This window comes from Rhopalosiphum padi, unplaced genomic scaffold, assembly GCF_020882245.1.
Source record: "Rhopalosiphum padi isolate XX-2018 unplaced genomic scaffold, ASM2088224v1 scaffold1, whole genome shotgun sequence".
Taxonomy (NCBI): Eukaryota; Metazoa; Arthropoda; class Insecta; order Hemiptera; family Aphididae; genus Rhopalosiphum; species Rhopalosiphum padi.
Window position 1 is genome coordinate 10,498,310 of NW_026869996.1, and position 121,631 is coordinate 10,619,940.

The 121,631-nt window shown below is 23.9% G+C and overlaps 1 protein-coding gene and 7 long non-coding RNA genes across 28 annotated transcripts; 4 read left to right on the top strand and 4 right to left on the bottom strand.

Annotated features, from left to right (window-relative positions):
- Positions 1-714: 714 nt before the first annotated feature.
- On the top strand, positions 715-2,309 carry LOC132931394 (uncharacterized). The gene is made up of 3 exons (XR_009662577.1): positions 715-978; positions 1,473-1,572; positions 2,079-2,309. It is a non-coding gene; the product is annotated as an uncharacterized LOC132931394 (long non-coding RNA).
- A 2,811-nt stretch (positions 2,310-5,120) lies between these two features.
- LOC132931153 (uncharacterized) lies at positions 5,121-6,043 on the top strand. The gene is made up of 2 exons (XR_009662350.1): positions 5,121-5,307; positions 5,813-6,043. It is a non-coding gene; the product is annotated as an uncharacterized LOC132931153 (long non-coding RNA).
- A 30,632-nt stretch (positions 6,044-36,675) lies between these two features.
- Positions 36,676-38,121, bottom strand: LOC132931337 (uncharacterized). 2 transcript variants are annotated; one of them, XR_009662467.1, is made up of 3 exons: positions 38,030-38,121; positions 37,109-37,238; positions 36,676-36,817 (listed from the first exon to the last, which is right to left on the bottom strand). It is a non-coding gene; the product is annotated as an uncharacterized LOC132931337 (long non-coding RNA). The 2 variants fall into 2 exon arrangements; XR_009662468.1 differs by lacking the exon at positions 38,030-38,121 and adding an exon at positions 37,303-37,368.
- Positions 38,122-39,170: 1,049 nt separating this feature from the next.
- On the bottom strand, positions 39,171-42,414 carry LOC132931276 (uncharacterized). Its single transcript, XR_009662413.1, has 5 exons — positions 42,283-42,414; positions 41,863-41,990; positions 40,593-40,659; positions 39,605-39,734; positions 39,171-39,312 (listed from the first exon to the last, which is right to left on the bottom strand). It is a non-coding gene; the product is annotated as an uncharacterized LOC132931276 (long non-coding RNA).
- Positions 42,415-47,750: 5,336 nt separating this feature from the next.
- LOC132931310 (uncharacterized) lies at positions 47,751-48,558 on the bottom strand. Its single transcript, XR_009662450.1, has 3 exons — positions 48,413-48,558; positions 48,219-48,348; positions 47,751-47,927 (listed from the first exon to the last, which is right to left on the bottom strand). It is a non-coding gene; the product is annotated as an uncharacterized LOC132931310 (long non-coding RNA).
- Positions 48,559-52,935: 4,377 nt separating this feature from the next.
- LOC132931375 (uncharacterized) lies at positions 52,936-94,525 on the bottom strand. Of its 20 annotated transcripts, none has more exons than XR_009662555.1 (30): positions 94,449-94,525; positions 90,367-90,500; positions 89,446-89,575; positions 89,027-89,154; positions 83,665-83,798; positions 82,744-82,873; positions 82,325-82,452; positions 80,323-80,389; positions 79,335-79,464; positions 78,916-79,043; positions 76,914-76,980; positions 75,926-76,055; positions 75,568-75,634; positions 74,353-74,486; positions 73,432-73,561; positions 73,013-73,140; positions 70,944-71,077; positions 70,023-70,152; positions 69,604-69,731; positions 67,901-68,034; positions 66,980-67,109; positions 66,561-66,688; positions 63,461-63,527; positions 62,054-62,602; positions 58,886-59,019; positions 57,965-58,094; positions 57,546-57,673; positions 54,378-54,511; positions 53,457-53,586; positions 52,936-53,165 (listed from the first exon to the last, which is right to left on the bottom strand). It is a non-coding gene; the product is annotated as an uncharacterized LOC132931375 (long non-coding RNA). The 20 variants fall into 20 exon arrangements; XR_009662557.1 differs by having other exon boundaries at positions 73,074-73,140; positions 75,507-75,634; XR_009662556.1 differs by having other exon boundaries at positions 69,665-69,731; positions 75,507-75,634.
- A 2,259-nt stretch (positions 94,526-96,784) lies between these two features.
- Positions 96,785-98,379, top strand: LOC132931294 (uncharacterized). The gene is made up of 4 exons (XR_009662437.1): positions 96,785-97,013; positions 97,074-97,171; positions 97,635-97,744; positions 98,345-98,379. It is a non-coding gene; the product is annotated as an uncharacterized LOC132931294 (long non-coding RNA).
- Positions 98,380-102,345: 3,966 nt separating this feature from the next.
- LOC132931220 (zinc finger MYM-type protein 1-like) lies at positions 102,346-104,805 on the top strand. The gene is made up of 2 exons (XM_060997342.1): positions 102,346-104,206; positions 104,402-104,805. The coding sequence occupies exons 1-2, from the start codon at positions 102,346-102,348 to the stop codon at positions 104,803-104,805; spliced, it is 2,265 nt and encodes a 754-aa protein (XP_060853325.1).
- The last annotated feature ends 16,826 nt before the right edge of the window (positions 104,806-121,631 follow it).

Consider the following 121,631-nt stretch of genomic DNA (forward strand, 5'->3'; position numbering starts at 1 on the left):
TCAGTTGTACAAATGTATTCTCTAGTCACACTTATAATATGTACATTTATATTCTAGAAAACATTCTGGTATATTTGTAGGTACTATCTTTTATGGCTTATCATAATTATTATTTCTTATCGTCTGTTATATTATATTATGTCTATATTTCATATCATTTTGCAGTTTTACATTCGTATTTGTATTTGCGTTTCAACTGTAAATTGTTTTCAAGAATTTTTTTAATAAAAATGAAGTTTGTCTGTTAGTTTATGTTTTGATTGTTTCAATTTCAAAATTATTCAGTGTTGTCCATGTACTAGTTGTTATATAAAAATTGTTGTCCTCTTTACGGTGTCTAGTAGCGACATTTTATCCTCCAACCATTATACATATTTAACTTACTATTTTTTTTTTAGATGGCAGTACAGCAGATCATTCAATACACGCTGAGACATGAATTCACATTTCTACCTCTATGCTAAATATCAATATCCTACGTTGAAAATGTACTTGACGATACTGCTAATAATAATGGTTTTGTGCAACGTGCGTGTAATGGGTATTGAATTTAATTGATATTAAATTAATAGTAGTGTAACAAAAAGTCAGTGTCATGAAACCCTGACCATTAGATTATAAGCAAATGATTCTAATTTTCCATTATTGACATTCAATTATTACATTTAAGATGATACTTCATACAGACAATAAAAAATGATTTAATATCATAATTTTGATATGAAAATTTAAACAAATATTACAAAGTCATACTTTGAACTGCTTGTAAAACACTGTATTCTCAAGTTATTCTCCAACCACTATACATATTTAACTGAATATTTTTTATTTTTAGATGGCAGTACAGCAGATCACTCAATACATGCTGAGACATGAATTCACATTTCTACCACTATGCAAAATATCAACATCCTACGTTGAAAATGTACTAGACGATACTGCTAATAATAAGGGTTTTGTGCAACGTGCGTGTAATGGGTATTGAATTTAATTGATATTAAATTAATTGTAGTGTAATAAAAAGTCAGTGTCATGAAACTCTGACCATTAGATTATAAGCAAATGATTCTAATTTTCAATTACTGACATTCAAATATTACATTTAAGCTGATACTTCATAAACACAATAAAACATGATTTTACATGGTAATTTTAACAAATATTACAAAGTCATATTTTTAACTGCTTATAAAACACTCAATTCTCATGTTAGTGTCTAGAAACCTTGACTACTAAATGATGACAATGATTCTTATTGTATACAAGTATACAAGTATTACAAACTCTTATTATTTTAATATTGAAAAGCAGCAATTTTATGTTAATGTACAATTGTATTCTTTACTTATATTTCGTTTTACATTAAAACTCAACAAAACATTCTGGTAGATTTGTATTATCTCTTTTATTGCTAAGCATTATAATTATTTCTTTAACCATTATACATATTTAACTGACTATTTGTGTTTTAGATGGCAGTACTGCAGATCACTGGAGGCATGCTGAGACATGAATTAGCATTTCTATCACTAGGGAAAGTTACAACATTTTCCGTTGAAAATGGAATAGAAGGTACTGCTAATATTAATGGTTTTGTGCAACGTGCGTGTAATGGGTATTGGATGTAATTGATATTCAATTAATAGTATTGTTACAAAAAGTTAGTGTCACAAAAACCCTAACCATTATATTAAGTAAATGGTTCTTATTTACCATTATTAACTTCCATATATTTCATTTAGGCTCATACTTAATAATAAACACTATAAAACGTGCTTATATATCATAATTTTGACTCATATTACAATTTCATATTTTTAGCTGCTCATAAAAATCTCAATTATCAAGTTAGTGTCATGAAACCTAGACAGTTATATTAAGTAAATGATTCTTATTTACCATTACCAACATCCATATTTGTCATTTAAGCTGATACTTCATAAACACTATAAAACATGTTTTTAATATGATAATATTGACTAATATTACAAATTCATACTTTGAACTGCCTGTAAAACACTGTATTCTCAAGTTATTCTCCAACCGTTATACATTATTAACTTACTACATTTTTTCAGATGGCAGTATATCAGATCAATCAAGGCACGCTGAGACACGAATTCACATTTCTACCACCAAGGAAAGAATCAACATGCTATGTTGAAAATGGACTAGAAGATACTGATAATAATATTGGATTTATGCAATGTGCGTGCAATGGTTATTGAATATAATTGATTCTAAATTAATAGCTGTGAAACAATTGAGATTTGTTAAATATCTGAATAAAATAATAGTAAACACCTTTAGCTTGTATTGTTTATTCTTAAAATTTACCTATGCTATAAATATATTTTATTTTTACTATATTTAAATGATCATTATAAAACATTTATAAAACACTCAAATATTAAGTTAAAGTTTAGAAGCTTTAACAATGGTTTAAGAAATTTACCATTATTATCTTTCAGGTGTTTCATTTAACCTGGTATTTTGAATACACTATAATACATGTTTTTATATGATAATTTTGACAAATTCCTATTTTAAACTGCTTATAAAACACTCAAAATTATTAAATGTATGCACCGACAGAGGGCGGTAGTGGGGACGACATCCGTCGGCCGATGCCCGATCGCCTCAGAGAAAAACTAGTTGGTTGTGTGCCGTTCACCGGACGGTCGTTTTAGAGTAACCGATCGTTGTTTTTACTTAGCTTTTGCGTGTAGTTGTTGTTCATTTAATAAAGATTTTTTGATATTATAAACGAATTGTTCATATTTTATGCCTGAAGTTAACACAAGTAAGTGTCTTGATTAAGAAAATGATTCTAATTATCATTTTTAACTTGCACATGTTTCATTTAATCTGATATTTTTACTTCATAAAAACTATAAAATATGATTTTATAAGTTAATTTTGACGAATAATACAAATAATTATTTTTAGATTCTGAACGGAGTGATGAATGTATTGATTTTACAATGATGTTTGTATTATTTTTGTGTCCGTCATCACTTTTTGGAGTAGTAATAATGCTTCGTTTTTGACTTCAGCCCCTCTTTGAAAAGACAAAATCGATTTTTTGATTTTGCTGTAAGTCAAAAACGAATCATTGTAAATACATGAAATTTTCAACAAACGTTTATATTAGCGTTATCTATTTGCGATTAAATTTTCAATATATTTTGACATTTTTTTAAGCTACTTATAGATAATTGAAACTTATCGTAGTAAAAAATAAATCAAAAATCGTTAGTCACAATTTTTGTTTATAAGCATTTAAAGTTCAAATGTTTAAAAAATATATCAAAATCACGAAAATTTGCAAAGAATTTTGAAGTTGAAATTCATAAAATCTTTGTGATTTATACTTAAGGTTAAAAAATCCAATACTAGGTTATCCATAAGTTTTCCTTCAAGTAACCGTAAAAAAATAAATCCATTGTCAATATAGAAAACATTTTATGTGCGTATGAAATATAATTTTTTACGAAATCGCGTAAAATAACGATATATTACAATTTAAATATAGGTAATAATATAATATATCCAACTAATTATCATTGACTGACAAATCATCTCCGTTCAGAATCGTTTTTCGTATACAATACTACCCGTCGTTGCATTCAAATTTAACACATCCATTATAGTGACCAGTGACCTACTTTCCATCTCTACTATACAGCGGAGCGATACCCACGTTTTTTCATATTGAATAGGAGCAAATTTTCAGTTGTACAAATGTATTCTCTAGTCACACTTATAATATGTACATTTATATTCTAGAAAACATTCTGGTATATTTGTAGGTACTATCTTTTATGGCTTATCATAATTATTATTTCTTATCGTCTGTTATATTATATTATGTCTATATTTCATATCATTTTGCAGTTTTACATTCGTATTTGTATTTGCGTTTCAACTGTAAATTGTTTTCAAGAATTTTTTAATAAAAATGAAGTTTGTCTGTTAGTTTATGTTTTGATTGTTTCAATTTCAAAATTATTCAGTGTTGTCCATGTACTAGTTGTTATATAAAAATTGTTGTCCTCTTTACGGTGTCTAGTAGCGACATTTTATCCTCCAACCATTATACATATTTAACTTACTATTTTTTTTTTAGATGGCAGTACAGCAGATCATTCAATACACGCTGAGACATGAATTCACATTTCTACCTCTATGCTAAATATCAATATCCTACGTTGAAAATGTACTTGACGATACTGCTAATAATAATGGTTTTGTGCAACGTGCGTGTAATGGGTATTGAATTTAATTGATATTAAATTAATAGTAGTGTAACAAAAAAGTCAGTGTCATGAAACCCTGACCATTAGATTATAAGCAAATGAATTCTAATTTTCCATTATTGACATTCAATTATTACATTTAAGATGATACTTCATACAGACAATAAAAAATGATTTAATATCATAATTTTGATATGAAAATTTAAACAAATATTACAAAGTCATACTTTGAACTGCTTGTAAAACACTGTATTCTCAAGTTATTCTCCAACCACTATACATATTTAACTGAATATTTTTTATTTTTAGATGGCAGTACAGCAGATCACTCAATACATGCTGAGACATGAATTCACATTTCTACCACTATGCAAAATATCAACATCCTACGTTGGAAAAATGTACTAGACGATACTGCTAATAATAAGGGTTTTGTGCAACGTGCGTGTAATGGGTATTGAATTTAATTGATATTAAATTAATTGTAGTGTAATAAAAAGTCAGTGTCATGAAACTCTGACCATTAGATTATAAGCAAATGATTCTAATTTTCAATTACTGACATTCAAATATTACATTTAAGCTGATACTTCATAAACACAATAAAACATGATTTTACATGGTAATTTTAACAAATATTACAAAGTCATATTTTTAACTGCTTATAAAACACTCAATTCTCATGTTAGTGTCTAGAAACCTTGACTACTAAATGATGACAATGATTCTTATTGTATACAAGTATACAAGTATTACAAACTCTTATTATTTTAATATTGAAAAGCAGCAATTTTATGTTAATGTACAATTGTATTCTTTACTTATATTTCGTTTTACATTAAAACTCAACAAAACATTCTGGTAGATTTGTATTATCTCTTTTATTGCTAAGCATTATAATTATTTCTTTAACCATTATACATATTTAACTGACTATTTGTGTTTTAGATGGCAGTACTGCAGATCACTGGAGGCATGCTGAGACATGAATTAGCATTTCTATCACTAGGGAAAGTTACAACATTTTCCGTTGAAAATGGAATAGAAGGTACTGCTAATATTAATGGTTTTGTGCAACGTGCGTGTAATGGGTATTGGATGTAATTGATATTCAATTAATAGTATTGTTACAAAAAGTTAGTGTCACAAAACCCTAACCATTATATTAAGTAAATGGTTCTTATTTACCATTATTAACTTCCATATATTTCATTTAGGCTCATACTTAATAATAAACACTATAAAACGTGCTTATATATCATAATTTTGACTCATATTACAATTTCATATTTTTAGCTGCTCATAAAAATCTCAATTATCAAGTTAGTGTCATGAAACCTAGACAGTTATATTAAGTAAATGATTCTTATTTACCATTACCAACATCCATATTTGTCATTTAAGCTGATACTTCATAAACACTATAAAACATGTTTTTAATATGATAATATTGACTAATATTACAAATTCATACTTTGAACTGCCTGTAAAACACTGTATTCTCAAGTTATTCTCCAACCGTTATACATTATTAACTTACTACATTTTTTCAGATGGCAGTATATCAGATCAATCAAGGCACGCTGAGACACGAATTCACATTTCTACCACCAAGGAAAGAATCAACATGCTATGTTGAAAATGGACTAGAAGATACTGATAATAATATTGGATTTATGCAATGTGCGTGCAATGGTTATTGAATATAATTGATTCTAAATTAATAGCTGTGAAACAATTGAGATTTGTTAAATATCTGAATAAAATAATAGTAAACACCTTTAGCTTGTATTGTTTATTCTTAAAATTTACCTATGCTATAAATATATTTTATTTTTACTATATTTAAATGATCATTATAAAACATTTATAAAACACTCAAATATTAAGTTAAAGTTTAGAAGCTTTAACAATGGTTTAAGAAATTTACCATTATTATCTTTCAGGTGTTTCATTTAACCTGGTATTTTGAATACACTATAATACATGTTTTTATATGATAATTTTGACAAATTCCTATTTTAAACTGCTTATAAAACACTCAAAATTATTAAATGTATGCACCGACAGAGGGCGGTAGTGGGGGACGACATCCGTCGGCCGATGCCCGATCGCCTCAGAGAAAAACTAGTTGGTTGTGTGCCGTTCACCGGACGGTCGTTTTAGAGTAACCGATCGTTGTTTTTACTTAGCTTTTGCGTGTAGTTGTTGTTCATTTAATAAAGATTTTTGATATTATAAACGAATTGTTCATATTTTATGCCTGAAGTTAACACAAGTAAGTGTCTTGATTAAGAAAATGATTCTAATTTATCATTTTTTAACTTGCACATGTTTCATTTAATCTGATATTTTTACTTCATAAAAACTATAAAATATGATTTTATAAGTTAATTTTGACGAATAATACAAATAATTATTTTTAGATTCTGAACGGAGTGATGAATGTATTGATTTTACAATGATGTTTGTATTATTTTTGTGTCCGTCATCACTTTTTGGAGTAGTAATAATGCTTCGTTTTTGACTTCAGCCCCTCTTTGAAAAGACAAAATCGATTTTTTGATTTTGCTGTAAGTCAAAAACGAATCATTGTAAATACATGAAATTTTCAACAAACGTTTATATTAGCGTTATCTATTTGCGATTAAATTTTCAATATATTTTGACATTTTTTTAAGCTACTTATAGATAATTGAAACTTATCGTAGTAAAAAATAAATCAAAAATCGTTAGTCACAATTTTTGTTTATAAGCATTTAAAGTTCAAATGTTTAAAAAATATATCAAAATCACGAAAATTTGCAAAGAATTTTGAAGTTGAAAATTCATAAAATCTTTGTGGATTTATACTTAAGGTTAAAAAATCCAATACTAGGTTATCCATAAGTTTTCCTTCAAGTAACCGTAAAAAAATAAATCCATTGTCAATATAGAAAACATTTTATGTGCGTATGAAATATAATTTTTTACGAAATCGCGTAAAATAACGATATATTACAATTTAAATATAGGTAATAATATAATATATCCAACTAATTATCATTGACTGACAAATCATCTCCGTTCAGAATCGTTTTTCGTATACAATACTACCCGTCGTTGCATTCAAATTTAACACATCCATTATAGTGACCAGTGACCTACTTTCCATCTCTACTATACAGCGGAGCGATACCCACGTTTTTTCATATTGAATAGGAGCAAATTTTCAGTTGTACAAATGTATTCTCTAGTCACACTTATAATATGTACATTTATATTCTAGAAAACATTCTGGTATATTTGTAGGTACTATCTTTTATGGCTTATCATAATTATTATTTCTTATCGTCTGTTATATTATATTATGTCTATATTTCATATCATTTTGCAGTTTTACATTCGTATTTGTATTTGCGTTTCAACTGTAAATTGTTTTCAAGAATTTTTTAATAAAAATGAAGTTTGTCTGTTAGTTTATGTTTTGATTGTTTCAATTTCAAAATTATTCAGTGTTGTCCATGTACTAGTTGTTATATAAAAATTGTTGTCCTCTTTACGGTGTCTAGTAGCGACATTTTATCCTCCAACCATTATACATATTTAACTTACTATTTTTTTTTTAGATGGCAGTACAGCAGATCATTCAATACACGCTGAGACATGAATTCACATTTCTACCTCTATGCTAAATATCAATATCCTACGTTGAAAATGTACTTGACGATACTGCTAATAATAATGGTTTTGTGCAACGTGCGTGTAATGGGTATTGAATTTAATTGATATTAAATTAATAGTAGTGTAACAAAAAGTCAGTGTCATGAAACCCTGACCATTAGATTATAAGCAAATGATTCTAATTTTCCATTATTGACATTCAATTATTACATTTAAGATGATACTTCATACAGACAATAAAAAATGATTTAATATCATAATTTTGATATGAAAATTTAAACAAATATTACAAAGTCATACTTTGAACTGCTTGTAAAACACTGTATTCTCAAGTTATTCTCCAACCACTATACATATTTAACTGAATATTTTTTATTTTTAGATGGCAGTACAGCAGATCACTCAATACATGCTGAGACATGAATTCACATTTCTACCACTATGCAAAATATCAACATCCTACGTTGAAAATGTACTAGACGATACTGCTAATAATAAGGGTTTTGTGCAACGTGCGTGTAATGGGTATTGAATTTAATTGATATTAAATTAATTGTAGTGTAATAAAAAGTCAGTGTCATGAAACTCTGACCATTAGATTATAAGCAAATGATTCTAATTTTCAATTACTGACATTCAAATATTACATTTAAGCTGATACTTCATAAACACAATAAAACATGATTTTACATGGTAATTTTAACAAATATTACAAAGTCATATTTTTAACTGCTTATAAAACACTCAATTCTCATGTTAGTGTCTAGAAACCTTGACTACTAAATGATGACAATGATTCTTATTGTATACAAGTATACAAGTATTACAAACTCTTATTATTTTTAATATTGAAAAGCAGCAATTTTATGTTAATGTACAATTGTATTCTTTACTTATATTTCGTTTTACATTAAAACTCAACAAAACATTCTGGTAGATTTGTATTATCTCTTTTATTGCTAAGCATTATAATTATTTCTTTAACCATTATACATATTTAACTGACTATTTGTGTTTTAGATGGCAGTACTGCAGATCACTGGAGGCATGCTGAGACATGAATTAGCATTTCTATCACTAGGGAAAGTTACAACATTTTCCGTTGAAAATGGAATAGAAGGTACTGCTAATATTAATGGTTTTGTGCAACGTGCGTGTAATGGGTATTGGATGTAATTGATATTCAATTAATAGTATTGTTACAAAAAGTTAGTGTCACAAAACCCTAACCATTATATTAAGTAAATGGTTCTTATTTACCATTATTAACTTCCATATATTTCATTTAGGCTCATACTTAATAATAAACACTATAAAACGTGCTTATATATCATAATTTTGACTCATATTACAATTTCATATTTTTAGCTGCTCATAAAAATCTCAATTATCAAGTTAGTGTCATGAAACCTAGACAGTTATATTAAGTAAATGATTCTTATTTACCATTACCAACATCCATATTTGTCATTTAAGCTGATACTTCATAAACACTATAAAACATGTTTTTAATATGATAATATTGACTAATATTACAAATTCATACTTTGAACTGCCTGTAAAACACTGTATTCTCAAGTTATTCTCCAACCGTTATACATTATTAACTTACTACATTTTTTCAGATGGCAGTATATCAGATCAATCAAGGCACGCTGAGACACGAATTCCACATTTCTACCACCAAGGAAAGAATCAACATGCTATGTTGAAAATGGACTAGAAGATACTGATAATAATATTGGATTTATGCAATGTGCGTGCAATGGTTATTGAATATAATTGATTCTAAATTAATAGCTGTGAAACAATTGAGATTTGTTAAATATCTGAATAAAATAATAGTAAACACCTTTAGCTTGTATTGTTTATTCTTAAAATTTACCTATGCTATAAATATATTTTATTTTTACTATATTTAAATGATCATTATAAAACATTTATAAAACACTCAAATATTAAGTTAAAGTTTAGAAGCTTTAACAATGGTTTAAGAAATTTACCATTATTATCTTTCAGGTGTTTCATTTAACCTGGTATTTTGAATACACTATAATACATGTTTTTATATGATAATTTTGACAAATTCCTATTTTAAACTGCTTATAAAACACTCAAAATTATTAAATGTATGCACCGACAGAGGGCGGTAGTGGGGACGACATCCGTCGGCCGATGCCCGATCGCCTCAGAGAAAAACTAGTTGGTTGTGTGCCGTTCACCGGACGGTCGTTTTAGAGTAACCGATCGTTGTTTTTTACTTAGCTTTTGCGTGTAGTTGTTGTTCATTTAATAAAGATTTTTTGATATTATAAACGAGATTGTTCATATTTTATGCCTGAAGTTAACACAAGTAAGTGTCTTGATTAAGAAAATGATTCTAATTTATCATTTTTTAACTTGCACATGTTTCATTTAATCTGATATTTTTACTTCATAAAAACTATAAAATATGATTTTATAAGTTAATTTTGACGAATAATACAAATAATTATTTTTTAGATTCTGAACGGAGTGGATGAATGTATTGATTTTACAATGATGTTTGTATTATTTTTGTGTCCGTCATCACTTTTTGGAGTAGTAATAATGCTTCGTTTTTGACTTCAGCCCCCTCTTTGAAAAGACAAAATCGATTTTTTGATTTTGCTGTAAGTCAAAAACGAATCATTGTAAATACATGAAATTTTCAAACAAACGTTTATAATTAGCGTTATCTATTTGCGATTAAATTTTCAATATATTTTGACATTTTTTAAGCTACCTTATAGATAATTGAAACTTATCGTAGTAAAAAATAAATCAAAAATCGTTAGTCACAATTTTTGTTTATAAGCATTTAAAGTTCAAATGTTTAAAAAATATATCAAAATCACGAAAATTTGCAAAGAATTTTGAAGTTGAAAATTCATAAAATCTTTTGTGATTTATACTTAAGGTTAAAAAATCCAATACTAGGTTATCCATAAGTTTTTCCTTCAAGTAACCGTAAAAAAATAAATCCATTGTCAATATAGAAAACATTTTATGTGCGTATGAAATATAATTTTTTACGAAATCGCGTAAAATAACGATATATTACAATTTAAATATAGGTAATAATATAATATATCCAACTAATTATCATTGACTGACAAATCATCTCCGTTCAGAATCGTTTTTCGTATACAATACTACCCCGTCGTTGCATTCAAATTTAAACACATCCATTATAGTGACCAGTGACCTACTTTCCATCTCTACTATACAGCGGAGCGATACCCACGTTTTTTTCATATTGAATAGGAGCAAATTTTCAGTTGTACAAATGTATTCTCTAGTCACACTTATAATATGTACATTTATATTCTAGAAAACATTCTGGTATATTTGTAGGTACTATCTTTTATGGCTTATCATAATTATTATTTCTTATCGTCTGTTATATTATATTATGTCTATATTTCATATCATTTTGCAGTTTTACATTCGTATTTGTATTTGCGTTTCAACTGTAAATTGTTTTCAAGAATTTTTTAATAAAAAATGAAGTTTGTCTGTTAGTTTATGTTTTGATTGTTTCAATTTCAAAATTATTCAGTGTTGTCCATGTACTAGTTGTTATATAAAAATTGTTGTCCTCTTTACGGTGTCCTAGTAGCGACATTTTATCCTCCAACCATTATACATATTTAACTTACTATTTTTTTTTTTAGATGGGCAGTACAGCAGATCATTCAATACACGCTGAGACATGAATTCACATTTCTACCTCTATGCTAAATATCAATATCCTACGTTGAAAATGTACTTGACGATACTGCTAATAATAATGGTTTTGTGCAACGTGCGTGTAATGGGTATTGAATTTAATTGATATTAAATTAATAGTAGTGTACAAAAAGTCAGTGTCATGAAACCCTCTGACCATTAGATTATAAGCAAATGATTCTAATTTTCCATTATTGACATTCAATTATTACATTTAAGATGATACTTCATACAGACAATAAAAAATGATTTAATATCATAATTTTGATATGAAAATTTAAACAAATATTACAAAGTCATACTTTGAACTGCTTGTAAAACACTGTATTCTCAAGTTATTCTCCAACCACTATACATATTTAACTGAATATTTTTTATTTTTAGATGGCAGTACAGCAGATCACTCAATACATGCTGAGACATGAATTCACATTTCTACCACTATGCAAAATATCAACATTCCTACGTTGAAAATGTACTAGACGATACTGCTAATAATAAGGGGTTTTGTGCAACGTGCGTGTAATGGGTATTGAATTTAATTGATATTAAATTAATTGTAGTGTAATAAAAAGTCAGTGTCATGAAACTCTGACCATTAGATTATAAGCAAATGATTCTAATTTTCAATTACTGACATTCAAATATTACATTTAAGCTGATACTTCATAAACACAATAAAACATGATTTTACATGGTAATTTTAACAAATATTACAAAGTCATATTTTTAACTGCTTATTAAAACACTCAATTCTCATGTTAGTGTCTAGAAACCTTGACTACTAAATGATGACAATGATTCTTATTGTATACAAGTATACAAGTATTACAAACTCTTATTATTTTAATATTGAAAAGCAGCAATTTTATGTTAATGTACAATTGTATTCTTTACTTATATTTCGTTTTACATTAAAACTCAACAAAACATTCTGGTAGATTTGTATTATCTCTTTTATTGCTAAGCATTATAATTATTTCTTTAACCATTATACATATTTAACTGACTATTTGTGTTTTAGATGGCAGTACTGCAGATCACTGGAGGCATGCTGAGACATGAATTAGCATTTCTATCACTAGGGAAAGTTACACATTTTCCGTTGAAAATGGAATAGAAGGTACTGCTAATATTAATGGTTTTGTGCAACGTGGCGTGTAATGGGTATTGGATGTAATTGATATTCAATTAATAGTATTGTTACAAAAAGTTAGTGTCACAAAACCCTAACCATTATATTAAGTAAATGGTTCTTATTTACCATTATTAACTTCCATATATTTTCATTTAGGCTCATACTTAATAATAAACACTATAAAACGTGCTTATATATCATAATTTTGACTCATATTACAATTTCATATTTTTAGCTGCTCATAAAAATCTCAATTATCAAGTTAGTGTCATGAAACCTAGACAGTTATATTAAGTAAATGATTCTTATTTACCATTACCAACATCCATATTTGTCATTTAAGCTGATACTTCATAAACACTATAAAACATGTTTTTAATATGATAATATTGACTAATATTACAAATTCATACTTTGAACTGCCTGTAAAACACTGTATTCTCAAGTTATTCTCCAACCGTTATACATTATTAACTTACTACATTTTTTCAGATGGCAGTATATCAGATCAATCAAGGCACGCTGAGACACGAATTCACATTTCTACCACCAAGGAAAGAATCAACATGCTATGTTGAAAATGGACTAGAAGATACTGATAATAATATTGGATTTATGCAATGTGCGTGCAATGGTTATTGAATATAATTGATTCTAAATTAATAGCTGTGAAACAATTGAGATTTGTTAAATATCTGAATAAAATAATAGTAAACACCTTTAGCTTGTATTGTTTATTCTTAAAATTTACCTATGCTATAAATATATTTTATTTTTACTATATTTAAATGATCATTATAAAACATTTATAAAACACTCAAATATTAAGTTAAAGTTTAGAAGCTTTAACAATGGTTTAAGAAATTTACCATTATTATCTTTCAGGTGTTTCATTTAACCTGGTATTTTGAATACACTATAATACATGTTTTTATATGATAATTTTGACAAATTCCTATTTTAAACTGCTTATAAAACACTCAAAATTATTAAATGTATGCACCGACAGAGGGCGGTAGTGGGGACGACATCCGTCGGCCGATGCCCGATCGCCTCAGAGAAAAACTAGTTGGTTGTGTGCCGTTCACCGGACGGTCGTTTTAGAGTAACCGATCGTTGTTTTTACTTAGCTTTTGCGTGTAGTTGTTGTTCATTTAATAAAGATTTTTGATATTATAAACGAATTGTTCATATTTTATGCCTGAAGTTAACACAAGTAAGTGTCTTGATTAAGAAAATGATTCTAATTTATCATTTTTAACTTGCACATGTTTCATTTAATCTGATATTTTTACTTCATAAAAACTATAAAATATGATTTTTATAAGTTAATTTTGACGAATAATACAAATAATTATTTTTAGATTCTGAACGGAGTGATGAAATGTATTGATTTTACAATGATGTTTGTATTATTTTTGTGTCCGTCATCACTTTTTGGAGTAGTAATAATGCTTCGTTTTTGACTTCAGCCCCTCTTTGAAAAGACAAAATCGATTTTTTGATTTTGCTGTAAGTCAAAAAACGAATCATTGTAATACATGAAATTTTCAACAAACGTTTTATATTAGCGTTATCTATTTGCGATTAAATTTTCAATATATTTTGACATTTTTTAAGCTACTTATAGATAATTGAAACTTATCGTAGTAAAAAATAAATCAAAAATCGTTAGTCACAATTTTTGTTTATAAGCATTTAAAGTTCAAATGTTTAAAAAATATATCAAAATCACGAAAAATTTGCAAAGAATTTTGAAGTATGAAAATTCATAAAATTCTTTGTGATTTATTACTTAAGGTTAAAAAATCCAATACTAGGTTATCCATAAGTTTTCCTTCAAGTAACCGTAAAAAATAAATCCATTGTCAATATAGAAAACATTTTATGTGCGTATGAAATATAATTTTTTACGAATCGCGTAAAATAACGATATATTACAATTTAAAATATAGGTAATAATATAATATATCCAACTAATTATCATTGTCTGACAAATCATCTCCGTTCAGAATCGTTTTTCGTATACAATACTACCCGTCGTTGCATTCAAATTTAACACATCCATTATAGTGACCAGTGACCTACTTTTCCATCTCTACTATACAGCGGAGCGATACCCACGTTTTTTCATATTGAATAGGAGCAAATTTTCAGTTGTACAAATGTATTCTCTAGTCACACTTATAATATGTACATTTATATTCTAGAAAACATTCTGGTATATTTGTAGGTACTATCTTTTATGGCTTATCATAATTATTATTTCTTATCGTCTGTTATATTATATTATGTCTATATTTCATATCATTTTGCAGTTTTACATTCGTATTTGTATTTGCGTTTCAACTGTAAATTGTTTTCAAGAATTTTTTAATAAAAATGAAGTTTGTCTGTTAGTTTATGTTTTGATTGTTTCAATTTCAAAATTATTCAGTGTTGTCCATGTACTAGTTGTTATATAAAAATTGTTGTCCTCTTTACGGTGTCTAAGTAGCGACATTTTATCCTCCAACCATTATACATATTTAACTTACTATTTTTTTTTTAGATGGCAGTACAGCAGATCATTCAATACACGCTGAGGACATGAATTCACATTTCTACCTCTATGCTAAATATCAATATCCTACGTTGAAAATGTACTTGACGATACTGCTAATAATAATGGTTTTGTGCAAACGTGCGTGTAATGGGGTATTGAATTTAATTTGATATTAATTAATAGTAGTGTAACAAAAAGTCAGTGTCATGAAACCCTGACCATTAGATTATAAGCAAATGATTCTAATTTTCCATTATTGACATTCAATTATTACATTTAAGATGATACTTCATACAGACAATAAAAAATGATTTAATATCATAATTTTGATATGAAAATTAAACAAATATTACAAAGTCATACTTTGAACTGCTTGTAAAACACTGTATTCTCAAGTTATTCTCCAACCACTATACATATTTAACTGAATATTTTTTATTTTTAGATGGCAGTACAGCAGATCACTCAATACATGCTGAGACATGAATTCACATTTCTACCACTATGCAAAATATCAACATCCTACGTTGAAAATGTACTAGACGATACTGCTAATAATAAGGGTTTGTGCAACGTGCGTGTAATGGGTATTGAATTTAATTGATATTAAATTAATTGTAGTGTAATAAAAAGTCAGTGTCATGAAACTCTGACCATTAGATTATAAGCAAATGATTCTAATTTTCAATTACTGACATTCAAATATTACATTTAAGCTGATACTTCATAAACACAATAAAACATGATTTTACATGGTAATTTTAACAAATATTTCAAAGTCATATTTTTAACTGCTTATAAAACACTCAATTCTCATGTTAGTGTCTAGAAACCTTGACTACTAAATGATGACAATGATTCCTTATTGTATACAAGTATACAAGTATTACAAACTCTTATTATTTTAATATTTGAAAAGCAGCAATTTTATGTTAATGTACAATTGTATTCTTTACTTATATTTCGTTTTACATTAAAACTCAACAAAACATTCTGGTAGATTTGTATTATCTCTTTTATTGCTAAGCATTATAATTATTTCTTTAACCATTATACATATTTAACTGACTATTTGTGTTTTAGATGGCAGTACTGCAGATCACTGGAGGCATGCTGAGACATGAATTAGCATTTCTATCACTAGGGAAAGTTACAACATTTTCCGTTGAAAATGGAATAGAAGGTACTGATGTGCAACGTGCGTGTAATGGGTATTGGATGTAATTGATATTCAATTAATAGTATTGTTACAAAAAGTTAGTGTCACAAAACCCTAACCATTATATTAAGTAAATGGTTCTTATTTACCATTATTAACTTCCATATATTTCATTTAGGCTCATACTTAATAATAAACACTATAAAACGTGCTTATATATCATAATTTTGACTCATATTACAATTTCATATTTTTAGCTGCTCATAAAAATCTCAATTATCAAGTTAGTGTCATGAAACCTAGACAGTTATATTAAGTAAATGATTCTTATTTACCATTACCAACATCCATATTTGTCATTTAAGCTGATACTTCATAAACACTATAAAACATGTTTTTAATATGATAATATTGACTAATATTACAAATTCATACTTTGAACTGCCTGTAAAACACTGTATTCTCAAGTTATTCTCCAACCGTTATACATTATTAACTTACTACATTTTTTTCAGATGGCAGTATATCAGATCAATCAAGGCACGCTGAGACACGAATTCACATTTCTACCACCAAGGAAAGAATCAACATCCTATGTTGAAAATGGACTAGAAGATACTGATAATAATTATTGGATTTATGCAATGTGCGTGCAATGGTTATTGAATATAATTGATTCTAAATTAATAGCTGTGAAACAATTGAGATTTGTTAAATATCTGAATAAAATAATAGTAAACACCTTTAGCTTGTATTGTTTATTCTTAAAATTTACCTATGCTATAAATATATTTTATTTTTACTATATTTAAATGATCATTATAAAACATTTATAAAACACTCAAATATTAAGTTAAAGTTTAGAAGCTTTAACAATGGTTTAAGAAATTTACCATTATTATCTTTCAGGTGTTTCATTTAACCTGGTATTTTGAATACACTATAATACATGTTTTTATATGATAATTTTGACAAATTCCTATTTTAAACTGCTTATAAAACACTCAAAATTATTAAATGTATGCACCGACAGAGGGCGGTAGTGGGGACGACATCCGTCGGCCGATGCCCGATCGCCTCAGAGAAAAAACTAGTTGGTTGTGTGCCGTTCACCGGACGGTCGTTTTAGAGTAACTGATCGTTGTTTTTTACTTAGCTTTTGCGTGTAGTTGTTGTTCATTTAATAAAGATTTTTGATATTATAAACGAATTGTTCATATTTTATGCCTGAAGTTAACACAAGTAAGTGTCTTGATTAAGAAAATGATTCTAATTTATCATTTTTAACTTGCACATGTTTCATTTAATCTGATATTTTTACTTCATAAAAACTATAAAATATGATTTTATAAGTTAATTTTGACGAATAATACAAATAATTATTTTTAGATTCTGAACGGAGTGATGAATGTATTGATTTTACAATGATGTTTGTATTATTTTTGTGTCCGTCATCACTTTTTGGAGTAGTAATAATGCTTCGTTTTTGACTTCAGCCCCTCTTTGAAAAGACAAAATCGATTTTTTGATTTTGCTGTAAGTCAAAAACGAATCATTGTAAATACATGAAATTTTCAACAAACGTTTATATTAGCGTTATCTATTTGCGATTAAATTTTCAATATATTTTGACATTTTTTAAGCTACTTATAGATAATTGAAACTTATCGTAGTAAAAAATAAATCAAAAATCGTTAGTCACAATTTTTGTTTATAAGCATTTAAAGTTCAAATGTTTAAAAAATATATCAAAATCACGAAAATTTGCAAAGAATTTTGAAGTTGAAAATTCATAAAATCTTTGTGATTTATACTTAAGGTTAAAAAATCCAATACTAGGTTATCCATAAGTTTTCCTTCAAGTAACCGTAAAAAAATAAATCCATTGTCAATATAGAAAACATTTTATGTGCGTATGAAATATAATTTTTTACGAAATCGCGTAAAATAACGATATATTACAATTTAAATATAGGTAATAATATAATATATCCAACTAATTATCATTGACTGACAAATCATCTCCGTTCAGAATCGTTTTTCGTATACAATACTACCCGTCGTTGCATTCAAATTTAACACATCCATTATAGTGACCAGTGACCTACTTTCCATCTCTACTATACAGCGGAGCGATACCCACGTTTTTTCATATTGAATAGGAGCAAATTTTCAGTTGTACAAATGTATTCTCTAGTCACACTTATAATATGTACATTTATATTCTAGAAAACATTCTGGTATATTTGTAGGTACTATCTTTTATGGCTTATCATAATTATTATTTCTTATCGTCTGTTATATTATATTATGTCTATATTTCATATCATTTTGCAGTTTTACATTCGTATTTGTATTTGCGTTTCAACTGTAAATTGTTTTCAAGAATTTTTTAATAAAAATGAAGTTTGTCTGTTAGTTTATGTTTTGATTGTTTCAATTTCAAAATTATTCAGTGTTGTCCATGTACTAGTTGTTATATAAAAATTGTTGTCCTCTTTACGGTGTCTAGTAGCGACATTTTATCCTCCAACCATTATACATATTTAACTTACTATTTTTTTTTTAGATGGCAGTACAGCAGATCATTCAATACACGCTGAGACATGAATTCACATTTCTACCTCTATGCTAAATATCAATATCCTACGTTGAAAATGTACTTGACGATACTGCTAATAATAATGGTTTTGTGCAACGTGCGTGTAATGGGTATTGAATTTAATTGATATTAAATTAATAGTAGTGTAACAAAAACTCAGTGTCATGAAACCCTGACCATTAGATTATAAGCAAATGATTCTAATTTTCCATTATTGACATTCAATTATTACATTTAAGATGATACTTCATACAGACAATAAAAAATGATTTAATATCATAATTTTGATATGAAAATTTAAACAAATATTACAAAGTCATACTTTGAACTGCTTGTAAAACACTGTATTCTCAAGTTATTCTCCAACCACTATACATATTTAACTGAATATTTTTTATTTTTAGATGGCAGTACAGCAGATCACTCAATACATGCTGAGACATGAATTCACATTTCTACCACTATGCAAAATATCAACATCCTACGTTGAAAATGTACTAGACGATACTGCTAATAATAAGGGTTTTGTGCAACGTGCGTGTAATGGGTATTGAATTTAATTGATATTAAATTAATTGTAGTGTAATAAAAAGTCAGTGTCATGAAACTCTGACCATTAGATTATAAGCAAATGATTCATACACTATACTTAATATAGTGGTCCAGGTTTCAAGAGATTATCTTGAGAATTGTTTGTTTTATAAGCAGATCAAAAAAAAAATATTTAATATTCGTCAAAATTATCATATAAAATCATGTTTTATAGTTTTAATGAAGTTCCTGCTTAAATGAGATGTATGCAAGTTAGTAATAATAAATTCTAATCATTTTCTTAATATAGTGGTCCAGGTTTCAAGAGATTAACTTGATAATTGTGTGTTTTATAAGCAGGTCAAAAAATAAATGTATATTATTCATCAAAATTATCATATAAAAACATGTTTTATAGTTTTAATGAAGTATCTGCTTAAATGAGATGTATGCAAGTTAATAATAATAAATTAGAATTATTTTCTTAATATAATGGTCCAGGTTTCAAGAGATTAACTTGAGAATTGTGTGTTTTATAAGCAATTCAAAAAATAAATATTTAATATTCGTCAAAATTATCATATAAAATCATGTTTTATAGTTTTAATGAAGTATCTGCTTAAATGAGATGTATGCAAGTTAATAATAATAAATTAGAATCATTTTCTTAATATAGTGGTCCAGGTTTCAAGAGATTATCTTGAGAATTGTTTGTTTTATAAGCAGATCAAAAAAAAAATATTTTATATTCGTCAAAATTATCATATAAAATCATGTTTTATAGTTTTAATGAAGTATCTGCTTAAATGAGATGTATGCAAGTTAATAATAATAAATTAGAATCATTTTCTTAATATAATGGTCCAGGTTTCAAGAGATTAACTTGAGAATTGTGTGTTTTATAAGCAGTTCAAAAAATAAATATTTAATATTCGTCAAAATTATCATATAAAATCATGTTTTATAGTTTTAATGAAGTTCCTGCTTAAATGAGATGTATGCAAGTTAGTAATAATAAATTCTAATCATTTTCTTAATATAGTGGTCCAGGTTTCAAGAGATTAACTTGATAATTGTGTGTTTTATAAGCAGTTCAAAAAATAAATGTATATTATTCATCAAAATTATCATATAAAATCATGTTTTATAGTGTTTATGAAAAATCTGCTTAAATGAAATGTATGCAAGTTAGTAATAATAAATTCTAATCATTTTCTTAATATAGTGGTCCAGGTTTCAAGAGATTAACTTGATAATTGTGTGTTTTATAAGCAGTTCAAAAAATAAATGTATATTATTCATCAAAATTATCATATAAAAACATGTTTTATAGTTTTTTGAAGTATCTGCTTAAATGAGATGTATGCAAGTTAATAATAATAAACTAGAATCATTTTCTTAATATAGTGGTCCAGGTTTCAAGAGATTAACTTGATAATTGTTTGTTTTATGAGCAGTTCAAAAAATAAATGTATATTATTTATCAAAATTATCATATAAAATCATGTTTTATAGTGTTTATGAAAAATCTGCTTAAATGAAATTTATGCAAGTTAGTAATAATAAATTCTAATCATTTTCTTAATATAGTGGTCCAGGTTTCAAGAGATTAACTTGATAATTGTGTGTTTTATAAGCAGTTCAAAAAATAAATGTATATTATTCATCAAAATTATCATATAAAAACATATTTTATAGTTTTAATGAAGTATCTGCTTAAATGAGATGTATGCATGTTAATAATAATAATTTAGAATCATTTTCTTAATATAATGGTCCAGGTTTCAAGAGATTAACTTGAGAATTGTGTGTTTTATAAGCAGTTCAAAAAATAAATGTATATTATTCATCAAAATTATCATATAAAATCATGTTTTATAGTGTTTATGAAAAATCTGCTTAAATGAAATGTATGCAAGTTAATAATTATAAATAAGAATCATTTTCTTAATATAGTGGTCCAGGTTTCATGAGATTAACTTGATAATTGTTTGTTTTATAAGCAGTTCAAAAAATAAATGTATATTATTCATCAAAAATTATCATATAAAATCATGTTTTATAGTGTTTATGAAAAATCTGCTTAAATGAAATGTATGCAAGTTAGTAATAATAAATTCTAATCATTTTCTTAATATAGTGGTCCAGGTTTCAAGAGATTAACTTGATAATTGTGTGTTTTATAAGCAGTTCAAAAAATAAATGTATATTATTCATCAAAATTATCATATAAAATCATGTTTTATAGTTGTTTATGAAAAATTTGCTTAAATGAAATGTATGCATGTTAGTAATAATAAATTCTAATCATTTTCTTAATATAGTGGTCCAGGTTTCAAGAGATTATCTTGAGAATTGTTTGTTTTATAAGCAGATCAAAAAATAAATATTTAATATTCGTCAAAATTATCATATAAAATCATGTTTTATAGTTTTAATGAAGTATCTGCTTAAATGAGATGTATGCAAGTTAATAATAATAAATTAGAATCATTTTCTTAATATAATGGTCCAGGTTTCAAGTGATTAACTTGAGAATTATGTGTTTTATAAGCAGTTCAAAAAATAAATGTATATTATTCATCAAAATTATCATATAAAATCATGTTATATAGTGTTTATGAAAAATCTGCTTAAATGAAATGTATGCAAGTTAGTGATAATAAATTCCTAATCATTTTCTTAATATAGTGGTCCAGGTTTCAAGAGATTAACTTGATAATTGTTAGTTTTATAAGCAGTTTCAAAAAATAAATGTATATTATTCATCAAAATTATCATATAAAATCATGTTTTATAGTTTTAATGAAGTATCTGCTTAAATGAGATGTATGCAAGTTAATAATAATAAATTAGAATCATTTTCTTAATATAATGGTCTAGGTTTCAAGAGATTAACTTGAGAATTGTGTGTTTTTATAAGCAGTTCAAAAAAATAAATATTTTAATATTCATCAAAATTATCATATAAAAACATGTTTTATAGTTTTAATGAAGTTCCTGCTTAAATGAGAGTGTATGCAAGTTAGTAATAATAAATTCTAATCATTTTCTTAATATAGTGGTCCAGGTTTCAAGAGATTAACTTGATAATTGTGTGTTTTTATAAGCAGTTCAAAAAATAAATGTATATTATTCATCAAAATTATCATATAAAAACATATTTTATAGTTTTAATGAAGTATCTGCTTAAATGAGATTGTATGCATGTTAATAATAATAATTTAGAATCATTTTCTTAATATAATGGTCCAGGTTTCAAGAGGATTAACTTGAGATTGTGTGTTTTTATAAGCAGTTCAAAAAATAAAATGTATATTATTCATCAAAATTATCATATAAAATCATGTTTTATAGTGTTTATGAAAAATCTGCTTAAATGAAATGTATGCAAGTTAGTAATAATAAATTCTAATCATTTTCTTAATATAGTGGTCCAGGTTTCAAGAGATTAACTTGATAATTGTTTGTTTTTATAAGCAGATCAAAAAATAAAATATTTAATATTCGTCAAAATTATCATATAAAAATCATGTTTTATAGTTTTAATGAAGTATCTGCTTAAATGAGATGTATGCAAGTTAATAATAATAAATTAGAATCATTTTCTTAATATAATGGTCCAGGTTTCAAGAGATTAACTTGAGAATTATGTGTTTTATAAGCAGTTCAAAAAATAAATGTATATTATTCATCAAAATTATCATATAAAATCATGTTATATAGTGTTTATGAAAAATCTGCTTAAATGAAATGTATGCAAGTTAGTGATAATAAATTCTAATCATTTTCTTAATATAGTGGTCCAGGTTTCAAGAGATTAACTTGATAATTGTTTGTTTTATAAGCAGTTCAAAAAATAAATGTATATTATTCATCAAAAATTATCATATAAAATCATGTGTTTTATAGTTTTAATGAAGTATCTGCTTAAATGAGATGTATGCAAGTTAATAATAATAAATTAGAATCATTTTCTTAATATAATGGTCTAGGTTTCAAGAGATTAACTTGAGAATTGTGTGTTTTATAAGCCAGTTCAAAAAATAAATATTTAATATTCATCAAAATTATCATATAAAAACATGTGTTTTATAGTTTTAATGAAGTTCCTGCTTAAATGAGATGTATGCAAGTTAGTAATAATAAATTCTAATCATTTTCTTAATATAGTGGTCCAGGTTTCAAGAGATTAACTTGATAATTGTGTGTTTTTATAAGCAGTTCAAAAAATAAATGTATATTATTCATCAAAATTATCATATAAAAACATATTTTATAGTTTTAATGAAGTATCTGCTTAAATGAGATGTATGCATGTTAATAATAATAATTTAGAATCATTTTCTTAATATAATGGTCCAGGTTTCAAGAGATTAACTTGAGAATTGTGTGTTTTAATAAGCAGTTCAAAAAATAAATGTATATTATTCATCAAAATTATCATATAAAATCATGTTTTATAGTGTTTATGAAAAATCTGCTTAAATGAAATGTATGCAAGTTAATAATTATAAATAAGAATCATTTTCTTAATATAGTGGTCCAGGTTTCATGAGATTAACTTGATAATTGTTTGTTTTATAAGCAGTTCAAAAAATAAATGTATATTATTCATCAAAATTATCATATAAAAATCATGTTTTATAGTGTTTATGAAAAATCTGCTTAAATGAAATGTATGCAAGTTAGTGATAATAAATTCTAATCATTTTCTTAATATAGTGGTCCAGGTTTCAAGAGATTAACTTGATAATTGTTAGTTTTATAAGCAGTTCAAAAAATAAATGTATATTATTCATCAAAATTATCATATAAAATCATGTTTTATAGTTTTAATGAAGTATCTGCTTAAATGAGATGTATGCAAGTTAATAATAATAAATTAGAATCATTTTCTTAATATAATGGTCTAGGTTTTCAAGAGATTAACTTGAGAATTGTGTGTTTTATAAGCAGTTCAAAAAAATAAATATTTAATATTCATCAAAATTATCATATAAAAACATGTTTTATAGTTTTAATGAAGTTCCTGCTTAAATGAGATGTATGCAAGTTAGTAATAATAAATTCTAATCAATTTTCTTAATATAGTGGTCCAGGTTTCAAGAGATTAACTTGATAATTGTGTGTTTTATAAGCAGTTCAAAAAATAAATGTATATTATTCATCAAAATTATCATATAAAAACATATTTTATAGTTTTAATGAAGTATCTGCTTAAATGAGATGTATGCATGTTAATAATAATAATTTAGAATCATTTTCTTAATATAATGGTCCAGGTTTCAAGAGATTAACTTGAGAATTGTGTGTTTTATAAGCAGTTCAAAAAATAAATGTATATTATTCATCAAAATTATCATATAAAATCATGTTTTATAGTGTTTATGAAAAATCTGCTTAAATGAAATGTATGCAAGTTAATAATTATAAATAAGAATCATTTTTCTTAATATAGTGGTCCAGGTTTCATGAGATTAACTTGATAATTGTTTGTTTTATAAGCAGTTCAAAAAATAAATGTATATTATTCATCAAAATTATCATATAAAATCATGTTTTATAGTGTTTATGAAAAATCTGCTTAAATGAAATGTATGCAAGTTAGTAATAATAAATTCTAATCATTTTCTTAATATAGTGGTCCAGGTTTCAAGAGATTAACTTGATAATTGTGTGTTTTTATAAGCAGTTCAAAAAATAAATGTATATTATTCATCAAAATTATCATATAAAATCAATGTTTTTATAGTGTTTATGAAAAAATTTGCTTAAATGAAATGTATGCATGTTTAGTAATAATAAATTCTAATCATTTTCTTAATATAGTGGTCCAGGTTTCAAGAGATTATCTTGAGAATTGTTTTGTTTTATAAGCAGATCAAAAAATAAATATTTAATATTCGTCAAAATTATCATATAAAATGTTTTAAATGCAAGTTAATAATAATAAATTAGAATCATTTTCTTAATATAATGGTCCAGGTTTCAAGAGATTAACTTGAGAATTATGTGTTTTATAAGCAGTTCAAAAAATAAATGTATATTATTCATCAAAATTATCATATAAAATCATGTTATATAGTGTTTATGAAAAATCTGCTTAAATGAAATGTATGCAAGTTAGTGATAATAAATTCTAATCATTTTCTTAATATAGTGGTCCAGGTTTCAAGAGATTAACTTGATAATTGTTAGTTTTATAAGCAGTTCAAAAAATAAATGTATATTATTCATCAAAATTATCATATAAAATCATGTTTTATAGTTTTAATGAAGTATCTGCTTAAATGAGATGTATGCAAGTTAATAATAATAAATTAGAATCATTTTCTTAATATAATGGTCTAGGTTTCAAGAGATTAACTTGAGAATTGTGTGTTTTATAAGCAGTTCAAAAAATAAATATTTAATATTCATCAAAATTATCATATAAAAACATGTTTTATAGTTTTAATGAAGTTCCTGCTTAAATGAGATGTATGCAAGTTAGTAATAATAAATTCTAATCATTTTCTTAATATAGTGGTCCAGGTTTCAAGAGATTAACTTGATAATTGTGTGTTTTATAAGCAGTTCAAAAAATAAATGTATATTATTCATCAAAATTATCATATAAAAACATATTTTATAGTTTTAATGAAGTATCTGCTTAAATGAGATGTATGCATGTTAATAATAATAATTTAGAATCATTTTCTTAATATAATGGTCCAGGTTTCAAGAGATTAACTTGAGAATTGTGTGTTTTATAAGCAGTTCAAAAAATAAATGTATATTATTCATCAAAATTATCATATAAAATCATGTTTTATAGTGTTTATGAAAAATCTGCTTAAATGAAATGTATGCAAGTTAATAATTATAAATAAGAATCATTTTCTTAATATAGTGGTCCAGGTTTCATGAGATTAACTTGATAATTGTTTGTTTTATAAGCAGTTCAAAAAATAAATGTATTTTATTCATCAAAATTATCATATAAAATCATGTTTTATAGTGTTTATGAAAAATCTGCTTAAATGAAATGTATGCAAGTTAGTAATAATAAATTCTAATCATTTTCTTAATATAGTGGTCCAGGTTTCAAGAGATTAACTTGATAATTGTGTGTTTTATAAGCAGTTCAAAAAATAAATATTTAATATTCGTCAAAATTATCATATAAAATCATGTTTTATAGTTTTAATGAAGTATCTGCTTAAATGAGATGTATGCAAGTTAATAATAATAAATTAGAATCATTTTCTTAATATAATGGTCTAGGTTTCAAGAGATTAACTTGAGAATTGTGTGTTTTATAAGCAGTTCAAAAAATAAATATTTAATATTCATCAAAATTATCATATAAAAACATGTTTTATAGTTTTAATGAAGTTCCTGCTTAAATGAGATGTATGCAAGTTAGTAATAATAAATTCTAATCATTTTCTTAATATAGTGGTCCAGGTTTCAAGAGATTAACTTGATAATTGTGTGTTTTATAAGCAGTTCAAAAAATAAATGTATATTATTCATCAAAATTATCATATAAAAACATATTTTATAGTTTTAATGAAGTATCTGCTTAAATGAGATGTATGCATGTTAATAATAATAATTTAGAATCATTTTCTTAATATAATGGTCCAGGTTTCAAGAGATTAACTTGAGAATTGTGTGTTTTATAAGCAGTTCAAAAAATAAATGTATATTATTCATCAAAATTATCATATAAAATCATGTTTTATAGTGTTTATGAAAAATCTGCTTAAATGAAATGTATGCAAGTTAATAATTATAAATAAGAATCATTTTCTTAATATAATGGTCCAGGTTTCAAGAGATTAACTTGAGAATTATGTGTTTTATAAGCAGTTCAAAAAATAAATGTATATTATTCATCAAAATTATCATATAAAATCATGTTATATAGTGTTTATGAAAAATCTGCTTAAATGAAATGTATGCAAGTTAGTGATAATAAATTCTAATCATTTTCTTAATATAGTGGTCCAGGTTTCAAGAGATTAACTTGATAATTGTTTGTTTTATAAGCAGTTCAAAAAATAAATGTATATTATTCATCAAAATTATCATATAAAATCATGTTTTATAGTTTTAATGAAGTATCTGCTTAAATGAGATGTATGCAAGTTAATAATAATAAATTAGAATCATTTTCTTAATATAATGGTCTAGGTTTCAAGAGATTAACTTGAGAATTGTGTGTTTTATAAGCAGTTCAAAAAATAAATATTTAATATTCATCAAAATTATCATATAAAAACATGTTTTATAGTTTTAATGAAGTTCCTGCTTAAATGAGATGTATGCAAGTTAGTAATAATAAATTCTAATCATTTTCTTAATATAGTGGTCCAGGTTTCAAGAGATTAACTTGATAATTGTGTGTTTTATAAGCAGTTCAAAAATAAATGTATATTATTCATCAAAATTATCATATAAAAACATATTTTATAGTTTTAATGAAGTATCTGCTTAAATGAGATGTATGCATGTTAATAATAATAATTTAGAATCATTTTCTTAATATAATGGTCCAGGTTTCAAGAGATTAACTTGAGAATTGTGTGTTTTATAAGCAGTTCAAAAAATAAATGTATATTATTCATCAAAATTATCATATAAAATCATGTTTTATAGTGTTTATGAAAAATCTGCTTAAATGAAATGTATGCAAGTTAATAATTATAAATAAGAATCATTTTCTTAATATAGTGGTCCAGGTTTCATGAGATTAACTTGATAATTGTTTGTTTTATAAGCAGTTCAAAAAATAAATGTATATTATTCATCAAAATTATCATATAAAATCATGTTTTATAGTGTTTATGAAAAATCTGCTTAAATGAAATGTATGCAAGTTAGTAATAATAAATTCTAATCATTTTCTTAATATAGTGGTCCAGGTTTCAAGAGATTAACTTGATAATTGTGTGTTTTATAAGCAGTTCAAAAAATAAATGTATATTATTCATCAAAATTATCATATAAAATCATGTTTTATAGTGTTTATGAAAAATTTGCTTAAATGAAATGTATGCATGTTAGTAATAATAAATTCTAATCATTTTCTTAATATAGTGGTCCAGGTTTCAAGAGATTATCTTGAGAATTGTTTGTTTTATAAGCAGATCAAAAAATAAATATTTAATATTCGTCAAAATTATCATATAAAATCATGTTTTCTAGTTTTAATGAAGTATCTGCTTAAATGAGATGTATGCAAGTTAATAATAATAAATTAGAATCATTTTCTTAATATAATGGTCCAGGTTTCAAGAGATTAACTTGAGAATTATGTGTTTTATAAGCAGTTCAAAAAATAAATGTATATTATTCATCAAAATTATCATATAAAATCATGTTATATAGTGTTTATGAAAAATCTGCTTAAATGAAATGTATGCAAGTTAGTGATAATAAATTCTAATCATTTTCTTAATATAGTGGTCCAGGTTTCAAGAGATTAACTTGAGAATTGTGTGTTTTATAAGCAGTTCAAAAAATAAATATTTAATATTCATCAAAATTATCATATAAAAACATGTTTTATAGTTTTAATGAAGTTCCTGCTTAAATGAGATGTATGCAAGTTAGTAATAATAAATTCTAATCATTTTCTTAATATAGTGGTCCAGGTTTCAAGAGATTAACTTGATAATTGTGTGTTTTATAAGCAGTTCAAAAAATAAATGTATATTATTCATCAAAATTATCATATAAAAACATATTTTATAGTTTTAATGAAGTATCTGCTTAAATGAGATGTATGCATGTTAATAATAATAATTTAGAATCATTTTCTTAATATAATGGTCCAGGTTTCAAGAGATTAACTTGAGAATTGTGTGTTTTATAAGCAGTTCAAAAAATAAATGTATATTATTCATCAAAATTATCATATAAAATCATGTTTTATAGTGTTTATGAAAAATCTGCTTAAATGAAATGTATGCAAGTTAATAATTATAAATAAGAATCATTTTCTTAATATAGTGGTCCAGGTTTCATGAGATTAACTTGATAATTGTTTGTTTTATAAGCAGTTCAAAAAATAAATGTATATTATTCATCAAAATTATCATATAAAATCATGTTTTATAGTGTTTATGAAAAATCTGCTTAAATGAAATGTATGCAAGTTAGTAATAATAAATTCTAATCATTTTCTTAATATAGTGGTCCAGGTTTCAAGAGATTAACTTGATAATTGTGTGTTTTATAAGCAGTTCAAAAAATAAATGTATATTATTCATCAAAATTATCATATAAAAACATATTTTATAGTTTTAATGAAGTATCTGCTTAAATGAGATGTATGCATGTTAATAATAATAATTTAGAATCATTTTCTTAATATAATGGTCCAGGTTTCAAGAGATTAACTTGAGAATTGTGTGTTTTATAAGCAGTTCAAAAAATAAATGTATATTATTCATCAAAATTATCATATAAAATCATGTTTTATAGTGTTTATGAAAAATCTGCTTAAATGAAATGTATGCAAGTTAATAATTATAAATAAGAATCATTTTCTTAATAAAGTGGTCCAGGTTTCATGAGATTAACTTGATAATTGTTTGTTTTATAAGCAGTTCAAAAATAAATGTATATTATTCATCAAAATTATCATATAAAATCATGTTTTATAGTGTTTATGAAAAATCTGCTTAAATGAAATGTATGCAAGTTAGTAATAATAAATTCTAATCATTTTCTTAATATAGTGGTCCAGGTTTCAAGAGATTAACTTGATAATTGTGTGTTTTATAAGCAGTTCAAAAAATAAATGTATATTATTCATCAAAATTATCATATAAAAACATGTTTTATAGTTTTAATGAAGTATCTGCTTAAATGAGATGTATGCAAGTTAATAATAATAAACTAGAATCATTTTCTTAATATAGTGGTCCAGGTTTCAAGAGATTAACTTGATAATTGTTTGTTTTATGAGCAGTTCAAAAAATAAATGTATATTATTTATCAAAATTATCATATAAAATCATGTTTTATAGTTTTAATGAAGTTCCTGCTTAAATGAGATGTATGCAAGTTAGTAATAATAAATTCTAATCATTTTCTTAATATAGTGGTCCAGGTTTCAAGAGATTAACTTGATAATTGTGTGTTTTATAAGCAGTTCAAAAAATAAATGTATATTATTCATCAAAATTATCATATAAAAACATATTTTATAGTTTTAATGAAGTATCTGCTTAAATGAGATGTATGCATGTTAATAATAATAATTTAGAATCATTTTCTTAATATAATGGTCCAGGTTTCAAGAGATTAACTTGAGAATTGTGTGTTTTATAAGCAGTTCAAAAAATAAATGTATATTATTCATCAAAATTATCATATAAAATCATGTTTTATAGTGTTTATGAAAAATCTGCTTAAATGAAATGTATGCAAGTTAATAATTATAAATAAGAATCATTTTCTTAATATAGTGGTCCAGGTTTCATGAGATTAACTTGATAATTGTTTGTTTTATAAGCAGTTCAAAAAATAAATGTATATTATTCATCAAAATTATCATATAAAATCATGTTTTATAGTGTTTATGAAAAATCTGCTTAAATGAAATGTATGCAAGTTAGTAATAATAAATTCTAATCATTTTCTTAATATAGTGGTCCAGGTTTCAAGAGATTAACTTGATAATTGTGTGTTTTATAAGCAGTTCAAAAAATAAATGTATATTATTCATCAAAATTATCATATAAAATCATGTTTTATAGTGTTTATGAAAAATTTGCTTAAATGAAATGTATGCATGTTAGTAATAATAAATTCTAATCATTTTCTTAATATAGTGGTCCAGGTTTCAAGAGATTATCTTGAGAATTGTTTGTTTTATAAGCAGATCAAAAAATAAATATTTAATATTCGTCAAAATTATCATATAAAATCATGTTTTCTAGTTTTAATGAAGTATCTGCTTAAATGAGATGTATGCAAGTTAATAATAATAAATTAGAATCATTTTCTTAATATAATGGTCCAGGTTTCAAGAGATTAACTTGAGAATTATGTGTTTTATAAGCAGTTCAAAAAATAAATGTATATTATTCATCAAAATTATCATATAAAATCATGTTATATAGTGTTTATGAAAAATCTGCTTAAATGAAATGTATGCAAGTTAGTGATAATAAATTCTAATCATTTTCTTAATATAGTGGTCCAGGTTTCAAGAGATTAACTTGAGAATTGTGTGTTTTATAAGCAGTTCAAAAAATAAATATTTAATATTCATCAAAATTATCATATAAAAACATGTTTTATAGTTTTAATGAAGTTCCTGCTTAAATGAGATGTATGCAAGTTAGTAATAATAAATTCTAATCATTTTCTTAATATAGTGGTCCAGGTTTCAAGAGATTAACTTGATAATTGTGTGTTTTATAAGCAGTTCAAAAAATAAATGTATATTATTCATCAAAATTATCATATAAAAACATATTTTATAGTTTTAATGAAGTATCTGCTTAAATGAGATGTATGCATGTTAATAATAATAATTTAGAATCATTTTCTTAATATAATGGTCCAGGTTTCAAGAGATTAACTTGAGAATTGTGTGTTTTATAAGCAGTTCAAAAAATAAATGTATATTATTCATCAAAATTATCATATAAAATCATGTTTTATAGTGTTTATGAAAAATCTGCTTAAATGAAATGTATGCAAGTTAATAATTATAAATAAGAATCATTTTCTTAATATAGTGGTCCAGGTTTCATGAGATTAACTTGATAATTGTTTGTTTTATAAGCAGTTCAAAAAATAAATGTATATTATTCATCAAAATTATCATATAAAATCATGTTTTATAGTGTTTATGAAAAATCTGCTTAAATGAAATGTATGCAAGTTAGTAATAATAAATTCTAATCATTTTCTTAATATAGTGGTCCAGGTTTCAAGAGATTAACTTGATAATTGTGTGTTTTATAAGCAGTTCAAAAAATAAATGTATATTATTCATCAAAATTATCATATAAAAACATATTTTATAGTTTTAATGAAGTATCTGCTTAAATGAGATGTATGCATGTTAATAATAATAATTTAGAATCATTTTCTTAATATAATGGTCCAGGTTTCAAGAGATTAACTTGAGAATTGTGTGTTTTATAAGCAGTTCAAAAAATAAATGTATATTATTCATCAAAATTATCATATAAAATCATGTTTTATAGTGTTTATGAAAAATCTGCTTAAATGAAATGTATGCAAGTTAATAATTATAAATAAGAATCATTTTCTTAATATAGTGGTCCAGGTTTCATGAGATTAACTTGATAATTGTTTGTTTTATAAGCAGTTCAAAAAATAAATGTATATTATTCATCAAAATTATCATATAAAATCATGTTTTATAGTGTTTATGAAAAATCTGCTTAAATGAAATGTATGCAAGTTAGTAATAATAAATTCTAATCATTTTCTTAATATAGTGGTCCAGGTTTCAAGAGATTAACTTGATAATTGTGTGTTTTATAAGCAGTTCAAAAAATAAATGTATATTATTCATCAAAATTATCATATAAAAACATGTTTTATAGTTTTAATGAAGTATCTGCTTAAATGAGATGTATGCAAGTTAATAATAATAAACTAGAATCATTTTCTTAATATAGTGGTCCAGGTTTCAAGAGATTAACTTGATAATTGTTTGTTTTATGAGCAGTTCAAAAAATAAATGTATATTATTTATCAAAATTATCATATAAAATCATGTTTTATAGTGTTTATGAAAAATCTGCTTAAATGAAATTTATGCAAGTTAGTAATAATAAATTCTAATCATTTTCTTAATATAGTGGTCCAGGTTTCAAGAGATTAACTTGATAATTGTGTGTTTTATAAGCAGTTCAAAAAATAAATGTATATTATTCATCAAAATTATCATATAAAAACATATTTTATAGTTTTAATGAAGTATCTGCTTAAATGAGATGTATGCATGTTAATAATAATAATTTAGAATCATTTTCTTAATATAATGGTCCAGGTTTCAAGAGATTAACTTGAGAATTGTGTGTTTTATAAGCAGTTCAAAAAATAAATGTATATTATTCATCAAAATTATCATATAAAATCATGTTTTATAGTGTTTATGAAAAATCTGCTTAAATGAAATGTATGCAAGTTAATAATTATAAATAAGAATCATTTTCTTAATATAGTGGTCCAGGTTTCATGAGATTAACTTGATAATTGTTTGTTTTATAAGCAGTTCAAAAAATAAATGTATATTATTCATCAAAATTATCATATAAAATCATGTTTTATAGTGTTTATGAAAAATCTGCTTAAATGAAATGTATGCAAGTTAATAATAATAAATTCTAATCATTTTCTTAATATAGTGGTCCAGGTTTCAAGAGATTAACTTGATAATTGTGTGTTTTATAAGCAGTTCAAAAAATAAATGTATATTATTCATCAAAATTATCATATAAAATCATGTTTTATAGTGTTTATGAAAAATTTGCTTAAATGAAATGTATGCATGTTAGTAATAATAAATTCTAATCATTTTCTTAATATAGTGGTCCAGGTTTCAAGAGATTATCTTGAGAATTGTTTGTTTTATAAGCAGATCAAAAAATAAATATTTAATATTCGTCAAAATTATCATATAAAATCATGTTTTATAGTTTTAATGAAGTATCTGCTTAAATGAGATGTATGCAAGTTAATAATAATAAATTAGAATCATTTTCTTAATATAATGGTCCAGGTTTCAAGAGATTAACTTGAGAATTATGTGTTTTATAAGCAGTTCAAAAAATAAATGTATATTATTCATCAAAATTATCATATAAAATCATGTTATATAGTGTTTATGAAAAATCTGCTTAAATGAAATGTATGCAAGTTAGTGATAATAAATTCTAATCATTTTCTTAATATAGTGGTCCAGGTTTCAAGAGATTAACTTGATAATTGTTTGTTTTATAGGCAGTTCAAAAAATAAATGTATATTATTCATCAAAATTATCATATAAAATCATGTTTTATAGTTTTAATGAAGTATCTGCTTAAATGAGATGTATGCAAGTTAATAATAATAAATTAGAATCATTTTCTTAATATAATGGTCTAGGTTTCAAGAGATTAACTTGAGAATTGTGTGTTTTATAAGCAGTTCAAAAAATAAATATTTAATATTCATCAAAATTATCATATAAAAACATGTTTTATAGTTTTAATGAAGTTCCTGCTTAAATGAGATGTATGCAAGTTAGTAATAATAAATTCTAATCATTTTCTTAATATAGTGGTCCAGGTTTCAAGAGATTAACTTGATAATTGTGTGTTTTATAAGCAGTTCAAAAAATAAATGTATATTATTCATCAAAATTATCATATAAAAACATATTTTATAGTTTTAATGAAGTATCTGCTTAAATGAGATGTATGCATGTTAATAATAATAATTTAGAATCATTTTCTTAATATAATGGTCCAGGTTTCAAGAGATTAACTTGAGAATTGTGTGTTTTATAAGCAGTTCAAAAAATAAATGTATATTATTCATCAAAATTATCATATAAAATCATGTTTTATAGTGTTTATGAAAAATCTGCTTAAATGAAATGTATGCAAGTTAATAATTATAAATAAGAATCATTTTCTTAATATAGTGGTCCAGGTTTCATGAGATTAACTTGATAATTGTTTGTTTTATAAGCAGTTCAAAAAATAAATGTATATTATTCATCAAAATTATCATATAAAATCATGTTTTATAGTGTTTATGAAAAATCTGCTTAAATGAAATGTATGCAAGTTAGTAATAATAAATTCTAATCATTTTCTTAATATAGTGGTCCAGGTTTCAAGAGATTAACTTGATAATTGTGTGTTTTATAAGCAGTTCAAAAAATAAATGTATATTATTCATCAAAATTATCATATAAAAACATGTTTTATAGTTTTAATGAAGTATCTGCTTAAATGAGATGTATGCAAGTTAATAATAATAAACTAGAATCATTTTCTTAATATAGTGGTCCAGGTTTCATGAGATTAACTTGATAATTGTTTGTTTTATAAGCAGATCAAAAAATAAATATTTAATATTCGTCAAAATTATTATATAAAATCATGTTTTATAGTTTTAATGAAGTATCTGCTTAAATGAGATGTATGCAAGTTAATAATAATAAATTAGAATCATTTTCTTAATGATAATGGTCCAGGTTTCAAGAGATTAACTTGAGAATTGTTTGTTTTATAAGCAGATCAAAAAATAAATAAGTAATATTCGTCAAAATTATCATATAAAATCATGTTTTATAGTTTTAATGATGTATCTGCTTAAATGAGATGTATGCAAGTTAGTAATAATAAAGTCTAATCATTTTCTTAATATAGTGGTCCAGGTTTCAAGAGATTTACTTGAGAATTGTATGTTTTATAAGCAGATCATAAAATTAATATTTAATATTCGTCAAAATTATTATATAAAATCATGTTTTATAGTTTTAATGAAGTATCTGCTTAAATGATATGTATGCAAGTTAATAATAATAAATTAGAATCATTTTCTTAATGATAATGGTCCAGGTTTCAAGAGATTAACTTGAGAATTGTTTGTTTTATAAGCAGATCAAAAAATAAATAAGTAATATTCGTCAAAATTATCATATAAAATCATGTTTTATAGTTTTAATGAAGTATCTGCTTAAATGAGATGTATGCAAGTTAATAATAATAAATTAGAATCATTTTCTTTATGATAATGGTCCAGGTTTCAAGAGATTAACTTGAGAATTGTGTGTTTTATAAGCAGTTCAAAAAATAAATATATATTATTCGTCAAAATTATCATATAAAATCATGTTTTATAGTGTTTATAAAGTACCTGCTTAAATGAAATGTATGCAAGTTAATAATAATAAATTAAATAATTTAATTAATATTATGGTCAGGGAAGCATTTGAGTAACTTTTAGATACATTGCTATTAATTTTCTATTAACTATACCTAATAACCATTACACGTACATTGCATAAATTCTTTATAATCAGTATCTTTTAGTTCATTTTCAACATTGGATGTTCATACTTTCCCAAAGTTGTATGCATACAAATAAATGTCTCAGCATTCCTTGAGTCATCTGCTGTATTGCCATCTAAAAAAATTTAATCAGTTAAATATATATAATAATTGGAGAATGACTCGATAACTCAGTGCTTTATAAGCAGTTTAAAACATGAATTTTTGATATTCGTCAAAATGATCATATAAAATCATGTTTTTTAGTGTTTATGAAGTATCAAGTTAAATTAATTGTATGAAAGTTAATTATAGTAAATAAGAATCATTTACTTAGTCCTATTGTCAGGATATCATGACATTAACATTTTGTTACATAACTATTAATTTTCTTTAAATTATATTCTATTATAAGCTCTACACGTACGTTGAATAAAACAATTATTATTATCAGTATCTTCTAGTCCATTTTCATCATAGGATGTTTATATTTTCCAAACTGATATAATCGCGAATTCATGTCTCACCATGGCTTTCATTGTCTGCTGTATTGCAATCTGAAAATATTGTAGTCAGTTAAATATGCGTATAGTTGGAGTAAACAATGTCACTACTACACACCATAATTAGAACGAAAATCTTTATATGATAACTAGTATTTGGAAAATACTGAATAAGTCAGTAACGGAAACAATAAAACAATAACTATCTGAACAACTTTATTCTTAATACAAAATATTTAAAAACAATTTTCAGTTAAAACTTAAATGCAAATAGGATTGTAAAACAGCAAAGTGATATGAAATATTATCATATAACAGATGATAAGAAATAATAATTATGATAAGCCATAAAAGATAGTACAAATCTACCAAATTATTTTATTGAATTTGAATGTAAAATAAATGTAACTAAATAATACACTCGAACAATAACTTAAATTTTCTTCTATTCAATATGAAAAAAATATGAATTGTATAATTCGTCAAAATTAACATATAAAATAATTTGTTAAAGTTCTTATGAAGTAAAAATATCTGGTTAAACAAAACATATGAAAGTTATAAATGATAAAATGGAATAATTTTCATAATATAACAGTCAAGGTATCAAAACACGTACTTGAGAATAAAATATTTTATAAGCAGTTAAATGTATGAATTTGTTATATTCAACAAAATTATCCTATAAATGTAATAAAAATAAAATGATTTTTAAAGCTAAGACAAATTTTAAGAATGAAAATTAAAAGTTCTCAGGTGTTTAATAATCATTTATTCACTGTATTAACAAATATCTATTGTATCACTACATTAATATTCTATAAATTATATTCAATAACCATTACATGTAAATTGCATAAATTCATTATAATCAGTATTCGTTAGTTCATTTTCAAAATTGGATGTTCATACTTTTCCAGAGTTGTTTGAATACCAAACAATGTTTCAGCATCTCTTGAGTGATCTGCTGTATTTGCATCTAAAAAAATTTATCCAGTTAAATAAATATAATAATTGGAGAATGACTAGATAACTCAGTGCTTTGTACGCAATTTAAAACATGAATTTTTAATATTCGTCAAAATTATCATATAATATCATGTTTTATAGTTTTAATGAAGTATCTGCTTATATGAGATGTATGCAAGTTAATAATAATAAATTAGAATCATTTTCTTAATATAGTGGTCCAGGTTTCAAGAGATTAACTTGATAATTGTGTATTTTATAAGCAGTTCAAAAAATAAATGTATATTAATTCATCAAAATTATCATATAAAATCACGTTTTATAGTGTTTATGAAAAATCTGCTTAAATGAAATGTATGGAAGTTAGTAATAATAAATTCTAATCATTTTCTTAATATAGTGGTCCAGGTTTCAAGAGATTAACTTGATAATTGTGTGTTTTATAAGCAGTTCAAAAAATAAATGTATATTATTCATCAAAATTATCAAATAAAATCATGTTATATAGTGTTTATGAAGTATCTGCTTAAATGAAATGTATGCAAGTTAATAATAATAAATTAGAATCATTTTCTTAATATAATGGTCCAGGTTTCAAGAGATTAACTTGAGAATTGTGTGTTTTATAAGCAGTTCAAAAAATAAATGTATATTATTCATCAAAATTATCATATAAAATCATGTTATATAGTGTTTATGAAAAATCTGCTTAAATGAAATGTATGCAAGTTAGTAATAATAAATTCTAATCATTTTCTTAATATAGTGGTCCAGGTTTCAAGAGATTATCTTGAGAATTGTTTGTTTTATAAGCAGATCAAAAAATAAATATTTAATATTCGTCAAAATTATTATATAAAATCATGTTTTATAGTTTTAATGAAGTATCTGCTTAAATGAGATGTATGCAAGTTAATAATAATAAATTAGAATCATTTAATTAATATTATGGTCAGGGAAGCATTTGAGTAACTTTTAGATACATTGCTATTAATTTTCTATTAACTATACCTAATAACCATTACACGTACATTGCATAAATTCTTTATAATCAGTATCTTTTAGTTCATTTTCAACATTGGATGTTCATACTTTCCCAAAGTTGTATGCATACAAATAAATGTCTCAGCATTCCTTGAGTCATCTGCTGTATTGCCATCTAAAAAAATTTAATCAGTTAAAAATATATAATAATTACAGAATGACTCGATAACTCAGTGCTTTATAAGCAGTTTAAAACATGAATTTTTGATATTCGTCAAAATGATCATATAAAATCATGTTTTTTTATTGTTTATGAAGTATCAAGTTAAATTAATTGTATGAAAGTTAATTATAGTAAATAACAATCATTTACTTAGTCCTATTGTCAGGATTTCATGACATTAACATTTTGTTACATAACTATTAATTTTCTTTAAATTATATTCTATTATAAGCTCTACACGTACGTTGAATAAAACAATTATTATTATCAGTATCTTCTAGTCCATTTTCATCATAGGATGTTTATATTTTCCAAACTGATATAATCGCGAATTCATGTCTCACCATGGCTTTCATTGTCTGCTGTATTGCAATCTGAAAATATTGTAGTCAGTTAAATATGCGTATAGTTGGAGTAAACAATGTCACTACTACACACCATAATTAGAACGAAAATCTTTATATGATAACTAGTATTTGGAAAATACTGAATAAGTCAGTAACGGAAACAATCAAACAATAACTATCTGAACAACTTTATTCTTAATACAAAATATTTAAAAACAATTTTCAGTTAAAACTTAAATGCAAATACGATTGTAAAACAGCAAAGTGATATGAAATATAATCATATAACAGATGATAAGAAATAATAATTATGATAAGCCATAAAAGATAGTACAAATCTACCAAATTATTTTGTTGAATTTGAATGTAAAATAAATGTAACTAAATAATACACTCGAACAATAACTTAAATTTTCTTCTATTCAATATGAAAAAAATATGAATTGTATAATTCGTCAAAATTAACATATAAAATAATTTGGTAAAGTTCTTATGAAGTAAAAATATCTGGTTAAACAAAACATATGAAAGTTATAAATGATAAAATGGAATAATTTTCATAATATAACAGTCAAGGTATCAAAACACGTACTTGAGAATAAAATATTTTATAAGCAGTTAAATGTATGAATTTGTTATATTCAACAAAATTATCCTATAAATGTAATAAAAATAAAATGATTTTTAAAGCTAAGACAAATTTTAAGAATGAAAATTAAAAGTTCTCAGGTGTTTAATAATCATTTATTCACTGTATTAACAAATATCTATTGTATCACTACATTAATATTCTATAAATTATATTCAATAACCATTACATGTAAATTGCATAAATTTATTATAATCAGTATTCGTTAGTTCATTTTCAAAATTGGATGTTCATACTTTTCCAGAGTTGTTTGAATACCAAACAATGTTTCAGCATCCCTTGAGTGATCTGCTGTATTTGCATCTAAAAAAATTTATCCAGTTAAATAAATATAATAATTGGAGAATGACTCGATAACTCAGTGCTTTATAAGCAGTTCAAAAAATAAATGTATATTATTCATCAAAATTATCATATAAAAACATGTTTTATTGTTTTAATGAAGTATCTGCTTAAATGAGATGTATGCTAGTTAATAATAATAAATTCTAATCATTTTCTTAATATAGTGGTCCAGGTTTCAAGAGATTAACTTGATAATTGTTTGTTTTATAAGCAGTTCAAAAAATAAATGTATATTATTCATCAAAATTATCATATAAAATCATGTTTTATAGTTTTAATGAAGTATCTGCTTAAATGAGATGTATGCAAGTTAATAATAATAAATTAGAATCATTTTCTTAATATAGTGGTCCAGGTTTCATGAGATTATCTTGAGAATTGTTTGTTTTATAAGCAGATCAAAAAAAAAATATTTAATATTCGTCAAAATTATCATATAAAATCATGTTTTATAGTTTTAATGAAGTATCTGCTTAAATGAGATGTATGCAAGTTAATAATAATAAATTAGAATCATTTTCTTAATATAGTGGTCCAGGTTTCAAGAGATTATCTTGAGAATTGTTTGTTTTATAAGCAGATCAAAAAAAAAATATTTAATATTCGTTAAAATTATCATATAAAATCATGTTTTATAGTGTTTATGAAGTATCTGCTTAAATGAGATGTATGCAAGTTAATAATAATAAATTAGAATCATTTTCTTAATATAGTGGTCCAGGTTTCAAGAGATTATCTTGAGAATTGTTTGTTTTATAAGCAGTACAAAAAATAAATGTATATTATTCATCAAAATTATCATATAAAATCATGTTATATAGTGTTTATGAAAAATCTGCTTAAATGAAATGTATGCAAGTTAGTAATAATAAATTCTAATCATTTTCTTAATATAGTGGTCCAGGTTTCAAGAGATTATCTTGAGAATTGTTTGATTTATAAGCAGATCAAAAAATAAATATTTAATATTCGTCAAAATTATTATATAAAATCATGTTTTATAGTTTTAATGAAGTATCTGCTTAAATGAGATGTATGCAAGTTAATAATAATAAATTAGAATCATTTAATTAATATTATGGTCAGGGAAGCATTTGAGTAACTTTTAGATACATTGCTATTAATTTTCTATTAACTATACCTAATAACCATTACACGTACATTGCATAAATTCTTTATAATCAGTATCTTTTAGTTCATTTTCAACATTGGATGTTCATACTTTCCCAAAGTTGTATGCATACAAATAAATGTCTCAGCATTCCTTGAGTCATCTGCTGTATTGCCATCTAAAAAAATTTAATCAGTTAAAAATATATAATAATTACAGAATGACTCGATAACTCAGTGCTTTATAAGCAGTTTAAAACATGAATTTTTGATATTCGTCAAAATGATCATATAAAATCATGTTTTTTTATTGTTTATGAAGTATCAAGTTAAATTAATTGTATGAAAGTTAATTATAGTAAATAACAATCATTTACTTAGTCCTATTGTCAGGATTTCATGACATTAACATTTTGTTACATAACTATTAATTTTCTTTAAATTATATTCTATTATAAGCTCTACACGTACGTTGAATAAAACAATTATTATTATCAGTATCTTCTAGTCCATTTTCATCATAGGATGTTTATATTTTCCAAACTGATATAATCGCGAATTCATGTCTCACCATGGCTTTCATTGTCTGCTGTATTGCAATCTGAAAATATTGTAGTCAGTTAAATATGCGTATAGTTGGAGTAAACAATGTCACTACTACACACCATAATTAGAACGAAAATCAGTTAAATATATATAATAATTGGAGAATGACTCGATAACTCAGTGCTTTATAAGCAGTTTAAAACATGAATTTTTGATATTCGTCAAAATGATCATATAAAATCATGTTTTTTAGTGTTTATGAAGTATCAAGTTAAATTAATTGTATGAAAGTTAATTATAGTAAATAAGAATCATTTACTTAGTCCTATTGTCAGGATATCATGACATTAACATTTTGTTACATAACTATTAATTTTCTTTAAATTATATTCTATTATAAGCTCTACACGTACGTTGAATAAAACAATTATTATTATCAGTATCTTCTAGTCCATTTTCATCATAGGATGTTTATATTTTCCAAACTGATATAATCGCGAATTCATGTCTCACCATGGCTTTCATTGTCTGCTGTATTGCAATCTGAAAATATTGTAGTCAGTTAAATATGCGTATAGTTGGAGTAAACAATGTCACTACTACACACCATAATTAGAACGAAAATCTTTATATGATAACTAGTATTTGGAAAATACTGAATAAGTCAGTAACGGAAACAATCAAACAATAACTATCTGAACAACTTTATTCTTAATACAAAATATTTAAAAACAATTTTCAGTTAAAACTTAAATGCAAATAGGATTGTAAAACAGCAAAGTGATATGAAATATTATCATATAACAGATGATAAGAAATAATAATTATGATAAGCCATAAAAGATAGTACAAATCTACCAAATTATTTTGTTGAATTTGAATGTAAAATAAATGTAACTAAATAATACACTCGAACAATAACTTAAATTTTCTTCTATTCAATATGAAAAAAATATGAATTGTATAATTCGTAAAAATTAACATATAAAATAATTTGTAAAAATTAACATATAAAATAATTTGTTAAAGTTCTTATGAAGTAAAAATATCTGGTTTAACAAAACATATGAAAGTTATAAATGATAAAATGGAATAATTTTCATAATATAACAGTCAAGGTATCAAAACACGTACTTGAGAATAAAATATTTTATAAGCAGTTAAATGTATGAATTTGTTATATTCAACAAAATTATCCTATAAATGTAATAAAAATAAAATGATTTTTAAAGCTAAGACAAATTTTAAGAATGAAAATTAAAAGTTCTCAGGTGTTTAATAATCATTTATTCACTGTATTAACAAATATCTATTGTATCACTACATTAATATTCTATAAATTATATTCAATAACCATTACATGTAAATTGCATAAATTCATTATAATCAGTATTCGTTAGTTCATTTTCAAAATTGGATGTTCATACTTTTCCAGAGTTGTTTGAATAACAAACAATGTTTCAGCATCCCTTGAGTGATCTGCTGTATTTGCATCTAAAAAAATTTATCCAGTTAAATAAATATAATAATTGGAGAATGACTCGATAACTCAGTGCTTTATAAGCAGTTCAAAAAATAAATGTATATTATTCATCAAAATTATCATATAAAAACATGTTTTATTGTTTTAATGAAGTATCTGCTTAAATGAGATGTATGCAAGTTAATAATAATAAATTAAAACCATTTTCTTAATATAATGGTCCAGGTTTCAAGAGATTAACTTGAGAATTGTGTGTTTTATAAGCAGTTCAAAAAATAAATATTTAATATTCGTCAAAATTATCATATAAAATCATGTTTTATAGTTTTAATGAAGTTCCTGCTTAAATAAGATGTATGCAAATTAGTTATAATAAATTCTAATCATTTTCTTAATATAGTGGTCCAGGTTTCAAGAGATTAACTTGATAATTGTGTGTTTTATAAGCAGTTCAAAAAATAAATGTATATTATTCATCAAAATTATCATATAAAAACATGTTTTATAGTTTTAATGAAGTATCTGCTTAAATGAGATGTATGCAAGTTAATAATAATAAATTAGAACCATTTTCTTAATATAATGGTCCAGGTTTCAAGAGATTAACTTGAGAATTGTGTGTTTTATAAGCAGTTCAAAAAATAAATATTTAATATTCGTCAAAATTATCATATAAAATCATGTTTTATAGTTTTAATGAAGTTCCTGCTTAAATGAGATGTATGCAAGTTAGTAATAATAAATTCTAATCATTTTCTTAATATAGTGGTCCAGGTTTCAAGAGATTAACTTGATAATTGTTTGTTTTATAAGCAGTTCAAAAAATAAATGTATATTATTCATCAAAATTATCATATAAAATCATGTTTTATAGTTTTAATGAAGTATCTGCTTAAATGAGATGTATGCAAGTTAATAATAATAAATTAGAATCATTTTCTTAATATAATGGTCCAGGTTTCAAGAGATTAACTTGAGAATTATGTGTTTTATAAGCAGTTCAAAAAATAAATGTATATTATTCATCAAAATTATCATATAAAATCATGTTTTATAGTTTTAATGATGTATCTGCTTAAATGAGATGTATGCAAGTTAATAATAATAAATTAGAATCATTTTCTTAATATAATGGTCCAGGTTTCAAGATATTAACTTGAGAATTGTGTGTTTTATAAGCAGTTCAAAAAATAAATATTTAATATTCGTCAAAATTATCATATAAAATCATGTTTTATAGTTTTAATGAAGTATCTGCTTAAATGAGATGTATGCAAGTTAATAATAATAAATTAGAATCATTTTCTTAATATAATGGTCCAGGTTTCAAGAGATTAACTTGAGAATTGTGTGTTTTATAAGCAGTTCAAAAAATAAATATTTAATATTCGTCAAAATTATCATATAAAATCATGTTTTATAGTTTTAATGAAGTATCTGCTTAAATGAGATGTATGCAAGTTAATAATAATAAATTAGAATCATTTTCTTAATATAGTGGTCCAGGTTTCAAGAGATTATCTTGAGAATTGTTTGTTTTATAAGCAGTTCAAAAAATAAATATTTAATATTCGTCAAAATTATCATATAAAATCATGTTTTATAGTTTTAATGAAGTTCCTGCTTAAATGAGATGTATGCAAGTTAGTAATAATAAATTCTAATCATTTTCTTAATATAGTGGTCCAGGTTTCAAGAGATTAACTTGATAATTGTTTGTTTTATAAGCAGTTCAAAAAATAAATATTTAATATTCGTCAAAATTATCATATAAAATCATGTTTTATAGTTTTAATGAAGTTCCTGCTTAAATGAGATGTATGCAAGTTAGTAATAATAAATTCTAATCATTTTCTTAATATAGTGGTCCAGGTTTCAAGAGATTAACTTGATAATTGTTTGTTTTATAAGCAGTTCAAAAAATAAATGTATATTATTCATCAAAATTATCATATAAAATCATGTTTTATAGTTTTAATGAAGTATCTGCTTAAATGAGATGTATGCAAGTTAGTAATAATAAATTAGAATCATTTTCTTAATATAATGGTCCAGGTTTCAAGAGATTAACTTGAGAATTGTGTGTTTTATAAGCAGTTCAAAAAATAAATATTTAATATTCGTCAAAATTATCATATAAAATCATGTTTTATAGTTTTAATGAAGTATCTGCTTAAATGAGATGTATGCAAGTTAATAATAATAAATTAGAATCATTTTCTTAATATAGTGGTCCAGGTTTCAAGAGATTATCTTGAGAATTGTTTGTTTTATAAGCAGTTCAAAAAATAAATATTTAATATTCGTCAAAATTATCATATAAAATCATGTTTTATAGTTTTAATGAAGTTCCTGCTTAAATGAGATGTATGCAAGTTAGTAATAATAAATTCTAATCATTTTCTTAATATAGTGGTCCAGGTTTCAAGAGATTAACTTGATAATTGTTTGTTTTATAAGCAGTTCAAAAAATAAATATTTAATATTCGTCAAAATTATCATATAAAATCATGTTTTATAGTTTTAATGAAGTTCCTGCTTAAATGAGATGTATGCAAGTTAGTAATAATAAATTCTAATCATTTTCTTAATATAGTGGTCCAGGTTTCAAGAGATTAACTTGATAATTGTTTGTTTTATAAGCAGTTCAAAAAATAAATGTATATTATTCATCAAAATTATCATATAAAATCATGTTTTATAGTTTTAATGAAGTATCTGCTTAAATGAGATGTATGCAAGTTAATAATAATAAATTAGAATCATTTTCTTAATATAATGGTCCAGGTTTCAAGAGATTAACTTGAGAATTGTGTGTTTTATAAGCAGATCAAAAAATAAATATTTAATATTCGTCAAAATTATCATATAAAATCATGTTTTATAGTTTTAATGAAGTATCTGCTTAAATGAGATTTATGCAAGTTAATAATAATAAATTAGAATCATTTTCTTAATATAATGGTCCAGGTTTCAAGAGATTAACTTGAGAATTATGTGTTTTATAAGCAGTTCAAAAAATAAATGTATATTATTCATCAAAATTATCATATAAAATCATGTTTTATAGTTTTAATGATGTATCTGCTTAAATGAGATGTATGCAAGTTAATAATAATAAATTAGAATCATTTTCTTAATATAATGGTCCAGGTTTCAAGAGATTAACTTGAGAATTGTGTGTTTTATAAGCAGTTCAAAAAATAAATATTTAATATTAGTCAAAATTATCATATAAAATCATGTTTTATAGTGTTTATGAAAAATTTGCTTAAATGAAATGTATGCATGTTAGTAATAATAAATTCTAATCATTTTCTTAATATATTGGTCCAGGTTTCAAGAGATTAACTTGATAATTGTTTGTTTTATAAGCAGTTCAAAAAATAAATATTTAATATTCGTCAAAATTATCATATAAAATCATGTTTTATAGTTTTAATGAAGTTCCTGCTTAAATGAGATGTATGCAAGTTAGTAATAATAAATTCTAATCATTTTCTTAATATAGTGGTGCAGGTTTCAAGAGATTAACTTGATAATTGTTTGTTTTATAAGCAGATCAAAAAAAAAATATTTTATATTCGTCAAAATTATCATATAAAATCATGTTTTATAGTTTTAATGAAGTATCTGCTTAAATGAGATGTATGCAAGTTAATAATAATAAATTAGAATCATTTTCTTTATGATAATGGTCCAGGTTTCAAGAGATTAACTTGAGAATTGTGTGTTTTATAAGCAGTTCAAAAAATAAATATATATTATTCGTCAAAATTATCATATAAAATCATGTTTTATAGTGTTTATAAAGTATCTGCTTAAATGAAATGTATGCAAGTTAATAATAATAAATTAAATAATTTAATTAATATTATGGTCAGGGAAGCATTTGAGTAACTTTTAGATACATTGCTATTAATTTTCTATTAACTATACCTAATAACCATTACACGTACATTGCATAAATTCTTTATAATCAGTATCTTTTAGTTCATTTTCAACATTGGATGTTCATACTTTCCCAAAGTTGTATGCATACAAATAAATGTCTCAGCATTCCTTGAGTCATCTGCTGTATTGCCATCTAAAAAAATTTAATCAGTTAAATATATATAATAATTGGAGAATGACTCGATAACTCAGTGCTTTATAAGCAGTTTAAAACATGAATTTTTGATATTCGTCAAAATGATCATATAAAATCATGTTTTTTAGTGTTTATGAAGTATCAAGTTAAATTAATTGTATGAAAGTTAATTATAGTAAATAAGAATCATTTACTTAGTCCTATTGTCAGGATATCATGACATTAACATTTTGTTACATAACTATTAATTTTCTTTAAATTATATTCTATTATAAGCTCTACACGTACGTTGAATAAAACAATTATTATTATCAGTATCTTCTAGTCCATTTTCATCATAGGATGTTTATATTTTCCAAACTGATATAATCGCGAATTCATGTCTCACCATGGCTTTCATTGTCTGCTGTATTGCAATCTGAAAATATTGTAGTCAGTTAAATATGCGTATAGTTGGAGTAAACAATGTCACTACTACACACCATAATTAGAACGAAAATCTTTATATGATAACTAGTATTTGGAAAATACTGAATAAGTCAGTAACGGAAACAATCAAACAATAACTATCTGAACAACTTTATTCTTAATACAAAATATTTAAAAACAATTTTCAGTTAAAACTTAAATGCAAATAGGATTGTAAAACAGCAAAGTGATATGAAATATTATCATATAACAGATGATAAGAAATAATAATTATGATAAGCCATAAAAGATAGTACAAATCTACCAAATTATTTTGTTGAATTTGAATGTAAAATAAATGTAACTAAATAATACACTCGAACAATAACTTAAATTTTCTTCTATTCAATATGAAAAAAATATGAATTGTATAATTCGTAAAAATTAACATATAAAATAATTTGTTAAAGTTCTTATGAAGTAAAAATATCTGGTTTAACAAAACATATGAAAGTTATAAATGATAAAATGGAATAATTTTCATAATATAACAGTCAAGGTATCAAAACACGTACTTGAGAATAAAATATTTTATAAGCAGTTAAATGTATGAATTTGTTATATTCAACAAAATTATCCTATAAATGTAATAAAAATAAAATGATTTTTAAAGCTAAGACAAATTTTAAGAATGAAAATTAAAAGTTCTCAGGTGTTTAATAATCATTTATTCACTGTATTAACAAATATCTATTGTATCACTACATTAATATTCTATAAATTATATTCAATAACCATTACATGTAAATTGCATAAATTCATTATAATCAGTATTCGTTAGTTCATTTTCAAAATTGGATGTTCATACTTTTCCAGAGTTGTTTGAATAACAAACAATGTTTCAGCATCCCTTGAGTGATCTGCTGTATTTGCATCTAAAAAAATTTATCCAGTTAAATAAATATAATAATTGGAGAATGACTCGATAACTCAGTGCTTTATAAGCAGTTCAAAAAATAAATGTATATTATTCATCAAAATTATCATATAAAAACATGTTTTATTGTTTTAATGAAGTTCCTGCTTAAATAAGATGTATGCAAATTAGTTATAATAAATTCTAATCATTTTCTTAATATAGTGGTCCAGGTTTCAAGAGATTAACTTGATAATTGTGTGTTTTATAAGCAGTTCAAAAAATAAATGTATATTATTCATCAAAATTATCATATAAAAAACATGTTTTATAGTTTTAATGAAGTATCTGCTTAAATGAGATGTATGCAAGTTAATAATAATAAATTAGAACCATTTTCTTAATATAATGGTCCAGGTTTCAAGAGATTAACTTGAGAATTGTGTGTTTTATAAGCAGTTCAAAAAATAAATATTTAATATTCGTCAAAATTATCATATAAAATCATGTTTTATAGTTTTAATGAAGTTCCTGCTTAAATGAGATGTATGCAAGTTAGTAATAATAAATTCTAATCATTTTCTTAATATAGTGGTCCAGGTTTCAAGAGATTAACTTGATAATTGTTTGTTTTATAAGCAGTTCAAAAAATAAATGTATATTATTCATCAAAATTATCATATAAAATCATGTTTTATAGTTTTAATGAAGTATCTGCTTAAATGAGATGTATGCAAGTTAATAATAATAAATTAGAATCATTTTCTTAATATAATGGTCCAGGTTTCAAGAGATTAACTTGAGAATTATGTGTTTTATAAGCAGTTCAAAAAATAAATGTATATTATTCATCAAAATTATCATATAAAATCATGTTTTATAGTTTTAATGATGTATCTGCTTAAATGAGATGTATGCAAGTTAATAATAATAAATTAGAATCATTTTCTTAATATAATGGTCCAGGTTTCAAGATATTAACTTGAGAATTGTGTGTTTTATAAGCAGTTCAAAAAATAAATATTTAATATTCGTCAAAATTATCATATAAAATCATGTTTTATAGTTTTAATGAAGTATCTGCTTAAATGAGATGTATGCAAGTTAATAATAATAAATTAGAATCATTTTCTTAATATAATGGTCCAGGTTTCAAGAGATTAACTTGAGAATTGTGTGTTTTATAAGCAGTTCAAAAAATAAATATTTAATATTCGTCAAAATTATCATATAAAATCATGTTTTATAGTTTTAATGAAGTATCTGCTTAAATGAGATGTATGCAAGTTAATAATAATAAATTAGAATCATTTTCTTAATATAGTGGTCCAGGTTTCAAGAGATTATCTTGAGAATTGTTTGTTTTATAAGCAGTTCAAAAAATAAATATTTAATATTCGTCAAAATTATCATATAAAATCATGTTTTATAGTTTTAATGAAGTTCCTGCTTAAATGAGATGTATGCAAGTTAGTAATAATAAATTCTAATCATTTTCTTAATATAGTGGTCCAGGTTTCAAGTAATTAACTTGATAATTGTTTGTTTTATAAGCAGTTCAAAAAATAAATATTTAATATTCGTCAAAATTATCATATAAAATCATGTTTTATAGTTTTAATGAAGTTCCTGCTTAAATGAGATGTATGCAAGTTAGTAATAATAAATTCTAATCATTTTCTTAATATAGTGGTCCAGGTTTCAAGAGATTAACTTGATAATTGTTTGTTTTATAAGCAGTTCAAAAAATAAATGTATATTATTCATCAAAATTATCATATAAAATCATGTTTTATAGTTTTAATGAAGTATCTGCTTAAATGAGATGTATGCAAGTTAGTAATAATAAATTAGAATCATTTTCTTAATATAATGGTCCAGGTTTCAAGAGATTAACTTGATAATTGTGTGTTTTATAAGCAGTTCAAAAAATAAATGTATATTATTCATCAAAATTATCATATAAAATCATGTTTTATAGTTTTAATGATGTATCTGCTTAAATGAGATGTATGCAAGTTAATAATAATAAATTAGAATCATTTTCTTAATATAATGGTCCAGGTTTCAAGATATTAACTTGAGAATTGTGTGTTTTATAAGCAGTTCAAAAAATAAATATTTAATATTCGTCAAAATTATCATATAAAATCATGTTTTATAGTTTTAATGAAGTATCTGCTTAAATGAGATGTATGCAAGTTAATAATAATAAATTAGAATCATTTTCTTAATATAATGGTCCAGGTTTCAAGAGATTAACTTGAGAATTGTGTGTTTTATAAGCAGTTCAAAAAATAAATATTTAATATTCGTCAAAATTATCATATAAAATCATGTTTTATAGTTTTAATGAAGTATCTGCTTAAATGAGATGTATGCAAGTTAATAATAATAAATTAGAATCATTTTCTTAATATAGTGGTCCAGGTTTCAAGAGATTATCTTGAGAATTGTTTGTTTTATAAGCAGTTCAAAAAATAAATATTTAATATTCGTCAAAATTATCATATAAAATCATGTTTTATAGTTTTAATGAAGTTCCTGCTTAAATGAGATGTATGCAAGTTAGTAATAATAAATTCTAATCATTTTCTTAATATAGTGGTCCAGGTTTCAAGAGATTAACTTGATAATTGTTTGTTTTATAAGCAGTTCAAAAAATAAATATTTAATATTCGTCAAAATTATCATATAAAATCATGTTTTATAGTTTTAATGAAGTATCTGCTTAAATGAGATGTATGCAAGTTAATAATAATAAATTAGAATCATTTTCTTAATATAATGGTCCAGGTTTCAAGAGATTAACTTGAGAATTGTGTGTTTTATAAGCAGATCAAAAAATAAATATTTAATATTCGTCAAAATTATCATATAAAATCATGTTTTATAGTTTTAATGAAGTATCTGCTTAAATGAGATTTATGCAAGTTAATAATAATAAATTAGAATCATTTTCTTAATATAATGGTCCAGGTTTCAAGAGATTAACTTGAGAATTATGTGTTTTATAAGCAGTTCAAAAAATAAATGTATATTATTCATCAAAATTATCATATAAAATCATGTTTTATAGTTTTAATGATGTATCTGCTTAAATGAGATGTATGCAAGTTAATAATAATAAATTAGAATCATTTTCTTAATATAATGGTCCAGGTTTCAAGAGATTAACTTGAGAATTGTGTGTTTTATAAGCAGTTCAAAAAATAAATATTTAATATTAGTCAAAATTATCATATAAAATCATGTTTTATAGTGTTTATGAAAAATTTGCTTAAATGAAATGTATGCATGTTAGTAATAATAAATTCTAATCATTTTCTTAATATATTGGTCCAGGTTTCAAGAGATTAACTTGATAATTGTTTGTTTTATAAGCAGTTCAAAAAATAAATATTTAATATTCGTCAAAATTATCATATAAAATCATGTTTTATAGTTTTAATGAAGTTCCTGCTTAAATGAGATGTATGCAAGTTAGTAATAATAAATTCTAATCATTTTCTTAATATAGTGGTGCAGGTTTCAAGAGATTAACTTGATAATTGTTTGTTTTATAAGCAGATCAAAAAAAAATATTTTATATTCGTCAAAATTATTATATAAAATCATGTTTTATAGTTTTAATGAAGTATCTGCTTAAATGAGATGTATGCAAGTTAATAATAATAAATTAAATAATTTAATTAATATTATGGTCAGGGAAGCATTTGAGTAACTTTTAGATACATTGCTATTAATTTTCTATTAACTATACCTAATAACCATTACACGTACATTGCATAAATTCTTTATAATCAGTATCTTTTAGTTCATTTTCAACATTGGATGTTCATACTTTCCCAAAGTTGTATGCATACAAATAAATGTCTCAGCATTCCTTGAGTCATCTGCTGTATTGCCATCTAAAAAAATTTAATCAGTTAAATATATATAATAATTGGAGAATGACTCGATAACTCAGTGCTTTATAAGCAGTTTAAAACATGAATTTTTGATATTCGTCAAAATGATCATATAAAATCATGTTTTTTAGTGTTTATGAAGTATCAAGTTAAATTAATTGTATGAAAGTTAATTATAGTAAATAAGAATCATTTACTTAGTCCTATTGTCAGGGTATCATGACATTAACATTTTGTTACATAACTATTAATTTTCTTTAAATTATATTCTATTATAAGTTCTACACGTACGTTGAATAAAACAATTATTATTATCAGTATCTTCTAGTCCATTTTCATCATAGGATGTTTATATTTTCCAAACTGATATAATCGCGAATTCATGTCTCACCATGGCTTTCATTGTCTGCTGTATTGCAATCTGAAAATATTGTAGTCAGTTAAATATGCGTATAGTTGGAGTAAACAATGTCACTACTACACACCATAATTAGAACGAAAATCTTTATATGATAACTAGTATTTGGAAAATACTGAATAAGTCAGTAACGGAAACAATCAAACAATAACTATCTGAACAACTTTATTCTTAATACAAAATATTTAAAAACAATTTTCAGTTAAAACTTAAATGCAAATACGATTGTAAAACAGCAAAGTGATATGAAATATAATCATATAACAGATGATAAGAAATAATAATTATGATAAGCCATAAAAGATAGTACAAATCTACCAAATTATTTTGTTGAATTTGAATGTAAAATAAATGTAACTAAATAATACACTCGAACAATAACTTAAATTTTCTTCTATTCAATATGAAAAAAATATGAATTGTATAATTCGTAAAAATTAACATATAAAATAATTTGTTAAAGTTCTTATGAAGTAAAAATATCTGGTTAAACAAAACATATGAAAGTTATAAATGATAAAATGGAATAATTTTCATAATATAACAGTCAAGGTATCAAAACACGTACTTGAGAATAAAATATTTTATAAGCAGTTAAATGTATGAATTTGTTATATTCAACAAAATTATCCTATAATTGTAATAAAAATAAAATGATTTTTAAAGCTAAGACAAATTTTAAGAATGAAAATTAAAAGTTCTCAGGTGTTTAATAATCATTTATTCACTGTATTAACAAATATCTATTGTATCACTACATTAATATTCTATAAATTATATTCAATAACCATTACATGTAAATTGCATAAATTCATTATAATCAGTATTCGTTAGTTCATTTTCAAAATTGGATGTTCATACTTTTCCAGAGTTGTTTGAATACCAAACAATGTTTCAGCATCCCTTGAGTGATCTGCTGTATTTGCATCTAAAAAAATTTATCCAGTTAAATAAATATAATAATTGGAGAATGACTCGATAACTCAGTGCTTTATAAGCAGTTCAAAAAATAAATGTATATTATTCATCAAAATTATCATATAAAAACATGTTTTATAGTTTTAATGAAGTATCTGCTTAAATGAGATGTATGCAAGTTAATAATAATAAATTAGAATCATTTTCTTAATATAATGGTCCAGGTTTCAAGAGATTAACTTGAGAATTATGTGTTTTATAAGCAGTTCAAAAAATAAATGTATATTATTCATCAAAATTATCATATAAAATCATGTTTTATAGTGTTTATGAAAAATCTGCTTAAATGAAATGTAAGCAAGTTAATAATTATAAATTAGAATCATTTTCTTAATATAGTGGTCCAGGTTTCATGAGATTAACTTGATAATTGTTTGTTTTATAAGCAGTTCAAAAAATAAATGTATATTATTCATCAAAATTATCATATAAAATCATGTTTTATAGTTTTAATGAAGTTCCTGCTTAAATGAGATGTATGCAAGTTAGTAATAATAAATTCTAATCATTTTCTTAATATAGTGGTCCAGGTTTCAAGAGATTAACATGATAATTGTTTGTTTTATAAGCAGTTCAAAAAATAAATGTATATTATTCATCAAAATTATCATATAAAATCATGTTTTATAGTTTTAATGAAGTATCTGCTTAAATGAGATGTATGCAAGTTAATAATAATAAATTAGAATCATTTTCTTAATATAATGGTCCAGGTTTCAAGAGATTAACTTGAGAATTATGTGTTTTATAAGCAGTTCAAAAAATAAATGTATATTATTCATCAAAATTATCATATAAAATCATGTTTTATAGTTTTAATGATGTATCTGCTTAAATGAGATGTATGCAAGTTAATAATAATTAATTAGAATCATTTTCTTAATATAATGGTCCAGGTTTCAAGATATTAACTTGAGAATTGTGTGTTTTATAAGCAGTTCAAAAAATAAATATTTAATATTCGTCAAAATTATCATATAAAATCATGTTTTATAGTTTTAATGAAGTATCTGCTTAAATGAGATGTATGCAAGTTAATAATAATAAATTAGAATCATTTTCTTAATATAATGGTCCAGGTTTCAAGAGATTAACTTGAGAATTGTGTGTTTTATAAGCAGTTCAAAAAATAAATATTTAATATTCGTCAAAATTATCATATAAAATCATGTTTTATAGTTTTAATGAAGTATCTGCTTAAATGAGATGTATGCAAGTTAATAATAATAAATTAGAATCATTTTCTTAATATAGTGGTCCAGGTTTCAAGAGATTATCTTGAGAATTGTTTGTTTTATAAGCAGTTCAAAAAATAAATATTTAATATTCGTCAAAATTATCATATAAAATCATGTTTTATAGTTTTAATGGAGTTCCTGCTTAAATGAGATGTATGCAAGTTAGTAATAATAAATTCTAATCATTTTCTTAATATAGTGGTCCAGGTTTCAAGAGATTAACTTGATAATTGTTTGTTTTATAAGCAGTTCAAAAAATAAATATTTAATATTCGTCAAAATTATCATATAAAATCATGTTTTATAGTTTTAATGAAGTTCCTGCTTAAATGAGATGTATGCAAGTTAGTAATAATAAATTCTAATCATTTTCTTAATATAGTGGTCCAGGTTTCAAGAGATTAACTTGATAATTGTTTGTTTTATAAGCAGTTCAAAAAATAAATGTATATTATTCATCAAAATTATCATATAAAATCATGTTTTATAGTTTTAATGAAGTATCTGCTTAAATGAGATGTATGCAAGTTAATAATAATAAATTAGAATCATTTTCTTAATATAATGGTCCAGGTTTCAAGAGATTAACTTGAGAATTGTGTGTTTTATAAGCAGATCAAAAAATAAATATTTAATATTCGTCAAAATTATCATATAAAATCATGTTTTATAGTTTTAATGAAGTATCTGCTTAAATGAGATTTATGCAAGTTAATAATAATAAATTAGAATCATTTTCTTAATATAATGGTCCAGGTTTCAAGAGATTAACTTGAGAATTATGTGTTTTATAAGCAGTTCAAAAAATAAATGTATATTATTCATCAAAATTATCATATAAAATCATGTTTTATAGTTTTAATGATGTATCTGCTTAAATGAGATGTATGCAAGTTAATAATAATAAATTAGAATCATTTTCTTAATATAATGGTCCAGGTTTCAAGAGATTAACTTGAGAATTGTGTGTTTTATAAGCAGTTTAAAAAATAAATATTTAATATTAGTCAAAATTATCATATAAAATCATGTTTTATAGTTTTAATGAAGTATCTGCTTAAATGAGATGTATGCAAGTTAATAATAATAAATTAGAATCATTTTCTTAATATAATGGTCCAGGTTTCAAGAGATTAACTTGAGAATTGTGTGTTTTATAAGCAGTTCAAAAAATAAATATTTAATATTCGTCAAAATTATCATATAAAATCATGTTTTATAGTTTTAATGAAGTATCTGCTTAAATGAGATGTATGGAAGTTAATAATAATAAATTAGAATCATTTTCTTAATATAGTGGTCCAGGTTTCAAGAGATTATCTTGAGAATTGTTTGTTTTATAAGCAGATCAAAAAAAAAATATTTTATATTCGTCAAAATTATCATATAAAATCATGTTTTATAGTTTTAATGAAGTATCTGCTTAAATGAGATGTATGCAAGTTAATAATAATAAATTAGAATCATTTTCTTTATGATAATGGTCCAGGTTTCAAGAGATTAACTTGAGAATTGTGTGTTTTATAAGCAGTTCAAAAAATAAATATATATTATTCGTCAAAATTATCATATAAAATCATGTTTTATAGTGTTTATAAAGTATCTGCTTAAATGAGATTTATGCAAGTTAATAATAATAAATTAGAATCATTTAATTAATATTATGGTCAGGGAAGCATTTGAGTAACTTTTAGATACATTGCTATTAATTTTCTATTAACTATACCTAATAACCATTACACGTACATTGCATAAATTCTTTATAATCAGTATCTTTTAGTTCATTTTCAACATTGGATGTTCATACTTTCCCAAAGTTGTATGCATACAAATAAATGTCTCAGCATTCCTTGAGTCATCTGCTGTATTGCCATCTAAAAAAATTTAATCAGTTAAATATATATAATAATTGGAGAATGACTCGATAACTCAGTGCTTTATAAGCAGTTTAAAACATGAATTTTTGATATTCGTCAAAATGATCATATAAAATCATGTTTTTTAGTGTTTATGAAGTATCAAGTTAAATTAATTGTATGAAAGTTAATTATAGTAAATAAGAATCATTTACTTAGTCCTATTGTCAGGATATCATGACATTAACATTTTGTTACATAACTATTAATTTTCTTTAAATTATATTCTATTATAAGCTCTACACGTACGTTGAATAAAACAATTATTATTATCAGTATCTTCTAGTCCATTTTCATCATAGGATGTTTATATTTTCCAAACTGATATAATCGCGAATTCATGTCTCACCATGGCTTTCATTGTCTGCTGTATTGCAATCTGAAAATATTGTAGTCAGTTAAATATGCGTATAGTTGGAGTAAACAATGTCACTACTACACACCATAATTAGAACGAAAATCTTTATATGATAACTAGTATTTGGAAAATACTGAATAAGTCAGTAACGGAAACAATCAAACAATAACTATCTGAACAACTTTATTCTTAATACAAAATATTTAAAAACAATTTTCAGTTAAAACTTAAATGCAAATACGATTGTAAAACAGCAAAGTGATATGAAATATAATCATATAACAGATGATAAGAAATAATAATTATGATAAGCCATAAAAGATAGTACAAATCTACCAAATTATTTTGTTGAATTTGAATGTAAAATAAATGTAACTAAATAATACACTCGAACAATAACTTAAATTTTCTTCTATTCAATATGAAAAAAATATGAATTGTATAATTCGTAAAAATTAACATATAAAATAATTTGTTAAAGTTCTTATGAAGTAAAAATATCTGGTTAAACAAAACATATGAAAGTTATAAATGATAAAATGGAATAATTTTCATAATATAACAGTCAAGGTATCAAAACACGTACTTGAGAATAAAATATTTTATAAGCAGTTAAATGTATGAATTTGTTATATTCAACAAAATTATCCTATAATTGTAATAAAAATAAAATGATTTTTAAAGCTAAGACAAATTTTAAGAATGAAAATTAAAAGTTCTCAGGTGTTTAATAATCATTTATTCACTGTATTAACAAATATCTATTGTATCACTACATTAATATTCTATAAATTATATTCAATAACCATTACATGTAAATTGCATAAATTCATTATAATCAGTATTCGTTAGTTCATTTTCAAAATTGGATGTTCATACTTTTCCAGAGTTGTTTGAATACCAAACAATGTTTCAGCATCCCTTGAGTGATCTGCTGTATTTGCATCTAAAAAAATTTATCCAGTTAAATAAATATAATAATTGGAGAATGACTCGATAACTCAGTGCTTTATAAGCAGTTCAAAAAATAAATGTATATTATTCATCAAAATTATCATATAAAAACATGTTTTATAGTTTTAATGAAGTATCTGCTTAAATGAGATGTATGCAAGTTAATAATAATAAATTAGAATCATTTTCTTAATATAATGGTCCAGGTTTCAAGAGATTAACTTGAGAATTATGTGTTTTATAAGCAGTTCAAAAAATAAATGTATATTATTCATCAAAATTATCATATAAAATCATGTTTTATAGTGTTTATGAAAAATCTGCTTAAATGAAATGTATGCAAGTTAATAATTATAAATTAGAATCATTTTCTTAATATAGTGGTCCAGGTTTCATGAGATTAACTTGATAATTGTTTGTTTTATAAGCAGTTCAAAAAATAAATGTATATTATTCATCAAAATTATCATATAAAATCATGTTTTATAGTTTTAATGAAGTTCCTGCTTAAATGAGATGTATGCAAGTTAGTAATAATAAATTCTAATCATTTTCTTAATATAGTGGTCCAGGTTTCAAGAGATTAACATGATAATTGTTTGTTTTATAAGCAGTTCAAAAAATAAATGTATATTATTCATCAAAATTATCATATAAAATCATGTTTTATAGTTTTAATGAAGTATCTGCTTAAATGAGATGTATGCAAGTTAATAATAATAAATTAGAATCATTTTCTTAATATAATGGTCCAGGTTTCAAGAGATTAACTTGAGAATTATGTGTTTTATAAGCAGTTCAAAAAATAAATGTATATTATTCATCAAAATTATCATATAAAATCATGTTTTATAGTTTTAATGATGTATCTGCTTAAATGAGATGTATGCAAGTTAATAATAATAAATTAGAATCATTTTCTTAATATAATGGTCCAGGTTTCAAGATATTAACTTGAGAATTGTGTGTTTTATAAGCAGTTCAAAAAATAAATATTTAATATTCGTCAAAATTATCATATAAAATCATGTTTTATAGTTTTAATGAAGTATCTGCTTAAATGAGATGTATGCAAGTTAATAATAATAAATTAGAATCATTTTCTTAATATAATGGTCCAGGTTTCAAGAGATTAACTTGAGAATTGTGTGTTTTATAAGCAGTTCAAAAAATAAATATTTAATATTCGTCAAAATTATCATATAAAATCATGTTTTATAGTTTTAATGAAGTATCTGCTTAAATGAGATGTATGCAAGTTAATAATAATAAATTAGAATCATTTTCTTAATATAGTGGTCCAGGTTTCAAGAGATTATCTTGAGAATTGTTTGTTTTATAAGCAGTTCAAAAAATAAATATTTAATATTCGTCAAAATTATCATATAAAATCATGTTTTATAGTTTTAATGAAGTTCCTGCTTAAATGAGATGTATGCAAGTTAGTAATAATAAATTCTAATCATTTTCTTAATATAGTGGTCCAGGTTTCAAGAGATTAACTTGATAATTGTTTGTTTTATAAGCAGTTCAAAAAATAAATATTTAATATTCGTCAAAATTATCATATAAAATCATGTTTTATAGTTTTAATGAAGTTCCTGCTTAAATGAGATGTATGCAAGTTAGTAATAATAAATTCTAATCATTTTCTTAATATAGTGGTCCAGGTTTCAAGAGATTAACTTGATAATTGTTTGTTTTATAAGCAGTTCAAAAAATAAATGTATATTATTCATCAAAATTATCATATAAAATCATGTTTTATAGTTTTAATGAAGTATCTGCTTAAATGAGATGTATGCAAGTTAATAATAATAAATTAGAATCATTTTCTTAATATAATGGTCCAGGTTTCAAGAGATTAACTTGAGAATTGTGTGTTTTATAAGCAGATCAAAAAATAAATATTTAATATTCGTCAAAATTATCATATAAAATCATGTTTTATAGTTTTAATGAAGTATCTGCTTAAATGAGATTTATGCAAGTTAATAATAATAAATTAGAATCATTTTCTTAATATAATGGTCCAGGTTTCAAGAGATTAACTTGAGAATTATGTGTTTTATAAGCAGTTCAAAAAATAAATGTATATTATTCATCAAAATTATCATATAAAATCATGTTTTATAGTTTTAATGATGTATCTGCTTAAATGAGATGTATGCAAGTTAATAATAATAAATTAGAATCATTTTCTTAATATAATGGTCCAGGTTTCAAGAGATTAACTTGAGAATTGTGTGTTTTATAAGCAGTTCAAAAAATAAATATTTAATATTAGTCAAAATTATCATATAAAATCATGTTTTATAGTTTTAATGAAGTATCTGCTTAAATGAGATGTATGCAAGTTAATAATAATAAATTAGAATCATTTTCTTAATATAATGGTCCAGGTTTCAAGAGATTAACTTGAGAATTGTGTGTTTTATAAGCAGTTCAAAAAATAAATATTTAATATTCGTCAAAATTATCATATAAAATCATGTTTTATAGTTTTAATGAAGTATCTGCTTAAATGAGATGTATGGAAGTTAATAATAATAAATTAGAATCATTTTCTTAATATAGTGGTCCAGGTTTCAAGAGATTATCTTGAGAATTGTTTGTTTTATAAGCAGATCAAAAAAAAAATATTTTATATTCGTCAAAATTATCATATAAAATCATGTTTTATAGTTTTAATGAAGTATCTGCTTAAATGAGATGTATGCAAGTTAATAATAATAAATTAGAATCATTTTCTTTATGATAATGGTCCAGGTTTCAAGAGATTAACTTGAGAATTGTGTGTTTTATAAGCAGTTCAAAAAATAAATATATATTATTCGTCAAAATTATCATATAAAATCATGTTTTATAGTGTTTATAAAGTATCTGCTTAAATGAGATTTATGCAAGTTAATAATAATAAATTAGAATCATTTAATTAATATTATGGTCAGGGAAGCATTTGAGTAACTTTTAGATACATTGCTATTAATTTTCTATTAACTATACCTAATAACCATTACACGTACATTGCATAAATTCTTTATAATCAGTATCTTTTAGTTCATTTTCAACATTGGATGTTCATACTTTCCCAAAGTTGTATGCATACAAATAAATGTCTCAGCATTCCTTGAGTCATCTGCTGTATTGCCATCTAAAAAAATTTAATCAGTTAAATATATATAATAATTGGAGAATGACTCGATAACTCAGTGCTTTATAAGCAGTTTAAAACATGAATTTTTGATATTCGTCAAAATGATCATATAAAATCATGTTTTTTAGTGTTTATGAAGTATCAAGTTAAATTAATTGTATGAAAGTTAATTATAGTAAATAAGAATCATTTACTTAGTCCTATTGTCAGGATATCATGACATTAACATTTTGTTACATAACTATTAATTTTCTTTAAATTATATTCTATTATAAGCTCTACACGTAAGTTGAATAAAACAATTATTATTATCAGTATCTTCTAGTCCATTTTCATCATAGGATGTTTATATTTTCCAAACTGATATAATCGCGAATTCATGTCTCACCATGGCTTTCATTGTCTGCTGTATTGCAATCTGAAAATATTGTAGTCAGTTAAATATGCGTATAGTTGGAGTAAACAATGTCACTACTACACACCATAATTAGAACGAAAATCTTTATATGATAACTAGTATTTGGAAAATACTGAATAAGTCAGTAACGGAAACAATCAAACAATAACTATCTGAACAACTTTATTCTTAATACAAAATATTTAAAAACAATTTTCAGTTAAAACTTAAATGCAAATACGATTGTAAAACAGCAAAGTGATATGAAATATAATCATATAACAGATGATAAGAAATAATAATTATGATAAGCCATAAAAGATAGTACAAATCTACCAAATTATTTTGTTGAATTTGAATGTAAAATAAATGTAACTAAATAATACACTCGAACAATAACTTAAATTTTCTTCTATTCAATATGAAAAAAATATGAATTGTATAATTCGTAAAAATTAACATATAAAATAATTTGTTAAAGTTCTTATGAAGTAAAAATATCTGGTTAAACAAAACATATGAAAGTTATAAATGATAAAATGGAATAATTTTCATAATATAACAGTCAAGGTATCAAAACACGTACTTGAGAATAAAATATTTTATAAGCAGTTAAATGTATGAATTTGTTATATTCAACAAAATTATCCTATAATTGTAATAAAAATAAAATGATTTTTAAAGCTAAGACAAATTTTAAGAATGAAAATTAAAAGTTCTCAGGTGTTTAATAATCATTTATTCACTGTATTAACAAATATCTATTGTATCACTACATTAATATTCTATAAATTATATTCAATAACCATTACATGTAAATTGCATAAATTCAATATAATCAGTATTCGTTAGTTCATTTTCAAAATTGGATGTTCATACTTTTCCAGAGTTGTTTGAATACCAAACAATGTTTCAGCATCCCTTGAGTGATCTGCTGTATTTGCATCTAAAAAAATTTATCCAGTTAAATAAATATAATAATTGGAGAATGACTCGATAACTCAGTGCTTTATAAGCAGTTCAAAAAATAAATGTATATTATTCATCAAAATTATCATATAAAAACATGTTTTATAGTTTTAATGAAGTATCTGCTTAAATGAGATGTATGCAAGTTAATAATAATAAATTAGAATCATTTTCTTAATATAATGGTCCAGGTTTCAAGAGATTAACTTGAGAATTATGTGTTTTATAAGCAGTTCAAAAAATAAATGTATATTATTCATCAAAATTATCATATAAAATCATGTTTTATAGTGTTTATGAAAAATCTGCTTAAATGAAATGTATGCAAGTTAATAATTATAAATTAGAATCATTTTCTTAATATAGTGGTCCAGGTTTCATGAGATTAACTTGATAATTGTTTGTTTTATAAGCAGTTCAAAAAATAAATGTATATTATTCATCAAAATTATCATATAAAATCATGTTTTATAGTTTTAATGAAGTTCCTGCTTAAATGAGATGTATGCAAGTTAGTAATAATAAATTCTAATCATTTTCTTAATATAGTGGTCCAGGTTTCAAGAGATTAACATGATAATTGTTTGTTTTATAAGCAGTTCAAAAAATAAATGTATATTATTCATCAAAATTATCATATAAAATCATGTTTTATAGTTTTAATGAAGTATCTGCTTAAATGAGATGTATGCAAGTTAATAATAATAAATTAGAATCATTTTCTTAATATAATGGTCCAGGTTTCAAGAGATTAACTTGAGAATTATGTGTTTTATAAGCAGTTCAAAAAATAAATGTATATTATTCATCAAAATTATCATATAAAATCATGTTTTATAGTTTTAATGATGTATCTGCTTAAATGAGATGTATGCAAGTTAATAATAATAAATTAGAATCATTTTCTGAATATAATGGTCCAGGTTTCAAGATATTAACTTGAGAATTGTGTGTTTTATAAGCAGTTCAAAAAATAAATATTTAATATTCGTCAAAATTATCATATAAAATCATGTTTTATAGTTTTAATGAAGTATCTGCTTAAATGAGATGTATGCAAGTTAATAATAATAAATTAGAATCATTTTCTTAATATAATGGTCCAGGTTTCAAGAGATTAACTTGAGAATTGTGTGTTTTATAAGCAGTTCAAAAAATAAATATTTAATATTCGTCAAAATTATCATATAAAATCATGTTTTATAGTTTTAATGAAGTATCTGCTTAAATGAGATGTATGCAAGTTAATAATAATAAATTAGAATCATTTTCTTAATATAGTGGTCCAGGTTTCAAGAGATTATCTTGAGAATTGTTTGTTTTATAAGCAGTTCAAAAAATAAATATTTAATATTCGTCAAAATTATCATATAAAATCATGTTTTATAGTTTTAATGAAGTTCCTGCTTAAATGAGATGTATGCAAGTTAGTAATAATAAATTCTAATCATTTTCTTAATATAGTGGTCCAGGTTTCAAGAGATTAACTTGATAATTGTTTGTTTTATAAGCAGTTCAAAAAATAAATATTTAATATTCGTCAAAATTATCATATAAAATCATGTTTTATAGTTTTAATGAAGTTCCTGCTTAAATGAGATGTATGCAAGTTAGTAATTATAAATTCTAATCATTTTCTTAATATAGTGGTCCAGGTTTCAAGAGATTAACTTGATAATTGTTTGTTTTATAAGCAGTTCAAAAAATAAATGTATATTATTCATCAAAATTATCATATAAAATCATGTTTTATAGTTTTAATGAAGTATCTGCTTAAATGAGATGTATGCAAGTTAATAATAATAAATTAGAATCATTTTCTTAATATAATGGTCCAGGTTTCAAGAGATTAACTTGAGAATTGTGTGTTTTATAAGCAGATCAAAAAATAAATATTTAATATTCGTCAAAATTATCATATAAAATCATGTTTTATAGTTTTAATGAAGTATCTGTTTAAATGAGATTTATGCAAGTTAATAATAATAAATTAGAATCATTTTCTTAATATAATGGTCCAGGTTTCAAGAGATTAACTTGAGAATTATGTGTTTTATAAGCAGTTCAAAAAATAAATGTATATTATTCATCAAAATTATCATATAAAATCATGTTTTATAGTTTTAATGATGTATCTGCTTAAATGAGATGTATGCAAGTTAATAATAATAAATTAGAATCATTTTCTTAATATAATGGTCCAGGTTTCAAGAGATTAACTTGAGAATTGTGTGTTTTATAAGCAGTTCAAAAAATAAATATTTAATATTAGTCAAAATTATCATATAAAATCATGTTTTATAGTTTTAATGAAGTATCTGCTTAAATGAGATGTATGCAAGTTAATAATAATAAATTAGAATCATTTTCTTAATATAATGGTCCAGGTTTCAAGAGATTAACTTGAGAATTGTGTGTTTTATAAGCAGTTCAAAAAATAAATATTTAATATTCGTCAAAATTATCATATAAAATCATGTTTTATAGTTTTAATGAAGTATCTGCTTAAATGAGATGTATGCAAGTTAATAATAATAAATTAGAATCATTTTCTTAATATAGTGGTCCAGGTTTCAAGAGATTATCTTGAGAATTGTTTGTTTTATAAGCAGATCAAAAAAAAAATATTTTATATTCGTCAAAATTATCATATAAAATCATGTTTTATAGTTTTAATGAAGTATCTGCTTAAATGAGATGTATGCAAGTTAATAATAATAAATTAGAATCATTTTCTTTATGATAATGGTCCAGGTTTCAAGAGATTAACTTGAGAATTGTGTGTTTTATAAGCAGTTCAAAAAATAAATATATATTATTCGTCAAAATTATCATATAAAATCATGTTTTATAGTGTTTATAAAGTATCTGCTTAAATGAAATGTATGCAAGTTAATAATAATAAATTAAATAATTTAATTAATATTATGGTCAGGGAAGCATTTGAGTAACTTTTAGATACATTGCTATTAATTTTCTATTAACTATACCTAATAACCATTACACGTACATTGCATAAATTCTTTATAATCAGTATCTTTTAGTTCATTTTCAACATTGGATGTTCATACTTTCCCAAAGTTGTATGCATACAAATAAATGTCTCAGCATTCCTTGAGTCATCTGCTGTATTGCCATCTAAAAAAATTTAATCAGTTAAATATATATAATAATTGGAGAATGACTCGATAACTCAGTGCTTTATAAGCAGTTTAAAACATGAATTTTTGATATTCGTCAAAATGATCATATAAAATCATGTTTTTTAGTGTTTATGAAGTATCAAGTTAAATTAATTGTATGAAAGTTAATTATAGTAAATAAGAATCATTTACTTAGTCCTATTGTCAGGATATCATGACATTAACATTTTGTTACATAACTATTAATTTTCTTTAAATTATATTCTATTATAAGCTCTACACGTACGTTGAATAAAACAATTATTATTATCAGTATCTTCTAGTCCATTTTCATCATAGGATGTTTATATTTTCCAAACTGATATAATCGCGAATTCATGTCTCACCATGGCTTTCATTGTCTGCTGTATTGCAATCTGAAAATATTGTAGTCAGTTAAATATGCGTATAGTTGGAGTAAACAATGTCACTACTACACACCATAATTAGAACGAAAATCTTTATATGATAACTAGTATTTGGAAAATACTGAATAAGTCAGTAACGGAAACAATCAAACAATAACTATCTGAACAACTTTATTCTTAATACAAAATATTTAAAAACAATTTTCAGTTAAAACTTAAATGCAAATACGATTGTAAAACAGCAAAGTGATATGAAATATAATCATATAACAGATGATAAGAAATAATAATTATGATAAGCCATAAAAGATATTACAAATCTACCAAATTATTTTGTTGAATTTGAATGTAAAATAAATGTAACTAAATAATACACTCGAACAATAACTTAAATTTTCTTCTATTCAATATGAAAAAAATATGAATTGTATAATTCGTAAAAATTAACATATAAAATAATTTGTTAAAGTTCTTATGAAGTAAAAATATCTGGTTAAACAAAACATATGAAAGTTATAAATGATAAAATGGAATAATTTTCATAATATAACAGTCAAGGTATCAAAACACGTACTTGAGAATAAAATATTTTATAAGCAGTTAAATGTATGAATTTGTTATATTCAACAAAATTATCCTATAAATGTAATAAAAATAAAATGATTTTTAAAGCTAAGACAAATTTTAAGAATGAAAATTAAAAGTTCTCAGGTGTTTAATAATCATTTATTCACTGTATTAACAAATATCTATTGTATCACTACATTAATATTCTATAAATTATATTCAATAACCATTACATGTAAATTGCATAAATTCATTATAATCAGTATTCGTTAGTTCATTTTCAAAATTGGATGTTCATACTTTTCCAGAGTTGTTTGAATACCAAACAATGTTTCAGCATCCCTTGAGTGATCTGCTGTATTTGCATCTAAAAAAATTTATCCAGTTAAATAAATATAATAATTGGAGAATGACTCGATAACTCAGTGCTTTATAAGCAGTTCAAAAAATAAATGTATATTATTCATCAAAATTATCATATAAAAACATGTTTTATTGTTTTAATCAAGTATCTGCTTAAATGAGATGTATGCAAGTTAATAATAATAAATTAGAATCATTTTCTTAATATAGTGGTCCAGGTTTCAAGAGATTATCTTGAGAATTGTTTGTTTTATAAGCAGATCAAAAAATAAATATTTAATATTCGTCAAAATTATCATATAAAATCATGTTTTATAGTTTTAATGAAGTATCTGCTTAAATGAGATGTATGCAAGTTAATAATAATAAATTAGAATCATTTTCTTAATATAATGGTCCAGGTTTCAAGAGATTAACTTGAGAATTGTGTGTTTTATAAGCAGTTCAAAAAATAAATGTATATTATTCATCAAAATTATCATATAAAATCATGTTTTATAGTTTTAATGAAGTATCTGCTTAAATGAGATGTATGCAAGTTAATAATAATAAATTAGAATCATTTTCTTAATATAGTGGTCCAGGTTTCAAGAGATTATCTTGAGAATTGTTTGTTTTATAAGCAGATCAAAAAAAAAATATTTCATATTCATCAAAATTATCATATAAAAACATGTTTTATTGTTTTAATCAAGTATCTGCTTAAATGAGATGTATGCAAGTTAATAATAATAAATTAGAATCATTTTCTTAATATAGTGGTCCAGGTTTCAAGAGATTATCTTGAGAATTGTTTGTTTTATAAGCAGATCAAAAAATAAATATTTAATATTCGTCAAAATTATCATATAAAATCATGTTTTATAGTTTTAATGAAGTATCTGCTTAAATGAGATGTATGCAAGTTAATAATAATAAATTAGAATCATTTTCTTAATATAATGGTCCAGGTTTCAAGAGATTAACTTGAGAATTGTGTGTTTTATAAGCAGTTCAAAAAATAAATGTATATTATTCATCAAAATTATCATATAAAATCATGTTTTATAGTTTTAATGAAGTATCTGCTTAAATGAGATGTATGCAAGTTAATAATAATAAATTAGAATCATTTTCTTAATATAGTGGTCCAGGTTTCAAGAGATTATCTTGAGAATTGTTTGTTTTATAAGCAGATCAAAAAAAAAATATTTTATATTCGTCAAAATTATCATATAAAATCATGTTTTATAGTTTTAATGAAGTATCTGCTTAAATGAGATGTATGCAAGTTAATAATAATAAATTAGAATCATTTTCTTTATGATAATGGTCCAGGTTTCAAGAGATTAACTTGAGAATTGTGTGTTTTATAAGCAGTTCAAAAAATAAATATATATTATTCGTCAAAATTATCATATAAAATCATGTTTTATAGTGTTTATAAAGTATCTGCTTAAATGAAATGTATGCAAGTTAATAATAATAAATTAAATAATTTAATTAATATTATGGTCAGGGAAGCATTTGAGTAACTTTTAGATACATTGCTATTAATTTTCTATTAACTATACCTAATAACCATTACACGTACATTGCATAAATTCTTTATAATCAGTATCTTTTAGTTCATTTTCAACATTGGATGTTCATACTTTCCCAAAGTTGTATGCATACAAATAAATGTCTCAGCATTCCTTGAGTCATCTGCTGTATTGCCATCTAAAAAAATTTAATCAGTTAAATATATATAATAATTGGAGAATGACTCGATAACTCAGTGCTTTATAAGCAGTTTAAAACATGAATTTTTGATATTCGTCAAAATGATCATATAAAATCATGTTTTTTAGTGTTTATGAAGTATCAAGTTAAATTAATTGTATGAAAGTTAATTATAGTAAATAAGAATCATTTACTTAGTCCTATTGTCAGGATATCATGACATTAACATTTTGTTACATAACTATTAATTTTCTTTAAATTATATTCTATTATAAGCTCTACACGTACGTTGAATAAAACAATTATTATTATCAGTATCTTCTAGTCCATTTTCATCATAGGATGTTTATATTTTCCAAACTGATATAATCGCGAATTCATGTCTCACCATGGCTTTCATTGTCTGCTGTATTGCAATCTGAAAATATTGTAGTCAGTTAAATATGCGTATAGTTGGAGTAAACAATGTCACTACTACACACCATAATTAGAACGAAAATCTTTATATGATAACTAGTATTTGGAAAATACTGAATAAGTCAGTAACGGAAACAATCAAACAATAACTATCTGAACAACTTTATTCTTAATACAAAATATTTAAAAACAATTTTCAGTTAAAACTTAAATGCAAATACGATTGTAAAACAGCAAAGTGATATGAAATATAATCATATAACAGATGATAAGAAATAATAATTATGATAAGCCATAAAAGATATTACAAATCTACCAAATTATTTTGTTGAATTTGAATGTAAAATAAATGTAACTAAATAATACACTCGAACAATAACTTAAATTTTCTTCTATTCAATATGAAAAAAATATGAATTGTATAATTCGTAAAAATTAACATATAAAATAATTTGTTAAAGTTCTTATGAAGTAAAAATATCTGGTTAAACAAAACATATGAAAGTTATAAATGATAAAATGGAATAATTTTCATAATATAACAGTCAAGGTATCAAAACACGTACTTGAGAATAAAATATTTTATAAGCAGTTAAATGTATGAATTTGTTATATTCAACAAAATTATCCTATAAATGTAATAAAAATAAAATGATTTTTAAAGCTAAGACAAATTTTAAGAATGAAAATTAAAAGTTCTCAGGTGTTTAATAATCATTTATTCACTGTATTAACAAATATCTATTGTATCACTACATTAATATTCTATAAATTATATTCAATAACCATTACATGTAAATTGCATAAATTCATTATAATCAGTATTCGTTAGTTCATTTTCAAAATTGGATGTTCATACTTTTCCAGAGTTGTTTGAATACCAAACAATGTTTCAGCATCCCTTGAGTGATCTGCTGTATTTGCATCTAAAAAAATTTATCCAGTTAAATAAATATAATAATTGGAGAATGACTCGATAACTCAGTGCTTTATAAGCAGTTCAAAAAATAAATGTATATTATTCATCAAAATTATCATATAAAAACATGTTTTATTGTTTTAATCAAGTATCTGCTTAAATGAGATGTATGCAAGTTAATAATAATAAATTAGAATCATTTTCTTAATATAGTGGTCCAGGTTTCAAGAGATTATCTTGAGAATTGTTTGTTTTATAAGCAGATCAAAAAATAAATATTTAATATTCGTCAAAATTATCATATAAAATCATGTTTTATAGTTTTAATGAAGTATCTGCTTAAATGAGATGTATGCAAGTTAATAATAATAAATTAGAATCATTTTCTTAATATAATGGTCCAGGTTTCAAGAGATTAACTTGATAATTGTTTGTTTTATAAGCAGTTCAAAAAATAAATATTTAATATTCGTCAAAATTATCATATAAAATCATGTTTTATAGTTTTAATGAAGTTCCTGCTTAAATGAGATGTATGCAAGTTAGTAATAATAAATTCTAATCATTTTCTTAATATAGTGGTCCAGGTTTCAAGAGATTAACTTGATAATTGTTTGTTTTATAAGCAGTTCAAAAAATAAATGTATATTATTCATCAAAATTATCATATAAAATCATGTTTTATAGTTTTAATGAAGTATCTGCTTAAATGAGATGTATGCAAGTTAATAATAATAAATTAGAATCATTTTCTTAATATAATGGTCCAGGTTTCAAGAGATTAACTTGAGAATTGTGTGTTTTATAAGCAGATCAAAAAATAAATATTTAATATTCGTCAAAATTATCATATAAAATCATGTTTTATAGTTTTAATGAAGTATCTGCTTAAATGAGATTTATGCAAGTTAATAATAATAAATTAGAATCATTTTCTTAATATAATGGTCCAGGTTTCAAGAGATTAACTTGAGAATTATGTGTTTTATAAGCAGTTCAAAAAATAAATGTATATTATTCATCAAAATTATCATATAAAATCATGTTTTATAGTTTTAATGATGTATCTGCTTAAATGAGATGTATGCAAGTTAATAATAATAAATTAGAATCATTTTCTTAATATAATGGTCCAGGTTTCAAGAGATTAACTTGAGAATTGTGTGTTTTATAAGCAGTTCAAAAAATAAATATTTAATATTAGTCAAAATTATCATATAAAATCATGTTTTATAGTTTTAATGAAGTATCTGCTTAAATGAGATGTATGCAAGTTAATAATAATAAATTAGAATCATTTTCTTAATATAATGGTCCAGGTTTCAAGAGATTAACTTGAGAATTGTGTGTTTTATAAGCAGTTCAAAAAATAAATATTTAATATTCGTCAAAATTATCATATAAAATCATGTTTTATAGTTTTAATGAAGTATCTGCTTAAATGAGATGTATGGAAGTTAATAATAATAAATTAGAATCATTTTCTTAATATAGTGGTCCAGGTTTCAAGAGATTATCTTGAGAATTGTTTGTTTTATAAGCAGATCAAAAAAAAAATATTTTATATTCGTCAAAATTATCATATAAAATCATGTTTTATAGTTTTAATGAAGTATCTGCTTAAATGAGATGTATGCAAGTTAATAATAATAAATTAGAATCATTTTCTTTATGATAATGGTCCAGGTTTCAAGAGATTAACTTGAGAATTGTGTGTTTTATAAGCAGTTCAAAAAATAAATATATATTATTCGTCAAAATTATCATATAAAATCATGTTTTATAGTGTTTATAAAGTATCTGCTTAAATGAAATGTATGCAAGTTAATAATAATAAATTAAATAATTTAATTAATATTATGGTCAGGGAAGCATTTGAGTAACTTTTAGATACATTGCTATTAATTTTCTATTAACTATACCTAATAACCATTACACGTACATTGCATAAATTCTTTATAATCAGTATCTTTTAGTTCATTTTCAACATTGGATGTTCATACTTTCCCAAAGTTGTATGCATACAAATAAATGTCTCAGCATTCCTTGAGTCATCTGCTGTATTGCCATCTAAAAAAATTTAATCAGTTAAATATATATAATAATTGGAGAATGACTCGATAACTCAGTGCTTTATAAGCAGTTTAAAACATGAATTTTTGATATTCGTCAAAATGATCATATAAAATCATGTTTTTTAGTGTTTATGAAGTATCAAGTTAAATTAATTGTATGAAAGTTAATTATAGTAAATAAGAATCATTTACTTAGTCCTATTGTCAGGATATCATGACATTAACATTTTGTTACATAACTATTAATTTTCTTTAAATTATATTCTATTATAAGCTCTACACGTACGTTGAATAAAACAATTATTATTATCAGTATCTTCTAGTCCATTTTCATCATAGGATGTTTATATTTTCCAAACTGATATAATCGCGAATTCATGTCTCACCATGGCTTTCATTGTCTGCTGTATTGCAATCTGAAAATATTGTAGTCAGTTAAATATGCGTATAGTTGGAGTAAACAATGTCACTACTACACACCATAATTAGAACGAAAATCTTTATATGATAACTAGTATTTGGAAAATACTGAATAAGTCAGTAACGGAAACAATCAAACAATAACTATCTGAACAACTTTATTCTTAATACAAAATATTTAAAAACAATTTTCAGTTAAAACTTAAATGCAAATACGATTGTAAAACAGCAAAGTGATATGAAATATAATCATATAACAGATGATAAGAAATAATAATTATGATAAGCCATAAAAGATATTACAAATCTACCAAATTATTTTGTTGAATTTGAATGTAAAATAAATGTAACTAAATAATACACTCGAACAATAACTTAAATTTTCTTCTATTCAATATGAAAAAAATATGAATTGTATAATTCGTAAAAATTAACATATAAAATAATTTGTTAAAGTTCTTATGAAGTAAAAATATCTGGTTAAACAAAACATATGAAAGTTATAAATGATAAAATGGAATAATTTTCATAATATAACAGTCAAGGTATCAAAACACGTACTTGAGAATAAAATATTTTATAAGCAGTTAAATGTATGAATTTGTTATATTCAACAAAATTATCCTATAAATGTAATAAAAATAAAATGATTTTTAAAGCTAAGACAAATTTTAAGAATGAAAATTAAAAGTTCTCAGGTGTTTAATAATCATTTATTCACTGTATTAACAAATATCTATTGTATCACTACATTAATATTCTATAAATTATATTCAATAACCATTACATGTAAATTGCATAAATTCATTATAATCAGTATTCGTTAGTTCATTTTCAAAATTGGATGTTCATACTTTTCCAGAGTTGTTTGAATACCAAACAATGTTTCAGCATCCCTTGAGTGATCTGCTGTATTTGCATCTAAAAAAATTTATCCAGTTAAATAAATATAATAATTGGAGAATGACTCGATAACTCAGTGCTTTATAAGCAGTTCAAAAAATAAATGTATATTATTCATCAAAATTATCATATAAAAACATGTTTTATTGTTTTAATCAAGTATCTGCTTAAATGAGATGTATGCAAGTTAATAATAATAAATTAGAATCATTTTCTTAATATAGTGGTCCAGGTTTCAAGAGATTATCTTGAGAATTGTTTGTTTTATAAGCAGATCAAAAAATAAATATTTAATATTCGTCAAAATTATCATATAAAATCATGTTTTATAGTTTTAATGAAGTATCTGCTTAAATGAGATGTATGCAAGTTAATAATAATAAATTAGAATCATTTTCTTAATATAATGGTCCAGGTTTCAAGAGATTAACTTGAGAATTGTGTGTTTTATAAGCAGTTCAAAAAATAAATGTATATTATTCATCAAAATTATCATATAAAATCATGTTTTATAGTTTTAATGAAGTATCTGCTTAAATGAGATGTATGCAAGTTAATAATAATAAATTAGAATCATTTTCTTAATATAGTGGTCCAGGTTTCAAGAGATTAACTTGAGAATTGTTTGTTTTATAAGCAGATCAAAAAAAAAATATTTTATATTCGTCAAAATTATCATATAAAATCATGTTTTATAGTTTTAATGAAGTATCTGCTTAAATGAGATGTATGCAAGTTAATAATAATAAATTAGAATCATTTTCTTTATGATAATGGTCCAGGTTTCAAGAGATTAACTTGAGAATTGTGTGTTTTATAAGCAGTTCAAAAAATAAATATATATTATTCGTCAAAATTATCATATAAAATCATGTTTTATAGTGTTTATAAAGTATCTGCTTAAATGAAATGTATGCAAGTTAATAATAATAAATTAAATAATTTAATTAATATTATGGTCAGGGAAGCATTTGAGTAACTTTTAGATACATTGCTATTAATTTTCTATTAACTATACCTAATAACCATTACACGTACATTGCATAAATTCTTTATAATCAGTATCTTTTAGTTCATTTTCAACATTGGATGTTCATACTTTCCCAAAGTTGTATGCATACAAATAAATGTCTCAGCATTCCTTGAGTCATCTGCTGTATTGCCATCTAAAAAAATTTAATCAGTTAAATATATATAATAATTGGAGAATGACTCGATAACTCAGTGCTTTATAAGCAGTTTAAAACATGAATTTTTGATATTCGTCAAAATGATCATATAAAATCATGTTTTTTAGTGTTTATGAAGTATCAAGTTAAATTAATTGTATGAAAGTTAATTATAGTAAATAAGAATCATTTACTTAGTCCTATTGTCAGGATATCATGACATTAACATTTTGTTACATAACTATTAATTTTCTTTAAATTATATTCTATTATAAGCTCTACACGTACGTTGAATAAAACAATTATTATTATCAGTATCTTCTAGTCCATTTTCATCATAGGATGTTTATATTTTCCAAACTGATATAATCGCGAATTCATGTCTCACCATGGCTTTCATTGTCTGCTGTATTGCAATCTGAAAATATTGTAGTCAGTTAAATATGCGTATAGTTGGAGTAAACAATGTCACTACTACACACCATAATTAGAACGAAAATCTTTATATGATAACTAGTATTTGGAAAATACTGAATAAGTCAGTAACGGAAACAATCAAACAATAACTATCTGAACAACTTTATTCTTAATACAAAATATTTAAAAACAATTTTCAGTTAAAACTTAAATGCAAATACGATTGTAAAACAGCAAAGTGATATGAAATATAATCATATAACAGATGATAAGAAATAATAATTATGATAAGCCATTAAAGATATTACAAATCTACCAAATTATTTTGTTGAATTTGAATGTAAAATAAATGTAACTAAATAATACACTCGAACAATAACTTAAATTTTCTTCTATTCAATATGAAAAAAATATGAATTGTATAATTCGTAAAAATTAACATATAAAATAATTTGTTAAAGTTCTTATGAAGTAAAAATATCTGGTTAAACAAAACATATGAAAGTTATAAATGATAAAATGGAATAATTTTCATAATATAACAGTCAAGGTATCAAAACACGTACTTGAGAATAAAATATTTTATAAGCAGTTAAATGTATGAATTTGTTATATTCAACAAAATTATCCTATAAATGTAATAAAAATAAAATGATTTTTAAAGCTAAGACAAATTTTAAGAATGAAAATTAAAAGTTCTCAGGTGTTTAATAATCATTTATTCACTGTATTAACAAATATCTATTGTATCACTACATTAATATTCTATAAATTATATTCAATAACCATTACATGTAAATTGCATAAATTCATTATAATCAGTATTCGTTAGTTCATTTTCAAAATTGGATGTCCATACTTTTCCAGAGTTGTTTGAATACCAAACAATGTTTCAGCATCCCTTGAGTGATCTGCTGTATTTGCATCTAAAAAAATTTATCCAGTTAAATAAATATAATAATTGGAGAATGACTCGATAACTCAGTGCTTTATAAGCAGTTCAAAAAATAAATGTATATTATTCATCAAAATTATCATATAAAAACATGTTTTATTGTTTTAATCAAGTATCTGCTTAAATGAGATGTATGCAAGTTAATAATAATAAATTAGAATCATTTTCTTAATATAGTGGTCCAGGTTTCAAGAGATTATCTTGAGAATTGTTTGTTTTATAAGCAGATCAAAAAATAAATATTTAATATTCGTCAAAATTATCATATAAAATCATGTTTTATAGTTTTAATGAAGTATCTGCTTAAATGAGATGTATGCAAGTTAATAATAATAAATTAGAATCATTTTCTTAATATAATGGTCCAGGTTTCAAGAGATTAACTTGAGAATTGTGTGTTTTATAAGCAGTTCAAAAAATAAATGTATATTATTCATCAAAATTATCATATAAAATCATGTTTTATAGTTTTAATGAAGTATCTGCTTAAATGAGATGTATGCAAGTTAATAATAATAAATTAGAATCATTTTCTTAATATAATGGTCCAGGTTTCAAGAGATTAACTTGAGAATTGTGTGTTTTATAAGCAGTTCAAAAAATAAATGTATATTATTCATCAAAATTATCATATAAAATCATGTTTTATAGTGTTTATGAAAAATCTGCTTAAATGAAATGTATGCAAGTTAATAATTATAAATTAGAATCATTTTCTTAATATAGTGGTCCAGGTTTCATGAGATTAACTTGATAATTGTTTGTTTTATAAGCAGTTCAAAAAATAAATGTATATTATTCATCAAAATTATCATATAAAATCATGTTTTATAGTGTTTATGAAAAATCTGCTTAAATGAAATGTATGCAAGTTAGTAATAATAAATTCTAATCATTTTCTTAATATAGTGGTCCAGGTTTCAAGAGATTAACTTGATAATTGTGTGTTTTATAAGCAGTTCAAAAAATAAATGTATATTATTCATCAAAATTATCATATAAAATCATGTTTTATAGTGTTTATGAAAAATTTGCTTAAATGAAATGTATGCATGTTAGTAATAATAAATTCTAATCATTTTCTTAATATAGTGGTCCAGGTTTCAAGAGATTAACTTGATAATTGTTTGTTTTATAAGCAGTTCAAAAAATAAATATTTAATATTCGTCAAAATTATCATATAAAATCATGTTTTATAGTTTTAATGAAGTTCCTGCTTAAATGAGATGTATGCAAGTTAGTAATAATAAATTCTAATCATTTTCTTAATATAGTGGTGCAGGTTTCAAGAGATTAACTTGATAATTGTTTGTTTTATAAGCAGTTCAAAAAATAAATGTATATTATTCATCAAAATTATCATATAAAATCATGTTTTATAGTTTTAATGAAGTATCTGCTTAAATGAGATGTATGCAAGTTAATAATAATAAATTAGAATCATTTTCTTAATATAATGGTCCAGGTTTCAAGAGATTAACTTGAGAATTGTGTGTTTTATAAGCAGTTCAAAAAATAAATATTTAATATTCGTCAAAATTATCATATAAAATCATGTTTTATAGTTTTAATGAAGTATCTGCTTAAATGAGATGTATGCAAGTTAATAATAATAAATTAGAATCATTATCTTTATGATAATGGTCCAGGTTTCAAGAGATTAACTTGAGAATTGTGTGTTTTATAAGCAGTTCAAAAAATAAATATATATTATTCGTCAAAATTATCATATAAAATCATGTTTTATAGTGTTTATAAAGTATCTGCTTAAATGAAATGTATGCAAGTTAATAATAATAAATTAAATAATTTAATTAATATTATGGTCAGGGAAGCATTTGAGTAACTTTTAGATACATTGCTATTAATTTTCTATTAACTATACCTAATAACCATTACACGTACATTGCATAAATTCTTTATAATCAGTATCTTTTAGTTCATTTTCAACATTGGATGTTCATACTTTCCCAAAGTTGTATGCATACAAATAAATGTCTCAGCATTCCTTGAGTCATCTGCTGTATTGCCATCTAAAAAAATTTAATCAGTTAAATATATATAATAATTGGAGAATGACTCGATAACTCAGTGCTTTATAAGCAGTTTAAAACATGAATTTTTGATATTCGTCAAAATGATCATATAAAATCATGTTTTTTAGTGTTTATGAAGTATCAAGTTAAATTAATTGTATGAAAGTTAATTATAGTAAATAAGAATCATTTACTTAGTCCTATTGTCAGGATATCATGACATTAACATTTTGTTACATAACTATTAATTTTCTTTAAATTATATTCTATTATAAGCTCTACACGTACGTTGAATAAAACAATTATTATTATCAGTATCTTCTAGTCCATTTTCATCATAGGATGTTTATATTTTCCAAACTGATATAATCGCGAATTCATGTCTCACCATGGCTTTCATTGTCTGCTGTATTGCAATCTGAAAATATTGTAGTCAGTTAAATATGCGTATAGTTGGAGTAAACAATGTCACTACTACACACCATAATTAGAACGAAAATCTTTATATGATAACTAGTATTTGGAAAATACTGAATAAGTCAGTAACGGAAACAATCAAACAATAACTATCTGAACAACTTTATTCTTAATACAAAATATTTAAAAACAATTTTCAGTTAAAACTTAAATGCAAATACGATTGTAAAACAGCAAAGTGATATGAAATATAATCATATAACAGATGATAAGAAATAATAATTATGATAAGCCATTAAAGATATTACAAATCTACCAAATTATTTTGTTGAATTTGAATGTAAAATAAATGTAACTAAATAATACACTCGAACAATAACTTAAATTTTCTTCTATTCAATATGAAAAAAATATGAATTGTATAATTCGTAAAAATTAACATATAAAATAATTTGTTAAAGTTCTTATGAAGTAAAAATATCTGGTTAAACAAAACATATGAAAGTTATAAATGATAAAATGGAATAATTTTCATAATATAACAGTCAAGGTATCAAAACACGTACTTGAGAATAAAATATTTTATAAGCAGTTAAATGTATGAATTTGTTATATTCAACAAAATTATCCTATAAATGTAATAAAAATAAAATGATTTTTAAAGCTAAGACAAATTTTAAGAATGAAAATTAAAAGTTCTCAGGTGTTTAATAATCATTTATTCACTGTATTAACAAATATCTATTGTATCACTACATTAATATTCTATAAATTATATTCAATAACCATTACATGTAAATTGCATAAATTCATTATAATCAGTATTCGTTAGTTCATTTTCAAAATTGGATGTCCATACTTTTCCAGAGTTGTTTGAATACCAAACAATGTTTCAGCATCCCTTGAGTGATCTGCTGTATTTGCATCTAAAAAAATTTATCCAGTTAAATAAATATAATAATTGGAGAATGACTCGATAACTCAGTGCTTTATAAGCAGTTCAAAAAATAAATGTATATTATTCATCAAAATTATCATATAAAAACATGTTTTATTGTTTTAATCAAGTATCTGCTTAAATGAGATGTATGCAAGTTAATAATAATAAATTAGAATCATTTTCTTAATATAGTGGTCCAGGTTTCAAGAGATTATCTTGAGAATTGTTTGTTTTATAAGCAGATCAAAAAATAAATATTTAATATTCGTCAAAATTATCATATAAAATCATGTTTTATAGTTTTAATGAAGTATCTGCTTAAATGAGATGTATGCAAGTTAATAATAATAAATTAGAATCATTTTCTTAATATAATGGTCCAGGTTTCAAGAGATTAACTTGAGAATTGTGTGTTTTATAAGCAGTTCAAAAAATAAATGTATATTATTCATCAAAATTATCATATAAAATCATGTTTTATAGTTTTAATGAAGTATCTGCTTAAATGAGATGTATGCAAGTTAATAATAATAAATTAGAATCATTTTCTTAATATAATGGTCCAGGTTTCAAGAGATTAACTTGAGAATTGTGTGTTTTATAAGCAGTTCAAAAAATAAATGTATATTATTCATCAAAATTATCATATAAAATCATGTTTTATAGTGTTTATGAAAAATCTGCTTAAATGAAATGTATGCAAGTTAATAATTATAAATTAGAATCATTTTCTTAATATAGTGGTCCAGGTTTCATGAGATTAACTTGATAATTGTTTGTTTTATAAGCAGTTCAAAAAATAAATGTATATTATTCATCAAAATTATCATATAAAATCATGTTTTATAGTGTTTATGAAAAATCTGCTTAAATGAAATGTATGCAAGTTAGTAATAATAAATTCTAATCATTTTCTTAATATAGTGGTCCAGGTTTCAAGAGATTAACTTGATAATTGTGTGTTTTATAAGCAGTTCAAAAAATAAATGTATATTATTCATCAAAATTATCATATAAAATCATGTTTTATAGTGTTTATGAAAAATTTGCTTAAATGAAATGTATGCATGTTAGTAATAATAAATTCTAATCATTTTCTTAATATAGTGGTCCAGGTTTCAAGAGATTAACTTGATAATTGTTTGTTTTATAAGCAGTTCAAAAAATAAATATTTAATATTCGTCAAAATTATCATATAAAATCATGTTTTATAGTTTTAATGAAGTTCCTGCTTAAATGAGATGTATGCAAGTTAGTAATAATAAATTCTAATCATTTTCTTAATATAGTGGTGCAGGTTTCAAGAGATTAACTTGATAATTGTTTGTTTTATAAGCAGTTCAAAAAATAAATGTATATTATTCATCAAAATTATCATATAAAATCATGTTTTATAGTTTTAATGAAGTATCTGCTTAAATGAGATGTATGCAAGTTAATAATAATAAATTAGAATCATTTTCTTAATATAATGGTCCAGGTTTCAAGAGATTAACTTGAGAATTGTGTGTTTTATAAGCAGTTCAAAAAATAAATATTTAATATTCGTCAAAATTATCATATAAAATCATGTTTTATAGTTTTAATGAAGTATCTGCTTAAATGAGATGTATGCAAGTTAATAATAATAAATTAGAATCATTATCTTTATGATAATGGTCCAGGTTTCAAGAGATTAACTTGAGAATTGTGTGTTTTATAAGCAGTTCAAAAAATAAATATATATTATTCGTCAAAATTATCATATAAAATCATGTTTTATAGTGTTTATAAAGTATCTGCTTAAATGAAATGTATGCAAGTTAATAATAATAAATTAAATAATTTAATTAATATTATGGTCAGGGAAGCATTTGAGTAACTTTTAGATACATTGCTATTAATTTTCTATTAACTATACCTAATAACCATTACACGTACATTGCATAAATTCTTTATAATCAGTATCTTTTAGTTCATTTTCAACATTGGATGTTCATACTTTCCCAAAGTTGTATGCATACAAATAAATGTCTCAGCATTCCTTGAGTCATCTGCTGTATTGCCATCTAAAAAAATTTAATCAGTTAAATATATATAATAATTGGAGAATGACTCGATAACTCAGTGCTTTATAAGCAGTTTAAAACATGAATTTTTGATATTCGTCAAAATGATCATATAAAATCATGTTTTTTAGTGTTTATGAAGTATCAAGTTAAATTAATTGTATGAAAGTTAATTATAGTAAATAAGAATCATTTACTTAGTCCTATTGTCAGGATATCATGACATTAACATTTTGTTACATAACTATTAATTTTCTTTAAATTATATTCTATTATAAGCTCTACACGTACGTTGAATAAAACAATTATTATTATCAGTATCTTCTAGTCCATTTTCATCATAGGATGTTTATATTTTCCAAACTGATATAATCGCGAATTCATGTCTCACCATGGCTTTCATTGTCTGCTGTATTGCAATCTGAAAATATTGTAGTCAGTTAAATATGCGTATAGTTGGAGTAAACAATGTCACTACTACACACCATAATTAGAACGAAAATCTTTATATGATAACTAGTATTTGGAAAATACTGAATAAGTCAGTAACGGAAACAATCAAACAATAACTATCTGAACAACTTTATTCTTAATACAAAATATTTAAAAACAATTTTCAGTTAAAACTTAAATGCAAATACGATTGTAAAACAGCAAAGTGATATGAAATATAATCATATAACAGATGATAAGAAATAATAATTATGATAAGCCATAAAAGATAGTACAAATCTACCAAATTATTTTGTTGAATTTGAATGTAAAATAAATGTAACTAAATAATACACTCGAACAATAACTTAAATTTTCTTCTATTCAATATGAAAAATATATGAATTGTATAATTCGTAAAAATTAACATATAAAATAATTTGTTAAAGTTCTTATGAAGTAAAAATATCTGGTTAAACAAAACATATGAAAGTTATAAATGATAAAATGGAATAATTTTCATAATATAACAGTCAAGGTATCAAAACACGTACTTGAGAATAAAATATTTTATAAGCAGTTAAATGTATGAATTTGTTATATTCAACAAAATTATCCTATAAATGTAATAAAAATAAAATGATTTTTAAAGCTAAGACAAATTTTAAGAATGAAAATTAAAAGTTCTCAGGTGTTTAATAATCATTTATTCACTGTATTAACAAATATCTATTGTATCACTACATTAATATTCTATAAATTATATTCAATAACCATTACATGTAAATTGCATAAATTCATTATAATCAGTATTCGTTAGTTCATTTTCAAAATTGGATGTTCATACTTTTCCAGAGTTGTTTGAATACCAAACAATGTTTCAGCATCCCTTGAGTGATCTGCTGTATTTGCATCTAAAAAAATTTATCCAGTTAAATAAATATAATAATTGGAGAATGACTCGATAACTCAGTGCTTTATAAGCAGTTCAAAAAATAAATGTATATTATTCATCAAAATTATCATATAAAAACATGTTTTATTGTTTTAATCAAGTATCTGCTTAAATGAGATGTATGCAAGTTAATAATAATAAATTCTAATCATTTTCTTAATATAGTGGTCCAGGTTTCAAGAGATTAACTTGATAATTGTTTGTTTTATAAGCAGTTCAAAAAATAAATGTATATTATTCATCAAAATTATCATATAAAATCATGTTTTATAGTTTTAATGAAGTATCTGCTTAAATGAGATGTATGCAAGTTAATAATAATAAATTAGAATCATTTTCTTAATATAGTGGTCCAGGTTTCAAGAGATTATCTTGAGAATTGTTTGTTTTATAAGCAGATCAAAAAATAAATATTTAATATTCGTCAAAATTATCATATAAAATCATGTTTTATAGTTTTAATGAAGTATCTGCTTAAATGAGATGTATCCAAGTTAATAATAATAAATTAGAATCATTTTCTTAATATAGTGGTCCAGGTTTCAGGAGATTAACTTGATAATTGTGTATTTTATAAGCAGTTCAAAAAATAAATGTATATTAATTCATCAAAATTATCATATAAAATCACGTTTTATAGTGTTTATGAAAAATCTGCTTAAATGAAATGTATGGAAGTTAGTAATAATAAATTCTAATCATTTTCTTAATATAGTGGTCCAGGTTTCAAGAGATTAACTTGATAATTGTGTGTTTTATAAGCAGTTCAAAAAATAAATGTATATTATTCATCAAAATTATCATATAAAATCATGTTTTATAGTGTTTATGAAAAATCTGCTTAAAAGAGATGTATGCAAGTTAATAATAATAAATTAGAATCATTTTCTTAATATAGTGGTCAAGGTTTCAAGAGATTAACTTGATAATTGTGTATTTTATAAGCAGTTCAAAAAATAAATGTATATTAATTCATCAAAACTATCATATAAAATCACGTTTTATAGTGTTTATGAAAAATCTGCTTAAATGAAATGTATGGAAGTTAGTAATAATAAATTCTAATCATTTTCTTAATATTGTGGTCCAGGTTTCAAGAGTTTAACTTGATAATTGTGTGTTTTATAAGCAGTTCAAAAAATAAATGTATATTATTCATCAAAATTATCATATAAAATCATGTTTTATATTGTTTATGAAAAATCTGCTTAAATGAGATGTATGCAAGTTAATAATAATAAATTAGAATCATTTTCTTAATATAGTGGTCAAGGTTTCAAGAGATTAACTTGCGAATTGTGTGTTTTATAAGCAGTTCAAAAAATAAATATATATTATTCATCAAAATTATCATAAAATCATGTTATATAGTGTTTATGAAAAATCTGCTTAAATTAAATGTATGCAAGTTAGTAATAATAAATTCTAATCATTTTCTTAATATAGTGGTCCAGGTTTCATGAGATTAACTTGATAATTGTTTGTTTTATAAGCAGTTCAAAAAATAAATGTATATTATTCATCAAAATTATCATATAAAATCATGTTTTATAGTGTTTATGAAAAATCTGCTTAAATGAAATGTATGCAAGTTAGTAATAATAAATTCTAATCATTTTCTTAATATAGTGGTCCAGGTTTCAAGAGATTAACTTGAGAATTGTGTGTTTTATAAGCAGTTCAAAAAATAAATATTTAATATTCGTCAAAATTATCATATAAAATCATGTTTTATAGTTTTAATGAAGTTCCTGCTTAAATGAGATGTATGCAAGTTAGTAATAATAAATTCTAATCATTTTCTTAATATAGTGGTCCAGGTTTCAAGAGATTAACTTGATAATTGTTTGTTTTATAAGCAGTTCAAAAAATAAATGTATATTATTCATCAAAATTATCATATAAAATCATGTTTTATAGTTTTAATGAAGTATCTGCTTAAATGAGATGTATGCAAGTTAATAATAATAAATTAGAATCATTTTCTTAATATAATGGTCCAGGTTTCAAGAGATTAACTTGAGAATTGTGTGTTTTATAAGCAGTTCAAAAAATAAATGTATATTATTCATCAAAATTATCATATAAAATCATGTTTTATAGTGTTTATGAAAAATCTGCTTAAATGAAATGTATGCAAGTTAATAATTATAAATTAGAATCATTTTCTTAATATAGTGGTCCAGGTTTCAAGAGATTAACTTGATAATTGTGTGTTTTATAAGCAGTTCAAAAAATAAATATTTAATATTCGTCAAAATTATCATATAAAATCATGATTTATAGTTTTAATGAAGTTCCTGCTTAAATGAGATGTATGCAAGTTAGTAATAATAAATTCTAATCATTTTCTTAATATAGTGGTGCAGGTTTCAAGAGATTAACTTGAGAATTGTGTGTTTTATAAGCAGTTCAAAAAATAAATGTATATTATTCATCAAAATTATCATATAAAATCATGTTTTATAGTGTTTATGAAAAATCTGCTTAAAAGAGATGTATGCAAGTTAATAATAATAAATTAGAATCATTTTCTTAATATAGTGGTCAAGGTTTCAAGAGATTAACTTGATAATTGTGTATTTTATAAGCAGTTCAAAAAATAAATGTATATTAATTCATCAAAACTATCATATAAAATCACGTTTTATAGTGTTTATGAAAAATCTGCTTAAATGAAATGTATGGAAGTTAGTAATAATAAATTCTAATCATTTTCTTAATATTGTGGTCCAGGTTTCAAGAGTTTAACTTGATAATTGTGTGTTTTATAAGCAGTTCAAAAAATAAATGTATATTATTCATCAAAATTATCATATAAAATCATGTTTTATATTGTTTATGAAAAATCTGCTTAAATGAGATGTATGCAAGTTAATAATAATAAATTAGAATCATTTTCTTAATATAGTGGTCAAGGTTTCAAGAGATTAACTTGCGAATTGTGTGTTTTATAAGCAGTTCAAAAAATAAATATATATTATTCATCAAAATTATCATAAAATCATGTTATATAGTGTTTATGAAAAATCTGCTTAAATTAAATGTATGCAAGTTAGTAATAATAAATTCTAATCATTTTCTTAATATAGTGGTCCAGGTTTCATGAGATTAACTTGATAATTGTTTGTTTTATAAGCAGTTCAAAAAATAAATGTATATTATTCATCAAAATTATCATATAAAATCATGTTTTATAGTGTTTATGAAAAATCTGCTTAAATGAAATGTATGCAAGTTAGTAATAATAAATTCTAATCATTTTCTTAATATAGTGGTCCAGGTTTCAAGAGATTAACTTGATAATTGTGTGTTTTATAAGCAGTTCAAAAAATAAATGTATATTATTCATCAAAATTATCATATAAAATCATGTTTTATAGTGTTTATGAAAAATTTGCTTAAATGAAATGTATGCATGTTAGTAATAATAAATTCTAATCATTTTCTTAATATAGTGGTCCAGGTTTCAAGAGATTATCTTGAGAATTGTTGTTTTATAAGCAGATCAAAAAATAAATATTTAATATTCGTCAAAATTATCATATAAAATCATGTTTTATAGTTTTAATGAAGTATCTGCTTAAATGAGATGTATGCAAGTTAATAATAATAAATTAGAATCATTTTCTTAATATAATGGTCCAGGTTTCAAGAGATTAACTTGAGAATTATGTGTTTTATAAGCAGTTCAAAAAATAAATGTATATTATTCATCAAAATTATCATATAAAATCATGTTTTATAGTTTTAATGATGTATCTGCTTAAATGAGATGTATGCAAGTTAATAATAATAAATTAGAATCATTTTCTTAATATAATGGTCCAGGTTTCAAGAGATTAACTTGAGAATTGTGTGTTTTATAAGCAGTTCAAAAAATAAATATTTAATATTCGTCAAAATTATCATATAAAATCATGTTTTATAGTTTTAATGAAGTTCCTGCTTAAATGAGATGTATGCAAGTTAGTAATAATAAATTCTAATCATTTTCTTAATATAGTGGTCCAGGTTTCAAGAGATTAACTTGATAATTGTTTGTTTTATAAGCAGTTCAAAAAATAAATGTATATTATTCATCAAAATTATCATATAAAATCATGTTTTATAGTTTTAATGAAGTATCTGCTTAAATGAGATGTATGCAAGTTAATAATAATAAATTAGAATCATTTTCTTAATATAATGGTCCAGGTTTCAAGAGATTAACTTGAGAATTGTGTGTTTTATAAGCAGTTCAAAAAATAAATGTATATTATTCATCAAAATTATCATATAAAATCATGTTTTATAGTGTTTATGAAAAATCTGCTTAAATGAAATGTATGCAAGTTAATAATTATAAATTAGAATCATTTTCTTAATATAGTGGTCCAGGTTTCAAGAGATTAACTTGATAATTGTGTGTTTTATAAGCAGTTCAAAAAATAAATATTTAATATTCGTCAAAATTATCATATAAAATCATGATTTATAGTTTTAATGAAGTTCCTGCTTAAATGAGATGTATGCAAGTTAGTAATAATAAATTCTAATCATTTTCTTAATATAGTGGTGCAGGTTTCAAGAGATTAACTTGAGAATTGTGTGTTTTATAAGCAGTTCAAAAAATAAATATTTAATATTAGTCAAAATTATCATATAAAATCATGTTTTATAGTTTTAATGAATTATCTGCTTAAATGAGATGTATGCAAGTTAATAATAATAAATTAGAATCATTTTTTTAATATAGTGGTCCAGGTTTCAAGAGATTATCTTGAGAATTGTTTGTTTTATAAGCAGATCAAAAAAAAAAATATTTTATATTCGTCAAAATTATCATATAAAATCATGTTTTATAGTTTTAATGAAGTATCTGCTTAAATGAGATGTATGCAAGTTAATAATAATAAATTAGAATCATTTTCTTTATGATAATGGTCCAGGTTTCAAGAGATTAACTTGAGAATTGTGTGTTTTATAAGCAGTTCAAAAAATAAATATATATTATTCGTCAAAATTATCATATAAAATCATGTTTTATAGTGTTTATAAAGTATCTGCTTAAATGAAATGTATGCAAGTTAATAATAATAAATTAAATAATTTAATTAATATTATGGTCAGGGAAGCATTTGAGTAACTTTTAGATACATTGCTATTAATTTTCTATTAACTATACCTAATAACCATTACACGTACATTGCATAAATTCTTTATAATCAGTATCTTTTAGTTCATTTTCAACATTGGATGTTCATACTTTCCCAATGTTGTATGCATACAAATAAATGTCTCAGCATTCCTTGAGTCATCTGCTGTATTGCCATCTAAAAAAATTTAATCAGTTAAATATATATAATAATTGGAGAATGACTCGATAACTCAGTGCTTTATAAGCAGTTTAAAACATGAATTTTTGATATTCGTCAAAATGATCATATAAAATCATGTTTTTTAGTGTTTATGAAGTATCAAGTTAAATTAATTGTATGAAAGTTAATTATAGTAAATAAGAATCATTTACTTAGTCCTATTGTCAGGATATCATGACATTAACATTTTGTTACATAACTATTAATTTTCTTTAAATTATATTCTATTATAAGCTCTACACGTACGTTGAATAAAACAATTATTATTATCAGTATCTTCTAGTCCATTTTCATCATAGGATGTTTATATTTTCCAAACTGATATAATCGCGAATTCATGTCTCACCATGGCTTTCATTGTCTGCTGTATTGCAATCTGAAAATATTGTAGTCAGTTAAATATGCGTATAGTTGGAGTAAACAATGTCACTACTACACACCATAATTAGAACGAAAATCTTTATATGATAACTAGTATTTGGAAAATACTGAATAAGTCAGTAACGGAAACAATCAAACAATAACTATCTGAACAACTTTATTCTTAATACAAAATATTTAAAAACAATTTTCAGTTAAAACTTAAATGCAAATACGATTGTAAAACAGCAAAGTGATATGAAATATAATCATATAACAGATGATAAGAAATAATAATTATGATAAGCCATAAAAGATAGTACAAATCTACCAAATTATTTTGTTGAATTTGAATGTAAAATAAATGTAACTAAATAATACACTCGAACAATAACTTAAATTTTCTTCTATTCAATATGAAAAAAATATGAATTGTATAATTCGTAAAAATTAACATATAAAATAATTTGTTAAAGTTCTTATGAAGTAAAAATATCTGGTTAAACAAAACATATGAAAGTTATAAATGATAAAATGGAATAATTTTCATAATATAACAGTCAAGGTATCAAAACACGTACTTGAGAATAAAATATTTTATAAGCAGTTAAATGTATGAATTTGTTATATTCAACAAAATTATCCTATAAATGTAATAAAAATAAAATGATTTTTAAAGCTAAGACAAATTTTAAGAATGAAAATTAAAAGTTCTCAGGTGTTTAATAATCATTTATTCACTGAATTAACAAATATCTATTGTATCACTACATTAATATTCTATAAATTATATTCAATAACCATTACATGTAAATTGCATAAATTCATTATAATCAGTATTCGTTAGTTCATTTTCAAAATTGGATGTTCATACTTTTCCAGAGTTGTTTGAATACCAAACAATGTTTCAGCATCCCTTGAGTGATCTGCTGTATTTGCATCTAAAAAAATTTATCCAGTTAAATAAATATAATAATTGGAGAATGACTCGATAACTCAGTGCTTTATAAGCAATTTAAAACATGAATTTTTAATATTCGTCAAAATTATCATATAATATCATGTTTTATAGTTTTAATGAAGTATCTGCTTAAATGAGATGTATCCAAGTTAATAATAATAAATTAGAATCATTTTCTTAATATAGTGGTCCAGGTTTCAAGAGATTAACTTGATAATTGTGTATTTTATAAGCAGTTCAAAAAATAAATGTATATTAATTCATCAAAATTATCATATAAAATCACGTTTTATAGTGTTTATGAAAAATCTGCTTAAATGAAATGTATGGAAGTTAGTAATAATAAATTCTAATCATTTTCTTAATATAGTGGTCCAGGTTTCAAGAGATTAACTTGATAATTGTGTGTTTTATAAGCAGTTCAAAAAATAAATGTATATTATTCATCAAAATTATCATATAAAATCATGTTTTATAGTGTTTATGAAAAATCTGCTTAAATGAGATGTATGCAAGTTAATAATAATAAATTAGAATCATTTTCTTAATATAGTGGTCAAGGTTTCAAGAGATTAACTTGATAATTGTGTATTTAATAAGCAGTTCAAAAAATAAATGTATATTAATTCATCAAAACTATCATATAAAATCACGTTTTATAGTGTTTATGAAAAATCTGCTTAAATGAAATGTATGGAAGTTAGTAATAATAAATTCTAATCATTTTCTTAATATAGTGGTCCAGGTTTCAAGAGATTAACTTGATAATTGTGTGTTTTATAAGCAGTTCAAAAAATAAATGTATATTATTCATCAAAATTATCATATAAAATCATGTTTTATAGTGTTTATGAAAAATCTGCTTAAATGAGATGTATGCAAGTTAATAATAATAAATTAGAATCATTTTCTTAATATAGTGGTCAAGGTTTCAAGAGATTAACTTGCGAATTGTGTGTTTTATAAGCAGTTCAAAAAATAAATATATATTATTCATCAAAATTATCATAAAATCATGTTATATAGTGTTTATGAAAAATCTGCTTAAATTAAATGTATGCAAGTTAGTAATAATAAATTCTAATCATTTTCTTAATATAGTGGTCCAGGTTTCAAGAGATTAACTTGATAATTGTGTGTTTTATAAGCAGTTCAAAAAATAAATGTATATTATTCATCAAAATTATCATATAAAATCATGTTTTATAGTTTTAATGAAGTATCTGCTTAAATGAGATGTATGCAAGTTAATAATAATAAATTAGAATCATTTTCTTAATATAATGGTCCAGGTTTCAAGAGATTAACTTGAGAATTATGTGTTTTATAAGCAGTTCAAAAAATAAATGTATATTATTCATCAAAATTATCATATAAAATCATGTTTTATAGTTTTAATGATGTATCTGCTTAAATGAGATGTATGCAAGTTAATAATAATAAATTAGAATCATTTTCTTAATATAATGGTCCAGGTTTCAAGAGATTAACTTGAGAATTGTGTGTTTTATAAGCAGTTCAAAAAATAAATATTTAATATTCGTCAAAATTATCATATAAAATCATGTTTTATAGTTTTAATGAAGTTCCTGCTTAAATGAGATGTATGCAAGTTAGTAATAATAAATTCTAATCATTTTCTTAATATAGTGGTCCAGGTTTCAAGAGATTAACTTGATAATTGTTTGTTTTATAAGCAGTTCAAAAAATAAATGTATATTATTCATCAAAATTATCATATAAAATCATGTTTTATAGTTTTAATGAAGTATCTGCTTAAATGAGATGTATGCAAGTTAATAATAATAAATTAGAATCATTTTCTTAATATAATGGTCCAGGTTTCAAGAGATTAACTTGAGAATTGTGTGTTTTATAAGCAGTTCAAAAAATAAATGTATATTATTCATCAAAATTATCATATAAAATCATGTTTTATAGTGTTTATGAAAAATCTGCTTAAATGAAATGTATGCAAGTTAATAATTATAAATTAGAATCATTTTCTTAATATAGTGGTCCAGGTTTCATGAGATTAACTTGATAATTGTTTGTTTTATAAGCAGTTCAAAAAATAAATGTATATTATTCATCAAAATTATCATATAAAATCATGTTTTATAGTGTTTATGAAAAATCTGCTTAAATGAAATGTATGCAAGTTAGTAATAATAAATTCTAATCATTTTCTTAATATAGTGGTCCAGGTTTCAAGAGATTAACTTGATAATTGTGTGTTTTATAAGCAGTTCAAAAAATAAATGTATATTATTCATCAAAATTATCATATAAAATCATGTTTTATAGTGTTTATGAAAAATTTGCTTAAATGAAATGTATGCATGTTAGTAATAATAAATTCTAATCATTTTCTTAATATAGTGGTCCAGGTTTCAAGAGATTAACTTGATAATTGTTTGTTTTATAAGCAGTTCAAAAAATAAATATTTAATATTCGTCAAAATTATCATATAAAATCATGATTTATAGTTTTAATGAAGTTCCTGCTTAAATGAGATGTATGCAAGTTAGTAATAATAAATTCTAATCATTTTCTTAATATAGTGGTGCAGGTTTCAAGAGATTAACTTGAGAATTGTGTGTTTTATAAGCAGTTCAAAAAATAAATATTTAATATTAGTCAAAATTATCATATAAAATCATGTTTTATAGTTTTAATGAAGTTCCTGCTTAAATGAGATGTATGCAAGTTAGTAATAATAAATTCTAATCATTTTCTTAATATAATGGTCCAGGTTTCAAGAGATTAACTTGAGAATTGTGTGTTTTATAAGCAGTTCAAAAAATAAATATTTAATATTCGTCAAAATTATCATATAAAATCATGTTTTATAGTTTTAATGAAGTATCTGCTTAAATGAGATGTATGCAAGTTAATAATAATAAATTAGAATCATTTTCTTAATATAATGGTCCAGGTTTCAAGAGATTAACTTGAGAATTGTGTGTTTTATAAGCAGATCAAAAAAAAAATATTTTATATTCGTCAAAATTATCATATAAAATCATGTTTTATAGTTTTAATGAAGTATCTGCTTAAATGAGATGTATGCAAGTTAATAATAATAAATTAGAATCATTTTCTTAATATAATGGTCCAGGTTTCAAGAGATTAACTTGAGAATTATGTGTTTTATAAGCAGTTCAAAAAATAAATGTATATTATTCATCAAAATTATCATATAAAATCATGTTTTATAGTTTTAATGATGTATCTGCTTAAATGAGATGTATGCAAGTTAATAATAATAAATTAGAATCATTTTCTTAATATAATGGTCCAGGTTTCAAGAGATTAACTTGAGAATTGTGTGTTTTATAAGCAGTTCAAAAAATAAATATTTAATATTCGTCAAAATTATCATATAAAATCATGTTTTATAGTTTTAATGAAGTTCCTGCTTAAATGAGATGTATGCAAGTTAGTAATAATAAATTCTAATCATTTTCTTAATATAGTGGTCCAGGTTTCAAGAGATTAACTTGATAATTGTTTGTTTTATAAGCAGTTCAAAAAATAAATGTATATTATTCATCAAAATTATCATATAAAATCATGTTTTATAGTTTTAATGAAGTATCTGCTTAAATGAGATGTATGCAAGTTAATAATAATAAATTAGAATCATTTTCTTTATGATAATGGTCCAGGTTTCAAGAGATTAACTTGAGAGTTGTGTGTTTTATAAGCAGTTCAAAAAATAAATATATATTATTCGTCAAAATTATCATATAAAATCATGTTTTATAGTGTTTATAAAGTATCTGCTTAAATGAAATGTATGCAAGTTAATAATAATAAATTAAATAATTTAATTAATATTATGGTCAGGGAAGCATTTGAGTAACTTTTAGATACATTGCTATTAATTTTCTATTAACTATACCTAATAACCATTACACGTACATTGCATAAATTCTTTATAATCAGTATCTTTTAGTTCATTTTCAACATTGGATGTTCATACTTTCCCAATGTTGTATGCATACAAATAAATGTCTCAGCATTCCTTGAGTCATCTGCTGTATTGCCATCTAAAAAAATTTAATCAGTTAAATATATATAATAATTGGAGAATGACTCGATAACTCAGTGCTTTATAAGCAGTTTAAAACATGAATTTTTGATATTCGTCAAAATGATCATATAAAATCATGTTTTTTAGTGTTTATGAAGTATCAAGTTAAATTAATTGTATGAAAGTTAATTATAGTAAATAAGAATCATTTACTTAGTCCTATTGTCAGGATTTCATGACATTAAAATTTGTTACATAACTATTAATTGTCTATAAATTATATTCTATTATAAGCTCTACACGTACGTTGAATAAAACAATTATTATTATCATTATCTTCTAGTCCATTTTCATCATAGGTTAGGCCTCTCCAAAAATTACCCTGTAGTTGGGGTACCTTTAACCCCCCCCCCCAAATATATTTTTGAAAAACCTTAGTGGTCGTTCTACGTGTCTGAAACTCAATATTCTGGTATTTTTGAGGATTCTGATTAAAAGTGATATCTTTTGTCGAGACCGTAAAAGCCGTTTTTACCCCACTTTGGGGCTTTGGAATTCCGAAATTTGAGTTTTTTAGTCGAGTGTTACTCGGCCGGGTTTCGATGTAGGGGCATAGTTTCTTCACCAAAAGTTTTGTTTTAAGTTATTTTACATAAAATCTTTCGGTGGTCGGAGGGTCCTATGCCTCCCCTCATGAATATTTTGAAAAATGTTTATTTTTTGTTCCACGTTTCTGAAATTCGCAGGTTCGATTTTTTGTAGATCGGTGATCAAAATCGGCGACTTGTGTCGAAACTGTAGGAGCCTTTTTTACCCCTCTTTTTGGCGTAGGAAATTAGGATTTTGCAGTTTTTGGACTTTGTCGCCACAAAACACTTAGACTTTGGGTGGTTAGAGCAATTTTTTTCTACGCATCGTTAAAAATTTTTTGTCAAAAATCGAACGGTACCAAAACCAAAGAAATCGGACGTTTTGTTGGGAAGTTATGATTTTCTTTTTCTTTTTTGGTACTTAGATTTTATGTATTTTCTGAATTTTTTGAAATTGAGTTTTTGTTCAATCTTTTTGAAATTTGAGTGCTGACTTATAAATGCCATGACGAGTTATAAAGGTTCTATGGTCAAAATGCCTAGGATCATTATTTACCCCGTAATCGGGGTGCGAAAATAGTTGAAAATCGAATCACTTGTTTTTTTGTATACACATACGTTTCTTTGTGGTATACCCCCGTATATTGATTTAACGAATTATATTTTTGAACTTTTTACTCGTTTTAGGTTTGTTCGCGTTTCAACGTTTGGCAATTACGCCATCAGCATAAAAAATAATTTATTTAGAAGTAATTTTTCATCAAATCACATCGATAATACATTTATTTAATGTTTATACCCCTCGTTTATATAATCAATTTCGTTGTATATATGAGATACGACCATCATTTTTAAAATGTACGACGCAGTCAGTCGATCACTCGATCGTAAGCCATACAATTTTTAATAAGTCGTTTTACTCTAACACTATATTTTATGATCCTTCATTAAGTAAAACTTAATTAACTATTCAGTATTCGACTCGCAATCAATAAATTAAATTCATCAACCAAAATTGTGTTGATATTTGATTTTCATTCCTTAAGAAGAACCGACTAGGTACCAAACAATAAATTAAACAACCGTACAAGATCTGACTGGAACGGGATATAACAGTGTTATATATCAACTAGGTACCTAGGTATCAATAATTGTTCATATAACTGATGAACTTTGAATTTCAATCATTAAAATTAACGATATATACTCCTAAAAAATGCTTATAATTAAATGTATATTGTTGTGAATGTATAATAATAATATGACAAGTCTCAAAATGTATTAAAGCTGAACAATAGGTATAGTAAATTACAAAATGACAAGTGTAATATTATGTTTTCTATTCAAAAATTTGTCATTGTTCGTTTGTAGATGAGGTTAATCCCACATAGAAGAATGATAAATGGTGAAATCTAAAGTTTATCGATAGAGAATTTTATGCAGATTCCATTTAAATGGTCAGTGTAATGAATTTTTCAGTAGTTAAATAGATAACTTTCAAAAAGCATAAAAAAGCCAAAAAACAATACAAAATTAGCTTTATCAATATTATCATATATTATACATTAAGATAATGAATTAAAATTAGTATAACCATGGTTTTAGTTTTATAAGGTTACCACTTCGAATGTCTGATAAACAATTGCGGTTATGTTCAATTTTTACGTAAATAATAATTATACGTTAATTTGATAATTTGTATTTTTTTAATTTTACTTTTTAGTATTTACGTTCTAAGTAGTTAGTTTTTGTATAATTAAATAATATGTTCTTTACCCTGTACAGTATACAAATTACAGATTTAAACAGTTCTCTTTAGATGTGGTCTTCATCAGTCATTCTTATAGTCATTGGAAACAACCGGTTTGCATAATATGTAGATTTAATTAACAGTATAACAGTATAATTATTTTTACTTTCTAGGTACAATGTATCGATAAATAATTGAAACCATTGCAAAAAAAAAGTTAAATTCATGCTATCTACAACATTCATATTCAAATCTTCATAACTTAAATCATGTAAGTTCTGTATAGTGTTCCTAATGTTCCTATAATGTAGTACTCATTTAAGGTTTATTACCTATTAGCATATCTGAAACAACTTAAGAGATACACTGACAAGATAATTATTTATCTTATAAAGTTGTAGTCAGGTGTTGGTTGATACCTGTGATTTTGTAATTGTTGGCTGATCAATTTTATAGTAGTAGTAAATGGTGATAGAATTACTATTTTATAATATTAAAAAGGTTGTATATATCTATATTGTTATTTTTTTACTTTTCTATATCAAGTATAGATAATAATAAATAATATAAGTATATATACTTTAGGTACACAACTATAACACAAAGATGTTTGCTATAATAATATTGATTAAAGATTGGTTTCTATTTTACATTAAATTTCATTATAATATTGAGCTATTGAAACAATTTTCAAAATTATTTAGTTAATATAATTTTTTTTTTCCTAATTATAGTTAGCAAGATACAGTAACTGAAGTATACATGTATCCAGGCCAATAAGGAGATTATTCTGTTTGGAAAAACATCTGAAAAAACTGTTCCTACTAACATAATTGTTTATCCGGTAAGGTAGAAGAGTTCATATTATCTAAATTACTATAGTGTGTCACTTTACTATTATAAAAGTTATTTTATGAATACTATCTATATTTTATTAGTCTGTATATTACAGCCATAGCAACACAGGGGATCAATGCAATTTGATACTGCTATTAATTATGTTCATAATTATTTAAGTTTTAATTTAACCCAAAACAATATTTTTAGATATTTATAGGCATTATTACACATACAAAATAAGAGATTTAAATAATACATTCAATTTTATAATATTCTACTCTTTCTTATAGAGGAAAGAAATAATATAAATTTTTATGTTTAATCAATATACATAATACATTGTCAAAATGCATTTAATGTATACTTAAAATCAGTATTGTATTCATTGCTATCTGGTTAACTGTCTGCTATTTTAGTGTTCCTGTTTACTTATTTTTCATTTTTATCACAATAGTTTAAACATTTTAAATAACCAGATATTCTATAATATTGTTATCATAATTAACAAATAAATAATACTACATTGGTGATGGTTATTTTACATTTATAATCAAAAAATGTATGCTTATGGTTTTATTTATATGATTTTGTTTTATTGTTATAGTCTGCAAAGAAGAGATTCCAGATAAATTAGTATAACAGTGACTAACATGGACTACTCAAAAAAGATGTGTTGTTCGCATACAAACTAATCGCTATCCAGCAAGTTGTCAATATTACTCTATTGATAAATATCTGATAATTGATTATCAAACAAAGTTTGTCGGTTTAAATGAAATAAAAGAAAACTTGATACAAATATTATTGTGACAATTAATATTATTTTTTTTTATTTTAACTCCTTATAAGGTGTAAAAGGCTTTTATTTATTGACTTTTTAATGTGTCAACAAACTAATTAATTTTATTATTATTATTTTTACACTATTTAAATCAAATTTCATCTATAAAAACAAAAAAATTGAAATAGTGACTTCTTGTATTATGGATATTTACATTCTTTTAACAAACTGTTTTGTATTCAAACCTTACAAACTTTACAAATTTACAACTTATATTTTTTAATATATAAATTAAAATTAAGTCATTAAATTTAATTTCTTATTTAATGACAAACAAAAGCAAAATATAACATATATATTTATATTTGGGCAATATAATGTTTAATAGATATATAAAATAACAGTTTTATAATTTATCCATAACTTATAACTGATGTGTATATTAACTTATACATTAAATATTTATAGATTTTAATCAAGTAAATGCTATTTCTAAGATTTATTTATGCTTTATAAATTATGTTGAGTTTACTACTGATATTAATATGTATGTATGTTTTTGAAACTGCATTAAAAAACGATAAAAAAAAATCACAAATAATTGTTAATGAATATTAAATTAATTGCATTGCATCAAATCCAACAAATTATAAAAGAGTACAAACACAAAAATTTTGTTCATATAAGACATAATCAAAATTATTATGAATTTTGTGTTACACACTACACAGATTCACCAGTATAAGATCACAACATACTATTTTTGGTATTTGGGTTTAAGTGTGTGTGGGTCATGGGTCAACTTTATAGTATCTCTTATGAATAAAAAGGTTGACTGAGTAATATTATAAAATATATATTTTTTGTTACATTTGTTACACAGTGTAACTTAGAGCTTTTTCATTTTTCGATATTTTCAATTTTCATTCGAGTTTTCTCAGTCACCTGGTGGTCCAACGACAATTTATCACAGAACTTAAAATGTTCTACATGTAATTCCAAACCAGAATCAGTTTTTTATTTTTCCAAAAACTCGTTATTTCAAATTTTGGGTTTTCAAAAATCGTTCGACCTAAGTACGACGTTTAAAAATCCTTAATAACAGTATTTCGAAAAATCAAAAGCATACAACTTTTGAACATGGTTATGGGGATCAATTTTATGTCTCACGACTTTCGTCCTATCTCTCTCGGTTTTCCCGTAAAACACTTCGTAAACGAGAATTTTCATTTTTCGAAATTTTCAATTTTCATTCGCGTTTCCTAGGTCACCTGGTGGTCCAACGACAATTTATCAAAGAAGTTAAAATGTTCTACATGTAATTCCAAACCAGAATCAGTTTTTCATTTTTCCAAAAACTCGTTATTTCAAATTTTGGGTTTTCAAAAATCGTTCGACCTAAGTACGACGTTTAAAAATCCTTAATAACGGTTTTTCGAAAAATCAAAAGCATACAACTTTTGAACATGGTTATGGGGATCAATTTTATGTCTTACGACTTTCGTCCTATCTCTCTCGGTTTTCCCGTAAAACACTTCGTAAACGAGAATTTTCATTTTTCGAAATTTTCAATTTTCATTAGCGTTTCCTAGGTCACTTGGTGGTCCAACGACAATTTATCACAGTAGTTAAAATGTTCTACATGTAATTCCAAACCAGAATCAGTTTTTCATTTTTCTAAAAACTCGTTATTTCAAATTTTGGGTTTTCAAAAATCGTTCGACCTAAGTACGACGTTTAAAAATCCTTAATAACGGTATTTCGAAAAATCAAAAGCATACAACTTTTGAACATGGTTATGGGGATCAATTTTATGTCTCACGACTTTCGTCCTATCTCTCTCGGTTTTCCCTTAAAACACTTCGTAAACGAGAACTTTCATTTTTCGAAATTTTCAATTTTCATTCGCGTTTCCTAGGTCACCTGGTGGTCCAACGACAATTTATTACAGAAGTTAAAATGTTCTTCATGTAATTCCAAATCAGAATCAGATTTTCATTTTTCCAAAAACTCGTTATATCAAATTTTGGGTTTTCAAAAATCGTTCGACCTAAGTACGACGTTTAAAAATCCTTAATAACGGTTTTTCGAAAAATCAAAAGCATACAACTTATGAGGATGGTTATGGGGATCAATTTTATGTCTCACGACTTTCGTACTATCTCTCTCGGTTTTCCCGTAAAACACTTCGTAAACGAGAATTTTCATTTTTCGAAATTTTCAATTTTCATTCGCGTTTCCTAGGTCACTTGGTGGTCCAACGACAATTTATCAAAGAAGTTAAAATGTTCTACATGTAATTCCAAACCAGAATCAGTTTTTCATTTTTCCAAAAACTCGTTATTTCAAATTTTGGGTTTTCAAAAATCGTTCGACCTAAGTACGACGTTTAAAAATCCTTAATAACGGTTTTTCGAAAAATCAAAAGCATACAACTTTTGAACATGGTTATGGGGATCAATTTTATGTCTCACGACTTTCGTCCTATCTCTCTCGGTTTTCCCGTAAAACACTTCGTAAACGAGAATTTTCATTTTTCGAAATTTTCAATTTTCATTAGCGTTTCCTAGGTCACTTAGTGGTCCAACGACAATTTATCACAGAAGTTAAAATGTTCTACATGTAATTCCAAGCCAGAATCAGTTTTTCATTTTTCTAAAAACTCGTTATTTCAAATTTTGGGTTTTCAAAAATCGTTCGACCCAGGGCCGGCGGAAGGCACGTGCGACCTGTGCGATCGCACAGGGCGGCAATTTTTTTAGAATTTTAGGGGCGGCATTGTTTATAAATAAAAATATGTATTTTTCACCACTACTCACTGTAAATCTAAAATAAAAATAATGCTCATTATATTATTTTGACTGGAACTGTGTCATTGTATGTAGTACCTAAGTAAGAGCTATTAGTAGATAATTAGGTATAATATAATGTGCGGGCAAGCCGCTAGCATTGTCGCTCGGCGTGTTTCGCGATTATCTAATATCTTTATGGTTTCCAATTAGTAAACATGAACCGAATCAAATCATGATAAAGATCCCCAAAATCGTATATACAATAATCAATACTCGTAATTTATTGTCAGCGATACAAACTAGTTTACTTATGACGATTGACAACTATCGAACTATACGTACCTAGTATAATGTCATTTGTTAACGAGTCGTAGTGTCAACGATTATAGAGTGCTGTGCATTGTGCATATTATTTAGTCGATCAACATTCAACACGTCATATTTTAATATTAATAATTTGGTGAGTATTTTTTTTATTTTAAATAATTGTAATATTATTAATATTAAGTAGGTAATTTATGTAAATACAATGAAAAATTAAGAAAAAAGAATACATCCCGATATCTGATTTTAAATTTTGAATGTATTTATATATTCCTAATATATTTAGGAAGTGAATTTTTAATTTTCAAAATTAAAAACCTATTAGCTATATTATTATTTTATTATTTGGGTTGACTCTAGGAATTAGGATAGTCAATAATAATAATTGTATTGTTTGTTTGGGGTTTTGAAAAACTGTATTATTTTCATACATTGTGTTCTCATTTTATGTAATTCAACCGTATACATACGTCAACATATATTTAAAAAATTTTTAGTAAGTTACCCTTTTTTTAAAACTATCACATTCTTTTTTTAAAGAAATTTGAGATGATTTTTGTTAGAAAATGACAAGTGTCAATTTTCATGTTTCTCGGCAAAAATATTAAATACAGACTCAAAGATCATTTATCCATGTTTTAGTGACATGCTTATTTTTAACAAATTATATTTTTTATTTATGTAGTAAAAAGTTAAGAAAGCGCCAATATGTCGGATGGTAGACAGCGACTTTCAGGTGCAGAATATAGGAAAAGAAAACGTGAAAAAGAAGCTGTAATTAAAAAACAGTCTAATTCTATCAAAAAATTTTTAACGGGTTCTTCCTCTTCATTAAATATTTCAAATGCTGTAGTTGTACAACCTAGTGAAGTTGTTGACTCTTTCTCAGTTATAGATGCCACTGTACCTTCTGAAACTACAGTAGCCAAAAGTTCAACAGAAAATGTTATCAGTACAGACCCTGCGGAATGGCCTTTAATTATTAATAACGACTTTAAAACATTGTTGGTTGAAAAAGGCCCTCCTGCTCCGTTAAATGCAAATTTTGTATTTCCTTCAGATGATCAAGGACGAAAATTCACACAATTTCATTACAAACGAAGTATGAGTAATGGAGAAAATGTCACAAGAACATGGCTTGTATACTCTATTTCCAATGACGTAATATTTTGTTTTTGCTGTAAACTATTTGATAATTCAAACTCTAAGTTGGCTTTAGAAGGGTATAATGACTGGAGGCATTGTACACAAATGTTAAAAGGACATGAAACATCAACAAATCATTTGACCGCATATAGTACATGGTTAGAATTGTCATTGAGGTTAAAAAAAACAAAAACAATTGATGACGTAAACCAACGTATTTTAGAATCTGAGTGTAGGCATTGGAATGAAGTTTTACAACGTATCATGTCGGTAGTACAATTTCTCGGTCATCAAAATTTAGCTTTTCGTGGATCATCTGATCAGTTATTCAAACATAATAATGGAAATTTTTTAAAATTAATTGAACTTATGGCTAAGTATGATTCTGTGATGGCTGAACATGTAAGAAGAATAATTAATAGTAAAAAAAATATAAGCCATTATTTAGGAAAAGATATTCAAAATGAGATGATTAATTTATTAGCTCAGTCTATTAAGTCTCGCATAGTTACTATGGTTAGCGAAGCGAAGTATTATAGTATTATACTAGATTGTACTCCTGATATAAGTCACTCGGAGCTCATGACTATTATTATTCGTTTTGTGTCAATTGAAGATTCAAAAGTTACCATACGTGAACATTTTCTTGGTTTTATTTCAGTTGAAAATAGTACTGGAGAAAATCTATGTGATGTACTTTTAAATATATTACGTGAGCTGAATATACCTTTGAGTAATATGCGAGGACAAGGATATGACAATGGAGCCAATATGAAAGGTGTGCACTCCGGAGTCCAACGGCACATTCGAAATATTAATCCACGTGCATTTTTTGTTCCTTGTAGTGCGCATTCCTTAAATCTTGTTGTAAATGATGCCGCAAAATCTTCAAAAGAAGCTGTAGCGTTTTTTGATATAATTCAAAAAGTATTCAACTTTTTTTCTGCCTCAACTATTCGTTGGCAAATTCTTTTAAAACATGTTAAAGAACTAACACTCAAACCATTAAGTCAAACCCGGTGGGAAAGTCGAATAGACGCACTTAAACCGTTTCGAAATTACATAGGTGAAATTTATGATGCTTTGTTTGAAATATCAGAAAATATAAATTTAGATCCGATGGTAAAACATGAAGCTGAATGTTTATGTAATCTTATTAAAACATTTAAATTTATTTGTTCTGTTGTCATTTGGTACGACATACTTAATCATATAAATCCAGTTAGTAAATTAATGCAAAAACCAAATTTTGACATATCTTTAGCTTTGGGCATTTTAGAAACTTTATTGAAACATTTAAATGAACTGAGATCTGAAGAATCTTTTGAGAAAATGATTATAGATTCAACAGCACTTGCGACGGAAATGGGAGTAGAGTCTGTTTTTGAGAACTCACGGGGTAGAGTTAAACCACGACGTACTCGTAAACACTTTGATTATGAACACAACGATGAACCAGTTATTGACCCAAAACAGCAATTCAAAATACATTTTTATTACTTTACACTTGATGTAGCTATAAATAACGTGAATAATAGATTTGAACAACTAAAAGAACATAATAACAATTTTTCGTTTCTTTACAATATAAAAAAAATAAAAAATCTTACACATGAAGAACTATTAAAACATTGCAAAGACTTACAAATTCTTCTTACCGATGGTGATTCAACAGATATCAATGGAATTGAAATGGCCCATGAATTAAAGTCAGTATCAGCTATGGTTGATGATAACTTAACACCTTATGAACTCTTAACATTTGTGATAAATGCAGGTGACTTTGCACCAAACCTATCTATTGCCTTACGAATTTTGATAACATTACCAGTATCAGTGGCAACTGGTGAAAGAAGTTTTTCGAAATTGAAACTTATCAAAACATACTTACGCTCAACAATGAAAAACGAACGACTTTGTGGTCTAGCCATGATCTCAATTGAACACGAAGTTGGTCAAGAATTAACAGAGAAAAAGTTAGTCGACGATTTTGCCAAGTTAAAAGCAAGAAAACATTTATAAAATTATGATTTATTGTTGTATGAATTATTAATTGTAAATATGAACTACCATTTATTTTTATAAATGTAAATAAAAAACTTTTGTGAAAAAAATATTAAGTGTAACAATGTAAAATGTAAATAAATAAATTGATTATTTATTTCACCGTTTAAACTCCTATTCTCCTACAATTTAGTCCAGTTTATAATTAATTTTGTATAAAATAAATAATAATATGTACTAATTATATGACAAAAAGTATTGAAAGGGGCGGCATTTTATTAACTGCACAGGGCGGCAAAATACTTAGCGCCGGCCCTGGTTCGACCTATAAGTACGACGTTTAAAAATCCTTAATAACGGTATTTCGAAAAATCAAAAGCATACAACTTTTGAACATGGTTATGGGGATCAATTTTATGTCTCACGACTTTCGTCCTATCTCTCTCGGTTTTCCCTTAAAACACTTCGTAAACGAGAACTTTCATTTTTCGAAATTTTCAATTTTCATTCGCGTTTCCTAGGTCACCTGGTGGTCCAACGACAATTTATTACAGAAGTTAAAATGTTCTACATGTAATTCCAAACCAGAATCAGTTTTTCATTTTTCCAAAAACTCGTTATTTCTCTTTATTATTTTATAGTTTAATGAAGTATCATCTTAAATAAGATGTATGCAAGTTAATAATAATAAATAAGAATCATTTTCTTAATATAATGGTCCAGGTTTCAAGAGATTAACTTGATAATTGTTTGTTTTATAAGCAGATCAAAAAATTAATATTTAATATTCGTCAAAATTATTATATAAAATCATGTTTTATAGTTTTAATGAAGTATCTGCTTAAATGAGATGTATGCAAGTTAATAATAACAAATTAGAATCATTTTCTTAATATAGTGGTCCAGGTTTCAAGAGATTAACTTGAGAATTGTGTGTTTTATAAGCAGTTCAAAAAATAAATATATATTATTTGTCAAAATTATCATATAAAATCATGTTTTATAGTGTTTATAAAGTATCTGCTTAAATGAAATGTATGCAAGTTAATAATAATAAACTAAATAATTTAATTAATATTATGGTCAGGGAAGCATTTGAGTAACTTTTAGATACATTGCTATTAATTTTCTATCAACTATACCTAATAACCATTACAAGTACATTGCATAAATTCTTTATAATCAGTATCTTTTAGTTCATTTTCAACATTGGATGTTCATACTTTCCCAAAGTTGTATGCATACAAATAAATGTCTCAGCATTCCTTGAGTCATCTGCTGTATTGCCATCTAAAAAAATTTAATCAGTTAAATATATATAATAATTAGAGAATGACTCGATAACTCAGTGTTTTATAAGCAGTTTAAAACATGAATTTTTGATATTCGTCAAAATGATCATATAAAATTATGTTTTTTAGTGTTTATGAAGTATCAAGTTAAATGAATTGTATGAAAGTTAATTATAGTAAATAAGAATCATTTACTTAGTCCTATTGTCAGGATTTCATGACATTAACATTTTGTTACATAACTATTAATTTTCTATAAATTATATTCTATTATAAGCTCTACACGTACGTTGAATAAAACAATTATTATTATCAGTATCTTCTAGTCCATTTTCATCATAGGATGTTTATATTTTCCAAACTGATAGAATCGCGAATTCATGTCTCACCATGGCTTTCATTGTCTGCTGTATTTCAATCTGAAAATATTGTAGTCAGTTAAATATGCGTATAGTTGGAGTAAACAATATCACTACTACACACCATAATTAGAACGAAAATCTTTATATGATAACTAGTATTTGGAAAATACTGAATAAGTCAGTAACGAAAACAATCAAACAATAACTATCTGAACAACTTTAATCTTAATACAAAATATTTAAAAACAATTTTCAGTTAAAACTTAAATGCAAATACCATTGTAAAACAGCAAAGTGATATGACATATAATCATATAACAGATGATAAGAAATAATAATTATGATAAGCCATAAAAGATAGTACAAATCTACCAAATTATTTTGTTGAATTTGAATGTAAAATAAATAATACACTCGAACAATAACTTAAATTTTCTTCTATTCAATATGAAAAAAATATGAATTGTATAATTCGTCAAAATTAATATATAAAATAATTTGTTAAAGTTCTTATGAAGTAAAAATATCGGGTTAAACAAAACATATGAAAATTATAAATGATAAAATGGAATAATTTTCATAATATAACAGTCAAGGTTTCAAAACACGTACTTGAGAATAAAATATTTTAAAAGCAGTTAAATGTATGAATTTGTTATATTCAACAATATTATCATATAAATGTAATAAAAATAAAATGATTTTTATAGCTAAGACAAATTTTAAGAATGAAAATTAAAAGTTCTCAGGTGTTTAATAATCATTTATTCACTGTATTAACAAATATCTATTGTATCACTACATTAATATTCTATAAATTATATTCAATAACCATTACATGTAAATTGCATAAATTCATTATAATCAGTATTCGTTAGTTCATTTTCAAAATTGGATGTTCATACATTTCCAGAGTTGTTTGAATACCAAATAATGTTTCAGCATCCCTTAAGTGATCTGCTGTATTTGCATCTAAAAAAATTTATCCAGTTAAATAAATATAATAATTGGAGAATGACTCGATAACTCAGTGCTTTATAAGCAGTTTAAAACATGAATTTTTAATATTCGTCAAAATTATCATATAAAATCATGTTTTATAGTTTTAATGAAGTATCTGCTTAAATGAGATGTATGCAAGTTAATAATAATAAATTAGAATCATTTTCATAATATAGTGGTCCAGGTTTCAAGTGATTAACTTGATAATTGTTTGTTTTATAAGCAGATCAAACATAAATATTTAATATTCGTCAAAATTATCATATAAAATCATGTTTTATAGTTTTAATGAAGTATCTGCTTAAATGAGATGTATGCAAGTTAATAATAACAAATTAGAATCATTTTCTTAATATAGTGGTCCAGGTTTCAAGAGATTAACTTGATAATTGTTTGTTTTATAAGCAGATTAAAAAATAAATTTTGAATATACGTCAAAATTATCATATAAAATCATGTTTTATAGTTTTAATGAAAAATCTGCTGAAATGAAATGTATGCAAGTTAATAATAATAAATTAGAATCATTTTCTTAATATAGTGGTCCAGGTTTCAAGAGATTAACTTGAGAATTGTGTGTTTTATAAGCAGTTCAAAAAATAAATATATATTATTTGTCAAAATTATCATATAAAATCATGTTTTATAGTGTTTATAAAGTATCTGCTTAAATGAAATGTATGCAAGTTAATAATAATAAATTAAATAATTTAATTAATATTATGGTCAGGGAAGCATTTGAGTAACTTTTAGATACATTGCTATTAATTTTCTATCAACTATACCTAATAACCATTACAAGTACATTGCATAAATTCTTTATAATCAGTATCTTTTAGTTCATTTTCAACATTGGATGTTCATACTTTCCCAAAGTTGTATGCATACAAATAAATGTCTCAGCATTCCTTGAGTCATCTGCTGTATTGCCATCTAAAAAAATTTAATCAGTTAAATATATATAATAATTAGAGAATGACTCGATAACTCAGTGTTTTATAAGCAGTTTAAAACATGAATTTTTGATATTCGTCAAAATGATCATATAAAATTATGTTTTTTAGTGTTTATGAAGTATCAAGTTAAATGAATTATATGAAAGTTAATTATAGTAAAAAAGAATCATTTACTTAGTCCTATTGTCAGGATTTCATGACATTAACATTTTGTTACATAACTATTAATTTTCTATAAATTATATTCTATTATAAGCTCTACACGTACGTTGAATAAAACAATTATTATTATCAGTATCTTCTAGTCCATTTTCATCATAGGATGTTTATATTTTCCAAACTGATAGAATCGCGAATTCATGTCTCACCATGGCTTTCATTGTCTGCTGTATTTCAATCTGAAAATATTGTAGTCAGTTAAATATGCGTATAGTTGGAGTAAACAATGTCACTACTACACACCATAATTAGAACGAAAATCTTTATATGATAACTAGTATTTGGAAAATACTGAATAAGTCAGTAACGAAAACAATCAAACAATAACTATCTGAACAACTTTATTCTTAATACAAAATATTTAAAAACAATTTTCAGTTAAAACTTAAATGCAAATACCATTGTAAAACAGCAAAGTCATATGACATATAATCATATAACAGATGATAAGAAATAATAATTATGATAAGCCATAAAAGATAGTACAAATCTACCAAATTATTTTGTTGAATTTGAATGTAAAATAAATAATACACTCGAACAATAACTTAAATTTTCTTCTATTCAATATGAAAAAAATATGAATTGTATAATTCGTCAAAATTAATATATAAAATAATTTGTTAAAGTTCTTATGAAGTAAAAATATCTGGTTAAACAAAACATATGAAAGTTATAAATGATAAAATGGAATAATTTTCATAATATAACAGTCAAGGTTTCAAAACACGTACTTGAGAATAAAATATTTTATAAGCAGTTAAATGTATGAATTTGTTATATTCAACAAAATTATCATATAAATGTAATAAAAATAAAATGATTTTTATAGCTAAGACAAATTTTAAGAATGAAAATTAAAAGTTCTCAGGTGTTTAATAATCATTTATTCACTGTATTAACAAATATCTATTGTATCACTACATTAATATTCTATAAATTAGTGCTTTATAAGCAGTTTAAAACATGAATTTTTAATATTCGTCAAAATTATCATATAAAATCATGTTTTATAGTTTTAATGAAGTATTTGCTTAAATGAGAAGTATGCAAGTTAATAATAAAAAATTAGAATCATTTTCTTAATATAGTGGTCCAGGTTTCAAGAGATTAACTTGAGAATTTTTTGTTTAATATTTTAAAAGTTGTAAAAATCCATAAAATTCGTTAAAATCATTAAAAATCGTCATTAACTACATTAAAAAGTGGTAAAAATCCATAAAATTCTTCAATTAATCCACAAAAAAGCGCTAAAAATCCAAAAAATTCCTTAAAACGTCCATAAATGATGTCACTACCTCCATAAAATAACCTCAATTTCATTAAAAATACTCAATTAGTACATTAAAAAGTGGTAAAAATCTATAAAATTCCTTAAAAAGTCTATAAATGACGTCACAACCTCCATAAAATACCCTCAAAAATCATTAAAATTACTCAATTAGTACATTAAAAAGTGGTAAAAATCCATAAAATTCGTGAAAAATCATTAAAAATCGTCATAAACTACATTAAAAAGTGGTAAAAATCTATAAAATTCGTGAAAAATCATTAAAAATTGTCATTAACTACATTAAAAAGTGGTAAAAATCCATAAAATTCGTGAAAAATCATTAAAAATCGTCATTAACTACAGTAAAAAGTGGTAAAAATCCATAAAATTCGTGAAAAATCTTTAAAAATCGTCATTAACTACATTAAAAATCGGTGAAAATTCATAAATTTCTTCAATTAATCCACAAAAGAGCGCTAAAAATCCATAAAATTCCTTAAAAAGTCCATAAATGACCTCACTACCTCCATAAAATACCCTCAAAAATCATTAAAAATACTCAATTAGTACATTAAAAATTGGTAAAAATCCATAAAATTCGTGAAAAATCATTAAAATTCGTCATTAACTACATTAAAAAGTGGTAAAAATCCATAAAATTCGTGAAAAATCATTAAAAATCGTCATTAACTACATTAAAAATCGGTGATAATTCATAAATTTCTTCAATTAATCCACAAAAGAGTGCTAAAAATTTATAAAATTCCTTAAAAAGTCCATAAATGACCTCACTACCTCCATAAAATACCTTCAAAAATCATTAAAAATACTCAATTAGTACATTTAAATGTGGTAAAACTCCAAAAAATTCGTGAAAAATCATTAAAAATCGTCATTAACTACATTAAAAAGAGGTAAAATTCCATAAAATTCGTGAAAAATCATTAATATTCGTGAAAAATCATTATAAATCGTCATTAACTATATTAAAAAGTTGTGAAAATCCATAAAATTCGTGAAAAATCATTAAAAATCGTCATTAACTACATTAAAAAGTGGTAAAAATCCATAAAATTCGTGAAAGATCATTAAAAATCGTCATTAACTACATTAAAAAGAGGTTAAAATCCATAAAATTCGTGAAAAATCATTATATATCGTCATTAACTACATTAAAAAGTGGTTAAAATCCATAAAATTCGTGAAAAATCATTCAAAATCGTCATTAACTACATTGAAAATTGGTAAAAATCCATAAAATTCGTGAAAAATCATTATATATCGTCATTAACTACATTAAAAAGTGGTTAAAATCCATAAAATTCGTGAAAAATCATTAAAAATCGTCAATAACTACATTGAAAATTGGTAAAAATCCATAAAAATTCCTGAAAAATCATTAAAAATCGTCATTACCTACATTAAAAATCAGTGAAAATTCATAAATTTCTTCAATTAATCCACAAAAGAGCGCTAAAAATCCATAAAATTCCTTAAAAAGTCCATAAATGACCTCACTACCTCCATAAAATACCCTCAAAAATCATTTAAAATACTCAATTAGTACATTAAAAAGTAGTAAAAATCCATAAAATTCGTGAAAAATCATTAAAAATCGTCATTAACTACATTAAAAACTGGTGAAAATCCATAAAATTCGTGAAAAATCATTAAAAATCGTCATTAACTACATTAAAAAGTGGTAAAAATCCATAAAATTCGTGAAAAATCTTTAAAAATCGTCATTAACTACATTAAAAATCGGTGAAAATTCATAAATTTCTTCAATTAATCCACAAAAGAGCGCTAAAAATCCATAAAATTCCTTAAAAAGTCCATAAATGACCTCACTACCTCCATAAAATACCCTCAAAAATCATTTAAAATATTCAATTAGTACATTAAAAAGTGGTAAAAACCCATAAAATTCGTGAAAAATCATTTAAAATCGTCGTAAACTACTTTAAAAAGTGGTAAAAATCCGTAAAATTCGTGAAAAGTCATTATATATCGTCATTTACTACATTAAAAACAGGTTAAAATCCATAAAATTCGTGAAAAATCATTAAAAATCGTCATTAACTACATTGAAAATTGGTAAAAATCCATAAAATTCGTGAAAAATCGTTATATATCGTCATTAACTACATTAAAAAGTGGTTAAAATCCATAAAATTCGTGAAAAATCATTAAAAATCGTCAATAACTACATTGAAAATTGGTAAAAATCCATAAAAATTCGTGAAGAATCATTAAAAATCGTCATAACCTACATTAAAAATCGGTGAAAATTCATAAATTTCGTGAAAAATCTTTAAAAATCGTCATAAACTACATTAAAAATCGGTGAAAATTCATAAATTTCTTCAATTAATCCACAAAAGAGCGTTAAAAATCCATAAAATTCCTTAAAAAGTCCATAAATAACGTCACTACCTCCATAAAATAACCTCAATTTCATTAAAAATACTCAATTAGTACATTAAAAAGTGGTAAAAATCCATAAAATTCGTGAAAAATCATTAAAAATCGTCATTAACTACATTAAAAATCGGTGAAAATTCATAAATTTCTTCAATTAATCTACAAAAGAGTGCTAAAAATTCATAAAATTCCTTAAAAAGTCCATAAATGTACTCACTATCTCCATAAAATACCCTCAAAAATCATTAAAAATACTCAATTAGTACATTAAAAAGTGGTGAAAATCCATAAAATTCCTGAAAAATCATTAAAAATTGTCATTAACTACATTAAAAAGTGGTAAAAATCCAAAAAATTCGTGAAAAATCATTAAAAATCGTCATTAACTACATTAAAAAGTGGTTAAAATCCATAAAATTCGTGAAAAATCATTAAAAATCGTCATTAACTACATTAAAAAGTGGTGAAAATCCATAAAATTCGTGAAAAATCAGTAAAAATCGTCATTAACTACATTAAAAAGTGGTTAAAATCCATAAAATTCGTGAAAAATCATTATATATCGTCATTAACTACATTAAAAAGTGGTTAAAATCCATAAAATTCGTGAAAAATCATTAAAAATCGTCATTAACTACATTAAAAATTGGTGAAAATTCATAAATTTCTTCAATTAATCCACAAAAGAGCGCTAAAAATCCATAAAATTCCTTAAAAAGTCCATAAATGACCTCACTACCTCCATAAAATACCCTCAAAAATCAATAAAAATCGTCATAAACTACATTAAAAAGTGGTGAAAATCCATAAAATTCGTGAAAAATCATTAAAAATCGTCATTACCTACATTAAAAATCGGTGAAAATTCATAAATTTCTTCAATTAATCCACAAAAGAGCGCTAAAAATCCATAAAATTCCTTAAAAAGTCCATAAATGACCTCACTACCTCCATAAAATACCCTCAAAAATCATTAAAAATACTCAATTAGTACATTTAAAAGTGGTAAAACTCCAAAAAATTCGTGAAAAATCATTAAAAATCGTCATTAACTACATTAAAAAGAGGTAAAATTCCATAAAATTCGTGAAAAATCATTAATATTCGTGAAAAATCATTATAAATCGTCATTAACTATATTAAAAAGTTGTGAAAATCCATAAAATTCGTGAAAAATCATTATATATCGTCATTAACTACATTAAAAAGTGGTTAAAATCCATAAAATTCGTGAAAAATCATTCAAAATCGTCATTAACTACATTGAAAATTGGTAAAAAATCCATTATATTCGTGAAAAATCATTAAAAATTGTCATTAACTACATTAAAAAGTGGTAAAAATCCATAAAATTCGTGAAAAATCATTAAAAATCGTCATTAACTACATTAAAAAGAGGTTAAAATCCATAAAATTCGTGAAAAATCATTATATATCGTCATTAACTACATTAAAAAGTGGTTAAAATCCATAAAATTCGTGAAAAATCATTCAAAATCGTCATTAACTACATTGAAAATTGGTAAAAATCCATAAAATTCGTGAAAAATCATTATATATCGTCATTAACTACATTAAAAAGTGGTTAAAATCCATAAAATTTGTGAAAAATCATTAAAAATCGTCAATAACTACATTGAAAATTGGTAAAAATCCATAAAAATTCCTGAAAAATCATTAAAAATCGTCATTACCTACATTAAAAATCAGTGAAAATTCATAAAATTCTTCAATTAATCCACAAAAGAGCGCTAAAAATCCATAAAATTCCTTAAAAAGTCCATAAATGACCTCACTACCTCCATAAAATACCCTCAAAAATCATTTAAAATACTCAATTAGTACATTAAAAAGTAGTAAAAATCCATAAAATTCGTGAAAAATCATTAAAAATCGTCATTAACTACATTAAAAACTGGTGAAAATCCATAAAATTCGTGAAAAATCATTAAAAATCGTCATTAACTACATTAAAAAGTGGTAAAAATCCATAAAATTCGTGAAAAATCTTTAAAAATCGTCATTAACTACATTAAAAATTGGTGAAAATTCATAAATTTCTTCAATTAATCCACAAAAGAGCGCTAAAAATCCATAAAATTCCTTAAAAAGTCCATAAATGACCTCACTACCTCCATAAAATACCCTCAAAAATCATTTAAAATATTCAATTAGTACATTAAAAAGTGGTAAAAACCCATAATATTCGTGAAAAATTATTTAAAATCGTCATAAACTACTTTAAAAAGTGGTAAAAATCCATAAAATTCGTGAAAAGTCATTATATATCGTCATTTACTACATTAAAAACAGGTTAAAATCCATAAAATTCGTGAAAAATCATTAAAAATCGTCATTAACTACATTGAAAATTGGTAAAAATCCATAAAATTCGTGAAAAATCGTTATATATCGTCATTAACTACATTAAAAAGTGGTTAAAATCCATAAAATTCGTGAAAAATCATTAAAAATCGTCAATAACTACATTGAAAATTGGTAAAAATCCATAAAAATTCGTGAAGAATCATTAAAAATCGTCATAACCTACATTAAAAATCGGTGAAAATTCATAAATTTCGTGAAAAATCTTTAAAAATCGTCATAAACTACATTAAAAATCGGTGAAAATTCATAAATTTCTTCAATTAATCCACAAAAGAGCGTTAAAAATCCATAAAATTCCTTAAAAAGTCCATAAATAACGTCACTACCTCCATAAAATAACCTCAATTTCATTAAAAATACTCAATTAGTACATTAAAAAGTGGTAAAAATCCATAAAATTCGTGAAAAATCATTAAAAATCGTCATTAACTACATTAAAAATTGGTGAAAATTCATAAATTTCTTCAATTAATCTACAAAAGAGTGCTAAAAATTCATAAAATTCCTTAAAAAGTCCATAAATGTACTCACTATCTCCATAAAATACCCTCAAAAATCATTAAAAATACTCAATTAGTACATTAAAAAGTGGTGAAAATCCATAAAATTCCTGAAAAATCATTAAAAATTGTCATTAACTACATTAAAAAGTGGTAAAAATCCAAAAAATTCGTGAAAAATCATTAAAAATCGTCATTAACTACATTAAAAAGTGGTTAAAATCCATAAAATTCGTGAAAAATCATTAAAAATCGTCATTAACTACATTGAAAATTGGTAAAATTCCATAAAATTCGTGAAAAATCATTAATATTCGTGAAAAATCATTATAAATCGTCATTAACTATATTAAAAAGTTGTGAAAATCCATAAAATTCGTGAAAAATCATTAAAAATCGTCATTAACTACATTAAAAAGTGGTAAAAATCCATAAAATTCGTGAAAAATCATTAAAAATCGTCATTAACTACATTAAAAAGAGGTTAAAATCCATAAAATTCGTGAAAAATCATTATATATCGTCATTAATTACATTAAAAAGTGGTTAAAATCCATAAAATTCGTGAAAAATCATTCAAAATCGTCATTAACTACATTGAAAATTGGTAAAAATCCATAAAATTCGTGAAAAATCATTATATATCGTCATTAACTACATTAAAAAGTGGTTAAAATCCATAAAATTCGTGAAAAATCATTAAAAATCGTCAATAACTACATTGAAAATTGGTAAAAATCCATAAAAATTCCTGAAAAATCATTAAAAATCGTCATTACCTACATTAAAAATCAGTGAAAATTCATAAATTTCTTCAATTAATCCACAAAAGAGCGCTAAAAATCCATAAAATTCCTTAAAAAGTCCATAAATGACCTCACTACCTCCATAAAATACCCTCAAAAATCATTTAAAATACTCAATTAGTACATTAAAAAGTAGTAAAAATCCATAAAATTCGTGAAAAATCATTAAAAATCGTCATTAACTAAATTAAAAACTGGTGAAAATCCATAAAATTCGTGAAAAATCATTAAAAATCGTCATTAACTACATTAAAAAGTGGTAAAAATCCATAAAATTCGTGAAAAATCTTTAAAAATCGTCATTAACTACATTAAAAATCGGTGAAAATTCATAAATTTCTTCAATTAATCCACAAAAGAGCGCTAAAAATCCATAAAATTCCTTAAAAAGTCCATAAATGACCTCACTACCTCCATAAAATACCCTCAAAAATCATTTAAAATATTCAATTAGTACATTAAAAAGTGGTAAAAACCCATAAAATTCGTGAAAAATCATTTAAAATCGTCGTAAACTACTTTAAAAAGTGGTAAAAATCCGTAAAATTCGTGAAAAGTCATTATATATCGTCATTTACTACATTAAAAACAGGTTAAAATCCATAAAATTCGTGAAAAATCATTAAAAATCGTCATTAACTACATTGAAAATTGGTAAAAATCCATAAAATTCGTGAAAAATCGTTATATATCGTCATTAACTACATTAAAAAGTGGTTAAAATCCATAAAATTCGTGAAAAATCATTAAAAATCGTCAATAACTACATTGAAAATTGGTAAAAATCCATAAAAATTCGTGAAGAATCATTAAAAATCGTCATAACCTACATTAAAAATCGGTGAAAATTCATAAATTTCGTGAAAAATCTTTAAAAATCGTCATAAACTACATTAAAAATCGGTGAAAATTCATAAATTTCTTCAATTAATCCACAAAAGAGCGTTAAAAATCCATAAAATTCCTTAAAAAGTCCATAAATAACGTCACTACCTCCATAAAATAACCTCAATTTCATTAAAAATACTCAATTAGTACATTAAAAAGTGGTAAAAATCCATAAAATTCGTGAAAAATCATTAAAAATCGTCATTAACTACATTAAAAATCGGTGAAAATTCATAAATTTCTTCAATTAATCTACAAAAGAGTGCTAAAAATTCATAAAATTCCTTAAAAAGTCCATAAATGTACTCACTATCTCCATAAAATACCCTCAAAAATCATTAAAAATACTCAATTAGTACATTAAAAAGTGGTGAAAATCCATAAAATTCCTGAAAAATCATTAAAAATTGTCATTAACTACATTAAAAAGTGGTAAAAATCCAAAAAATTCGTGAAAAATCATTAAAAATCGTCATTAACTACATTAAAAAGTGGTTAAAATCCATAAAATTCGTGAAAAATCATTAAAAATCGTCATTTAATACATTAAAAAGTGGTGAAAATCCATAAAATTCGTGAAAAATCAGTAAAAATCGTCATTAAATACATTAAAAAGTGGTTAAAATCCATAAAATTCGTGAAAAATCATTATATATCGTCATTAACTACATTAAAAAGTGGTTAAAATCCATAAAATTCGTGAAAAATCATTAAAAATCGTCATTAACTACATTAAAAATTGGTGAAAATTCATAAATTTCTTCAATTAATCCACAAAAGAGCGCTAAAAATCCATAAAATTCCTTAAAAAGTCCATAAATGACCTCACTACCTCCATAAAATACCCTCAAAAATCAATAAAATCGTCATAAACTACATTAAAAAGTGGTGAAAATCCATAAAATTCGTGAAAAATCATTAAAAATCGTCATTACCTACATTAAAAATCGGTGAAAATTCATAAATTTCTTCAATTAATCCACAAAAGAGCGCTAAAAAATCCATAAAATTCCTTAAAAAGTCCATAAATGACCTCACTACCTCCATAAAATACCCTCAAAAATCATTAAAAATACTCAATTAGTACATTTAAAAGTGGTAAAACTCCAAAAAATTCGTGAAAAATCATTAAAAATCGTCATTAACTACATTAAAAAGAGGTAAAATTCCATAAAATTCGTGAAAAATCATTAATATTCGTGAAAAATCATTATAAATCGTCATTAACTATATTAAAAAGTTGTGAAAATCCATAAAATTCGTGAAAAATCATTATATATCGTCATTAACTACATTAAAAAGTGGTTAAAATCCATAAAATTCGTGAAAAATCATTCAAAATCGTCATTAACTACATTGAAAATTGGTAAAAAATCCATAAAATTCGTGAAAAATCATTAAAAATCGTCATTAACTACATTAAAAAGTGGTAAAAATCCATAAAATTCGTGAAAAATCATTAAAATCGTCATTAACTACATTAAAAAGAGGTTAAAATCCATAAAATTCGTGAAAAATCATTATATATCGTCATTAACTACATTAAAAAGTGGTTTAAAATCCATAAAATTCGTGAAAAATCATTCAAAATCGTCATTAACTACATTGAAAATTGGTAAAAATCCATAAAATTCGTGAAAAATCATTATATATCGTCATTAACTACATTAAAAAGTGGTTAAAATCCATAAAATTTGTGAAAAATCATTAAAAATCGTCAATAACTACATTGAAAATTGGTAAAAATCCATAAAAATTCCTGAAAAATCATTAAAAATCGTCATTACCTACATTAAAAATCAGTAAAAATTCATAAAATTCTTCAATTAATCCACAAAAGAGCGCTAAAAATCCATAAAATTCCTTAAAAAGTCCATAAATGACCTCACTACCTCCATAAAATACCCTCAAAAATCATTTAAAATACTCAATTAGTACATTAAAAAGTAGTAAAAATCCATAAAATTCGTGAAAAATCATTAAAAATCGTCATTAACTACATTAAAAACTGGTGAAAATCCATAAAATTCGTGAAAAATCATTAAAAATCGTCATTAACTACATTAAAAAGTGGTAAAAATCCATAAAATTCGTGAAAAATCTTTAAAAATCGTCATTAACTACATTAAAAATTGGTGAAAATTCATAAATTTCTTCAATTAATCCACAAAAGAGCGCTAAAAATCCATAAAATTCCTTAAAAAGTCCATAAATGACCTCACTACCTCCATAAAATTACCCTCAAAAATCATTTAAAATATTCAATTAGTACATTAAAAAGTGGTAAAAACCCATAATATTCGTGAAAAATTATTTAAAATCGTCATAAACTACTTTAAAAAGTGGTAAAAATCCATAAAATTCGTGAAAAGTCATTATATATCGTCATTTACTACATTAAAAACAGGTTAAAATCCATAAAATTCGTGAAAAATCATTAAAAATCGTCATTAACTACATTGAAAATTGGTAAAAATCCATAAAATTCGTGAAAAATCGTTATATATCGTCATTAACTACATTAAAAAGTGGTTAAAATCCATAAAATTCGTGAAAAATCATTAAAAATCGTCAATAAACTACATTGAAAATTGGTAAAAATCCATAAAAATTCGTGAAGAATCATTAAAAATCGTCATAACCTACATTAAAAATCGGTGAAAATTCATAAATTTCGTGAAAAATCTTTAAAAATCGTCATAAACTACATTAAAAATCGGTGAAAATTCATAAATTTCTTCAATTAATCCACAAAAGAGCGTTAAAAATCCATAAAATTCCTTAAAAAGTCCATAAATAACGTCACTACCTCCATAAAATAACCTCAATTTCATTAAAAATACTCAATTAGTACATTAAAAAGTGGTAAAAATCCATAAAATTCGTGAAAAATCATTAAAAATCGTCATTAACTACATTAAAAATCGGTGAAAATTCATAAATTTCTTCAATTAATCTACAAAAGAGTGCTAAAAATTCATAAAATTCCTTAAAAAGTCCATAAATGTACTCACTATCTCCATAAAATACCCTCAAAAATCATTAAAAATACTCAATTAGTACATTAAAAAGTGGTGAAAATCCATAAAATTCCTGAAAAATCATTAAAAATTGTCATTAACTACATTAAAAAGTGGTAAAAATCCAAAAAATTCGTGAAAAATCATTAAAAATCGTCATTAACTACATTAAAAAGTGGTTAAAATCCATAAAATTCGTGAAAAATCATTAAAAATCGTCATTAACTACATTGAAAATTGGTAAAATTCCATAAAATTCGTGAAAAATCATTAAAAATACTCAATTAGTACATTAAAAATTAGTAAAAAATCCATAAAATTCGTGAAAAATCATTAAAAATCGTCATTAACTACATTAAAAAGTGGTGAAAATCCATAAAATTCGTGAAAAATCATTATATATCGTCATTAACTACATTAAAAAGTGGTTAAAAATCCATAAAATTCGTGAAAAATCATTAAAAATCGTCATTAACTACATTAAAAATTGGTGAAAATTCATAAATTTCTTCAATTAATCCACAAAAGAGCGCTAAAAATCCATAAAATTCCTTAAAAAGTCCATAAATGACCTCAGTACCTCCATAAAATACCCTCAAAAATCATTAAAAATCGTCATAAACTACATTAAAAAGTGGTGAAAATCCATAAAATTCGTGAAAAATCATTAAAAATCGTCATTAACTACATTAAAAAGTGGTTAAAAATCCATAAAATTCGTGAAAAATCATTATATATCGTCATTAACTACATTAAAAAGTGGTTTAAAATCCATAAAATTCGTGAAAAATCATTAATAATCGTCATTAACTACATTGAAAATTGGTAAAAAATCCATAAAATTCGTGAAAAATCATTATATATCGTCATTAACTACATTAAAAAGTGGTTAAAATCCATAAAATTCGTGAAAAATCATTAAAAATCGTCAATAACTACATTGAAAATTGGTAAAAATCCATAAAAATTCCTGAAAAATCATTAAAAATCGTCATTACCTACATTAAAAATCGGTGAAAATTCATAAATTTCTTCAATTAATCCACAAAAGAGCGCTAAAAATCCATAAAATTCCTTAAAAAGTCCATAAATGACCTCACTACCTCCATAAAATACCCTCAAAAATCATTTAAAATACTCAATTAGTACATTAAAAAGTAGTAAAAATCCATAAAATTCGTGAAAAATCATTAAAAATCGTTATTAACTACATTAAAAACTGGTGAAAATCCATAAAATTCGTGAAAAATCATTAAAAATCGTCATTAACTACATTAAAAATTGGTGAAAATTCATAAATTTCTTCAATTAATCCACAAAAGAGCGCTAAAAATCCATAAAATTCCTTAAAAAGTCCATAAATGACCTCACTACCTCCATAAAATACCCTCAAAAATCATTTAAAATACTCAATTAGTACATTAAAAAGTGGTAAAAACCCATAAAATTCGTGAAAAAATCATTTAAAATCGTCATAAATTACTTTAAAAAGTGGTAAAAAATCCATAAAATTCGTGAAAAATCATTATATATCGTCATTTACTACATTAAAAACAGGTTAAAATCCATAAAATTCGTGAAAAATCATTAAAAATCGTCATTAACTACATTGAAAATTGGTAAAAATCCATAAAATTCGTGAAAAATCATTATATATCGTCATTAACTACATTAAAAAGTGGTTAAAATCCATAAAATTCGTGAAAAAATCATA

Excerpts from the sequence above, each read along its gene's own strand:
- LOC132931220 (XM_060997342.1), top strand. The coding sequence starts at position 102,346 with ATGTCGGATGGTAGACAGCGACTTTCAGGTGCAGAATATAGGAAAAGA. Across the intron at positions 104,207-104,401 it reads AGTTAAACCACGACGTACTC|AACTATTAAAACATTGCAAA; the intron begins GTAAACACTTTG and ends TTACACATGAAG.